The 141,298-nt window shown below is 33.2% G+C and overlaps 7 protein-coding genes, 2 long non-coding RNA genes, 1 other non-coding gene and 1 pseudogene across 18 annotated transcripts; 2 read left to right on the top strand and 9 right to left on the bottom strand.

The window, feature by feature from the left end:
• Nucleotides 1–7,315: 7,315 nt before the first annotated feature.
• Nucleotides 7,316–9,605, top strand: LOC146897161 (uncharacterized). The gene is made up of 2 exons (XM_085735575.1): nt 7,316–7,394; nt 8,559–9,605. Exon 2 carries the CDS (start codon nt 8,588–8,590, stop codon nt 9,311–9,313), a length of 726 nt encoding a protein of 241 aa, XP_085591701.1. The 5' UTR covers nt 7,316–7,394; nt 8,559–8,587; the 3' UTR covers nt 9,314–9,605.
• Nucleotides 9,606–21,181: 11,576 nt separating this feature from the next.
• Nucleotides 21,182–22,849, bottom strand: LOC146897160 (uncharacterized). Its single transcript, XM_085731684.1, has 2 exons — nt 22,723–22,849; nt 21,182–22,176 (listed from the first exon to the last, which is right to left on the bottom strand). The coding sequence occupies exon 2, from the start codon at nt 22,166–22,168 to the stop codon at nt 21,446–21,448; it is 723 nt and encodes a 240-aa protein (XP_085587810.1). The 5' UTR covers nt 22,169–22,176; nt 22,723–22,849; the 3' UTR covers nt 21,182–21,445.
• Nucleotides 22,850–24,052: 1,203 nt separating this feature from the next.
• On the bottom strand, nt 24,053–28,101 carry LOC146897159 (uncharacterized). Of its 5 annotated transcripts, none has more exons than XM_085731683.1 (6): nt 27,383–28,101; nt 26,128–27,297; nt 25,615–25,886; nt 25,381–25,523; nt 25,163–25,276; nt 24,053–24,650 (listed from the first exon to the last, which is right to left on the bottom strand). In XM_085731683.1, the coding sequence occupies exons 4-6, from the start codon at nt 25,486–25,488 to the stop codon at nt 24,294–24,296; spliced, it is 579 nt and encodes a 192-aa protein (XP_085587809.1). In that variant the 5' UTR covers nt 25,489–25,523; nt 25,615–25,886; nt 26,128–27,297; nt 27,383–28,101; the 3' UTR covers nt 24,053–24,293. The 5 variants fall into 5 exon arrangements, with proteins under 5 accessions (XP_085587809.1, XP_085587806.1, XP_085587804.1 ...); XM_085731680.1 differs by having other exon boundaries at nt 25,381–25,886; nt 26,128–26,595; nt 27,153–27,239; nt 27,383–27,740; XM_085731678.1 differs by having other exon boundaries at nt 25,381–25,886; nt 26,128–26,595; nt 27,153–27,297; nt 27,383–27,685.
• Nucleotides 28,102–35,423: 7,322 nt separating this feature from the next.
• Nucleotides 35,424–35,530, bottom strand: LOC146897158 (small nucleolar RNA R71). The gene has a single exon (XR_015024391.1). It is a non-coding gene; the product is annotated as a small nucleolar RNA R71 (small nucleolar RNA).
• Nucleotides 35,531–56,076: 20,546 nt separating this feature from the next.
• LOC146897157 (uncharacterized) lies at nt 56,077–57,513 on the bottom strand. The gene is made up of 2 exons (XM_085734574.1): nt 57,449–57,513; nt 56,077–57,022 (listed from the first exon to the last, which is right to left on the bottom strand). The coding sequence occupies exon 2, from the start codon at nt 57,012–57,014 to the stop codon at nt 56,220–56,222; it is 795 nt and encodes a 264-aa protein (XP_085590700.1). The 5' UTR covers nt 57,015–57,022; nt 57,449–57,513; the 3' UTR covers nt 56,077–56,219.
• A 7,101-nt stretch (nt 57,514–64,614) lies between these two features.
• Nucleotides 64,615–65,748, bottom strand: LOC146897156 (uncharacterized). The gene has a single exon (XM_085734573.1). It carries the CDS (start codon nt 65,695–65,697, stop codon nt 64,927–64,929), a length of 771 nt encoding a protein of 256 aa, XP_085590699.1. The 5' UTR covers nt 65,698–65,748; the 3' UTR covers nt 64,615–64,926.
• A 22,309-nt stretch (nt 65,749–88,057) lies between these two features.
• LOC146897155 (uncharacterized) lies at nt 88,058–89,551 on the bottom strand. Its single transcript, XM_085735565.1, has 2 exons — nt 89,491–89,551; nt 88,058–89,042 (listed from the first exon to the last, which is right to left on the bottom strand). Exon 2 carries the CDS (start codon nt 89,032–89,034, stop codon nt 88,258–88,260), a length of 777 nt encoding a protein of 258 aa, XP_085591691.1. The 5' UTR covers nt 89,035–89,042; nt 89,491–89,551; the 3' UTR covers nt 88,058–88,257.
• A 20,911-nt stretch (nt 89,552–110,462) lies between these two features.
• On the bottom strand, nt 110,463–111,605 carry LOC146897154 (uncharacterized). The gene is made up of 2 exons (XR_015021943.1): nt 111,472–111,605; nt 110,463–111,347 (listed from the first exon to the last, which is right to left on the bottom strand). It is a non-coding gene; the product is annotated as an uncharacterized LOC146897154 (long non-coding RNA).
• A 2,233-nt stretch (nt 111,606–113,838) lies between these two features.
• Nucleotides 113,839–115,103, top strand: LOC146897153 (uncharacterized). Its single transcript, XR_015023098.1, has 3 exons — nt 113,839–114,229; nt 114,366–114,613; nt 114,760–115,103. It is a non-coding gene; the product is annotated as an uncharacterized LOC146897153 (long non-coding RNA).
• Nucleotides 115,104–127,726: 12,623 nt separating this feature from the next.
• LOC146897152 (uncharacterized) lies at nt 127,727–130,513 on the bottom strand. Of its 5 annotated transcripts, none has more exons than XM_085733697.1 (4): nt 130,295–130,513; nt 129,498–129,884; nt 128,335–128,441; nt 127,727–127,810 (listed from the first exon to the last, which is right to left on the bottom strand). In XM_085733697.1, the coding sequence occupies exons 2-4, from the start codon at nt 129,874–129,876 to the stop codon at nt 127,799–127,801; spliced, it is 498 nt and encodes a 165-aa protein (XP_085589823.1). In that variant the 5' UTR covers nt 129,877–129,884; nt 130,295–130,513; the 3' UTR covers nt 127,727–127,798. The 5 variants fall into 5 exon arrangements, with proteins under 5 accessions (XP_085589823.1, XP_085589824.1, XP_085589822.1 ...); XM_085733698.1 differs by having other exon boundaries at nt 129,528–129,884; XM_085733696.1 differs by lacking the exons at nt 127,727–127,810; nt 128,335–128,441 and adding an exon at nt 129,961–130,027 and having other exon boundaries at nt 128,819–129,884.
• Nucleotides 130,514–136,333: 5,820 nt separating this feature from the next.
• Nucleotides 136,334–137,333, bottom strand: LOC146897151 (uncharacterized; annotated as a pseudogene).
• Nucleotides 137,334–141,298: the final 3,965 nt, after the last annotated feature.

Raw genomic sequence — 141,298 nt, 5'->3', positions numbered from 1 at the left:
GACGACGAAAAAGGTTGTCCTTAGTAGGCAACCTATCACGTAAGAGACGCCAAGCAAATAACACCACCTTCAACGGAACTTCCCGATGCCACAAAGACGACACAGGCACAGACACCGCAGCATCAACAGGATCATTAACAGTCAAAAAATTATATGCACTTCTAACAGTATATACGGAAGATGTTTCCAACCGCCAAAGTCTCCTATCTACCCTGTCAACCTGCAAAGATACATTTTGAAGTAAAAGCATAAGTTCCCCCACTAACTCCTCCTCCCACACAAACAACCCACGCCTCCAAGACCACGCCGCCCCATCTCTCCCCCAACCTAACGCATGCATAGCAAACACCGACTCATTCTTCAACATCGACAACTCAAACAATCTATGAAATCTATCTCTAAAAGACACTCCACCCACCCAAGCATCCGTCCAAAAAAGAGTATTTCTACCATCTCCCACGTAACGACTAACATTACCACCAAACCATTCCTCCGAACGCAACGCTGAAATATCCCTCCACCTAACAGATGCCTCACGACCACCCTCTCTAACAAAACCCCCCTCCGTCCCGTAACGAGCCGATAACACCCTATACCATAAACTATCTCTATCTACCAACAACCTCCAGCACCACTTCCCTAATAATGCAGTATTAAAATCCCTAATTCTCCTTACCCCCAAACCACCAACCTCCTGACTCCGACAAATAGACTGCCAATCAATCCAAGATATTTTCCTGTGGTCTACACTCCCCCCCCCCCCCCCCCCAAAAAAAATTAATAAAAAGAGATTCGATAGAGGATACGATACCTGACGGAGCCTTGAAAAAAGAAAGAACATATACAGGCAACGATGACATAACAGACTTCAGCAGAACCAAACGACCACCCAAAGACAAGTATCTCGAACTCCAACCTGACAGTCTAGAATTAATGCGCTTTAAATGGGGATCCCGAAAAACCAACCGACGCGCATCTCCACCAATAGGCAACCCAAGATACAAAAACGGAATAGAACCCACCTTACAATTCAGAACCAAAGCTGCTTGAGATAACCAAGAGGCGGGGACATTCACCCCAACTAGCATGCTCTTTAAGAAATTAACTTTTAGTCTAGACAAGTCTTGAAATAGAAGAAGAACTGCTCGTATAACTCGAACATTAGCCCACGATTTCTCACCCAAGATTAGAGTGTCATCTGCAAACTGCAAATGAGAAACTGTAACCGGTTCGTTCCTCCCCACTGTGTAGCCGGAAAATAAATTGTTATCTGTCATTGATTTCATCAACACATGAAAACCCTCTCCAGCCAGAAGAAAAAGAAAAGGCGACAAAGGGTCACCCTGTCTCAACCCTCTACCAAAAAAGAACTCATTGGTGGGAGACCCGTTCACCAATACCGAGGCAGTAGCAGTCCCAATACATTCTTTTATCCACTTCCTCCAAAGAGTCGGAAACCCCATTAACAGCATCACCTCATCTAGATAGTTCCAATCAATTGAATCATATGCTTTTTCAAAATCGACTTTAAAAAGAAGCAACTCCTTCTTACATTTTCTAGCTTCGTCAACTGCCTCATTTGCCACCAAAATCCCATCAAGAATCTGACGACCTTTAACAAAAGCCGATTTAGTTTCTGAAATTACGGAACCAATCACCAAACGGAGCCTATTGGCAAGGGTTTTCGCCAAGATTTTGTACAAACTACCAACCAATGAAATTGGACGAAAATCATTCAACCGCTGTGGATTATCAACCTTAGGAATAAGCGCAATGAACGTGCTATTTATCCCCTTAGTCAATTTTCCGTTCCTATGAAACTCCACCAAGAAACGCATCACATCATCCTTCAGCATATCCCAAAATTCCTTTATGAAACCAAAAGTAATTCCATCCGGACCCCGGCTTTTGTAATTACCACAGTCCCACACTGCGACTTTTACCTCTTCCAGCGTAAAAGGCTTGATCAACCCACCCATTTGACGACAAGAAAGTGACCGAAATTGTAGAGCACCCATACTAGGTCGTGGCCTTCTATGTGCTTGAAAATGTTCAGAAAAATGGGATAACACAGCCGCTCGTATGTTGTCAACCCCTTCGATCAATTGACCATTCACCATGAGACATTGAATTGCATTCCTTCGTTTTTTACTAGTCATGACACTATGAAAAAATTTAGAATTTGTGTCCCCTTCACGTAACCACTGCATCCGCGATTGTTGCCAACAAATACTAGAATGAATCCGAGATAACGAGAACATATCCTCCGTATACCCATGGAGCTCTTCGATTTCATCCTCCTCTAACACCACTGACTCGGCTTTCAACTCTATTGTGTCTATACAATCCTTCAACTTTGATATCCTTGATGGTAAATTTTTTGCGTGACGCTGATGCCAATCCTTTAAAGCCAATTTCATAAGCTTTAATTTTTCTTTCAAAACATAACCACCCCACCTATCCACCTGAAAACTTCTCCAACTTGCACGAATAAAATCATTATAGCCTGGAAACTTCTCCCAACATTTTAACAACCGCAACGGTCTCGGACCCCAATTCTCCTCATCTATACATAACTGAATAGGACAATGATCAGATAAACCTCGCAAAGAAGCCAATTGAAAACAATTGGGCCACGTTATACACCATCTTTCAGATAACAAAAAACGGTCAAGACGACTCATAGATTTACCATCCCCCCGAAACTACGTGAAATTACGACCCCGGAGAGGCAAGTCTACCAAACAATTACCACCAACAAATTCATTAAAATAAACGCTCCCTGCATGAGGATTGGAGCTTACCACACTTTTACGTTCCTCCGAGCACCTTACGGTGTTAAAATCACCACAAACACAAACATTAACATCAGCTAGAGGCACCAACCGCTGGGAGATATTAAGCCAAAGAGACTGTTGACCAGCAATATCACACGGACCATAAACATTAAATAAAGTGAACTCCTCCCCTGTCTTCACAAAACGACCTTGAATCCCTAGAACATGTTCAAACTGTAAAGAGACCCACACCTCAACCTCCGAGCAATCCCAAAGCGTAATCAAACCTCCCGATGCACCCCTAGAAGGTTGAAAAGAAAAATCAACATTACCATCACTCCAAAGAGATTTACACATCAACCTATCGACAACAGATAACTTCGATTCTTGGATACAAAGAATAAAAGGATTATTTTTCTTCATCAACTGACACACCTCCCTTCTTTTTTCATAACCACCTAACCCCCTCACATTCCAAGATATAATCTTCGTCACAACCACTCACACCACCACACCACAACCCCCACCACCTCACACCAACCTCTCGTCCTAAACCGCTTCCCCACCTCCCTCGGATTTTTTTCTACCCACCCCCGACAACACATCAAACATATTATTTTTATCACCTTTAAAATTCAATCCCACATTCTCTCCAATTCCCCTAACATCCTCCGACCGCACCTTATCACTACCCTGAAGAACAACCAATGAGTCCAGTCATTATTGATCGAGGCCTGTGAACCAGATTGAGAAGAACTTTCAATGCCAAGTGCCTTATCCTTCAATTCCTTCGAAATCCCTTTACGCCGCCTATAAGTTTTTCTTAATGCTCGGAGAACATCCTTACGATCTTTATCCGATAGCCTCGCAATACGCTTTAAATTTTGAGCACAATTTCTAATATTATCACTGCCCTTCTTCTTTAAATATCTAGGCGCACCAATATTATTTTGGAGTGTACCTGCTGTTTCTAAAGGTCTACCAGCATCATTAACGTTTCCATGACTGTTATTTAGCCAATCCAAACTCCAAGGACCAGCAGATGATGAATGGGCTCGACCTGGGGGAATGAACTTGTTCGTTTGCGCTCTCTAATATCACCATTTGAGACCAAACCAGTCTTACTAACACTTCTGTCCTCTTCTGTCCGAGCATTAACCTTGAGCAAACCATGTTTTATCGGACTTGTAACAGCTTCAAGAGTCTGTTTGGTGACTTCAGGAGCATCGTGCACTTCACAAGGAGCTGCTACTGTATTGAAAACAATTTCTTCTGCTGTTTCCTTGCTGCTGATACCATTTTGAACCGTAGCTAAAACATCACCATGTGACTGCTTGCGTACAGCAGAAGCATCTTGTTCATCGCATGTAATTCCTGCCTTTTCAACACCAATATTTTTTGCTGTTACCATGTTGCTGGAACCTTCTAACACACGAACAGGAACAACAGTCTCCTCTTTCTGCCATTCTGCCGAGAGTGAATTCATGAGTGCATCAACATCCCCACTACCGGCCACATCCTCATGAGCACCATCCGGTTGAATTTCATCATCAGTTTGAGACACCTCTTCATCACCTAGACAAGCATCTTCGCCTAACGAAAAGCCCCATTCCTCAATAATTTTACAATCAAAAAGTTCCCCATCCACCAACACCTTAGCTTCGGTATTTAATATATCGAAAGACGAAGTCGATATCAAGACACGAGCATAATCAAACCGAACCTTGTCCAACGTAAAATCATCCACCCGTAATAGTCGACCACAATCATACACACATAACTTAAAAAAATCAAGATTCCACGCATGTAGCGGAACCCCATAGATCCTCACCCAAGCCCCTCTCTCACGTGCAACCATTTCCTTTTTCCACCGAACCGGATTAGAAAAGAAACTGTTACAAAATTCAGCCGCTTCCGTAAGAACACTATTAATATCCCCACCATCTTCCAATCGCAACAAAACCTTATCTGCCCCCAAGGGGATAATCTCCAATTTATCAAAATCGGCGTCATAAATCCGACGTTGCAACACAGGTATAGCCTCGCCGTTGAGAACAGTAGCCACCAAACAACTTCGAGCCCATAAAACATCTTGTTCTGATGAGTTATATTTAGGAACTAAACATTTCCCCACAGGCACAATCTTAGTCACCGTCTTAACATTGTCATCTCTTCGATCCATCTTCACACCACCTACTTCCCGTCCACGCACCACGTTAGCATATCCGACATTCTTATTTTTTTTTCTCCCTCGACACCAACCTTTACCACACCCTTTCCTTTTACACCCTCAATATATTTTATATCTCCATTGTCAATTTTTTCTCCCTCCTCCCGCTCCCTACCCTCACCCCTTTTGTTACCAAACCTATCAAAATTAGCCACCTTAGCCACCACCCTCCAATCACCAAACCACACATTATTCACCGCCTTTAACAGTTTATCGACATCTTTCACATTACCGTATCGAACAAAACCAAAAGCACCCCCATTAACATTCCGTTTCCGTGCCAAATACACATCCTCCATAACCCCACACACCTCAAAGCCTTGTCTCAAAGAAATATAAGAAATATCATGCGGAATGTTTGTAAAATAGAAATAAACAAAATTCGAGTTCACCGTGTTAGAATGAGTACAATGAGAATCCTCCTTCTTCCTTGATAAAGAACGATGAGCCAACTGATTGTGATGTTGACGTCCCTCAGCTGGACGTACAGATGCAGCATTGCGGCGATGAATTGTAGGTGAACGTGACTGCAGAACATGAGCAACATCATAGCCTAAACCATCGCGCTTCCTAACCCTTTCTGGCCGAACATAGTGAATGGTTACCCTACCATCATGCGTGAGTTCCTGACTGCCATAACCAACGTCTTCATCTGAATCAAAACCACCAACAGAATCATACCGAACCCTAACCCTAGACTGTCCCTGACGACGAACCCTTGAACCTCCGCGCCGCTGATCCTCCCGAAGCCTGTCCCGTTGTCTGTCAACCTGTACCTGCGCTTTCCCCCTTTGAGGTCTCACGTCGGACCACTCTCCCCTATCCCCCCATTTAGTGGCACCCTGCTTGGCCCCCTTCCCCCTATAGTACCTTACTTCCAGCGAAGGTGACTGCCGACGCGGTTGATCTCGGTGTAAACGATGGTAACCGCCACGATCTCTCTCTAGACCACGACCTCTCTCTCTCTAGACATCTTTTTTTGCTATAATTTTTATTAACACCAAAAGTGTCTTAAAAAATTACATCTAAATTTTTTCATTTTTGCTTGCAAACAATTTGCTTAATGAAAAGGTAATTTTTATAAATATTTTAATTTTAATACTCTGAAGATTTTTCTTATATTTATCTGATTCCTTTTCTTTTCGTACATTTGTTTCTATCATTCTTGATGTTCATGCATTCCTCTATATCAATCGCTTCATCTTTTACTTTTAAAATACAACAATGATATTTGAAAACCCATTATTTTCTAACACTAATTCAACAGATCATTTTTTCTTTATCTTTCTCTTGTAATCACATTAATAATATATCAAAATGTTAAATAAATTTCATTCCAACTATGATATTTGAACAACTTATATTTCTGTAATCTATTTAAGATCTCATTTCATTGTTTTCGTGAGCTTAACTCAATTGGAGACATTGCATAATTTATATAAGTTCCAATGCAAATTTCACATGATAGAAAACCCCATTTAATAATATTTTTAAATTATTTGAACCCTTCAAAAAAAAAATTTGAATAATACCATACAATATATGCATAACAGAGTCGTATAAAGTTTGGTTTAGTTCAATAATTGCCATAAAGGAAAAATGTTTAGTTCAATAATTGACCCCATAAAACCCCACAATAGGAATGCTAGCACACTCACTTTTCAACACTCTCTAATACTCACTCTTTTCTTGAAAGAAATCAATGTATGTTCCACCACTTTGTGTGATTCAATTTCAAAGTATAAATCCACAATAATTCAAAGTTTAAACAAATAAGAGAGTAAATATTAGAGAGAGTGTGATCAAATAAAAGTGTTTCTAGCATTACTCAACCCCACAAATATGCACGCTATATTGACCAATATCTTTTTCACTCGTAAAAAGGTTTTGTTTGTAGAATTTTCATTTATTTTATAAAATTTTGAAAATGATGGAACATTTGAGAAAGTTGATAAAAGGGATATTAACCTGTCAGACCGATTTCGTCAAAAAAACAAATCTATCAAAATAATTATAGTGATTTAAATTTTTCCTTGACATTATAATTTAAATTTATTTTCATATTTTTTCTTATAAGCAAATTGATTATACATATAATCTAAACAAATTATATTTATTCTGAAATCATTTTTTAGTTAACTTAACCAAACATGAAATTATTACAATCAATTGATAAATAAACTTTATCTTTCACAATTAATAAAAAAGTACCTGAATCTTTGAGAAAATTCCTTCCATGCCCTTATCTCACAACTTATGATTAATTTTGCTAGTATATATATAGCCTTATTTGTCTTCAGAAGTACACACTACACATTGGCTTCAACAGCCGATTCCAAATAGCATCTTCAGTTGAGCTTTCATCATATAAGTAAAAAACAGCCAAGGTATGTAATTAATATTTTCATCGTCCTAATGGTGTATTTTTGTATTGTTTGTACATATAATTCTTGTACATATATGAAGATTCTCTACTGTCTATGTCTTCTTCTATTAAAATTAAAAAAAAATAATCTTGAACAGAGACGAATCTTAAAGTCATGCAGCAAAGGCCGGCCTAGGGCTCAAGATGGTAAAACAAAGACTTTAGACCTTAAGAAAAATAAAAACTTATAAGTACAACAAGTAAAATGTCTCACAAGTGTAAAAAAACCAATTGATATAATTAAACCAGTAAAACAAATTGATATAATTCAATTTCTTGTATTTAAAAAAAGAAAAGAAATAAAGGTAAAATTTTATAATAATTATAACATAATGTTATCATTAATTTTTTGCAAAAGTATTATCAACATAGAAACGCCTCTATTTTATTCGTGTTAGATAATAAAGTTATCGACCTTAGAGTAGTGGACTTTTATGTTTTTAAATTAGTATAGTCTATTAAGTATTATTATAGTTCTGTTGCAATATTATTGAAACCCTAACCGTCTCTTTGTTATTCTATTGAAATCTAATATTGTTAACAATTACGTGCACACTTTAGAATATCCTTGTTTGAAAATGTACCTGTATATTTCAATGTGGACTTACTTGCATCGAATCTTTATTTTGATGTTATGGTAGATGTTTTAAAACAAATGTTTTTCAACTCTTCTTCAATAAAAGAGAAAAAATCTAGTAAACCCATATATGGTTTTTGTTCCGGTCAGCCATGCGCCACCATCATGTCCTTATTCGTCTCCTTGTCATAGATCCGGCGCAACATCTTGTTCCCGACAAGCAATGAACCATTCTCTACCACTTTTGAAATGAGAATTTACCACTCAAGACCTTGCTTTAGACTTCTTATATTTGCCTTTAATAAGTTTTGACACAATTGTTGCATGCACTTAGGATCAATCAAAACTTTTGAGCCCTAAACTTGCATGCAGTTAACCAATCACAATTGTTGGATGAAAATTGGACTGTTGGATCAAATACATGTACTATTTTTTTACCTTTTTTGATTGAAAAAGATTAACCTAGGTGGTTAGCAGTATTTAATCTCACAAGTTTTTATAATTTTATAATTTTTTAATTTATACATGCCTTTTATTTTTTTGTTGAAGGAGTGATATATAGACAATTAATAACTCAAATGGATAATTCTGGTCCAACACAATCCATAGCACTTGAAGAAGAAGTTGGTCAGGAAATCATGACACCGACAACAAGCTCAAAGAAAGGTTGGATAAAGTACATTGTAGCAAAATCAGGGCACCTTTGGATGAATGAACAAGACAAGAAAGAATGGTTAAACTACATGAGAGGGAACCTAAGTTTAATAGCAACAGTAATCTCAACAATGACATTTCAAATGGCATTTAATCCACCTGGTGGTGTTAGACCAGTAAAAGAAACAGGAAACGATATACCATGTCTTCCAGACGAAGACAACAGTGATGACCCGAAACTATGTCCAGGAGAAGCTGTTTTGGCTATTATATACCCTAATGATTATCATAGGTTCCTTATTTCAAACACAATTTGTTTTGTTGCATCACTAAGTATTTGTCTCTTGCTTGTGAGTGGAATTCGTTTGCATCATAGGTTACCTATGTGGATGTTAGCAATAGGGATGTGTATAACTCTCACAAGTCTTGCTCTTTCTTATATAACAGCTTTGCAAATGAGCACACCAGATCCTGTTTTTGAAAAAGCTAACAAGTTTCTTGAGAAGTTGGTTTTTACTTGGATTGGATTGTTATCAATTCTTGGTTTGTGCCTCACAATAAGGTTAGTTATTTGGGGAGTGGAATTTTTCCTCAACAGAAGTAAGATGGCTATGACTGAACAAAAGAGTACAAAGGAGATTTCGGTTTAGTTGCTAGTTTTTTAAGAACTTCATTAATTAGTCTTTGGTTTGGGAGTGCTTGTAAGTTATTAAATTAGTCTTTGTTTGGGAGTGCTTGTAAATATTATGTATGAACTTGTCTTTTATTATGTGGGAGTGTTTGGTATCTAGGTTATTTGGGTCGGGAGGTGTGAGCTTAGTGGTTGGAGTTGATCAATATTGTAATTTATAATTTTAAGGGTTGGAATTCAAATTTCTTTGAAGATGGTTGTAAAATAAATATTAGTTTCACTTTAATTAATAAAAATTCTATAAACAAAAACGAAGACTGTTGTAAAGTGATAGGAATTTGAAATTGTGATTTGTAACTTTAATGTATGTAGTTCAAATTCTTTTGAAGACCGTTGTAAAGTGACTATTAGTTTCATTTTAAATTAAATAATAAAATACTCACCTTTTTCAATTTTTTTTTTTAAAAAAGATTAACCGGTCGGTAAGATTATTGTTGTGGCTTCGTTGGAGATATCTTAGTAAGAAAAATGAGATAAGTTTAGAATAATTTTACACAAATGACTAATAATATTTGTCTTGATCGATTTGAAGTTGAACTTGCAATAAGTTGTGTTCATATTGTTATTTTTTTTTGAAGAAATGTGTTCATATTGTTATTATTATTACCTTTACCTAGAAATCAACTAAAATGCAAATAAGAAGTCCTAAAAAATAATCAATTATACCAAGAAATAACTTTGTTCTTACTCCATCTGTTTCAAAATGAACGTCACTTTATCAACAAAAAAAAATGTTTCAGAATAAAAGTGATTTGCATTCTTTAATGTAAGATTAACTGGCCGGTAAGATTATTGTTGTGGCTTCGTTAAGGATACATTAATAGTGAATAAATTTAGGTTGGTAAAAGTATATTGTCTTCTGACACCATCATTAATTGCATTTCTTAATTGATGTAGAAAAAACCTTAAATAAAACTTTGGCAAGAACAAGTTGATCTTCTAATATAAGTGTCCATTCACTACTAAAAAATTGTGGTTTAGAAGCCAATTTAGACACTAAAATAAATTGGCATAGTAAATACCGATATAACAAACGATTATTGTATACGATTAACCAAAACCAAGTTAGTCTCTAAATCAGTCACAAAATTTATTTAACGACTAATTTAAAAACCGATTTTTCAGCTACCAAAATATTATTGACTATACTCTCTCTTAATTTCTCAATTTATAAAATAAAAAAATATTTATATTATGTAGCCACTGATTTATTGGTCACAAAAAAGATTATAAGTTTTAATTTTATAATTACTATTGCTATACCTACTTAAGTTTTAACTTTGAGCGGGTGTGTCAAAAAAATTTCCCTCTTTTATGTTATCATAAAAAATGAAACCTAAAAATTTCCCTTCTAAATGAATATTATTTACATCTTCTCATCATAATCGGTGTCTAGATTCTGTCTCTAATTTCGGTCTCCAAAACCATCTCTATATTCAGACTCTAATTCTGTCTCTGAATTCGGTGACAACATTCAGTCTCTAGACGTGGTCACACAAGCGTTCTCTAGACTCTAGAATCAGTCGCTATATCAGTCACAAAGGAGTAGCGACCAGCGAGTTAGCAACTCTTTTTGTTCCTCGCTATTTAGGTCACTAAATCTGCCAATGACCAATTTTGATGGTGTAGCGATTGAATATTTCGTCTCTAAAAGGCTGATTTCTTGAAGTGATTGGTGAAACACTTTCATACCTCAACTTAGTGAAGACGATTCTATCTTCTTCACCAAAGAGTTTTCTGAGTTTCAAATATGGAGACAATTATATTACACTAGCTACACTAGTTCAAGTCATGGTGTGTAAAATACCATAAGTCATGCACGATAATACATGCAAATTGTACAAGAACGACAACCAAGAATTTGATGAATTCTCTGCAACGGTCACATTGGATAAGATCAATTCAACGATCATAAATTTCAAAGAAGATCGCCTCAACGATCAAACCAAAGTTGGTCTATAAATACAACATTGGAATTCAAGATAAACAATTTTTCAAATCTAATCGTGCTATCTTAAATTCTAATAATCCTTTATTCCAAGTCCAAAAAGCTCAAAGCAAATCTCAAAAATACAAAGATCCAAGTGAACTTCAAATTCTAAATACTTTATAGAAAGCTTTCTGCTTGTATTCAAGCCTAAATTGTCATATCCTCTTATCTAATCGTGCTATCTTAAATTCTAATAATCCTTTATTCCAAGTCCAAAAAGCTCAAAGCAAATCTCAAAAATACAAAGATCCAAGTGAACTTCAAATTCTAAATACTTTATAGAAAGCTTTCTGCTTGTATTCAAGCCTAAATTGTCATATCCTCTTATCTAAGAGTTATCTAGGATTCAATGATGAACCTCTATAGTACTGCTTCAGACATGTAAGTTATGAATTTTTTGAAAAATCGTTATTTTCAGCAAAGGATGAAAACTAAAATATTAGGAATTATTAAATTTGAATTTTTTTGGAGTTTAGGGTGTTAATACCATGAAATCCAATAAGTACTAGGTAAATTAGTACACAAAATTGTAAGCTTGTTGTAAGCTTGTATTTTCAATATTTTAATGACATCTTTGATATTATAAAATATCATTAAAAAAATAGTCTCTGTATTATCTTTTGTCATTAGAAGTTATGACTTGACATGTTAACTAGACATGTAATATTGCATAATACAATGATCCCACATCAATGTCACCACACAAGATTATTTTTCCTCTAAACTTGGAAACTAATTTGCTTGTAATTAGTCCTCACACCATTGCAATTACTGAGAAAATTCTCTCTTAGACTACCTAAAACTCATTAATATATCATATCATAATCTTTATCAATAAAAGTTCATAACCAGTAAAAAAAACCACAAAAGTTAATAAAAAACTATTTTGAATGACATAATTTTCAGAGATATATCTGTGGATTTCAAAATAAATCAAAGACATTTTGATCAATGTTTATACATTAGAGGACTGATTTTCCTATATGCGGTATTTTAATCTGCCAACTAATATTTTTTTTGGTGTGTGTGTGTAAATCATTAATTTGCTCCTTGAAATGGTAGGTTTTAAACATTTTATTATCTGAAGATAGGCAAAAATGTCTTGAATTTTATCCTGTGCCGTCAACGGGTGTAACATGTGACAATACGACATGTGGTGAACTGAGTGCTACATAATTTCATAATAGAGACTAGTTTGCCACATTTTATAAAAATTAGAAACCCATTTACTTTTTAATGGTAACATTTTTGTGAAGAATGGAAAAGAAAAGAAGTTAAACATCTTTTATAAAGTTTGTTAGTCATAGAGGAAACATCCACTATATATCTAGAGTTAGTGGAAGGGCTTTATGGAAAGGCATTATTCAAATAGGTTCAATCATATGAACTGGAAATTTGTTTCGTTTTTGATACGATAACTCGATCTCAATGATAATTGATATGTGGTCTAAATGGAAGGGCTTGTGCTTATTAAAGCAACTTTTGATCTTTCATTTGTTGATTTTTGTTGAATAATTCTTAGATACTTTGAAATTTGATTAAATACCAACTATATCTGAAAACAAAATTTATTATAAATTTGTTTACGTATGTAAATACAAGATTGTTACAACTGATATAAACTGCTTAGTGAAATGTGTAGAGAGGAATTTCAAGAGCACTCTGAAAATGATTTAGATGAAAATACCATGTCGAAGATGAATCATCCTCCTCTTCTGCTCTTTAAGTGTCTCATTTTATAGGTATCATTTTCTTGACCTAATGAGTCTCTCTTTGGATGTCTAGGTCCATTAAGGTAACACACTGAGATCCACATAGTTCGTCCGTACATGTCTTGTAGCGCATGGAGCTGGTCACTCTTCTTTTGCATTGCTCGTCTGTACCGGGCGCATGGAGTTAGGGCTTGCAGCTCACGTCACTTGTTCGTGTTGGACGCGTGACACGTTATGAGATACCTCAAAGAGGAGGACTACAATGTTACTTGGCTAATAACTTGAGAAAAAGTTACTCATGTTTAAGGTGAAACTCATGTGACCTGAACGATCAAGCTGAGCTAGAAATGTTAAAGGTGGAGCTCGCATGACCTGAACAATCAACCTGAGTTTACTTGGCTAATAACTTGAGAAAAAGTTACTCATGTTTAAGGTGAAACTCATGTGACCTGAACGATCAAACTGAGCTAGAAATGTTAAAGGTGGAGCTCGCATGACCTGAACAATCAACCTGAGTTAAAAAGTCTGGGTAGAGTTCACGTGACATGAATGATCAAACTGATCTGGATAGTTAATGTGTAGTAAAGTGAACGTGGTATATGGTCCTCCATCCATACTGGTCCACATGGTATGGTCCTCCATACCAGTCCAAAATTTTAATTTATTTTAAGGGTTAATAGTGCTTTTCACCCTTGTAATATAGATCATTTCCGGTTTTCGCCCCTATAAAAATTTCGGTTTGATTTGCATCCTTGTAAAAAATTTTTTTCCGGAAAACAGCCCTCCTCCATCCAACTCATCAAATGCGCATATGTGGCGCTGACTTGGCTTTTCTTTTTAATCTTTATTTATTTTTAATTGTCCACATCATATTTTATTTTTTAAAATATCTGAAAATCAATTTTCAAAAAAAATTAAAAAATCAGAAAAATATTCAGATTTTTCCAAAAAAATTTAAATGTCGAAAAAAAATTCAAATATTAAAAAATCAGAAAAAATTATTCGGTTTTTTTTAAGATTCTGGAGTTTAATTTTCAAAATAAAAAAAAAAGGTAAAATTAGAAAAAACAAAGTCGAAATTTTAAAAAAAAAAGTCAGATTTTTTTCCGAAAAAATATTTTTAAAAATTTTTCTACAAAAAAAAAATCTTGAAAATATTTTATTTTTAAAGATCTGGATACAAATTTTTTAAAAAATTTAGAAAAATTCACATTTTTTTTTTCGAAAATTTTGTTCCAGAATTTTGTATAATTGTTTTTGAAATAAAAATATTAAAAAAAAAAATCATTTTTTTACGAAATTTTCGAAATTAAAATGTCATTTTTTATTTTTTAAACAAAAAAAATTAAAATTTGGAAAATATTTTTTGTAACAAAAAAAATTCCGTAAATAAAAAATTTCCTGAATTTTTTATTTTCAAAAATTTATTTTCAAATTTTGTTATTTCTAAATTAATAATATAAATGAATTTATATTATAATTTTTTTAAAAAAATAGGCTCAAATGCCACGTGTACCCTTAAAAAATAATTATACAGTCAGCACGCCACATAAGCATATATGCACAGTCAGCATGCCACACAGTGTATCACGTCAGCAAATATGCACGGTCATATGGGGGAGGGATGTTTTCCGGAAAATAAAAATTTTATGAGGACGGAATCCAAACCGAAATTTTTATAGGGGCGAAAACCGGAAATGACCTATATTACAGGGGTGAAAAACACTATTAACCCTTATTTTAATATAAATTAATATAAAAATATGATATGCCATACTGATTGTTCATATCCCACCAAACTAATATCATTGTTCACTATTAACCAAAGCTTAGTCTCTCAAGCACAAGGAGTGCCAGAGAAGAACTAAAATAAAAGAAGTATGAGTTACATCATGTTATCAAAGGTAAAAAAAGCGATAAAGCCATAATGCAGGCACGCTTAAATAATATGTTTAATTTTTTATGATCTCATTTTATTTATTTATCTCTTTGCAAAAAATATTTAAGAGTATTATTGACAAAACAATAATAAACGTTACATTAAACTTTAGAAATGATATATAAATATAAGTATTTTATTTTTTTTACAAAAACGACAAGTAATAAGTAGCAGAGGGAAAAAATAACTATGTCTCTCTCTTCCATTTTTCAAACCCTAGCTGTCACAATTGCAACTTTTCTTCTTCTAAATCTACTAAAGGGTGATTTTGCGGTCAGTTTTACCTCGAAATCACCCCTCCGAATTGTTTTCTTTCTTTTTAGTTAAACAAATGATTTTCACATATTTTCTTTCTTTCGTTTGCTTTTGTGATTTCGTCGTCTAGCACGTCTTTGTTTATTTTGATTTTATGTCATTGTGCGGTGAGTTTTTTATTTCCGTCTTAGTGCAGTGTTTATTTGCTTCAGGTTGAAAGGTTAGTTTTGATCAAGTGCAGATTCAATAAATGAATTTTGCGTCGTGAATGTTGCATATCAAACATGAGTATTTCAGTGGTTTGAATATAGTCATATTTGTAGGCACATGCACTCTGCCGTTTTTTGCCATTAACTGCTTTGAATTTGTATTGTATCAATGTACTCTATCAATTTAAATGAAAGAATAACATTTATTTTTCTAAAAAAAAGTAACATAGGATCCGAAGTATTTTATAATACATATTCATTGTATAATTATGAATAAATACTTCCTTAATTATTATTGAAACTAGCGTCAAGATGGACACAAACGTTTATGTCTTTCCGCTTTTGTATCACGCTTAACTCTATGTTTATTTTATCGTATTTCGTTATATATTTTTTAAAATTATATCATAATCAATTAAAGATTTAACCTATGTTTCTATTTTAGTGAAATTGTTGTTGTTGTTGTCATAATACTATTTTAGTGAAATTGTTTTTGAGATCGATCGCTCTCTAAAAATCCCTTCTCTCTGCCTTCTCTCTAATCGTACCCACCGCCTTCTTATCCCATCATCATCCAAACCGTCTTTTAAGATGTAGACGCTGCAACTGGTGGTGCGACGAGCGGCGTCGGCCCTCCGCACCACCATCTTTCTCAATCCGGTGTAGTTCTTCTCGCCGGTGATGTTTCTGGTTTTCGTTCAAAACGTGTTTGGGTCTTGCGACCTCAAATACGTCAGTGCCTCTTCCTTGATACTTCTTGTCCGTTCAGTTTTTGGTGGCGGTCGAAGTTGTTGGTCACAAAAATCCGAGTTTAGGTCTGTTAGATCTAACCGGATCTGTTATTGTTTGGTTGGATCTTTTGAGACGGTGTTGCGTTTTCGCTGCCGTGGGTGTTGGTGGTTATCTGTGGCAATGGGCTCCAAAAGGTGGTTCCGCGTTTGTTTTGCTAGGATCCGTTTAGGTTTGATTGGTTGGAACTCCGCTGGATCTGCGAGATCTTGCTTCCGGTATGTCGTGGACTGTCGACCTTCAATTTCTTTTTACGACGTCTGGTTGTTGGTTCTGTTTTAACACAACTTTTGGAAGCTTTCCTTTGACCTTGGATTGTTTGGCCAGAAATGGCGCTTTTGAGACTTACTGTGGTGGTCGATGCAGTGGGTTTGGGTGGATGGTCTTATTTCCGTGTTGACGGTCAGGTTCATACACCATTATCAAAGATCTTCTTCAGTGCTGTAATGCTCTTCCAAGGTCATGGGCCTGCTTCGTAACAAGTCTTCTAGGCTAGAAATGGTCATGCACTTGTTGTCCGTTGTTGCTGCGAATGGTGGGTACGGGTGTTACCGTGTTGGCGGTGCTCGTGGTGCTCAAACCCGTTGATCGACCTTCCCGCGATCTGGCCTTCAATTGGTTTTGAGTTGCTTTATTTAGATTTGGCTAGAAATAGCCTTGAATTTCTTTCGCAGTATAGTGGATTGTAGGCGTGGAGTTCTGTATCCGTGTTGGCGGCAGGACCTCTCACCTTCACGAAGTTTGGCTCTATAACTTATGGGAGGGTTCAAAATCCTCATCAGTCTACCTGATGTTGGACTGTTTAGCTCGAAAGAGACATTATGCTTGTTGCTGTTGCAAGGAGTTGTTGGTTCTTGGATCCATTCCGTGTTGACGTTTGTCCATACACCGCATGTTAGACATTCACACTGGTGTTGTTTTTATTTTTGTATCACTCGATTGGGTTGGCCTACACTTTGTGTGGAATGACTGGGTTAGGTTTATGTCCCCCCAGTTCATTTTTGTATTTATTTTTTCCTTTTTTTAATAATATTTATGAGTACCTGACATTGACTGGAATCTGCAAAACATTCCATTTTTTTGGATTGTTTTCTATTCCTTTTTTATGTCATTGGACTCTTGCCTTATCAAAAAAAATAATACTATACAAAAGATAAAATGGTTAAATAAGTTTTTGGTCTATATAATTAATTTTTGAGTTTCAAGCTTTAGTCCCTCTAAATTTTTCAACAATCTTTCGTCCCTAAAACTTTCAATCATCACTTATGGTCTATGTTTTTAAGTCAACTCATGTGTATCCAGTTTTTTCATTTTTCTACAATTTCTCTATCAATTTTATATCACTTTCGTTCTAGAAATACTTTTATTATTTAAAATTGTAAGAAACCGTTTCTTTTAAAAATACAATCGTAAGCAATCAAACTACTCATAACTACGTGTGAAGGTCCATGTGGCCATCTTCTCTTGGTTGAGAATTTGGATATAAGGATGACAATGTGTATTAACAATACATTTCATAATAAAAATAGGCCAGATCGATCTATAAGAACTTATGGTATAATCACCAGGTTTAAGGTATATCATATTGTAACCATAAAAAAGTCTTTCTACCTCACCAAACCAACTTACTTAAATGAATATAAATAATTAGGGAAATGTTAACCGGTGTCCCCGGGGTACTAGTTAAGGAATCAAATGTAGCAAACTTTAACATACTTTAACATCCCAAGCTTATTGTAGGAATTGTTAGATTAGAACTCTTCTCTTTCTTGTTCCATTCCCAAGCTTCATTTTCACAGACTTTAACATCTCTACTGATCACAGTTGAATGATTCAAAGGATGATAACGCCTATATGCACCTATTTCATGATATCCAACCAATATCATAAGTTCACTCTTGTCCCACCCGCTTTCTTCTGTTTGCATAAGAGATATGCTTGTAGCATAAGGAACCAAAAGCTCTTAAGTTCTTAGCAGACTGCTTGCTTCCTAACCAAATCTCTTTAGGAATTTGATCATCTTAGTGGGACATCTGTTTAAGATGTATGGTGCAGTTCTTACAGCTTCTCCTTAGAATGTATTAAGCATCTTCTTCATCGTTAACATACTTCTGGTCATGTCAAGCAAGCTTTTATTTCTTCTTTCAACCAAACCATTATGTTGTGGAGTATATGGAGCAGTTACTTCATGCACAATGCCATTGTCTTCACAAAACTTCTCAAACACCTTTGAAGTATACTCACCACCTCGATCAGTTCTCAAATCTAAATAGATTTTCCACTTTGCTTTTATACTAAGACTTTGAATTTCTGAAACATGTCAAAGGCTTCACTCTTTGCTTTAATCAGATACAACCAGATTTTCCTGCTAAACTCATCAACAAAACTAATGAAATACTTGTTACCCCCCTAATGAAGGAATCTCCAAAGGACCACATACATATGAATACACAACATTTAGTACCTCTTTTGCTCTACGTGCAGTACTTGATGAACTGAAAACATTTCTAGGTTGCTTTCCTATTAAGCAAGTATCACAACCTTTACTTGGTATCTCCAATTTAGGTACACCAAGAATCATTTCTTTATCAACTAATTGATTAAGACCCCTAAAATTGAGATGACCAAACCTATAATGCCATAACCAGCTATCTTCATCTTTCACTATAGCAGATAAACAATTCAGTTTCCACAACTTTCATATTAGTCTGAAATGTCCTATTCTTTGCTAGAGGAGTTTTGAGCACTAACCTTTAATTTTTATCAAACAATTTCAAAGAGTTATCCTTCATGGTGACTTAATATCCTTTCTGAACAAGTTGACCTACACTTAGTAAGTTGCACTTCATACCAAAGGACATAAAACACATCTTCAATAATTGCCATCTTTCCATTCTTTCCTTCAATAACAATCTTCCCCATTCCTTATGCAGTTAAGGTTCTATTATCAACAAGCTTCACCTTTGTGTTCTTTCCAGGATCAACTTCCCTTAACCAAACCTTATTTTCAGTCATATGATTAGAACAACCAGTATCTAGGAACCGCAACTTTCTGAATTGCAACTCTCATTACTTGTTGTTGTAACCATGAATAACAATGAATCAATCCTGAGAAATGTTAGCCTGTTCTTCATCATTCTTTGCTTGCTTTCCTTTACCAGGCCAGCATTCAGAAGCAAAGTGCCCAAACTTCTCACATTTAAAGCATTAAATCTTCTTCTTATCAAAACCTTTTTTTTCTTGTTTTGATGAGAACTTCCTTCTTTTGAAGATTCACCTTTATCATAACCTTTGTTCTTGCCTTTAGACCAGTTTCCTCCCTTATTGTTATTCTTCCTTTTCTTGAATTTCTTCCTATCATAATCATCATTCTTGATAGTTTGAACTTACAAGGCTTGTTGAATTGATATTTCACTGCTTCTTTCAGAAACCATCAATTCATGGGCTTCTAATGAACTCTGCAATTCTTCAATCTTCAAAGTTTTCACATCCTTTGATTCTTGAATTGCAACCACTATAAAATCAAATCTTGATGATAGTGTTCTCATGATTTCCTCAACAATTTGTTGATCAGTCATTGCTCCCCACAAGCATTCATTTGATTCACAATATTGATGAGTTTGGAGACGTATTCAACAATTTTTTGCTCCTCCTCCATCTGCACCAATTCAAACTTCCTCCTCAAAGACTGAAGCTTAATCAACTTCACCTTATCAAAACCTTGATGATACTTTGCAAGAATATCCCATGCTTCCTTTGCACTTGTGGATTTTGAGATTCTTTCAAAATTTCCTTCATCTAAACTCTGTTGAATCAAAAACAAAGCCTTGCTATCTTTGTTCTTCAGATCTTTGTGCGCATTCCTTTGAACTTCAGTTGCATTTGCATCTAGATCAGTGACTCCATTCTGCACTATCTCCAACAAATCTTGTTCCCCAACCAGGTTCTTCATCATTGCACTCCATCTTTCCCAATTGCATTCTTCAAGAATTGGTAGATGAGTGTTGAAATTACTGCTACCATTCATGGTTACTTCTTCAGTGTTTCTACCTTGAAAATTGCGTGATTGAAGATCTTTATCACCCTCAGAACGAAACCAAAGGCTCCTGATGGCAATTTGTTAGCGCAACTTCTATGCTTGTTTAACAAGCTAGGGTTTTTATTTTATTGGATTTGAGAGAATGAGAAGAATAGAGAAGGAGGAGAATGGAGTTTATGAAATTGTGAATTCATTGATTGGTGAATCACACTTACAAAGGCTTATATACATGGTAAATGTTATATGGCTTAAGGAACAAGTAATCACTTAGCCCTAACTACCTTATGCTACAAATAAACAAAAACATAACAAATTTGTAACCAAAACTAATTTTGATTACTATGTGATCTTAATCAAACAAATTAACTTGATTAAATCACTAAACGCTTATTCTAACTTGAATTAACAAAACTAACAGTTATAACCAAATATTTCTTTTTCAGGTTTATTGAAATGATGTATCTAAACTATAATATAGTCTAAATACATCCTTTATTTAACGAACCTTTAAAAATAATAGTTGTTTAAGGTTTAGGTAGACCTTTAAGTCGGCTATCAGATCATACTAAACTATCAAAAAGACTAGACACAAGCTTAAAATCAAGTTAATGACAAGTAACATATCGAACTTTAGCGTTGAAATTTTTAAGGTCAGACTCGAGTTTTGTAAAGATTAACTCAGTCTAACTTATTTCTACCACTATCCACATATACGAATAATAATATCCATTATCAGCCACCTTAAATAAAATGATATTCGTGTCTATCCAATATTCATGTAGATATTCTCTATGCGCATTAGGTTTAATAAATACATGAATATTACAAACAGGTTGTTTTTAACTGTATTCGGGACAAATTCTTGAGTGCTATATTCATGATATATAGCACCACTTTTTTTTAATATTAAAATGATGTTTATTATAGTTAGATTGTGAAGGTTCGTGAATCCGTGAAATTCCACTTCATGGTAAGTGGCCCCACTCATATAGATAATTACTTATACCCATATGAGTACCACACTAATTAACTTATTAGGACTTCCACATAATAATAAAGACAAGTTCATACATAATATTATACAGTCTAGACGTCCTACATAAAGACTCATATTAATGAAGTTTTAAAAAACTAGCAAATCGGAGTCTCCTTTGTACTTTACGGAGTTTTTGGCTTCGTACTTCTTTTGAGGAGTACATTCGTTCCCCAAGTAAGCAACCTTAGTGTATGGCACAAACCAACAAACGCAGACAATCCTATCCACGTAAGAAAAACCTTGTTAACAACTTTGGTAGCTTCAACATAAACCATATTTGGGGTGGTCATTAACACAGCTGTTAAATAAGAATAAGCAAGGCTTGTTAGAGTGACCCACATCCCTATTGACAAAAGCCACATAAGAAACCTGTGATGCAAAGGAATTCCACTCACAAGCAGGAGACAAATACTTAGTGATGCAACAAAACAAATTGTGTTGGAAATAAGGAACTTAAAATATCCAGAAGAGTCCCCAACGGCTAAGACAGCTTCACCCGGACATAGACGTTCACCGTAGACAAATGTACAAATTTTGTCAGAATTGTCGACATCTGGTGGATTTGCGTTGGCACTGGGTGGATTTGCATTGGCACCGGGTGGATTTGTGCCATCTTTAATCGACATAACACCACCGGGTGGATTTAAAACCATTTGAAATGTCATTGTTGCGATGACCGTTGCTATTAAGCCCAAGTTCCCTCTCATATCATCCAACCATTTCTCCTTGTCTTTGTAGGACAACCAACTCCTTATCCCTTCTAATACCTTTCTCCAACCTTTCTTTGGTTCCTCGATAGTTGGGGTTTCAGTTGAACCACCATGATTTTCCACTTCAGTGTTCATTGTCTCTCCTTCAAAACAACCATGAAATATTAAAGATCATTGTCATAACTTGTTTAATGTACCACTATTTAACTCATACTTACAAAATCCGTTTCTAATTAAGGTGTGACCGATGAGTGCCATTCTCAACAAAACAATGTGAGACTAGCATGAATATTTTTCCTGATACCATACAACAACAATTTTGACCTATAGACAAAGTTGTTGCTTTAGGGCATCAAAGACAACAGTTTTAGTTCTTGTTGAAACAAAAGTCGAAAAAAAAAATCAAAGACAACAGTTTTTAGTACTTATTGGAACATATGTTGAGAAAATTATTATTTATTTTCTGTTTTATTCTATTATAGTTATTAATATGCGCTCAATATACTACTAGAAAATTTAATTTACCAAGAGAATTTACTGAAGAAAAAAAAAATGAAATCTAACATCACTCTCTAAATTTAATTTCATATTTTTTCCTTTCTAGTTAAATTATTTTCATCAGTACTTTATTTTCTTTCTTTCTTAATAAGCAGAAAGATAAAATAAAATTGAGAAGAAGAGATATTTACCAGGGAGTGAGTTATGAGGATGGATATAACGAGAGGTTACTTATGCTGGGTTTAATTAAAGTATCACGTTGCTAGTGAGATTTTTGAGTCCCATTATATAGGAGAGCAGCATTGGATTCATTCCTTACTGCTATGGTTTTTGGTTTTAAGTGGGATCAAGACCCGCATGTCCCCATGCATGAATTCTTTGCATGAAAATGGGAAAAGGAGAAGGTAACAGATTGTTGCTTTGTTGCATACTCTTAAGCTTTGTTAGGGAGTTTGAAGGGGAGGGTTTTAGAAAGAAAAAAAAAAGAAGGAGCAAGTAAAAGAAATATAAGACGATGAGAGGAGATATTTTTGGGGGTTAATTTTTTATTCATAATAATACAAGGGATACAAAAATTGTATTAGGAGAGAATTTTGGAAGGTTTATATGAATTTTTTAAATTCAATCTATATTGTTATAATATTGTCAAAACTCTTTCAAAAAAGATATTCTTAAAATTTTAAATATACTAATAATAAGTATTAGCTTATCATTCTTTAAAAAATTGTTTTAGATTTCTCATTTTTTCTACATATTTTTCACCTTTCAAAATCCTCCATTCCCCTGTCCTCCCCCTCCAAACTCCTAAACAAAACCTTAAAAAATTGTTTTATGTTTTTCGTTTGTTCCTTTTTTTGAACTATTTATTTATTTGAAAAGGCAAAATGAATGTATTAGAAAAGCCACACCCAAGGACAAGATATGTGCAAAGATTGAAAATTACCCTAAAAAGGGCTTAGCTTCATTAAAGCCTTAAGGAGTTAGTGGGCAGTTGCATTATTCAATTGCATGGGACACTACTAGAAAAATCAATTTTAGAGAGGGTAGAAATCCGTCACTAAACTACCATAATTCCCTCACTAACGAATTTAGTGAGGGATTTAGTGACGACCGGTAATCCCTTAAGAATATTGGCCTTGCTAAATTTTTGTGAGGGATTTTGGTTTCCGTCCCTAATTGACACGGATAAAATCCCTCACTAATCATATAAATCCGTCACTATATATGCACCAGAAAACTTTGGCAAATCCGTCAGTAATCAGTGAGGGATTCTTGTTCCCTCTCTAATAGTGAGGGACTATTCCATAGTTGTTTACCAATATTTCCGTCTCTAATTAATGACGGATTGCTATTCCCTCTCAAATTGTGAAGGCATATTTCATCACTAATTGTGATGAAACTAAATTCCCTCACTAATTCAAACAGAAATTTAATGACAAATCTCAAACCAGATTTCATTAATTAATTATATTAGTATTGTAAATATATTTACTATATTAAACTTGTTGAAAATTATAAATATACAATAAAAAACAATTGATAAATTGTCTTCATACCCATCACCATAAAAGTCATGAGGAAACTTAATAAGTTTACAACCATTGTTCAACTCTCAAAATACATGAGTCATAAGGAAACTCTCAAAATAAGTTTCATAAGAAACGCATAAACATTTTTAATGGTACTAGAAGTAGCACATTAACTAAGTTTGCAACCAAGCTATCAAAATAACCATATGTTATACATACTATATATCTATATATCAAGTAGATGGAGGTAGAGGTGGGTGTAGATGACCTTGAGAAATCATTTCCATCAATTTAGTCATTTGCTCCCGCGATGCACGAATCAACTTCTCATGAGCCTTCAATTTCTCTTTAAGTGATGTGTTTTCAGCCCTCATTTGTTCAAATTCAGAATGTAAGATGCCATCAGATATGGAAGATCTAAATGGCTTATATTTCCCAGCTTCCGGGCCCAAACCATATATACGACCCTTCTTATTTACTCCTCCAACAACATCTAAGAAGATAATGTTGTCACTTTCATGTCTAGAAACATCATCCCCTAGTGCCTCCTCATGTGAATCCCTCTCAATAATCCTTTTTTCAAACTCATCCTGCAAAATAATAATATTTTACTAACAAGTAATAATTTCATACTTCATTCAGTCAACAAAAACAAACTAACATTCTGATATATCTTCTTGTCAAGACAATTCATTATTTTTCCCACAAGCAACATTATTATACTGTGTTCACTGCTTGCCTATATTACAAAAACTGAAGCATCAAGTGGAGTTAGGATTGGTATGGAATAAAAAAAAAAAGAATTGAAATGTCAGTGCTCAGTCTAAGTCATAGGTACATTTATATTATTTCTTAATATCTTTTAAGCTAATTGATTAAACATACACTTGCAGACTGCTACATATGTGCTTAACATTTAGCATCAGTGTAGAACCTCCATAAAAATAACATCAGTGTATAACTAGTTCCCAACAACTAGCATAAATGAACAATTATTTCAGTGCAGATCTATTAAAACAATTAGAAATAGCATCAGTTCTTAACAATAGACTAAATACTAAATATTCATCAAGTTCAATAAGGTCATGAAGTATTAACTTACAGCAATATCCTTTGATTTTGAGGATATTTTATCTAGAGATAGTTTATCACACACAACTTCAAGATAAGAAAGAAAGTTATCTAGCTCCTGAAATTCAAGAACTGTGGTATAGTCCTATCGAAACAAGTAAAGAATGAATTTGGAATGGTACAATAAAGACAACAAAATAAGAGGATATTCGCATGTAATGAGGAAATTAAACAAAAACAGCAACATACCCATTTCTTCTTGAACATGCCAATCTTGAGACACTTTGATTTGGGAACGCCATCTACAACCTTGTAGCCATATACTTTGGGCATATTAGGAAGGTCATCAACAAACATCTTCAGCTTGGATGCATTTATATGTTTCACTGTAGCTGATGATGATGATGTTGATAAGGTAACAAAACATAGTAAATAAGCTAAAAGAGTGAGTAGCTTCAAGAGCAATGTTTTCTCCATCGCTACCTTGTTGGAAGGTGGATTTGAGATAGACTAATATAAAGAGAGGAAAAGGAGAATGTTGTAGTGAGAACTCTCCTTACAGCAACATCCTTTTATGTGTGTTTGTTGTTGTATGAGATGTGGAAGGATTTGTTGCTTGCCCAACAATAGAGTGTGATGGAGTAGTGGCAGCCATACCTCTCCCAGATGAGTGTGGTACCCCCAACTCTCCTACCTCTACTGATACCTATACCAGTACCTCTTCCTCCACCCGTCATAGTAACATTTCATGCCATCTATATATACATATAAAAAAACATATATTTGATTAACACATCAAAATCTGGACATATCTAAAACATATAACACAGATGTCAGAAGAAAGTTCAATGGTTATTTGTAAGAAAAGCTTCTTATCATGTCGGTATGAGTACTTCTTATCCTACCAAATGCAAAAACAGAAAACTACCAAGGGAACAAACATAAAAGGCTGGGACAGCAGGCCAAACTACAATTACAAAGCAGCTGCGCAGGTACCTCAGCACAGAAGAACAGCAGAAGGTGCTGTTAAGGTCAGATAGAATCCACCAAAAGCAACAGAACAGCCAAAAACCAGCAGCTTGTTTGCACCAAAAAAAACTCCCATGCCCCATCAAAAAGTGGGCATATATCAAAAGTTGCATACACCAAAAAAAAACAGATTAGTTCATTCTCTAAAAGAGCACAGTGACCTACTTAAAGTGGCTATATCAAAAGTTGTTGATTTTTTAGGGAAATAACAGGTGTACATACAAAACATAACTCATTTCATCAAGAGGTGGAAGTTGGAAAATGTACACTAATCAATACTGATGCTGCTCTCGATATTCTTCTTTGTCAAAATATATATTATTTGGTTTTTCACTTGTGTTTGTCTAAAAATGAATAGCAAGTAATCTTTGTCAATGATATTTACAAAGAAGTTACATGGAAGGGTTATAGAAAATTCAAAGGAAGTTTCTGACTCTGCAAAGCCAAAAAAAAGCAAGAGGGTCAGTGCTAATAATAACTAATCCATAAAGATTACTAGCTAATTAGTCAACACAATAGAAAACGAGTTGTGTTATTCAAATATACAAAAACTGAAGCAGTTTTCATACATAATGTACAATACATACATTTTTATGCGCTGTATGTTCTGTTTTGAGTGTAAATAAATTCAAATAAATATCAAAATGCTATCAAAGTTAAAGCAACAAGTCGTATCTTTATAACTAAGTTTAAAGTCATAAAAGCTTAACCAAGTACAAATTTGACGATTTCTTAAAATTAAATGACCTATATCAGGGACAACACCCTGCTCTAAATTGTATCAACACCATATCACATATCAACAAAATTCGAACCCAAAATCCAAGTGTCACTTCAAGTAAGGCCATGATGAAAATCACAGTTAATATATATAAATTAAAACAACATCAGTATCACAAACATCAATTTCACTGAAGAAAAAAACTCTGAAAAAAATAAAAATAAAATAAAAATAAATAACAAATAAATTCTGAGATTGAGAGAGTGGTTACCGTGATTCTGAGATTCACTGAAGATTTGAGAAAGGATTTCGGGAGAAGGAAGAAGATTCACTTTTGGGAGTGAGATTCAGTGAAGATCTGTATTGTGAGAGCATGAGCACAGTGAGGAGAAATTCAACATCAAATTCAGAAGAATCTACAAATTAAACACATAAATTAGTAAAGATGAGAATGGGAAGAAATTTAAAATTGAAACCTTGACAAAAGAATCTGAAACTAACCGATTTTGGGACTGAGAAGAGCTTTTGCGATTTCGTGAAGATGAATGCGATTCCGTGAAGATGACAGCGATTCCGTGAAGGTGTGTGCGATTCTGAGAAGAAGAGAGCTTGCGATTAGTTTTTGAGAAGAGCTTGCTGTTTGGGATCGATAGATTTGGTTCAGATTTGGAACTTTGGAGCGATTCATTTTTGGATTGAGAAGAGCTTTGGTTTAGATTTGACGTGAATTGGGAAATTTTTTTATCTGAAGAGTGGTTGAGTGTTTGGGAAATTTTTTTGGTTAATTTAGGGTTTGTGAATATTGAGTTCTTGGGTTTGAGTATGAAATTTTGTTGGATAATTATTTTAGGGTGTTTGTGAGCCAAAAAAAAAAAAAAGAGGGGGGATATTTTAGTAGAGAGGAGGGAAAAACCAAAACGTGAAAAGAATTGAGGGGGAAATAATTCAGTTTTGATAGTAGTGAGGGTTTTAGTGAGGGATGCCTTGGATAGAGTTATGTAAGTGATATTAGTGAGGGTTTTAGTGAGGGATCCATTAGAGAGGGATAAAGTCCATGCCAAATTCCGTCACAAACATACAGTTAAAGAATTTAGTGAGGGATTTAGTCACGGAATTTTTGTGACGGAATTTTTGTGACGGGTATTTAAACATTTCCGTTACTAATGCTTGGCAACTCATGTTTTGTGGAAAATACAAAAATCCGTCCCTAAATCCGTCCCTATTAGTGAGGGATTGTCTTCCCTCCCTAAAATCCGTCTCTAAATCGCGTTTTTCTAGTAGTGGGACCTGCTAAAAGAGGTTCAATCATGAACTGGATTTTTTTTTTGAAGGACATGAACTTGAAATAATTTGTTTCGTTTTTGATACGATAATAACTCAATATCTCAATCATAATTGATATGTGGTCTATAAGAAGAGCTTTTGCTGAGTAAAGCAACTTTTGATTTTTCTTAACTTTTGATTGCTTTAACTTCGCCTTATCAATTAAGTTATTACAACTGTAGTGATATGTGGTCTATAAGAAGAGCTTTTGCTGATTAAAGCAACTTTTAATTTTTCTTAACTTTTGATTGCTTTAACTTCGCCTTATCAATTAAGTTATTACAACGGTAGGAAAGACGAGCACTAACGTGTCCGTCTAGCTATCCATATTTTAGCTTAATTTAATTTATATGTTTTTCAATTAAGTTTGAAAATAAATTTAGATTATTAAGGAGAAATTTGTAGAATAAAGTATTGAAAAGATATTTAGTTTTCCGAATTCCTATAATGTTGGCATTGATTTTAATTTAAATTTAAAATTGAAAAAGAATTATACTGTTAAGGGTAATTATCCAAAACAAATGTCCTATCAATAGTTAGTTAATTTTCAAGTTCTCTCTCTGTTTTTTTTTTACAAATTTTCAAGTTCTATTTATACAATGATAAAACACATTAGCTTTTTTTTTTTTGTGTGGTGGCTGGGGTTCGAACCAGACCTTGCATATTTTATGCATTGTTCATACCAACTGAGCTAAGCTCACGAGGACAAAAAAAACACATGTAGCTATTCAAATTTTTTTTTTGAAGGAATGTAGCTATTCAAATTATACACAAAATTAAAGTTCCAGTCAAATAAACGATACACTATTTTTTTTTTTGAAGGAAACTATTTTAGTCTGTCAATAAAATTATTGTTGCAAATCATTTGTCAATAGAAACTCAGGATTTTTTAAATCATAAATAAATAAACAGTATAAGATACAATCTAAAATTTAATCGATGTGTATTGTCAATCTATAAAAATTGTATACATTGCATCTCACCACATATACTACTATAACCAAATGACAAATTGTTTGGTAGAGTCCAAGTTCAAATTTGAAGTAAAATAATTTTTTATCTGAATATATTTATTGGAACCTCTTCTTCTAAAAACCAGAGAGTTAACATAAAAAAAAAAAAGATGACACAGAATATTCAATTTAACAGGTGGGAAATCTCTTCCCGCAGTTTTGATTATAGTACGTTATTAAGTTTCTTGGGTTAAATATTTTTATTTGTACCTTGAACACGTCTCATTATACATGTAAATTTTTTTCATGCCCAATGATGAAGAGAGCCACGTTTTTATTTCTTCTTTTCAACAATTTTGATATGTGGAGATCCCTTATATCGCTACTCTTTATCAACGAGAATCTTCAACCTTGTGAAATAGGCTTAAAAACAAGGCTTAATAGCAGTTTTGGCCCCTTAAGTATTAAGAATTTGCGATTTTGGTCCCCTAACAATATAAAATACAATTCAGTCCCCTAAGTATTGTCCCTTTTGCAGTTTTGGGCCCTCAGACCAATTTTGACAAAGTCCATGCTAACGCGGACGCCACGTGTGTAATTTTTTTATTTTTTATATTATTTCAATATTTTATTTATTTATTTTTAATTATTAAAAAATAAAAAAATAATTAATTTTTTTTAATAATTAAAAATAAATATGCATTGAGGTCTTGGGGAGATGTTAGTATGAAGGTCTTACGTGAAAGGCGGGATCGATACCAATTGGATCCTCTCCTTCCAAGTAAATGATATTTCTTTTTTGAATTTTTCTCCCTAACAACCTTACTGTGAACATAATGCAAACATGGAATAAAAGAAAATTATGATAATATGCATTGAGAAGAACAACATTGCCGGGAACGACTCTAGAAATTATAGAGTCCGGTAACAGAACAAGAGGACGAAATTACTCAATTTCTTAGGAACAGAGTCGAGAGTGGATAGAGGTTTGGAAAACAACTTATGAGAGGTTGAAAATGTGATTGAAAGAACACTCTTGAGATTTTGGAAGAAGAAATAGTTGCATTGAAAAAATTAGTAAATGTGCCATGAATGCTACAAAAGAGAGGCTTTGGAATAGAGAAATGGCTGCACATTGGAATTGGAATAAGAATAGAGAATTGACATCGGGAATCAAAAGCCTCAATTATATAGGGTTTTGCAAATTATAGACCACGTACATCATTTAGAATATGTTTGGAACATGATGTCAATTAACCCAAAATCACGTTGAGAATCACGGCAAATGTAGAAGCTTGGTATACTAGCTTCGAAATTTTGACGGCAAAAGTGCATTGGGACGGAGAGTGTAATGTTTAAAATGGGTTAATGGGTCCCGAGTGGAGTTAAATTTTTTTTTTTTTAACCTTGTGTGCTACTGCGGACAAGATTAGGGTAATGCAAGTATAGCTGCAAAACTTAACAGACGTTTATAATAGATAGATAGATAGATAGATAGATAGATGAGAATTACTTTACCAGTTGTATAGGGCATGCTATAAATCGGCTCAAGATTGATCCAAGTCTCTATCCATCAAGGTGGTGTCCATTGCTCCATCAGAATACCTCTAATCCTACTACCGCAAATTGTATTTGGACAACAAACACAATATTGACATTGTTGACTACATGTTCAACAATCATATAGTTTTGGCAACACGAGTTGTAGATCTCCATGAAAAATTTGTAGTTGACTGTAGACCTTCTGTAATGCCCCCGAATTTTCATCAAAGACATTAATTAAAATTATTGATTTCTTTAGAAAATATGTGACTATTTTTTTTAACAAATTGTTTGAACGAAACTAATAGAAAGATAAACTATTAAAAATAAATCAATAGAAAATTACTCCTTAAGATTTATTATTTCCAAAAGGAAGAAATAATAGAGTTCAAAAATATTTTAAAAGTTACAATTACAAATTAAAGAAAACTAGACTTCATTTTCATTGAAAAACCCAATTTGCCCCCGTAAGCGTTTCATCACACATCAAACTTCATATTTCATCTTTGGTACCTACAACATTATATTAATGTAAGAGTCAATTTCCTTATCCAAATTGGTTCATACTCATAGCACAAGAAACAATGCCTTAAAATAGATAGCATAAAAACTTCTCGATCAAAAAGAAATAAAAATACACTCAAGCCATATTATAAGAAAAGAATTCAAATGAAATTATGCATGCTATGCTCTTATGTACTACATGATCCGGATATAAACAAGCTACACAGGCTAAAAATGAGCCACAAAGGCTAAACAAGCCACACAGGGCTATGCAAATGTCATGATAATGAAACAAGCCACACAGGCTATGCATATGCCATGCCATGATAATGAATTTCAAAATATATATTCTAGCCACTTAGGCAAATGCAAAATAAAACCCAGCCCCTAAGGCAACCACACAATTAAATCTTAAAAGCATATAAAACATAATAAAAATCGATACCACACTCTCATATATAAATTTCATAAATAAATCCAAACTTTAATATATATATATATATATATATATATATATTTAATTATTATTATTATTATTATTATTATTATTATTATTATTATTTCTTTCAAACGACAAGAATTTCTACCCCTATTTCATAACACATTCCTAGCACTTAGTAAGAACGTATGAGAAAAAAAAAAGCCCTTACCTATGGTGCTTTCCTCCCTAAAGTGAGACTGTACGAACTCTAGCATCTACACTAGACAGGATGAAATAAGAGATAGAAAAATGGTACAACTTTCTAGTTTCTATATTCAGTTTTACTGACACAACAATAGTGGAATTGGTAGTATATATATATATTTTTTTTTCCTATGTGTAGACGGGATGATGAGCAATTGAGATAAATAGTCAATATGTGCATAAAGAAAGTCAATATGTGTTTGAGATGAGGGATATGATAGCCTCTCTAAGTGTAATGCCATGGAAAGATGTGTGTCTAAATCCTGGAAGAATCCTAGATGATGTAACGCCCCAATATTTTGTACATGGTATTTTATAAAGTTCTTAATTTATCATATAATTTTTTCTTTGGTTACTTAATTTATTATTATTCTAATAATTTGATAATGTATCTTGACAATAATTATTTGATGACATAATTTTATATTTGTTATTGAGTGAATTATTTTAAGCTTGTGATAATAGTTATCTAATCGGTTTCAACTAAAATTGGTATAGAATGATAGATAGTATGATGGTATTATCTTTTAGTATTTGGAAATTCTGATCTTCTCTATAGCCTTCCCCGCGTATATTCCTAGCTGCTAGGCTTCACATCTGCTAAATTATTAAGTTATTATCCTATTTTAATTTCCTTTAAAGTACTAGTAATTACAATATCATTCAAATATCATTATGCCACATATTTTGGTCAAATGCAATGCACATATTGACTTTCTTTTCTCCATTGTGTGCATTAATCAAGAATAAAGGTTTATTCTTGAAATATAACATCCTAAGAATTATATTAGAGTTATTTCCGCACATTTGAATAATAAGACGCACATCATATGTACTTTTCATATTTGAACTTTTGGTCACTATCACCAAAAGCAAGTAGTGAAGTACCAGCTTTGCATATTTGGTCTTGCACAACCTTGTTGGCTAGCTATTTGTGTCTGATTGACATACACCACCTGGTGGATTTATTGTAATTTGAAAAGTTAAGGATATGCAATAATTGTTGCTTGATACCTTGTGAATACATGTGCTCCATTCTGAAACACCACACCCTCCATTTTTATTTTTTGCCTTGCTAGTAATTTTCTCTTATAAAGTTTTGATGAATGATGATGTATTGAATTTCATCAAATAGGAATTGCAAATGTGATACTTTTTCAAGGAACCTTCAACTAAGAAGAACTTTGGGTTTGAGTCAACGTGTGATTTAATTAAATGTTAGAATTTTTCACACAGGTCAGAATAATTTATTTAGTTTTATATGAATAAAAAAAAAAGCAAGAGAGAAGGTTATTGTCTTATTGATGTTTTGTAACGGTTTTGATATTGATGTAAATGAACAATACAAAAGTACACCAAAATCTAATAATAGTTCAATGGAACCAAAATCTAAACAAGTCCTGATAGTGATAGAAGAAGAGCATAAATGCAAAAGAGTTTGTATTTGAACTATTATGACTAGTGTATGAATTTGTTGGAGTACCCCTTAATATTATCTTTTGTAGTTTTAGGTTGGAGTATCCCTCTGCATTTTAATTTAGTTCTTTTTGCCTATTAAAAAAAATAAAATTACAACGATAACATTTAAACAAACATATAATAATTTTTTTAAACAATACCCAAACAAAAATTAGTAAGGAAACTTAGCATCTGCCTCGTTAAAAACCTTGCTAGAAGAATCCGACAAGGTGATGACATTCTGTCATTACGTAATATTAGGGACTTATTGTGACATTTTGATAGAGTTCTCATGCAATTTATACTGTTCTGGAGTGCAAAAAGCTTAAAATTTGAAGTCTGTTCGAAGGAAATCGCGCCACGCCAATTTCAAGCCGTGCTGCGATTTTTGAAGCAAAAATACACACTTCCTGTAAAGGGGAAATCGCGGCACGCCAATTAACAAGGCGCGGCGCGATTTTGATGGGTCAGGCCCATGACTTCTATAAATACTGCACTTAATCTGAAGAACAGGGGTTACGATTTTGGAGAACGAAAGTGCGATTTTAACACCCAGAAGGCTGCAGCGGAGAGGATTTCATCATCTCTAACCCAGTTTATGTATGTTTTAATTCTTTCACTGATTATGCTATTTGTAAACTCAATTATGAGTAGCTAAATCTCTTAGAGATTAGGTCGGAGATGAACCTATGTAACCCTAATTGATCATATGTTGCTGTGAAACTCTATTACTTATTAATGATATTCTAGTTTTCATTCAATTCAATTGTTCTTACTGCTTTTTATATCCTGATCAAATATAAACATGATTTTGTGAGATCGAATGACTACTGACCATAGCTTTCGACTTAGACCTAATTGAATTGTTCTAATAAACATGGTTAGTCTAGGAATGGATAATCGTTTGTTAGTGATATTAGGTTAACGTGCTTAAACCTTTAATGATTATTAGACCACCTAAGGAATTAGGGGCTGTAGTTTAAAAAGAGGGTCCTAACTCAAGGGATTGATTAGGGCTAATTTGTTAACTATCGTGAAACTAGAGAATCATTAGTAATAATAGGTGCAGTAACCAATTAGGGGAAACATAGAGGATTCGAAGACCTGATCTCATCTCTCTCCTATTTTCTTAATCAAATCTTTACTATTTTATTTGATTTCTTAAAATCAAACCAAATCTACTGCCTAGTGGCAAAACAAAATAAACTTTTATACATCCTACTTTTATAACGAAATTGAATTATTGAAGTTAAAAACAGTCCTCGTGGGATCGATATTTTTACTACTTCGATAGTATTTGGTGCACTTGCTAGAGATCTATCAAGTTTTTGGCGCCGTTGCCGGGGACTGTTGAATTATTTCAACAAGGCAATTACGTTATAATTTAGGGTTTTTGCAATTTACTTTTCTGTTTTTAATTTTTATTTTTTATTTTTCTGTTTTCATATTCACTTGATTACTTTGCGTTGGGCAGTGCTACTAAGGTATTTTGCTGTTTATGCAAGGTAAACAGAGCTCGGACGACTTAGAGTACGATCCGGAGATTGAAAGAACTGCTAGAGCACTTCGGAAAGCTGTCCGATCGCAAAGGTTAGCTCAATCCGTTCCACCGGGTGTTCGAGAACAAGTACCGGAGCAACTCTCAAGTGAATCTGAAACAATCTCTTCTCCTAAATCTGCAACGATGGAAGGAGAAGGAGTTGTACCACCAAGACCTAAGCTTGGAGACTACGGGTTAGCCACTCATCGCAGTCAACTGACCCACACTTTTCAACCAGCTAACCCCGTAGCGTTCGACATCAAGACAACTGTCCTCAATGGTTTGAGGGACAAGCAATTCGATGGGACTGAAGCTATGAGTCCTCATGAACACTTGAGCCGTTTTGCTGAAACCTGTGAGTTTTGTGTGCAACCAGCCACCGTGACTGAAGCACAAAAGAAGCTAAGGCTATTTCCTTTCACCTTGACGGGAAGAGCAAAAGATTGGTTGCTAACAATTCCAAACGGGACTGTCCAAACATGGGAAGAGTTAGAGCTGAAGTTCTTGGAGAAATACTTCCCTATGTCTAAGTATTGGGACAAGAAGATGGAGATCTCTAACTTCAAGCAAGGAGAAGGTGAATCATTGTATGATGCTTGGGAGCGATTCAATTTGCTTCTCAAGAGATGCCCTAATCATGAGTTCACCGAGAAGCAATACCTCCAAATCTTCACTGAGGGGGTAACACCAAACACTCGAATGTTCTTAGATGCTTCCGCGGGAGGTAGTCTCAAGAGCAAAACTGATCATGAAGTCCAAGCTTTGATAGAAAACATGGCTGGAAATGAGTATCGTGCTGAAGCTAAGAAGAAGGAAAGAGGAGTGTTTGGGGTAAGTGAACAAACTGCTATCCTTGCCAACCAAGCAGCAATGAACAAACAGATCGAAGCTCTAACTAAGGAGTTTCAAGGCTTCACTTTGGCTCAAAAGCAACAACAAGTAGCTGCAATCAAGTGTGACTTATGTGGTGAAGAACATCCCAACGGTGAATGTGTTCCGGAAGGATCAAGTGAAGAAGCTAACTTCATGGGAGGATATCAAAGGCAGAATCAATACTACAATTCAGGCATTAATAAGCATCCAAATCTAAGCTACTCAAATAACAATGCTTTGAACTCTCAGATGCTCACTCCTCCTCAACAACAACAAAGGAAGCCATCAGCTCTTGAGGAAACTATGATGAACTTCATGAAGATGACTCAAGGCAACTTTGAAGAGATGAAGAAGAGTCAAGAAGCTGAAAGAAAGAACAATGAAGCTTCTAGGAAGATGCTTGAAACTCAACTGGGGCAATTAGCTAAGCAGTTGGCTGAACAAAACAAAGGCGGATTCTCAGGTAACACTAAAGATAACCCTAAGAATGAGTCTTGTAATGCTATTGAATTGAGGAGCAAAAAGGTTTTGACACCTTTAGTTCCAAAAGCTCCAAAGAAGGTTGATGAAGTGGTTGAGGTGGAGGAGAATGATGTAGTTGAAAAAAATGAGAATGGTGTAGTTGAAAAAGAAAATGATCATGGAGTAGTTGAAAACGAAAGGAAGGAAAAAATAGAGGGAGAAAAAAATGAGAAGTTAATTGATGAAGATTCAATCTTGAGGAAGTCGAAGAGTCAAATTTTGAAAGATGGAGACAAACCACAGGTTATTCCATCATATGTGAAGCTTCCATACCCTCACCTTTCGAAGAAGAAAGAAAAGGATGAAGGCCAATTCAAGAAGTTCATGCAACTTTTCTCACAACTTCAGGTGAATATTCCTTTCGGTGAAGCTCTTGATCAAATGCCGTTGTATGCTAAGTTCATGAAAGACTTGTTGACTAAACGAAGGAAGCCTAAGGATGATGAGAACATAGCACTTTCTGAAAATTGTAGTGCTATTCTTCAAAAGAAGCTGCCACCTAAGCTGAAGGATCCTGGTGCTTTTACTATCCCTTGTTCAATTGGACCGGTAGACATTGGAAGAGCTTTATGTGATTTGGGAGCAAGTATAAATCTGATGCCACTTTCAATGATGAAGAAGCTTAAGTGTGGGGAACCTAAACCAACAAGAATGACCATTACTTTAGCTGATCGGTCAATCTCTTATCCTTTCGGTATACTTGAAGATGTGCTAGTCAAGGTTAATGACTTGGTATTTCCAGCAGATTTTGTGATCTTAGATATGGCTGAAGATGAAGATATGCCACTCATTCTAGGAAGACCATTCCTTGCGACTGGCCGTGCTTTGATTGATATTGAGAAAGGAGAGCTAATGTTGAGATTCCATAAGGAGCAAGTAGTGTTTAATATATTTGAGGCCATGAAGCACAAAGATGAAAATCCCAAGTGTTACCGGATTGACATTGTTGAAGAAATAGTTAAAGATGACTCTTGTGAACATCAACCAACACACCCTCTTGAACGTGCAATTGTGAATTCTATAGCAAAAGGTGAAGATGATGAAGATCTTGAAGTAAGTGATTGTGTGAAGCAACTAGCAGCAAGCAACCAAGAGTTGGGTCCGGTAAAAATAGAAGAATTAATGGGTAAGCACTCCATAGATGTTCCTATTTTGAATGGGTAAGCACTCCATCCCTTGACGTACGGGATGATGGGTCGATCCATTAAACAAATTTATTTTTCATTCACATTAACCATATAAGTTCATAATGTGTTGTATTTATTACCCAAAAAAGTTAGTTATTCGAGTGATTTGTTGTTGTTATTATAAAAAAAATCTTCATTAGTATAACTAGCTTTTGATCTTCATCTTTGGTGGCTTAATCTTATTATGTGTTTGGATTTTGTCACTTACCTTATAATCTATGTTGGTATCTTAGTTGTTTTGTTACGGTCTTGTAACTGTTTATGCACTTGATTTCTATCTTTACACTCCTTGTGCTAGATATAACTCTTTGATAGGTTCATATATTTCATTTTGTTTTGTTAAAAAAATTATTGTGTTATAGTTCACATGATTTTTTAGTAAAATTAACAAAAAAAAAGTTTTGGTAAGCTAATTGTCTCGGTCCGCCCTATCCATGTGTCAACTCTTCAATGAGTTCAAAACCTCAACTTAATCCGCTTAAATTAGTGGGTTAAACGTGTCGGTCCAACGGAAGCAACTCGTTTTTCCGACCCTATTATGACCTTGAGAATGAAAGAGATAAGAGAGAGTGATATTATAGATTTGATATATTGGTGATTTAATAAAAAGAGAGAAATAAAGATGAAATGAGATCTTAAATGGAAAATGCTATTTCTCAAGAAAAATAGCTTCAAGAATTTTTCAAGACACAGTTGGCAAATTTTAATTGGATGATTTATTTGTCCACTTCCTATTTTTCAGCCACACCTCCTTGAATTGTGGCAAATAGTGCATTGTGATTGGCTATTCTTTATTCTTGAAGAATTCTTGATGTTATTTTTCTAGAGATATAGCATTGCTCATCTTAAATAGAATACGAAAAGAGGGTTGCTAAATCTAGCGAAAATATATCTCACGAAATATTCACGAAGCTACATTAACATGCTTTTTCCTTTTTGCTAAAATGTGGACCTGATTTGATACTTATCTAAACAATAATAAAAAGGAATAAGTGAAACGTGGACCTCATTCAATTCCGGATTTTGCGGCTATCACCCAGGTGGTGGTGTTAATTGTCCATTTACACTTCATCGTGAAGGATTTGGGAAAATTTATTTCGCTATAAGTAGCATTTCCCATACGAAAATATGAGTTGTTCATGGTTGGTATGAAATTTATTTAACAATGTGATATATTATTAATGTGATTACAAGAGAAACATAGAGAAAAAATGATCTGTTGAATTAGTGTTAAAATATAATGGTTTTTAAAATATCATTGTTGTATTTTAAAAGCAAAAGATGAAGCGATTGATGTAGATGAATGCATGAACATAAAATATCTTCAGAGTAGGGGTGTTCAAAACCGAACCAATCCAATAGAAAAACCGCAAACCAAACCAATCCAAACCGAAACCGCAAAAAACCGCATTTGATTTGGATGTATTCGGATCAATTTTCTACTCAACCAGATGGTTTGGTTCGGTTTACGGTTTTGATTTTACCAACCGAACCAAACCAAACCAAACAGCAATATAAGAAAAACACAGATTAAATATATATCATTTGGACCAATACTCATAAAAATTCAATAGAAATTTTAATAAAATGACATATTTTTTCTCTTGTTAAGTTTTTTCTTTGCTTTTTCTTTCAAAGATGTATTTATGTACTGCTTCAACTCCTGGAGAATGATAAATTTTTTAGTCTTTTGCATTTCTTGCAAAATAGAATTACTTTTTGTCCGCGTTTAAATTTGGTCTACGTAATTGGAAACATTGTTGGATGAAAATAAAATTGAAATGTTGGATGAAATTTAAAACATTGTTGAAAATATGTTGTATTGTTTTAGGTTTTCAATTTGATTCTAATGTTGGAAACAAAAAAAAAATATTGTCTTAAAAAACCGCCCCAACCGATCGAATCCAAACTGCATTGGTTTGGTTTGGTTTGGTTCAGATTTTATTTTAAAAGTCAACCGAACCATACCAAACCGCATACTTATTTATTTTGCGGGTTGGATGACTTTTAGCCTCAAAATCGAACCAAACCGCACCGCGAACACCCCTGCTTCAGAGTATTAAAATATTTATAAAATTACCTTTTCATTAAGCAAATTGTTTGCAAGCGAAAATGAAAAAACTTAGATGTAATTTTATAAGATACTTTTGTCAAAAACTTAGATGTATTTATCTTGTTTGTCGCTGAAAATACACTATTTGCGATTATCAACAAACTTTATACAAAAAGGTGAAAACACCAAAACCACATAAAACGTAGATATTTCTATTGCTTTTTCAAAATATGTCCTCTTTATCAGAAAAGTTTAATATAACTTTTTTTTGAAACAAAAAGTTTAATATAACTTAGTTAGTAGAATCCTCGTAATTTATAGGGGTTAATATTAAAATCTAAAATTTCTCATTCATTTTAGGGATGAAATTTTGACCATTATACTACTTGACAAATAAAAAGAGATTTTTTTTTTTTTTACAAAAACAAAGCGATATTCATTCATTTAAATTGATAGAATATATCAGATACATTAACATGATCAACATCGTTAAAAATGTAAAAGGTGAATCTGCGAACAATCTCACAACATCCAAGTCAATAGCATAAAGCGACAAAATGCCTACAAATAATATGATAAAATCTAAATCACAAGAATACGCATGCTTCCGGATTTGCAACGTTGACATCCAAATCGTTGATTGAATATGTGATTGAATGAAGCTGATATTTCATTATGAACCAAACGAACACAGCAACAAGATGCGAAATAAGACAATGTTGCACAAGACGAGAAGCAACACAACGCTGCACTCAGATGACGAAATCACGAAGAAAAAAAAAACAAAAGAAAAAAATTTGATATATGTGGAATTCACTTATTTGAATTGAAAGAAAGGAAAAAAAGGATGCAGAGGGTGATTCTAGGTTAAAAAAGACCTAAAACCACATCTCCAAAATGAGTGAAAGAGAAAGAACATTTAAAAACAAGTTGAAGTTTCTTTAAAAAAAACTAATGCCGGCTAATTCCCTTTGACAAACAAAAAAGTTTAAAACCCACTATTCATCAAAACAAAAGCATTCCATTAAAAAGAAAACAAAACAAAAATAAAGTTTAGGACCCACACATAAAATAAAGGTCAACATCCCATGATTTAACACTATCTCTCAAAAAAAAAAAAAAATCCCATGATTTAACACTAAATAAATCAAGTTTCCTTATTTTTTTTTTGTTTTTGAAGGATAAGTTTCTTTATATTTCATGAAATCTATATAATATAAATTTACGGCCGATTCCATAGCCCTTTATGGAAATGTTTTTTCTCCTCCTATTTTTATGACACGTGGCACTCTCATCTTATTCTCTTTACAAATACTCTCACCACATTCATCCTCACAAAATACTCTCACCACATTCATCCTCACAAATTTGTATTTCATGTTTATGTATAAAAGGAAGTTTTACAATTTCAAATTCTAATATTTGAAATTAAATTAGAAATCAAACATTTCGTATTCAAAAAATACAAACTTTAATAAAATATGCTTTTTTTGAATAATCAAATAATTTAAATTAAAATATTTGAATTCAGATATTAAAATAAAACAAGTAATATCTAATTAAAATACGATTAATGGAATAATTATTTAAATATCAAAGAGATCAAATAATTGATATATGTCAAATAATAAAAATATGATTTGATTTGTCAAAAAAAAAAATATGATTTGATAAAAGTGTAACTTTTTAAAATAATTTAATTAGATTTGGTAGTAACCATTAATTTTTTATATAATTTAAGTTTATATTCTTTTGATTCTATTTTCAAAATATATATTGTATAATTTAAGTTTATATTCTTCTGTTTCTATTTTCAAAATATATATTGTATAGTAACATAGTAAGGAAATAAAAATTATGTTTCGTAAAAAATATAGAAAAAAACGAACATATGCGTTCATAATTGAAAATAGATAATTGAAAATAGATTTATTTTTGGTGCTCTGCTTTAATTCAGAATTCTTTTTGATGATGTTGTAAACATAATTTCTTAAATCATAAATGATTTTTTTAGAAAAAAATCAGGAATATGCGTTCAGGAAAAAAAAAGGAAATATGCGTTCAGGAATATGAGTTCAGGAAATATGCGTTCAGAATTCTCAAATGACACCATGGTGTCAAAATTAGGGGTGTAACGGTTAGGTTTGGATTGGTTTTTAGTCAAAAAAATGTCCGAACCGATGAAATCTTCATCGTTTTGGATTGGTTCGGTTTTCAATGTTTTTCAAAAAAGAAACCGAACCAAATTAATCGGTTTAGTTCGGTTTGGATTGGTTCGGTTGATCGGTTTATTTAAAAATACAATTAAAAAAAAATCATATTCTCACAAAATATTTCATAGATTTTTCAAACAACTTTTTAAAATTAACCTTACTCTATATTTCATACATATGATCCAAGATTCATTCATCCATCATTCTTGAAAAACAACTTCATCAAACTCAAATATTTCATCCATACATGCATCATTCATCAACAAACACAAAAATTCCAAAAGAACATCCTAAAATTAAAACATAGTCAAAATAACAAATCCATGCAAACTGAAATTTAAACATCATGAAATTATGGTCGCCATGAAATTAAATAAAAACATCCAAACTAAATCAATCCAATTCCAACGTGAATCGTCAACTGATGAGATGAGAAGAAGATGAGAGAAAGTGAATGGATTAAAAAGTATTTTATGTTTAATTTTGGGCCTAACCATAAGTTTGTGTAAGGTAGGATAATATTGGTAAAATAAGGAGTGTGGTTATCATCGGATTGGTTCATCGGTTTCACGGATCTCAAAATGAAAAACCATGAACCAAACCAAATTAGATCGGTTTCAATTGGTTTGGATCGGTTTCAAACCAAACCAAACAAGGTCGGATATTTTTTCGGTTTGGTTCGGTTTGGACTTTCGGTTTCGTTGGTTTTGTCCGAACCACTTACACCCTTAGTCAAAATTAGTTTGACACAAAATCTCATCCATTCATTTTATTTAATCCAAAGGCTTAAAACTATCACCAAATTAATTAATATACACCAAATACTCTCTATCACCTAATTAAGAAACATATCTATCATCATTAATTTATAATTAAACATTCCATTTTTATTTCCCCAAATTTTTTTGTTCCTCTTTTTTATTTCCCCAAATTTATAAATTTTCTCTGATTTCTATAATCATACTCAAACTTCTTTTCTAAACTTTTTTATAAAATGAATGGTAGAACTCATATACATATGGTTGTTTGAGTCATCATCACCATCAATGATATTTCTTTGTCTTTATCTCATATACTCATATTTTTTTAATAATTGATTAAATTGTATTAAAAAAAAACCAACAAGCTCGACTAATGATTCTTGAATTGTTCATGCTAATTAGATTATTTTGTCACTCATAGGTCTAATTTTTTTGTAGAGGACTCAACGTGTCTCATGTTTAAGTGAATTAAGATTTATCATGATTTTATAAAAATTATAAAGTTTGAGTTTGTGCTTATGGCCAAAAGAAAAAAATTAGGGGAAAATAAAAAGGGTTTGAATCTACCAAAAACAAGAAGGGATTGTTTGATTATGAATTAATGATGTTAGATATGTTTCTTAATTAGGTGATAGAGAGTATTTGGTGTATGTTAATTGATTGGCCAAATACCTCCCTGGGTCCTTTAAGTTTCACGTTTGTAACAGATAGGTCCTTTAAGTTTTTTAGGTAACAGATAGGTCCTTTAAGTTTCTAAGGTTTCAGATAGGTCCTTTAAGTTTCGAGTTTGTTTCAGATAGGTCCTTCATATCAACTCCGTTAAGGACCTATCTGAAACTTTAGAAACTTAAAGGACCTATCTGTTACCTAAAAAACTTAAAGGACCTATCTGTTACAAACATGAAACTTAAAGGACCCAGGGAGGTATTTGGCCTAATTGATTTGGTGATAGTTTTAAGCCTTTGGATTAAATGAAATGAATGGATAAGATTTGGTGTCAAACTAATTTTGACACCATGGTGTCATTTGATCATGACTATATATATATATATATATATATATATATATATATATATATATATATATGTTTTCTTTTGCTCACAATGAATTTGACATTTAATGCTGTTAATTTTATTTTTATTTGAGTTTTATAAAATTATTCTAATTTCATGTGTTGCTATTCATGGAATATTAAATATATAATATATCTGAACTATTATTTTAATTGAATTTTTTTCTTTCCACACACATATACACACGAATCTATTTATATCTAAATTATTTTGTGTTTGAAATTAAAAGTAACAAAACCAAATGATACACTTCATTATATTTTGTATTTTCGTTCTTAAAAAATAGCATATGTCGTATTTTCGTTAAGAAAATAAAGAAGTTTATATATTGTAATATTATTATAAAAATGGGTCAAACTTAAATGTCACTATAATGTGAAAACAATAATGAAAACAAACTATTAATAAGAATTATTTTTTTTAATGAAACATTTAGTGAGAAAATATTCACTATTATCACTAATCAAAATTTTAATTGTTTATGCTTGGATCATTACATATATTATAATAATAATAAAAAAACACATAATCGGAAGAAAAAAAATGACCTCTATTTTTACGATATTTTTAAATGATTATGTTAAATATATATGTCAAAATCACCTCAAACTTAGCATAGGAGATTTCATAAAAAAATAAAAAAAAACTTAGAATATGACACTTTTTTATGATACGCTTTTAATGGCTATTAAAATAATTTATGGACATTAAAATTGATTCATGACCAAATAATTTTGTAAATGAATACCCTATATAGAACAATTGTTTTTTAAGAATGTTAAAAAAAATAATGGTTATTATACCAAATTACGGTGTGAAACAAGTCTATAAATTAGAAATTTGGATTGGCATAATTTCACATCACAATTCACAACTCTTATCCCCCATTTTTTTTTTCTATGCCACTCTTTCTTTTTCTTTCTATTTTGTTTAGTTTTTTATTCTTTGTTCTTCATTTTTTTTACTTTGATATCAATGCTACAAGATTTGTATTTCTTTTGTGTTGTGATATCAATGCTACAAGATTTATATTTCCTTTATGTTGTGATTTTGATGATTCAAATGTTCACACAAAGATTGTTTAGTTTTTTATTCTTTTTTCTTCATATTTTTTTCATTGATGTCAATGTTTCAAGAGTAATATTTCTTTCATGCTGCGATTTTGATGAATCAAACGTTCACAACATAAAAATAGTTTCTTCGTCTCTCCTATAAAAAAAATCTTCATCTCTCCTTTAATTTTTTTTTTCTGTTACTTATTTTATTCTTCCTTATGTTTTTATGACATTGTTTATGCTTTTTTGTTTTCTTTATTATTCTGTTTAAATTTATGGATGGTTCATAAATGAATACTATATATATTTTTTTTACTTTTGTGGTTCTGATGCATAAAGGTGATTTGAATCAAGAAATCACGAACAAGTACAAAAAATAAGAATATTGAGATATTATTTTATAGATGAAACCGATTATATGGTGGTTGAGTTCAAGACAACATATTCTTCACACGAGGGCCTAGAAGAAAAAATTAGATGACATTATGACAAACTTTGAGATTCCAAAAAAAAAATAGTCGTTCTTAGAAAAGAATCTAGATAAATTTTCTACTATGATGAGTCACTTTTTATGTCTCTTATACAAAGAAGAATTGTATAATTTTTTGTTATAATTTATATGTAATAGGAATGAAAAATGGAACAAATGAGTATATGAAATTAGTTAATAAATTAATTATTATTTTAATGCTTTTTACTACAATTAGTTTATAATGGAGTTTATCATTTTCTCCATTTTTTAAAGTCGGTTTAGTCAAAATAAAAAATTTTCTCCATTTTTTAAAGTCGGTTTAGTCAAAATAAAAAATAAACATCATGCACACACTATCAAATGGCAACACCCAAGTTTCAATTCCAAACCAGCAATCTCATGTCTTTTTTTCTTCGGTAAATTGTATATTCGTTTATTGCTTACTAATTTTAGTATTTAATTTGTTATGATTTTATTTCAATAATTTCTTTAAAAAATTATTTTTCATTATGTAGTTGACAAAGAAAGCTATGACCAATTGTTTACTGGACGATAATCAATAACAATATTTTTTTTTGTTGAGGGAAGTAATAATCTTAATTGAAATATTTAATTTATCCATCACAACACCATATATGTTGTAATGTAAATGGTAATTAATAAAAATAATAAAAAAATATTAATTGATTTATATAGTTACAGCTCATTTAGTCATTTTCACAAAAGCGTAGAGAGAAAACTCTTTTTTCGAGAAAAATTTAAGAATGCCATGAAATAAACCTTTTTTTTAGTGGCATGAAATAAACCTTTGACCAAATAATTAAAGAGTTTATATTTTATGTTTATAAATTATGAAAATTTGAGCCATTATTATTTTTTAATTAAGACAAATATCTCTAAGGATCAACAATATTTTGAATGTAATTAATTTGGTATAAACTTTCTAAATAAGTGATCGCATTATAATATTTGAAATAAACATTGTAATATTTTGAATGAAATTAATTTGGTACAAACTTTCTAAATAGGCTATCTTTTTTTTTCTTTGTTTCACGACATTTGATTCCAAAGACTTGGGAGAAATAAAATAGTTCAAGTGATTGTTATTAGTTGTTGTGTATGCTTATAGCAAGGGATCGTGACTTCCGCGTGAATACGATATAAAAAATTGTTAGGAAGTACCTCTAAATTTTAAATAAGCATAAAAAAAATCATATTTTGTTCTTTCAAAAATTAAACACATAATTTAAGTGTATTAATTATAAATGATTTGTTGAAACTTTGACATGCTACAATCAAGGCTATCTTAAAAAAGAAATTCACTGAGTTCTTTAAATCATTTGAGAATATAAAACAAATTTTCCGTTTTCCATACTCAATCACCTTTAAATGACTTTTAAACCATCATAAAAAAAATCCTCTTTTATTTTTTAAAAAATAAAACCCATGAATTAATTGCATTAAAGGTAAACAAATTGTAGAAATTTGAAATGCTTCAATCAAGTCAATCACAAAAAAAAAAAAATTCAAGGAATATTTTAAATCAAGCAATAATAAATAGGTATGTCTCATTCTCTTAGTTGTGTTTACTCTTGACCCTCATCCGAATCTTCAATACATGTTTCTACTATTCTTGGTAAACAATAGATCATTAAATCATCTTTCAAATAAAAAATAAATCAAACCAAGCAAGTTCTTGGTAATCAAGAGAATCAATCAAAATATGAACTTCATACTGATAAAAAAGTTGGGAAAAATAACTTATTTGATATTATGTGGTTGCTAATTTAAAATTTAACAGAAAAACAATGGTCACCCTTAAATTTTAAATGAAAGTTAAAGATAAGCTAATTAATTAGTTGTAAAAATTTCTATTATACTTATAAATGATTATTATAGTTTTTTATTTACAAGAATTTCCATTTTTAGTGTTTTTATTATGAATTTTTTTATTGTAGAAATCATTAAAAAAATTATTTCTATAATCCTAATGTGCATTAAATCAAAATTAAAAAATATATTTTATCAGAAGAAAAATGAATAAAATTGGATATTTAAAGGTTTTGAGTTTTTTTTTTTGGTACAGAAAGGTTTTGAGTTTTAATATGAAAAATGATACATAATAAAAGAGAGTACAACGAGAACTCTAACTCATATTATACAAAGCAAACAATTCTTTTTCCTAAAAAATAAAATAAAAATATACCTGTTTTTCTCCTGATTTTTCTCCTGATTCGTCGTCTAATTAAAAAAAATCATTCAAAAAAGATTAAATTTAAGCAAATATAATTTTATGATCGTTATGGGTATGAAAAAAATTAATTATTGATGAGGAGACCTATTTCAAAATAAGCAAACATGCTTTTGTATCCACGCCTACATGTGTTCACATGATGTGTCGGTTTTCATTGTAATCTATTACTTGATGCAATCAAGTTTCATTAGGGTGGATTAACAAATAATTGCACATAACTTTTTAACAAATATCTTATATATATATATATATATATATATATATAGTTAAAGGGTGCAATATTGCACATGTTAAAGTATCTAAAAGCAGCAACTATTTATTGAAAAACAACAATTATTTATTAAAAAATTACATATTAATAAAAAATACACAAGTTCCAAATCAACCATACTACTTTAAATTTATTAACATGTGAAAATTTGCACATGATAGAAAAACTCTTTAATTAAATGTTATAAAAATTTCAAGACTTGGACTAGATTTTACTGTTTAAAATTTGAACACTTGAATTTAATTGAAACACTTTGAATCTCTTTGGGATGGACCAAGTATATAATAGTGTGAACATTAGGTTAGTGCCCAGAAGAAACGTGTTGTATAGCTCAAGTACAATGTTAAATGAGCAAAGGTGGATACATCGATGCCTAAATGAAGTAAAAAACAAGGAAGGGTCACACACCTTTGTGAACAAGTGTGGGTAAAAAAGTTAGTTCATGAGAGTATGATATGTTTTTGAACATGGAATAAAGGCACCCTTACTTGAACATATATGGAAATCATTGACGTTATGACAAGGAGGAAGATTAATTTTATGTGCCAACAAGAAACTAAGTGGGTGGGTGAAAAGGTGAAAGAATTAGATAGTTCAGTATTTAAGCATTGTTAAACTGGAATAGTTAGATCAAGAAATGGTCTAGGCATTATTGAGGATAAGAATGAAAAAAAGATATTGTGAATGTAAAGAGGATAGGAGATTGGATTGTAGCCCACAAATTTGTAGTTTAACAAGACATCTTTAATTTATTTTTTTGAAAGGAAATAAGACATCTTTAATGTTATTAGTGTTTACTCACCTTAGGTAGGTTTGGAAGAATATCCTAAAGTAAAATTTTGGAAGGATTTGAAAGGCTTAATTCAAGATATACCACAATAAGAATATTTTTCCTAGGAGGGAATCTAAATGAGCATGTAAGGAGTGTTTGATAATTTTGAAGGCGTGAATGAGGGTATAGCCTTGGGGAGAAAAATGCATTCGGTAAATCCATCCTAGATTTTGTGTTGTCTTTTAATCTTATTTTAGGAAAAGAAAAGGGAATATCATTACATACAAGAGTGAGATATCATGTTCTCAGATAGATTTATTTCTTATTGGGAATTCTGACATAAATATTTGTTTGGACTTAAAGTTTTACCTGGAGAGAGTTTGATTATCCAACATATAATATTGGTTATGGATGTAAGGGTTAAGAGAAGAGCGAAGATGAGATGTCATGATTGGGATACAAGGATCAAGTGGTGGCATTTAAAGGATGAAAACCATAGTGTTTTCCTACAAAAGATTTTAAAGGAAGGTTGTGCAAAACTACATAGAAGCGAAAATAATATGTGGAACAAGATGACATATGAGATTAGCAAAGCAACAAAAGAGACACTAGGAGAATTAATAGATTTTGAACCTAGCTAGGAGTAAAGAATCTTGGTGGAACCAAAATGTTCAAATTAAAGTGAGAAACAAAAAAGAATGTTTTAAAGTGTGGCATAGGTGCAAAAGTACATATTTAGGAAAATTATAAGAGAGCTAAGAAAGGGACCGATAAGGCATTGAACGCAGCAAGATCACAAGCTTTTGATGAGTTATACCAATTCTTACACGCCAATGAGGGAGAAAAGTTTATATATTCTTGCTAAGGGACAAAAAAGTAGGAAAAATATATGGATCAAGTGAAGTTTATTAAAATGGAAGATGGTAAATTTATTGTTCAGGAAAGAGATATAAAGGGTAAATGGAAGTAGTATTTTCAAAACTTATTTAATGAAGGTTATGAGATATATATTATCATACTCGAACATGATAGACATTAGAAAGGAGGATAGAAACTATAACTATTATCATCAGATTCAAGAACACAAGGTAAAAGAAGTGTTGAAATGGGAAAACATCCAATACCACATTTGATATCAAACAGATCTCTCCATAAGGTAATCGGTCAATTTTAAACTAGGGTAATGATTAGAGTGATTAAAAGTTCAAAAATATCTCAAAAGTAGGGATAATATTTAGAGACTTGCATGTTACATATCAATATATTTTTACATTTGATACGGGTTCGAAGTGAGTATCTATATCTCTAATATCCGCACCATATCCGTATTTTGAAATTGGGGAAAATCCAAAGCCAGTCAAAGGAGAAAACCCGTCAAATCGAGATGAGTTCAGTCGGGTATCCGCGTGTACAGGTTTTATTGCCATGCCTAAGTTTCACAAGCCAATCATATAGGAACATCAGCTACCATGGATCTTATCAAAAAACCATTTTAAAAAGGTGAATTTGACAACAGTAAATATAAGTTTTTTTTGTTTGAAATGTCAATGTAAAATATTCTTGGTGCAAATATCATTATTTTGGAAAGATTGAAACAATTGTCCTTTATTTTAATGATCGACAAATGTTAGTAATTAGTTGTTAGATTAATCTTTACTCTTTCGTTTCAAGTTTGACCACAATATCTCAAACTTCTTATTCCTTGACTCAAACCATTTGAACTATTCAACCCCTTGAAACAATTTATTAGTTAGGATAAAGATACTAATTTAAAATAAAATATAGTTGTAAACTACATATACTTTATATTTGTAAAAACAAATATCTTAATAAAACTATTTAATATTAAGAGGTAATATTAAATATGCAACTTTAAAAGGAAAAGCTGCACTTAAAATGCATTAAGAGGTAATATTAAACTTCAAAGTAAAAACATGTCTCCACTAAGATACGCTTTGTTAGTGTTGTCTCCACTGCACTTCTCTTTGCGTACTCCTTTGTTGTTGTTTTTGAAGCAACACAAGTCAAAATTGCTTGGAATTTTGTGATGACGAGTTTAGCATCAGGGTGCAAATGACATGGACGAGGCAATTATTTTTATAAAAGTTTCTTAGACAAATAATTTATTTCAATTGGTTATGAGATCAGTTATCTCTCTTTTTCTCAAAATGAAAAGCTTATGCAAAGGAAGTGGAGAGAAACTACTCATGTTATTGTTGAAGATGTGAAGAAAAACAGTACTTCACTAATAAAAAATAGGGATAAGGGTGATTCATTTGAAGACTATTACACATTAAAAAATTTAGCACATTCCAACCTTGATGACAATGTTGTTTTTGAGGGGTGTGTCTTTAAGGATATAGTAAAGGCTGATTAGAGTAGTTTAAGTAATTAAGAAGTACTTTTTTAGGATATAGTAAAGAATAAACTAAGAGTTACTAACTCTACGATACCATTCAGCATTTTCCATATTTTTTAGGCTGATATGTTTAAATATAAAGGATTCTCATATAAAGCTAATATTTTTTCTTTCTCTTCAACGTGCACACACCTGTGTTTGATTGAAATTGAAATGCTGCTTCAGGAAAACAGACAGTCGCTTACTGATTTCAAATTTATGCCCAGGCCAAACGCAGCAGACATGCCAACTTTCACAAACAAGCTTATCGTTGATGAGCTAAATTACAACTAAGATGAACTGGAAAAGACACACGCTGATATGTTATTGATGCTGACTGATGAACAAAGATGTGTGCATGACAAAATCATGGAGTCCGTTGATTCTGACGACGGTGGTTTTTTTTTTCTTATATGGTTACGGTGGTACTAGAAAAACCTTTATATGGAAAACATTGTCGGCTGCTATTAGATCGAAGGGTTTAATTGTATTGAATGCTGCATCCAGCGGTATAGTGACTCTTCTATTACCAGGTGGAAGAACCGCGCACTCAACGCTGACAGTCCCTATTGAGATTAATGAGGCATCATCGCTTTCAATGGAAAATGATAGTCCTAGGGCAGACCCGGTGCGTGCTGCAAAGTTGATAATTTGGGATGAGGCTCTAATGATGCACCGATGGTGTTTTGAGGCAGTTGACCGATCAATGCATGATATCATGTCCAAGAATGATCCCCTAAACGAGTTTAGACATTTTGGTGGAATGACAGTAGTTTTAGGTGGTGATTTCAGGCAGATATTGTCTGTTGTCCGAAAAGGAACGAGGCAGGATATTGTTGATGCCTCAATCAATTCATCAAAGATATGGGCTTATTATAATGTGTTGAGGCTTACTGTTAATATGAGATTGGGTGCATCTTCGGTACCTGCAGAGTAGGAAGAAATTGTTAATTTTGGCAATTGGAGACGGCAACGACGCTTTGGATGAGAATGGTGAAATGAAGGTAGAAATTCCTGAAGATTTGCTCATATCGGACACAACAAATCCGTTGATGTCACTTATAGATTTTGTGTATCCCGATTTGAATGATAACCTTGGTGACCCGCTATTTTTCCAAGAAAGGGGAATACTCGCACCAACGTTTGATTCAGTTGAGCATGTTAACAAATATATGATGTCACTGATTCCAGATGAAGAGAAAAAGTATTTAAGCTCTGATTCTGTTTGTCGGTCGGGTGAAAATTCTGATGTCCAAAGCGAGTGGTTTCTTAATGGTACTAAGAGCTCTAGAATTCCAAATCACCGGTTGAAACTAAGGATGGGATGTCTAGTTATGCTGATGAGATACATCGATCAGGCCAATGGACTGTGTAATGGTACGAGGCTGACAGTTACACATCTAGGGAAGAGCACGATAGTTGCTACCGTAATTACAGGAAAAAGGGCAGGTATCAGGGTATTCATTCCCAGGATGAATCTTATTCCATTGACGCTTTGTTTTGCAATGACAATAAATAAAAGTCAGGGTCAATCTTTATCTTGAGTGGGAGTTTATCTTCCTAAGTCTGTGTTCGCGCATGGACAACTCTATGTCGCTGTCTCTCGAGTTACTTCTAGAAAAGGTTTGAAACTGCTCATCTTGGATGAAGATAATAATGTTTGCAAGGAGACCACAAATGTTGTGTATCGTGAAGTTTTTCAAAAAGTATGATCATTGGTTATGTTTTAGAATTGTTGTTGCTATAATTTAGAAAACAAAAGTTGCGTATTGTTTGGAAGTCGTTTTTTTTAATTCCTTTGTAAGGCATACTGGTCATTACAGGACATGCAATTTCTATATAAGCAGATCCTCCTGCCATTGACTTTTAATTGATGCACTTTTCAGGTATAACAATATGCGGAACGTTTTTTTTTACATCGTTGTTACCCTAAAATACAATATTTACATTAGACCATTGATTTTGTAAAAAATAAAAACAAATAACAATCGGCGTTTCTGTAGCCCAAACTATACTTATACACACCCGTAAAAAATTTAACGTTTGCATTCACAGACTAGGTGTATACATCTGACACTGACTATTATATAAAAAAATACAAATTGTTTAGTTTTTATGATTAATAAAATACATTATGTCAACAAATAATAATATACAGTAAGTTGACGTATTTTTGCAAAAATATTACATATGCTAAGTTTAACAATTAGTACCTCTTATACTACAAATAATTAGTATAAGTATAAATCTAAATACTTTAATCGCAAATAATTAGTATAAGTATAAATCCAAATACTCTAATCGTTATGTGCAATGTTTAGATATTTCAAAATATATACAAAATTAAGATGATATTTTTTTCCATATCAAATTTAAATTATAATCACACTTATAACTTTAATATAACATAATATAAAATCTATACATTTGATCAAAAAAGTTTTTTATTTCCCGTGCTTGGCACGGGTCACTATACTAGTAAGGACAAGTATTTGCTACGTAATGCATTAAGTTTCGTTTCGTTAACCACGTTTTTTTTATAAAGTTTCCTTAAATACCACATCGTCCACTTTATGTAAAATTTTCCACCTTATGGAGCAATTAGTTTTTTTTTTCTTTACGCAAAAAACTTAAGTCATTTTATTAAAAAATAATAGTAGTAATATAATTGGGTTAATTATGTTTCTAGTCCCTATAAAATAGCGACCTTGTAAGTTTAGTCCCTACTTAATTTTAATAGCATTTTTAGTCCCTATAAAAAAAAATTTACTTATAATTTTAGTCCCTGCTAAAACAAAGTTTGATTAATTATCCTTAAACTCTTAAATTTTTGAACGATTTTTTTGAGACAAGATTAGAACACTATGAAAGGTTCGTTTACTAAAATTTAGAATTTTCTGACATGAAATGAATTAAATATGAATTTTTTAAAACGACAAAAGTTAAAGATAAAAAGTAATAAAATCTGGATGTAGAAATCAAATTTTGCAATAATTTTTTGCGGACAAACTTTTAGTAATGTTCTAAACATGTCTGTAAAAAATTGTTCAAAAATTTAAGAGTTTAAGCATAAATTAAACAAATTTGAATTGAGTAGGGACTAATACTCAGTGCAGAAAAACAAAATTAGGGACTAAAAATGCTATTAAAATTAAGTAGGGACTAAACTTACAAGGTCGCTATTTTATAGGGACTAGAAACATAATTAACCCAATATAATTTAGAATTATATCAAAAATATTGCATGAAGCAGGGATAAAGCTGCTCTTACAAAAACATGAGCATTTTTGTATGTTTGACGCATAATAAACACAACTTTATGGTTGTTAAAATTTTGGAGTAAATTTTTGCAATTTTTAACTTTTAAACCATACTCCGAATGATTCACCTTGTTAGAATGTACATCATCAACTAACATCTTACAGTCTGATTCAAAATAACCCTCTGGTGACCTAGAGTTGTGATCCATTTGAGGCCCTAAGCATCCCCCAAGCTTCACTCTCCGCCGGAGTCATAGAAGCCTTTAAAACATCTGTCATATGTAGCAATTAGTCACAAAGAAAAAATTTATCTCGCTCATACAAAAATTAACCATCACATAATCCGTCACCAGAGTGGAGTAATTTTTTTTTTTTTTTGTGGCGGGGTTCGAACCCCGGACCTTGCATATATTATATTATGCATTGTCCATACCAACTGAGCTAAGCTCACGAGGACACCAGAGTGGAGTAATTTAATAATGCTCTGATTTAGTAGAAAAATAAAAATTTAAAAACATGTATTTAATTTGCAAGTCGTTTCTTCACTTAATAGTTGACATTTTAAAACCAAGAAATTGAGCTCAAATGATTAATTTACTCTTTCTCAAAAGAATTGTTGGAAGAATTCGAGTTCAATTTTTAGATAGAACAATCCTTGATCAGACTTTACTTACCTCCCAGAATGGAGTTAATTTTTTTATTTGGACGGGATTGGGGTAATGCAAATATAGCTGCAAAACTTAACATATGTTTATAATAATAGATAGATAGATAAGAATTACTTTTCCAGTTCCCTTAAAAAAAAAAAAAAAGAATTACTTTTCCAGTTGTATAGGGAATGTTATATAAAACAACTCAAGATTGATCCAGGTGTCTATCCATCAAGGTGGTGTCCATTGCTCCATTAGAATACCTCCAATCCTACTACAACAAATTGTATTTGGACAACAAACACAATATTGACTACATGTTCAACAATCATATATTTGGCAACACGAGTTGTAGGTCTCCATGAAAAACTTGTAACTCGGGTTTTATAAGTTTTGATGAGTGATGATGTATTGGATTTGGCAACACGAGTTGTAGGTCTCCATGAAAAACTTGTAACTCGGGCTTTATAAGTTTTGATGAATGATGATGTATTGGAATTTCATCAAATAGGAATTGCAAATGTGATACATTTTCAGGGAACCTTCAACTAAGAAAAACTTTGGGTTTGAGTCAAAGTGTGATTTTTTTTTTTTTTGGTGGTGACCGAGGTTCGAACCCCGGACCTTGCATATTTTATGTATTGTCCATACCAACTGAGCTAAGCTCACGAAGACGTCAAAGTGTGATTTAATTAGATGTTAGAATCCACACAGGTCAGAATAATTTATTTATTTAGTTTTATATGAATAAAAAAAGTAAGACAAAAGGTTATTGTCTTATTGATGCCTTGTAACGGTTTTGATATTGATGTAAATGAACAATTCAAAAGTAGACCAAAATCTAATAGTTCAATGGAACCAAAATCTAAACAATTGCTGATAGTGATAGAAGAAGAGCATAAATGCAAAGGAGTTTGTATTTGAACTATTATGACTAGTGTATGAATTTGTTGGAGTACCCCCTTAACATCATCTTTTGTCGTTTTAGGTTGGAGAACCCCCTCTGCATTTTAATTTAGTTAGTTCTTTTTCCTATTAAAAAAAAAATTACAACGATAACATTCAAACAAACTTATACTACTTTTTTTTTTTTAAAACAAAAAAATAGTGTGCAACACTCAAGAGCTATTATTATTAATATAAAATGAAAGATACAAAGATATTTGGGGGGACTAGACCAATACCCAAACTAAAATAATTAAGGAAACTTAGCATCTGCCTCATTAAAAACCTTGCTAAAAGAATCCAGCAAGGAAAAAAGAGTACAGAGCAAACAAAAACATAAACACATTTATATTACACATAAAAGACTACTTCCACACAAATACATGCCAAATGAAGTGGTTAATTAGGGCTAGGACATGTAAGAGATACATGGTTGGATCTCTATGCCACAAATATATTTCCTTCCCCTGGCAAACTATAATCACTAACATTTGCTTATTGAAAAAACATATCTTACATATACTCAACACATAGCACACTAATTATAGTCGTAAATAAAGATTGTACGATCAAATCAAGCGGGTGCAATCATTGGAGTGGTTGCCTTTTTACCTTCACGGTTTTTGAGGAAATCATTAATTCCCCAAATAATAATACGCAGTGTGAGTAACAAAGCTAAGAAGCAAAACAATCTAATCCAAATTTTAAGCAACTTTGAAAGTAAACCCTCAGCATCACCCCAAACAGGATCTGGGGTAACCATTGATACTGCATTTTTGTAAGCAACAGCAAGAGTTGTGAGAGTGAAACACATCCCCATAGATAAAAGCCACATAGAAAACCTATGACTAAAACGGATACCACTCACAAGCATGAGACAAACACTAAGCGATGCAATGAAACATATTGTGTTCCACAAAAGGAATTGAAAATAGTCTTCAGGGTATATAACGGCTAATACAGCTTCACCCGGACATAGACTGCCGTTTCTGCCTTGGACATCACAAGATAGGAGATCATCAGCAATGGTGGCACTGGGTGGATTTGCGTAAGGATCATAAGTACCATGTGTATCTGCGTCATCTTTAACTGACCTAACGCCCCCGGGTGGATTTAAAGCCATTTGAAATGTTATTGTTGCTATGAATGTTGCTGTTATACCCATGGTCACTCTCATATTATCCAACCATTTATCCTTGTTTTTATATGTCAACCAATCCACTGCTTGTTCTAAAACCTTTGATCTCCAACCTTTCTTTGCTTCCTCTTTGGTTGGGGTTTCCACTTGATTGTTCATTGTCTGGGTTTCCTCGTTGCAATTGGTTGGAGTTTCTGTTGAACCACCATAAATATCAACTTGATTGTTCATTGTCTTTCCTTCAAAACAACCATGAAATATGAAAAAATTGGTATAACTTGTTTAATGTGCCATACAACTCATACGATTTGTCAAAAAAAAAAAAAAAACTCATACGATTTATTTATTTTTTTAACCAAAAAAAAAAGACTAGAATGTTTTTCCTGATACCTTACAACAACAATTTTTAGTTTTTGTTGAAACAAAACTTGAGAAAATTATTATTTATTTTCTGATTCATTATATTACATTTATTGATATCTGCTCGATATACTACTAGAATATTAAATTTACAAAGATAAATTAGTGATGAAAAAAAAAACTATCATAAATATTGACTTCATATATTTTTTTCCTCTCTAATTATTTTCATCACTACTTTATTTATTTTTTCCTTACTTAATAAGCAGAAAGATAACATAAAATTGAGTATAAGTGATATTTACCGAGGGAGTGAGTTACGGTGGTGATGGATATCACGAGAGGCTACTTCTGCTGGGTTTAGTGAAAGTATCACGTTGAATTCTTTGAGTTTTTTGAGCCCCTTTATATAGGCGAGCGGTACTGGTTTTTGGTTTTAAGTGGTGATCAATGCACATGCCGCATGTCCCCATGCATGAATTCTTTGCATGAAGATGGAAAAAGGAGAAGGCAAGGAATTGTTGTTTTGTTGCATACCGTTAAAGGAATATATATATATATATATATATATATATATATATATATATATATATATATATATAGAGGGTGTATCAAATGAGAGGAGTAGATACAATGAGAGGGTGAGAGGAATTAATTTGGACTGTTGGATCTAAATCAACGGCTCGGATCAAAATGCTCTTTCAAAAGGGTCAAGTAGTGCAACTTATACCTTTCATCTTCTATCTTTCGTCGTTCTCTCTCCTTCAGGAGTAATTTCTACCGTTTCTTTCTTTGTCTCTTCTTCCTTTCATGGTTTTAATTTCACCTTTTTGTAAAAAAAAAAATCAATATCACCATCATAAATTGTTCCAGACCCCAATCGTCACAGAAAACGGGTTGCTATAAAATTAAATCTTGAAAAAGGGTTTGGGGTGATTCTAATTTGTTCAGAATCAGATTCAATAGACAATTTGATGATGCCCCAAAATTATTTCAGTGTCACAAATTTGGAAAACGTGATTGTGCTTGCTCCTAATTCTTCCATGCTGGAGACCCCTTGCTTGTTCAACACCAAATTGGATTAAAATTAACATAACTTGAATGTCGTGAGTTATTTTTTGACAAGCATAAATACCAGATCAAATATAAGTTAAATACACCTTATTTTAAAGCTCATTCCAATCTTCTGGCTTTGGTAGGTTATCTTTTTTAGCTTAATTTTATTTGCACCAAAAAACTGTCATTTTGTTAAACAAAGTAAAAAGCATATACATGAATGGGTTTGTTTGAAATTAAGAAGACCAATCTTCAGCAATGATACAAAAAAGGTAGAAGGAGAAGATGCAAAGGAGATGAGAGGTATGAAAGAAAGACCAATCTTCAGACCCTTTTTTTGGTAAGAAAGAACAAAAAATCGCTAAAGAAAAGGAAGAAGGAGAAGATGCAAAGGAGACGAGAGGTGAAAGAATTGGGTATTGGGTGCCATTACAAAAATTGAGTATTACCGTAAAGATTAATCTAAGGGTCACAATTTAACCCTCTCATCTCTCACAATAAAAGTCCTCTCACTTGATATGCCCCTCTATATATATATATTTTAATCTTTCTTCCTTTATTCCTTTTTGAACTATTTTGTAGTAAGTGTGAATGGAAATGAGAAAATATTAATGATGGACCAAATTAACGGGCCTAATGAATAGACCTCCAATTTGAGTTTTTTTTCCCTACTTTACCCCTTGATGAAATGGGGTAATTTACCCCTATCAACGAAAAATCATTTTTTTTCATCTTTATTCTTAAAATCAGTTACTATTTTACCCCGAGTAGGGTTTAACACTTGTAAACATGGTCCAAGAATGCTCTTGGTATGTCACTATGATTTTACCCCGTCCTAATCTTATGTTTCACTCAAGCCCGTGTTAGGACTTATCTCACCACTCACGTTAAAAGAAAAGGGAAGAACAAACATACACGTAATTTCCATCTTTTATTAAATTATTTTTTTTTTTTTGCAAGTTTAGCACAAAATTTAAATAATGCCAAGTTAGGCTTAACCCTCTTACTTTTAACCCCCAGCGGAGTCGCCATTTCTGTCGCATCATTTTTCGGACGGTCAAAGGCCATTTGATTGGCGTTCAACCCACTATTTTTATTTCACGACTGAACATTTAATTCTTTTCAAAAGAAAGTGGAAAAAGGTTCAAATACCACATTTTTAGGGATTAAGGGTTCGGGGGTTGGTTATATTTAGGGAAGGTGTTAAGCACCCTAAATATTCATAGTACTCTATGAGAACCTCTTGATTTTATTTAACTTTTGTGCTATAAACTTGCATGCTTTAAAAAAAAATGAAATTTGCAATGATGAAAGAAAATAGAGACCTAATTTATCTACATTTTTATTGATTTGGAAGGACGCATGTCCTTTGCCTACGTACCCGTGAAGGATCAAAACCTCGTAGTTCGGGGTAGAAATTGACGTTTGATTGGTTTTGTGTTTTTTATGAGTTTTGAAAAAAGGTTTGAAATAAAAAGCCAAGTGGCAAATTGGAATTTGTTTGTAGTTTTTATATTGAAAGAAAGTAGACTCAAAGTAGAATTAAAAATTGATTTGATGATTTGATTAAGAAAGAAAATAAAATGAACGATCACTTGATTTAAGATCAAGGTTTGTTTATGAAAATATTTTGCGATTTTGATATATTTGCATGTTTTTGTTGTTTTGAATAATGATATGAAAATTATATAAGCAGAATGAGAAAAATAATGTTAAGCTGAAATATGAGGTTATTTTAACACGGACCAGAATACTCTGGAGAACGATTATATAAGCATAAATATAATATTAACAGTTGATTTAGGACCAGAGCACTCTGGATTAATTTAATTGACAAGGACCAGATTGTTCTGGAGAATAATATAATATTAACAGTTAATTTAGGACCAGAGTACTCTGGATTGAGGTGTGTATTTAATGACAAAATTTCAATATGCATATGATAATGATAGAATGTAATGCAAAAAATAAAATAAAAATGCATGAAAGACATAAAAATAAAAAGAGATAAAATGTTGGGGGAGGGGTGTAGCAGTATAATGGGGGTGCAGGAATTGAAAATGAGAATTTGGGCTTAAAGGGGGCAGAGGGCGCGCCGCTGGGTCTGTGGGTTAGACCGGTTTGGTTCAAGAGAACCGAAGCGGTTCAGTGAGTATCTAATTATTGAGAGGGCGGTTTTTTTTCATTTGTTAACTTCCCTTCTCTCTCTAACTTCTTTTAGAGAGAGAAGCTCTCATCTCTCTCTTTCTTTCTTCATCTTCTTCGATGGAGAGATGGGTGGCCGGAGTGAAGTCCGGCGCGGCGGCGCCACCGCGCCGGAGCTAAAAAGCTCCCCTTTTTTTAAATCTTTTTGATTCCTCACTCTTTTTCACTCCTCTTTTCGTTTCTGGACTCGGAAATTTCAAACAAAAACCCCAACCCTCTAGATCTAAACAAAGACAGAAAGAACTACCTTTTTATGAATTTATTGAAACGGATTTGATTGGGTGTGTGGGTCGTGAATCAGTTTGTGAGGTTTATGGTTTGTGATACTTGAGGGTTTTGATGAAAGTTGTGTACGGATGTTGTACGGTGTGTGCTGTGTCAGTGACGTTTGGTTTATTGATGGCACTGGCTTTGGTTAGGATTTCGAAAATTGCTCCTAGTTTATGTTTGTATGGATCGGTTAGTGGGACTTTGAATTGATGGTGTGGGTTTGATGGCTTGATGGCCGTTGTTGTGTTCTTGTGTGTTTGATGAATTTTGCTCTATTTGTGTGTTGGTATGGATCGAAAATTTCCTCTCTTTCTGTTGGCTGTGATTGCAGGTTTATTTATAGAGAAGGTTTGAGACATTGTGTCTATGAAGGCAGCAACACAAACTGCCTTGCTTGGTTTAGATGGGACATGAAAGGCTGCTTTAGCTGCCTTGGATATTTTTTGGACTTGGATTTTTTATGGATAAATAATAATAATACTAATAAAAATAAATGGATGGACTGAAAAATAAAAGATAAAAATTTAAAATGAATTTAAAATTAACTAAAAGGAAATTTAAAAAAAGATAAAAACTAAAAGTAATAATAAATAAAAATTGGGAGAAGAGGGCCCGATTCAGAACCAAATATGAGGTATTTTAAAATACCTCTCTGCCGAATTTTTCACTGAAAAGTCAGAAACTGATCAGGGTCAAAAGACACGTGTCGGTGTATGAATGTAGGATTTTTGGTCAAAATTTGGGGTATGACAAAATGCACATAATTTTTTTTTTAGGGATAATTAAGTAAATAGTCCCTATAAATATTTTGGATTTCGGTTGTTCTTAATTTCCACATTCATCACACTCAAAATTGCACAGATAAATTTCAATCCATGAAATGATACTGTAATTTACCATTTCTTAATAACTGCACATAATTTTTTTAGGGATAATTAAGTAAATAGTCCCTATAAATATTCAGAATTTTGTTTTTAATCCGTACAAAATAAAATCACACTTTTTAGTCCCTATAAAATTTTCCGTCAGCATTTTTAGTCCCTATAAAATTTTTCCATCATCATTTTTAGTCCCTATAAATAAATTCTGTGAACATTTTTTGTCCTTAAAATGCTTAAGGAAAATGTCACATGAACTAAAAAGTGTGATTTTATTTTATAGGGACTAAAAAATTTTTTTTGAATATTTATAGGGATCATTTACTTAATTAACCCTTTTTTTTAATATCAATCAACGCTTAGTTTTGAATCTCTGTAGTTACATTCAATCTACACTAAAAATTAAATTCTTCTTTCTGTTATTATGGGCACTCTCTGAAGCACTTTACACACCAATTAAATATGTTGCTTCCACTTCTTCTCTTTAGTATTATTCCTTTTTTTTTTTTTTTTAATGCATGTTGTGTTGCAGCAAAATTTGTTTTTGAAGAGAGTGAAGTAATACTAGAATAAAAGTTGACTTCATTGTCTTGAAGTGGTAATTTTTTATTCTTCCATCTTCCTTGTAAATGTCTAGAATAATAATCATAATTGTTCATATGTCGTTGAAATTAAAGTGTATTGTTAATTTTCTTTTTCTTCTTGCGGGTGGAAGATATATTGCAAGCTAGGGTTGGTGGATGAAACAACTAAACTGTATATAGAACTACTGTATTTTTTTTCTCTATAATATAGTACCTTGCCGCGGTCCAACTAATTTGGCTAAGTAGAGCTTTTAATAAATTAGAACGAAACATCTTAATCCGGCTCCTGTGGCATAAATGTGGTCATTCAAATAATTTTTTGAAAAAAGAAAACATGTGACCATTGGAATAGGGATCTGCTTTATGAACAATGCTTTTAACGTAAATTAGATCATAGCAAAAATTAGGATATATATCATTAAATTTGATATTGTTTCTGCATTTTCAAACAAGCCACAAAATATTGACAATGGTGCCAATAATAAGATCATGCAATTGGGGGCTTCAACTTTTGTTGCAAGTTTCAAGACATGTGCCAAAGTTGGAGGGGCATGCCAAGCAAAGAGGAAACCCAATTTCAATACTTCATAATGAGAAGCAGATTTATAGTTACTTCCACAAAGACTACAACATGAAACAATAGTGAAGCCTCTATCATGAGTGTCAATAACATTATGCATGAGTCTCCAAATAATTAAAAATCTAGCAGGAGAGAGAAAAATCTTTTCAAATGATTTTGGCTAAACTTTTTGTTCTGGGGAGATTGCATATCACAATTGTAATTTGTAAACATATTTAAAATTCATTTCACCAAAAGTAGAATCGATCTCTTCAAATTAAATTATCTGATTATGGTGTAGAAGGCATAGGTATGGCATGAATATTAAATGTAATTTCTTAGAATTGTTGTTCGAACAACATCTACAAATTTGGCTGGCAGTCACCAAGTGAGAGATATGATATGGAAGAGGCTCCAAAGTAAGTCATGTAATTGTAGTTTGTAACCAAGCTAATTGTCATCCCAAAAAGAAGTAAATGAGTCATTACTGATTTTCAAAACATTGTGATCATTCACCAAATGAAAAATATTATTTAAATCCGACGAAATAGATTATGAAAGTCCACGACAAGAAAAATTAAATTGAAATTAATCATCACATTTGTCCTTACATCGTTGCAGATCTGTCAACTTATCGAGCAGTAGAGCTGCAAAACCCGAACACTAACACAATGTTTATGGCAAATGGTCATCGGTTAATGAGGTAAGAGTATCTCAACACTGCATTGTCTCATTTTCTATTGACAAGAATTATAAAGAAAATGTATGGTGTGATGTTATTCCAATGGATACTTGCCACATTCATCTTGGGAGGCCATGGCAATATAACCGTCGTGCATTATTCTATGGTTATGCCAACATTTACACTTTCGTGAAGGATGTGATTAAAATCAATTTGACACCTCTACCACACAATGAATTCAATGATAGAAAAGAGAAGTTCGATCTACTTGGACTTTCGCTCACAAAGGAACCATTCAAAGATAAAACAAAGTTATGTCTGCTTCGTCCAGTTCCTAAGCCACCTTTGGAAAATGTTGGAACTTATTTTGTCCTTGGAATACTTTGGACTCTGCAACAGAAGTATTCTGAAATCTTGACTCGAGGACAAAGAAGAAAATCTTGACTCGAGGACGAATCTCTTCCAACCCGGGGAGAATGATAAAGAATAATATGAAAGTCTCTAGAATGATGAAGAATAATATGGACTAGAACACAAAAGAATAACATGGAAGTCTCTAGTACTAAAGAAAAATAAGGAAGCTACTAGACACTCTAAAATTAAGCACTAGGGAAATCTTATCCTTTCTAGATCCTTCTAGTCTTATGAACTAGGGTATCCATGTTTCTAGACTTTTCTTTGTAATCAATGTTTCTAGATATTTCTAGTTTGTAATGTAGAGTCTTCCTAGAGTAGTATAAATAAGGCTCATCACTAAGTGTTTAAGCATATTCAATATACTCAAACATTGAAGCATTGAAATAATATAAACATTTCTTTGAGAATATTAGAGAGTTTCTCTATTTATTTCTCTACCATTCCTTTTGTCCCTGAGCCAGTTACTTTAATAATTTTCATTAAAACATAATTGTTAACTTGCACCAATTTGCTAACTTAGACCCACCTTTATTATATAACAAATAGTTTGAAGGATATTTAGTAATTTATCCCTTACTTTAAATTGGTTTACATTAATGGATATTGGTTTTTTTTGTCCAAATAAAAAGGTGCACTTTTGCTAACTTAGACCTTCATGTTTTATGTTGGTCTAAGTTAGCAAACTCATATATAGGACATATATTGTGAGTGATGAGAAATTCACTAAGTTAGCAAACTCATATATAGGACATATATTGTGAGTGATGAGAAATTCTTGTACTGTCATATATAATAATCAAGCAAATAAATTTTGCACAAATAGCCGCAAAAATACATAATTTATTACATGTTTATTTGCTAATACGAGTACAATTTCATATTGTGACAATCCATAATAGATAACTTTTACTCATGCGATGCATGTGTACCACACTAGTTCACTTATAAGCACTCCCACACAATAAAAGATAAGTTCGTACATAATATATAGATAACTTGTATCCATGCATATGCATGGGTACCACACTAATTAACTTGTAAGCACTCCCACATAACAAAGACAAGTTCATAAACACTATTATACAGTCGACACTTCCCAAATAAAAACTAATATTCATGAAGTTCTAAAAAGCTAGCAAATTGGAGTCTCCTTTGTAATTTTTTGAGAGTTTGCCTTCTCTCTTCTTTTGCGGAAATATGTCACTGCCCAAATAACCAGCCTTAGTATATGGCAGAAACCAATAATCAATAACAATGCTGCCCAAGAGTAACCAACCCCTTTAAGAATTATATTCTGGGCAGCCTTTGTAAAAACAACATCTACTGGTGTGGTAAGTATCACAGCTGTTAAATAAGAAAGGGCAAGGCTTGTCAAAGTGATACACATCCCTATTGATAAAAGCCACATAAGAAACCTGTGATTCAAACTAATTCCACTCACCAGCAAGAGACAAATACTTATGGATGAAATAAAACAAATTGTGTTGGCAATAAGGAACTGTAAATATCCATAATCATCTACAACTCCTAAGATAGCTTGACCCGCACATAGATCTTTGCCAGAGACAGGAATACAAATTCCGTCACTATAATCTCGAATGTGTGCATCTGGTGAGTTTGCGTTAGCACTGGGTGAATTTGCAGTGTCACTTAGTGGATTTGTTGTGTCATCTTTCAACGGCCAAACACCACCGGGTGGATTTAAAACCATTTGAAATGTCATTGTTGCGATGACCGTTGCTATTAAGCCCAAGTTCCCTCTCATATCATCCAACCATTTCTCCTTGTCTTTGTAGGACAACCAACTCCCTATCCCTTCTAATACCTTTCTCCAACCTTTCTTTGGTTCCTCAATGGTTGGGGTTTCGGTTGAACTACCATGATTTTCCACTTCAGTGTTCATTGTCTCTCCTTCAAAACAACCATGAAATATGAAAGAATTGTCATAACGTGTTTAATATATATATATATATATATATATATATATATATATATATATATAACTCATACTTACAAAATCCATTTCTAATTAAGGTGTGACGTATGGGTGTCAATCTCTATAAAACAATGTGAGACTAGAATCTTTTTCCTAATACCATACAACAATTTTGACATATGGAAACAACATCTATTACTTTGAAAGCTAAAAATTTCTGGAGCATCAAAGGCAACAGATTTTAGTGTTTATTGAAACAAATATTGAGAAAATTATTATTTATTATCTGATTTATTCTATTATAGTTATTAATATGTGTTCAATATACCACTAGAAAAATTAATTTACCAAAAGAAATTAGTGATGGAAAAAAAATATATCACTAAAAATTTACTCCAAATTTTCATATATTTTTCATCTCTAATTATTTTCATCACTGTTTTTTTTTTCTTAATAAGCTGAAAGATAAAATAAATTTGAGTAGAAGGGATATTTACCTTACAGCTATGGCTTTTGGTTTTGGGATTAATATCACGAGAGGTTACCAGGGCCGTTCCTAGAGTTTTACAGGCCTTAGGCATAATATGAAAAAAAGGGCCCCTTACGTAATACATCATAATTTTTTTTAGCACATTGTTGTGATTTTATCAGGTCTTCTTTTTGTTTTTTTGCCCGCATTTTACTACCAAAAAAGAACAAAAAAACAAAAAAAGATGAGTGGGCCACATGATCCTATATTCGCCTCACATGATTTATCATAATGATATAATTTAATTTTTTTGGGACCTTTGAAAGACAACATTAAGATTAATTACTCTAGTAGGCTTATTTTCAACTAAAATATAATTTGTTTTGTTATGAAATTCCCAATTTCTTGGATAATAAATATGATAAATATACTTAATATTTAGTGAGGCACGTTATTAGAAACAAAGGGCCCAAAAAAATATCACAAATTTATTTGGCACATTATTAAGAAAAACTAAAAAATTTATTGGGAGGGTGTATATAGAAATCTTTGTATATAAGGGAGTATATATAGCAAATTGAGACAAAAGGGCCATAAACATTTACATGCTTCAGTACAACATTTCAACATGTTTGGGCCTTTCAGTAAATTTTGCTATACACACCCCCCAAAACAAAATATTTCTATATACACCCCCTTTCGTAAAAAAATTTAGGGCCCCCTACCGGCAAGGGCCCTAGGCCGTCGCACCCCCGGCCTATGCCTAGGGCCGGCCCTGGAGGTTACTTTTGTTGGGTTAATGAAAGTATCACGTTGCTACTAGTGAGTGTTTTGAGCTCCTTTATATAAGGAAAGGAGAGCAGCATTGGATTCATTACCTTACTGCTATGGTTTGCGGTTTCAAGTGGTGATCAATACACCATGTCCCCATGCATGAATTATTTGCATGAAAATGGAAAAAGGAGAAGGCAAAAAATTGCTGTTCTGTTGCATACTCTTAAAGAATATTTTTAATATTTTTAATTTGTTCCTTTTTAAACTATTTTGTAGTAAGAGTGAATGTAAATGAATTTTTTTATTTTTTTTGAAATCAGCATATATATTGATAAAATGCCCGGCACAAAAAAAAAATATTAATGATGGACCAAATTAATGGGAATAGTGAATAGATCTACAATGAATATTTTTTTTTTTAGATTGTTTATGATAAAAGCAGATTTTATGATTTTTTTTTTTGGAGAATAATAACAAGTAATTTAATCTTTGATTCGATCATTTATCCACTTTATTGTTGCTGAGTTTGCATTGGAATCAATGGCACCCGAACTTTAATATATACAAATGCTCAACAAATACACATGTTTCATGCTTCCTTTAACCTTTTCAACTGGTAATAATCACAAAGTTAGCATAGACCATTTTCAGCCCCATTTGGGAACATTGTGCATTGGATGGATTTTAAACGAATATCTTCATTTTTCTATTCCCTCGATCCGTTTTAAAAGAGAGGTGTTGAGAGTTTTTTTTTTTTTTTTTTTGGCGCGGGGGTGTTAGATGTTTGCATTTTTTATGGTGCTTTGGGTCAATATCCAAATATTGAAATTGACACCTATAGATTGATATGGAGAGGATTTTCTACATATAGGGATGAATATCGGGGTGTCATTTAACGAAGATAGGCCGACACTACTTGACAAACTCTTAGCGCAAGAGGGTTGTGATTTAGTAAAATGTTGGTGTGGGAGTGGATGATCTGGTGGTTTGTTGATTGTGTATGCTTGCTTGGATTGGGGTTTTGGTGCTCAATGTGTAGTTTTCGTTGGATAGATGATGGGTGATTGCGGGTTAGGATGGAGGTCATGGCTTTATTTGGAGTAGTTTGGTTCGTTAGTTTGGGATATTAGGGGTTCCTTTAGAGTCGGTGTTTTTTCCTAGTCTTTTATGGTATTCTAGGGTGTCGTGGGGTTGTGACTTTCTTGCTTCCCTTTTGTTAGGCTTTCTTGGTGCTCTTTTTTTGTGGGTTTGGTACCACATGTACTTTGTCTCATTTGATGGGTTTAGTAGTTCTTGTTCTTATATCTGATTTAATAAGTTCTTATTTTGCTGTTAAAAAAAAAAAAGGTTCCTTTTATGTTGACGAAAGTGTTTAGAGAAAAAGTTGAAGGTGGTTTTTAAACGAATTTCTTCATTTTTGTACTCCCTTTGTTTTAAAATAAATGTTGATTAAATTTTTTATCAAATTATTTTATTAACTATTGATGTATATTTTCTATTATCAAGAATATTAATGCAAAAAGAAATATAATAATCAAAATATCATCAAGAATATTAATGAAAACTATTAATCAAAATTACATTATAAACTTTTGTTGTTGTCTTATTACATTATAAATTTAGTGAGTAGTTTTTTACGTTTATATGTTACTAGGTTGAAGATAATGCACGTGAACAAACCTCATAAGAATTGTAACGACCTCATAAGTGTTTCAAAAAACATAAATGAGAACTCAAATAAATGTTCATTATGCAATATCCTAAAAAACAAAGTTATCCAACAAAAAGCATCTCTCTAAGATAATTTCGCCAAAATATGTTGATGCTGAAGGTAGTTGTGACGTGAACTAGAGGCGCGGGATTTTTCAACTGGGTTGGACAGTTGAAGTGGTATTGTTAAATAGTGGCTATATATAGCAATGCTATAGCGCAATTGTATAGTGGAAATTGAACAAACACTATTGTGCTACACTACTGTGGAATGAAGTGGTGCTATAGTAGTGTTGCATAACAGAATGTAAACAAACCCTATTTTCTAGCAATTGACAACATTGGGTCGAAATTGCTATTTTTTTTTTTTCAATCGTGGGATGGAATGATAAATGTTTTTTTAACTTTTATTATTGTTGTTTGATTAAACTTTTTTAAGTGTTGGAGAGTGTGTAGTAGGGGAGTGCAATTGGAATTTGGAAGGATTGTATATGTAAATCATGAGTATGACTATCATTTGCAAATATTTGGTATTTTTATCTTGGGTTGTTTTTATTTTGAAATTGCATATGGAATTATTGATGGGATCCTTGTTGGAATGAATGGTAAAATTATTGATGGGTCTCTGCTCATCATGATGACTCAAAAAATGATTGATGGGCTAAACCTGATTATAAATGGTTATAGGTCTTGATTGTTTCTTCTTTTATGGTAGCTATTATATTATTAATAATTATCTTTGATTTCTCCCACTATCTGCTATTTTATCCATTTGGGGGATATTGTACCTATGAATCTATGATGAAGGAGCAGAAGAAGTCGTCGTGCTCGTGAACTGTACTATGTTTGAACTTATTAGATTAGATATGGAAAAAGAGAAACCAACATTGGGAATATTTAGCAATTGTATCAACTTGCTTGTACTTGTTTACCATTCACGCACCAATTTAACTTAATTAGCATTAAATACAAGCATGTTAGCTGAATTCAAATTTTTGGAATATCTTAATAACATGTACATTCACGCAATCATGGTGTTGTTACTTTTTATTCACAGATTAAGATTGGACAGTTTAGTTTTCAATTTTATATTTTGAATTTAATTTACCCCAGTCAAAATGCAGTTCATCCAATTATAATCGGTTGTTCGAGATAATCTGTTGTATTAGAAAAGCATAAATGTAGCATAGAGTAAAAACAATTTTACAAGTGCAGTTTTACTTGATAAAAATTTGCAGGGGATATTTGATACACTAAGACGCAGTTAAAACTCATAATACCTATTTTCTCTACATGTACTCAAAGGAAACTTAAGATGTCTCTTTTTACATTTGGATTTCTGTTGTGCTCAATGCCATGACATGTCAAATTGCACACATAAATTTCAATCCATGAATGATACTGTAATTTACCACTTCATAACTGCACATAATTATTTGGTTTAAATTTATGGTCCCTGCACTTTCACTCAATTTTGGCATTGGTCCCTGCTCTTTTTTTTGTTTGGCATCAGCCCCTGCACTTTCTAAAACTTTTGGCTTTAGTCCTTTGGTTAACTCTCAGTTAAAAAAAAATCCAAAACTAACGGTGTGCCATGTGGACCAATCATTCCACGCCACATGGCACACTAAAAGACAAAAAATATTCAAAAAAAAATTATTATTATTTTATTCATTATTTTTTTAATCTAAAAATATCATTAGTTCCTACACTTTCAATCCTTTTTTATATTGGTCCCCGCGCTTTGGTATTGGTCCTTGAGATATTTTTTTACCAAAAAACTATCAATGATATTATTATTTTGTTTATTATTTTTATTGAGAATAATTATAAAAAAAATAAAGTTTTTAAAGAATAATTTTTCAAAGAATTATTAAAAATTCATTTTTGTTCATTAAAAAAACAAATCACGTGGACCTATCATTTTTCAAAAATGATTTTTTTTCATATAAATCTACACTTAGTTTTGAATCTCTGTAGTTACATTCAATCTACACTCAAAATTCTTCTTCCTGTTATTATGGTCACTCTCTTATGCACTTTACTTACCTATTAAATATTTTGCTTCCACTTCTTCTGTTTGGTATTATTCCTTTTTTTTTTTTTAAATACATGTTATGTCGCAGCAAAATTTGTTTTTGAAGAGAGTGAAGCAAGCCTAGAATAAAAGTTGACTTCATTGTCTTGAAGAGGTCATTTTATTCTTCCATCTTCTTTTAAATGTCGTTGAAATTAAAGTGTACTGTTAAATTTCTTTTCTTGCATGTGGAAGATATATTGCAAGCTAGGATTGGTGGATGAAACAACTGTATATAGAACTACTGTATTTTTTTCTCTCCATAATATATAGCACTTTGCTGCGGTCCAACCTTGGCTAAATAGAGGTTTTAATATATTAGAACGAAACATCTTAAGCCGGCTCATGTCTTCACTACAACATAATTGACATCTAGTAACACTTCAAAATTGTTACTAAATCAAGAAAAATGTTACTGATTAAATTTAGTAACATTTGTACATTTATTAGGTAAAGCCTGTGTTGCTAAAGAGCTTTAGTTACATTTTATAGTATTATATGTAACATTCAAAAAGTGTCGCAAAATGTTACATTAACACTTTTTGTATTACCGGTAACACTAAAAAATTGTTACATTATAATTTTTTTGGAAGTTATAAAAAAGTGTTGCAAAACTATCCAGCCTAAACTGTAACAGCCCGATTTTCGCTAGTTTTATTTTATTATTTATTTATGTGTGTTATATGTGATCTTATGTGATTATTTTCCTCTGTGTGTATTTTTGGTTGGGAATCGTAGAATTCGGTGTTAGAAGGGTATTTTAGTCATTTTGGACTTAGGGGCATTTTGGTCATTTTGAGGGCAGTGGCAATTTTATAATTTTGCAGAAAGTTATTTTTTTAAGTGTTTAGTGGAAGTTATTATTTTACCAAGTTACTAGAGAGGGTGTAATAATTATTTTAATTACCGTTAAGTGACCGTTAGTGTTATAATTTACCATTAAGTGAGTAGTGACATTTTGGGTGTTAGAATAGAAATGAGTTAGGCCCATTAAGGTTTGTGAGATAAGCCCATTAAGTGAGCCTTTATAAACTATTGTTAGTGAGAAGAGATAGGGTTACAAACATTTTCATTTCATTTTTCATTTGAGAAGAGAAGAGATAGAGGCTAGAGAGAAGAACAAGTGCAAGGGTTAGAGGCAAGAGAGATTCATCATCTAGGAGCTAGATTGAAGCTTGTGTTAGAGAATCTTGGTGCTAGAGGTAAGAGGGTTAGGTTTCAACCATAATTCATCTCTTTTTCTTTTTACCCATTTTATGAAATTGATGAATTGAACCTAATTGATTGTAAATTCGTGTTCATGTTTTGATGCAATGTTTGAGTATGTAAATTAAATGTTAATTGAGTTGTTGATGATGAAATTGCATGCTTAAGTTGTGGTTATATGTGTGCTTTGCATTTTTATTCAAAAATGATGATTTGAAGTGTGGTTGTGATGAATTGTTGATGAATTCATGATGTTTAGTTGCTGTTGTTGTTGAGAGATGCTGTTGTTGATGATTAAAACATTGGGTAATCATAATTGGAGAGTTTGATATGACTTTGTGTTGTTTTGTTTGAAGTTTGATGAAAATGGGTCAAATGATGATCTTGGTTAAGAGAATGTTTTGGGGCAAATTTTATATGGAATTGAGTGTCTTTTCATGTTTAGAAATGTTTAAACAAACTTTGGGATCAAATTTGAGCTTTGGGAAGTCAAAATTGGAGTTTTGGGGTGAAAATGAGGTTTTTCCCGAGACTGGACTGTCATAACTCGCAGTTGCAAGTAAATCACTCGCAGTTGCGAGTTGCACATGACAGAACTCCCTGTTTCGCGTTCTTGTGTCTTTTTCGCACGTTTCTGTTTTGAATTGGTTTTCGGTGTAAACATGAAAGTTGTAGATAATTTTGTTAGCTTTCCAGAGGCTTTGGTTTGACTTGAAAATGATTTTTGGTTTTTGAGTTATGATGAAAATACTCCAAGGTGGTCTTGGTGAAATTTTACAAAAATTCCGCATAACTACTCTTGAGTCGACCCAAACCTTATGGATTGGTTCCAAACTTCAAACTTATGTTTTATGAGTTCAATTAAGGTGACGACCTTGGAGGAGTTTGGTACCACATGCATCTAGAAGAGTCTAGAACATTGCATGCATTTGATTAGTTGATGAGTTGTGACATAATTAAATATGTCACTTGATGAATTTGTGTATTGGTGAAATTTGATGAATGTTGTGATTGTGTGGATTGGTGTATATGTACATTGTGTGATTTTGTTGACGGTTATGTATAATTGAACTTTGTTCTAATTGCATGTCTGCCTATTTGTGTTTATACACTTGGTGAATCAGTTGATGATAATTATTTTAGCAATAATGATGAAGTGAGAATTGTATATGTATATGCATATGATGTGGTGATTTCCTTGATGATGATGATTACTTGTTTATGACTTTGAAATGATGAATTGTACTTTTGAATTAAGTATGCTAAGTGGAGAATAAGGTGAGTAATCCTTCCATTGATTAATAATTGATGAACTTATGTCGATGATTCGTTTAGAAATTGGATATACTTGCTATGTCATGTTAATAATGTGATAGCTTGAAATGTAAGTGATGGGAGATAATAATCATGTGATGCTAGTATTCTAGGAGGGATGGTTATGTATATGTGATATGTATGAAACCGTGAATGCTATGTTTTCATATGTGGATTATGATGATGTAATGCTAACCCTCAGTGGTTTACCACCTACCTTTCTGTATGGACGGGTAGATGGAGTGCAGGATGCGTAGACTTGTGTTGATGTTGCCGAGGAGCGGAGTTCCTCTTTTTATGTGCAAGTGTCTAGATTAGGGCTCTGATCTAGGGTAGTTCTTGCACGTTGGATTTCTATTTGATTATGTAGTTTTGGTGTTGAGACATTATTATGTTGAGATTTGAGATGTTATTGTATCTGAGATTGGAGGATGTTATTTTTGTATCTTTATTCTGAGATTTGTAGTCGTTATGGATTATATATGTGTTCCGCTGCTATGTGATGTAACATGATCTTTATGCATGTATGTTTTAATTTGGAAGACGTAGCATCTATTTCTAGAATATATTTGTATATTCGCGCGTTTTACCGCTTATTAGAAATAGGGTGTTACAAGTTGGTATCAAAGTCGTGGTCAGTCTTGTCTAGACTAGTAAACTAGTGTTTGTTGATTTACCTTGTTAGTATGCGAATGGTAATGAGTTACCTTCGGTACTTGTTCTTGTGTTGTCGTGCTGTTGTTCTTATCTGTTGGTTGGTTTTGTGTAGAAGTGAGATGGCTGGTGGTAGAGATGATGCGGCAATTGCGCAGGCTTTGGCTTCGATGGCTCAGGTGTTGGCTCAGGCTAATGAGCAGGCGGCGGTTGGTCATCGTGATCCTGGTGAGGCAGAGGAGCGAAGGTTGGATCGTTTCTTACGAAACAGTCCACCGACGTTCAAAGGTAGATATGATCCGGATGGAGCTCAGGCATGGGTGCAGGCCATGGAGAGGATCTTTCGTGCTATGGTGACTAGTGAGGATCAAAAGGTCAGACTGGCTACTCATATGCTTGCTGAAGAGGCTAAGTATTGGTGGACCAATGCTAAGGGAAGGCTTGAGGCTGGTGGAGATGTGACTTGGGCTAGGTTCAAGACTGAGTTTTTGAGGAAGTACTTTCCTGAGGATATGAGGACTAAGAAGGAAGTGGAATTCTTGAACTTGAAGCAAGAGAACCGTTCAGTGGCTGAGTATGCAGCAAAGTTTGAGGAGCTTTCGAGGTTTTGTCCGTACATCAATGCGGAGGATGCTATGGTCTCTAAGTGTGTGAAGTTCGAGAGCAGTTTGAGGCCCGATATCTATCAGTACATGTGTATTCAGGAGATTCGAGACTTTGATACTTTGGTGCATAAGTGTCGCATGTTTGATGAAGCTGGAAAGGTCAAGGTGAATCATTATAAGGCAATGAATGAGAAGAAAGGAAAGAGTCATGGATTTGGGAAGCCGTACAACAAGGACAAAGGAAAGAAGAGGGAATCTGGTGGAGGCTCTAAGCCGAATGTTGCTGATGTGAGATGCTACAAGTGTGGAATCTTGGGTCATTACTCTAGTGATTGCAGGAAGGGTGATAGTTGCTACAAGTGTGGACAGAAGGGTCACAAGGCGTTTGAGTTCAAGAAGGATGTTACTTGTTTCAACTGTGGCGAAGAGGGTCATCTTAGTACTAAGTGTACCAAGCCGGAGAAGGCGGCAGGGAAGGTGTTTGCATTGAATGCGGAAGAGGTGGAGCATCCGGATAATCTCATCCGAGGTATGTGTTTTATCAATAGTACTCATTTGATTGCAATTATTGATAATGGTGCTACTCATTCTTTTATTGTGGCTAGTTGTGTTGAGCGTTTGGGTTTGGTTGTGACTCCGTTGTCGCGAGGGATGGTTATCGACACCCCGACTAGTGGTTCGGTGACTACTTCCTTAGTATGTGCTAAGTGTCCTGTTAGTTTTGGTAACGTGGATTTTGAGTTGGATCTTGTGTGTCTTCCATTGAAGCATATGGATGTGATTTTCGGTATGGATTGGATGTTGACTTTTGGTGTTAACATTAATTGTTTGACCAAGAGTGTGACGTTTTCTAAGTCGGTAGCTGAGGAAGGTGGGAAGTTCTTGACCGCAGAACAAGTGAAGAAGTCCTTGGATGGTGAAGCTAGTGTGTTCATGATGTTTGCTTCCTTGAAGGAAAGTAGTGAGAAAGGTGTTGGTGATTTGCCGGTTGTGCAAGAGTTTCCAGAAGTTTTTCCAAACGACATTACCGAGATACCGCCGGAGAGGGAAGTTGAGTTTGCAATTGATTTGGTACTTGGGACGAGTCCTATTTCGATTGCGTCTTATTGGATGTCTGCATTAGAGTTGGGTGAATTGAAGAAGCAGTTGGAAGAATTGCTTGAGAAGCAGTTTATCAGGCCGAGTGTTTCTCCGTGGGGTGCTCCAGTGTTGCTAGTTAAGAAGGATGGAAGTATGAGGTTGTGTGTGGATTATCGGCAGTTGAACAAGGTGACAATCAAGAATCGATATCCGCTTCCGAGGATTGATGATTTGATGGATCAGTTGGTTGATGCAGAAGTGTTTAGCAAGATTGACTTGAGATCAGGATATCATCAGATTAGAGTAAAGGCGGAAGATATATCCAAAACTGCGTTCAGAACGAGGTGTGGACACTATGAGTATTCTGTGATGCCATTTGGAGTGTCTAATGCGCCAGGTGTTTTCATGGAGTATATGAATAGAATATTTCATCCTTTTCTGGATCGTTTTGTGGTAGTGTTTATCGATGATATTTTGGTGTATTCGAAGTCTGAAGAAGAGCATGTCGAGCATTTAAGGATTGTGTTGGGAGTTTTGAAGGAGAAGAAGTTGTTTGCTAAGTTGTCCAAGTGTGAGTTTTGGTTGCGGGAAGTGAATTTCCTTGGTCATGTGATTTCTAAAGAAGGTATTGCCGTAGATCCGTCGAAGGTTGATGCAGTGTTGCAATGGGAATCACCTAAGTCTGTTTTTGAAGTGAGGAGCTTTCTTGGATTGGCAGGTTATTATCGGAGGTTCATTGAGGGATTCTCTAAGTTAGCGTTGCCATTGACGCAGTTGACTCAGAAAGGACAAGCATATGTTTGGGATGCTAAGTGTGAGAAAAGTTTCCAAGAGTTGAAGAAGAGGTTGACTTCGGCTCCAGTGTTGATTTTGCCGAATCCGAAGGAATCGTTTGTTGTGTATTGTGATGCTTCTAAAATGGGTCTTGGTGGTGTACTTATGCAGAATCGTCAGGTTGTGGCTTATACTTTGAGGCAGTTGAAAGTGCATGAGAAGAATTATCCGACTCATGATTTGGAATTAGCGGCCGTTGTGTATGTGTTGAAGATTTGGAGGCATTATCTGTATGGTTCTAAGTTTGAAGTGTTCAGTGATCATAAGAGTTTGAAGTATCTGTTTGACCAGAAGGAGTTGAATATGAGCCAGAGGAGATGGTTGGAGTATCTTAAGGATTTTGATTTCCAGTTGAGTTATCATCCTGGAAGGGCCAATGTTGTTGCTGATGCTTTGAGTAGGAAGTCGTTGCATATGTCTGCTTTGATGGTAAAAGAGTTAGAGTTGATTGAGCAGTTTCGAGATTTGAGTTTGGTTAGTGAGTTGACACCGAATGGTGTGAGGTTAGGAATGTTGAAACTGACGAGTAATATTCTGGAGGAGATCAAGAATGGTCATAAGGGAGATTTGGAACTTGTAGATCGAGTGGTGTTGGTTAACCAAGGTAAGGGTGGAGATTTCAGGTTAGATGAGAACGGTGTTTTGATGTTTCGTGATCGTGTTTGTGTACCAAGTGTTCTTGAGCTTAAGAGGCAGATTTTGGAAGAAGGTCACAAGAGTAGTTTGAGTATTCATCCAGGAGCGACTAAGATGTATCAGGACTTGAGGAGGTTGTTTTGGTGGCCTGGAATGAAGAAGGAGATCGCAGAGTTTGTGTATGCTTGTTTGGTTTGTTAGAAGTCTAAGATTGAACATCAGAAGACATCAGGTTTGATGCAACCGTTGTTTGTGCCAGAGTGGAAGTGGGATAGTATATCAATGGACTTTGTTGGAGCGTTGCCGAAGACTGCTAAGGGTTTTGATTCGATTTGGGTGATTGTTGATCGATTGACGAAGTCGGCACATTTTGTTCCTATTAAGACCGGTATGTCTGTGGCGAAGTTGGCTGAAATCTACATTGAGCAGATTGTTAGATTGCATGGTGTTCCTTCTAGTATTGTGTCGGATCGGGATCTGAGGTTTACTTCTAAGTTTTGGGAGAGTTTGCAAGCTGCTTTGAGGACTAAGTTGAGGTTGAGTTCTGCTTATCATCCCCAGACTGATGGTCAGATGGAGAGGACTATTCAGAGTTTGGAAGATTTGTTGAGAGCTTGTGTGTTGGAGCAAGGTGTCAGTTGGATTGAATGTTTACCGTTGATTGAGTTTACCTACAACAACAGTTTTCATTCTAGTATCGGAATGGCGCCGTTTGAAGCTTTGTATGGTCGAAGGTGTAGGACGCCGTTATGTTGGTATGAGTCAGGAGAAAGTGCTTTGTTAGGACCGGATGTTGTGCAAGAAACTACGGAAAAGGTTAAGATGATTCAAGAGAAGATGAGAGCATCTCAGAGTAGGCAGAAGAGTTATCATGATAAGAGGAGGAAGGACATTGAGTTTCAGGTTGGTGATCATGTATTTTTGAGAGTGAATCCTGTAACCGGTGTTGGTCGTGCTTTGAAGTGTCGGAAGTTGACTCCTCGTTTTGTTGGACCGTTTGAGATTATTGAGAAGGTTGGGGTTGCAGCGTATCGGATTGCGTTACCGCCATCTTTGTCGAATCTTCATGATGTGTTTCATGTATCTCAGTTGAGGAAGTATGTGTATGATGCGTCTCATGTGATTCAAATGGATGATTTGGAAGTAAGGGATAATTTGACAGTTAAGACTTGGCCAGTTAGGATTGAGGATCGTGAAGTGAAGCGTTTGCGTGGCAAGGAGGTCGTTTTGGTTAAAGTGATTTGGGTTGGACCGACCGGTGAGAGTGCCACTTGGGAATCGGAGAGTAGGATGAGGGTTACGTATCCAGAGTTGTTTCCTTCAGGTAATTTTCGAGGGCGAAAATTCTTTTTAGTGGGTGAGAGTTGTAACAGCCCGATTTTCGCTAGTTTTATTTTATTATTTATTTATTTGTGTTATATGTTCTCTTATGTGATTATTTGCCTCTGTGTGTATTTTTGGTTGGGAATCGTAGAATTCGGTGTTAGAAGGGTATTTTAGTCATTTTGGACTTAGGGGCATTTTGGTCATTTTGAGGGCAGTGGCAATTTTGTAATTTTGCAGAAAGTTATTTTTTTAAGTGTTTAGTGGAAGTTATTATTTTACCAAGTTACTAGAGAGGGTGTAGTAATTATTTTAATTACCGTTAAGTGACCGTTAGTGTTATAATTTACCATTAATTGAGTAGTGACATTTTGGGTGTTAGAATAGAAATGAGTTAGGCCCATTAAGGTTTGTGAGATAAGCCCATTAAGTGAGCCTTTATAAACTATTGTTAGTGAGAAGAGATAGGGTTACAAACATTTTCATTTCATTTTTCATTTGAGAAGAGAAGAGATAGAGGCTAGAGAGAAGAACAAGTGCAAGGGTTAGAGGCAAGAGGGATTCATCATCTAGGAGCTAGATTGAAGCTTGTGTTAGAGAATCTTGGTGCTAGAGGTAAGAGGGTTAGGTTTCAACCATAATTCATCTCTTTTTCTTTTTACCCATTTTATGAAATTGATGAATTGAACCTAATTGATTGTAAATTCGTGTTCATGTTTTGATGCAATGTTTGAGTATGTAAATTAAATGTTAATTGAGTTGTTGATGATGAAATTGCATGCTTAAGTTGTGGTTATATGTGTGCTTTGCATTTTTATTCAAAAATGATGATTTGAAGTGTGGTTGTGATGAATTGTTGATGAATTCATGATGTTTAGTTGCTGTTGTTGTTGAGAGATGCTGTTGTTGATGATTAAAACATTGGGTAATCATAATTGGAGAGTTTGATATGACTTTGTGTTGTTTTGTTTGAAGTTTGATGAAAATGGGTCAAATGATGATCTTGGTTAAGAGAATGTTTTGGGGCAAATTTTATATGGAATTGAGTGTCTTTTCATGTTTAGAAATGTTTAAACAAACTTTGGGATCAAATTTGAGCTTTGGGAAGTCAAAATTGGAGTTTTGGGGTGAAAATGAGGTTTTTCCCGAGACTGGACTGTCATAACTCGCAGTTGCAAGTAAATCACTCGCAGTTGCGAGTTGCACATGACAGAACTCCCTGTTTCGCGTTCTTGTGTCTTTTTCGCACGTTTCTGTTTTGAATTGGTTTTCGGTGTAAACATGAAAGTTGTAGATAATTTTGTTAGCTTTCCAGAGGCTTTGGTTTGACTTGAAAATGATTTTTGGTTTTTGAGTTATGATGAAAATACTCCAAGGTGGTCTTGGTGAAATTTTACAAAAATTCCGCATAACTACTCTTGAGTCGACCCAAACCTTATGGATTGGTTCCAAACTTCAAACTTATGTTTTATGAGTTCAATTACGGTGACGACCTTGGAGGAGTTTGGTACCACATGCATCTAGAAGAGTCTAGAACATTGCATGCATTTGATTAGTTGATGAGTTGTGACATAATTAAATATGTCACTTGATGAATTTGTGTATTGGTGAAATTTGATGAATGTTGTGATTGTGTGGATTGGTGTATATGTACATTGTGTGATTTTGTTGACGGTTATGTATAATTGAACTATGTTCTAATTGCATGTCTGCCTATTTGTGTTTATACACTTGGTGAATCAGTTGATGATAATTATTTTAGCAATAATGATGAAGTGAGAATTGTATATGTATATGCATATGATGTGGTGATTTCCTTGATGATGATGATTACTTGTTTATGACTTTGAAATGATGAATTGTACTTTTGAATTAAGTATGCTAAGTGGAGAATAAGGTGAGTAATCCTTCCATTGATTATTAATTGATGAACTTATGTCGATGATTCGTTTAGAAATTGGATATACTTGCTATGTCATGTTAATAATGTGATAGCTTGAAATGTAAGTGATGGGAGATAATAATCATGTGATGCTAGTATTCTAGGAGGGATGGTTATGTATATGTGATATGTATGAAACCGTGAATGCTATGTTTTCATATGTGGATTATGATGATGTAATGCTAACCCTCAGTGGTTTACCACCTACCTTTCTGTATGGACGGGTAGATGGAGTGCAGGATGCGTAGACTTGTGTTGATGTTGCCGAGGAGCGGAGTTCCTCTTTTTACGTGCAAGTGTCTAGATTAGAGCTCTGATCTAGGGTAGTTCTTGCATGTTGGATTTCTATTTGATTATGTAGTTTTGGTGTTGAGACATTATTATGTTGAGATTTGAGATGTTATTGTATCTGAGATTGGAGGATGTTATTTTTGTATCTTTATTCTGAGATTTGTAGTCGTTATGGATTATATATGTGTTCCGCTGCTATGTGATGTAACATGATCTTTATGCATGTATGGTTTAATTTGGAAGACGTAGCATCTATTTCTAGAATATATTTGTATATTCGCGCGTTTTACCGCTTATTAGAAATAGGGTGTTACATAAACAATTTTGAATCTACCAAAAAATGTTACTAATTGAAGTAGATTAGAAAAAAGTGGATTATCTAAAGGAGTTTTTGTACTCAATCCAAGCAAATTAAAATACTACATTTTGATCAACAGTTAGATCAACAATTTTGGATAACATTACAATGAAATAAGATATCCTAACTAAACCTAGTAATAATCACTTTTTCCTCAAAAAATTTATAATTAAAAAAAAAAAAACAACAACAACAACAACAACATTAGCCATGATGAGGGGATCTAAGCAAGCTAATGCAACAAAAATCTTCTTGGCTTGAAACACCATCTTTCATAGCTTCTCTGGAAACAACAAAAGTCTTCTATCTGCAAAGTATTTAGAAGGAATGTGAGAACTAAAACAAAATAAAAGTAAATTTGAGGTATAAATGATTGAACCAAATCCAACAATCACTAAAAAATTGAGATATAAAGATGGAGCAGAATTTACCTTTATTAAAGATGAAGCAAGCAACAAAATCCTATTGATTTAAGTGTTGCTACTTTCTGAACAGAGGAAGGATCTCACATTGTTATGAATCGATGGGTCAAACAATGTACCTATGAATTAATGGTTCCTCTTTTGTATTTCTTTTTTACTATTCACTCTTGTTTTTTCAACGATTTCAAGTTCTCAATCAATGTTTTTGGAATTGAACAAAGAAATGATTTTTTGTTGGAAAATGTTAATAGAATATTTTTTTCAAGTTCCAATAGGTGAATTATTGTTTTGTAGATTGTTAAATTAAACACTGAAATTCGAAATTCAAATAGATGAAGGTTTAGGTTTTTTTTTTTTTTTTTGTGTTGGTGTCCGTGGTTCGAACCCCGAACCTTGCATATATATGCATTGTCCTTATCATGAGTTAAGCTGACGGGGACAAGGTTTAGGTTGGCTTTGTTGCTATTATTGAAGTTAGAGGAATTTTTTGTTTTTCAATCGTGGGATGTAATAATAAATGTTTTTGAGTTTTTATTATTGTTGATTGATCTTTTTAATTGAACATTTTAAGTGTTGGAGGGTGTGTAGTAGGGGAGTGCAGTTGGAAGGATTGTGTTTATAAATCACTATCATTTGCAAATATTTGGTTTTTCATCTTGTGTTGTTTTTATTTTGAAATTGCATATGGAATTATTGATGGGATCCTTGTTGGAATGAATGGTAAAATTATTGATGGGTCTCTGCTCATCATGATGACTCAAAAAAATATTGATGGGCTAAACCTAATTATAAATGGTTAGGTGTTGATGGTTTCTTCTTTTATGGTAGCTATTATTAATAATTATCTTTGATTTCTCCCACTATCTGCTATTTTATCCACTTGGGGGATGATTTTGTACCTATGAATCTATGATGAAGGAGCAGCTGGCGCAGAATAAGTCATCATGCTCGTGAACTGTACTATATATGTTTGAACCTATTTTAGATATGGAAAAAGAGAAACCAACAATGGGAATATTGAGCAATTGTATCAACTTGCTTGTGCTTGTTTACTATTTAACTTAGCATTAATCATACTAGCATGTTAGCTGAATTAAAATTTGTGGAATATCTTAATAACATGTACATTCACGTAATCATGGAGTTGTTAATTTTAATCCACCGATTAGATTAGAAAATTTAGTTTTCAGTTTTATATTTTGAATTTATTTTACCCTAGTCAAAATGTAGCTCATCCGATGATAATCGGTTGTTCAAGATAATCTGTTGTATAAGAAAAGCCTAAATGTAGCATATATAGAATAAAAAAGATTTTAAGTGCAATTTACATGATAGAAAATTGCAGGATATTTGATACACTAAGACGCAGTTAAAACTCACAATATATACCTATTTTCTGTGCATGTACTCAATGGAAACCTAACATGTCTCTTTTTACATTGCACGGAGCAAAAGAGTCATGTAATTACATGTCAAATTGCAGAGATAAATTTCAATACATGAATGATACTGTAATATACCATTTCATAACTGTACATAATTTTTCTACACTCAACATTCTTCTTTCTGTTATTATGCTTACTCTGATGCACTTTACTCACCAATTAAATATGTTGTTTCCATTCTTCTCTTTGGTATTATTCCTTGTTTTTTTTTAATACATGTTATGTTGCAGCAAAATTTGTTTTTGAAGAGAGTGAAGCAAGACTAGAATACTAAAAGCAATTTCTAAGAACTGTTGTTTGAACAACATCTACAACTTTGGCAGTCACCAAGTGAGACATATGATATGGGAGAGGCTCCAAAGTTTAAGTCATGTAATTGTAATTTGTAACCAAGCTAATTGTCATCCCAAAAAGAAGTCAATGAGCCATTACTGATTTTCAAAACATTGTCATTCACCAAATGAAAAATATTATTTAAATCCGACGAAATAGATTATAAAAGTGCACTACAAGAAAATATAAATGGAAATTAATCATCACAATTGTCCTTACATCATTGCCGATGTGTCTCCTTGTGGAGCAGTAGAGCTGCAAAACCCGGACACAAACACAATGTTTATGGTAAATGGTCAACAGTTAAAACCATTTAACAGAGGAGGGATACCAACAGAGAGAGTGTCACCAGTTCTAAACGAACCATGATGCCATCAAGCGTCAAGTTATAGATGTAAAAGCAACGCTGCATGGGAGGTAACCCATGGGATTTTCCAATCATTTTTTTTATGTTTAATCCTTTTAGCTAAGACAATTTTTTTGCTCTTTATATGATGACTATGATGCATGAATATTAAATATGGATTTGTTTTAATTAAACAAATATTACTTGTTATTTTAGATTTGTCAATTTAGTAACACTAATCTCTGATTGATGAAAATTTCAAGAAAGTCTCAGGTCTACCTCTAATAGACAAAAATAAATGCATTGCTCAACGGTTCAAAGGAGGAATTTTCAGGAAGAAAGAAGAAAAACATCTTATTATGTGTTAGCAAGCATAACCTTCCATTGTCTACTTTTTGTTTCTGGTGGAATGGATTCCATCCATTGTTCATTTTTTGAGCTTTTCGTTCATTCTTTACTTGCTTATTGGTTGTACGTACACACACTGAGGTAGTGTTATTGGTAAATAGAGCCTTTTCAAGCGACCCTTTATGTTATAATATCCTATACTAAACCACTTTGAGTTTTCATACATATCTCCTTTCTTTCGGGGACAAACCACTATATAAGCCAATTAGACTTTCATAATTGTTTTAATACGGTTTCCCCTTTATGGATTTACACTACAACAATAAAAAAACTCTTGGTGATGGTTAAAAAGGGAATTTGCGATAGGTCAAATAGTCGCAAGTTGTCACCTACGACGGTTACACAACAGTCGAGGTGATGGGTGTCGCTGATCGTTTTGCGACGGTTCAAATAACCCGTCGCTACAACTGTTGCAAGGGATATTGCGGCTGTCTTGAACCGCTATTTGGAGAATTTATTTATGAAAAAAAAAATCAGTTTTTCAGTAATTTTAATAGAAGTTAGAGTAATATTCTTATGACATAACTAAACTAATTCTTAATCGATAGTATGAACTAATCCATAAACTAAAATATGAATTTTACATTCATATAAAATGATTCAAAAAAACATAAACAAGTGATTCAATAAGGTTTCTTGAGTTAGTTAACATGAAAAACTAATCAATTATGCAGATGGTCAGGCAAGAAAATTGTTTTGATCGACGCAAGTAGAATTGACTCCAAAGAACATCATACTCCGTTTGGTGATTCTTAGTCTTCCACCTAAAATAAATTAGATATTATATAAAAAAGCATTAATTGACAAAAATAAGCAAACAAAGTCACTAAAGTCATGGATTCTAACTTAACATGCAATTAAACTATTACTACTACTTTTTTATATATTTTTCAAAGAATGCATATTTCGGCCGATACACCAAATCACTCTCTACTGCACCTAAAGCGCAATATTGATTTCACTAGTTCAACCAAGAAAGCACTATGGAATAACCATTAACTATTTATTTCGGAGAAGCTCACAAGATCGCCTAATCCCATTCAATGTGAAACAATTAAAACTATTACGAGATATCTAAATTGACAATAGGATAAATTAACTTTGGATTCTGGATAATATATTTAGTTGAATTGATGTATGCAAAAAGTAGAGTATGGAGATTAACTGGAACCAACAAGTAGCAAAAAGTAGATAAAAGTAGCAAAAGAATTTGAACATTGACAACCAAAAGTGAGAATAATAATAAAGCCAAGGAACGCGAAAGATAAAAGTGGCGAAAATGTGATACCATGTTGCTCTGATATCGATACGTCGATGACGAAAATGAAGATACACCAATGCCAACGAAGATGTCGATAACGGCATAAGTTACAATTACCCAAATATATAATCAATCTATAGAAATGTGTCGCAAAATAAGGTCAACATTCTATAGAAATGTGTCGCAAAATAACAAATTTATTGTAGTGTTAGGTAGAAGCATCAAAATGCTTTCTTAGGTTTGATTTTAAGTTGGAGGATGCTTCTGAAATTAGCAATATTTTAAGTTGGGGGTGGGGTACAAGAGAACTAAGAGACACTCAAAAAAAATAAGTCTCATTAAACAAAAACAGAAAAAATGATGAAAAACTGGACCACAAAAACTTCAAAAATAGGTCCATTCATAAAAATTTAAAAGTTATGTTTCTACTCATTTTGAATTTACTAGGAAGGCATAATTGCTTGGTAATTGTTGGAATGTTAAATAGATCCAAAAATAGTGGATACCGTACTCCAAATATAAAACTATTTTTCCAAATTTATCCACCCTTTACCTAATCCAAGTTATAACATATAAAGTCCTCCAAAAGTCCTCGTGAGCTTAGCTCAGTTGGTATGGACAATGCATAAAATATGCAAAGTCCGGGGTTCGAACCCCGGCCACCACAAAAAAAAAAGTCCTCCAAAAGTGTGTATATTGTATGTACTTTAATTCACGTTTAGAATGTCCTCAAAATGTAAGGTCAACTGGCATGTGCATGTCGATTGAGTGTTCACCATATTTCATTTTAAGTAGATTAAGTAGGTAGAAAATGGTTATGTTTTAGCTAGCATCTATGTGGTAATTTCTTTGGACCTACTGACATGAAATCTAGAGAACTGGAACCCTTCGAGCAAAATAAAGCATGAAATACTAGTAGTGCCATTGTCGGATGAGATAAACACTTTTTGGTGTTCTTATCATTCAGGGTTACTTGTTATTTTATAGCCAAATTTTGTTTCATAGGTGTATTGCTTGAGGACAAGGAAAAATTCAAGTGTGGGTTGTGATGGGAATCTATCATATATGAGTTTTATCATTATTTAGGAGTTTAGAGACTTTTTAGCATAGTATCATTTGTTTTAGTTCATTTTTTTTTAAATAAATCGACTGATACATATAGAAGAGCAAAATGAGGAACAACGACCTTAGAATAAGACAATTTATGGAAACCAGACAACTTTATGGTCATGTTATACTTTGTACAAAATTATCAAAGTGATTTATTGGGAAATAGTCGCTATGGACATTTCAGTGAAGTGAGAACAAGGGAGGAAGAATTACAGTGGAGTCAACAGCTAGAAGAAGTGTGATGCCTGCTAGGAGCCATGCCTCGCACAATCAGATGGTCAACTACTATCAATGACGTGATGCCTACTAAAAGCCACATGTCGCACCAACATAACATGAAAACAGAGAAACGATATTGTCTAAGATGTGATGTTCAGGAGCTTGTACGCATCGCACAATAAATGTTTCGGAAAATTAGCGTTTACTCGCCTATAAATAAAGAGGTCTTACCTCGCTTGAAAAATACACTCTACCAACAAGAAAAGGTGAAATCGTGATTTGAAGTGAGGTATATATTTGTGGGACACTTCCGTGCCGTCAAACATTATTTTAATCGGATGGAAATTACTGCATGATAGGCTTCCAACAATGTGGAACTGTGGAGGAGAGGAGTCATTGAGGACGTTTATCAACAGTGTTGTGTCTACTGCTTTGATGGTATAGAACCATTAAGTCATTTGTTTTTAAATTGCACTAAGATCAAAATATTTGGGATTTAATTCTTATATGGTTGGATTGGAAAGTTGAAGGTTGGAGCACTGAGTTAGTCGATAATTTTTTGCTGTTTAATTCGCTTTGCAAAGGCAAGAAGGGTAGGAAAGTGTCTCATTTAATTTGGCTTGCAACGACTTGATGTATTTGGTTGGAACTTAATGACATTATTTTTAACAGAAGTACCTTATTAAACGGATGTCTTGTATTTTCAAATTGGTTGATGAATCCGCTTTATTCTTTTCGAGTTCATTTGACAGAATGTTTGGTGTAACGCTCTACTTCTATTAAAGCGATAAAACACGCGAATATAGCAAATATTCAAGAAATAGACGCTACGTCTAACAGAAAATCCAAAATCCAAACATACATGTATATATATAAAATATCTCAACAGTCGCAGCGGATACAAATCAAATAACTCCAACATATACATGTCATGGTCAAATACAACCTCAACTAAAAATTCTCCAAGTCCGACAAATGGACAATATCAACAAGATAAAATAAAAACCAACAATGCATAAAAAGACTCTACGACCTAATCAGAGCCTAAAACTACGACTCCAGACGATAACGGAGAAAGCTCCCGCTATCAAGCACTCACCACAAAGCTCCCGCTCCAGACGATAACGGAGAAAGCCGTATTCCATGTATTTCTTATGTATTTTTCATAATTACGACTTTAGAGGGCATTTTTTTTTCTCTTAATAACTAATTTGCATCTTTTTCATCTTTTGTCCAATCACTCAAACTTCAATTCTTCTAAATCTTATTTTCAATCTTCGTATAATTTCATCAAATGATATGCCTTTGTTTTATTACTCAAACCTTAATGCATATCGATCTTATTTTCATTCTTGTATTAATAAATTAAAACATTACATAAATATTTTTGATTTTGACATTGATTTGTATTAATTCAATCAAGCGTAGTCTTAGCCGTGCAACGCACGGGTAACGGGTATCCTAGTTCATTATAATCAAGCAAATAAAATTTGGACAAAATAACCAAGAATACATAATATATATATTTCATACATATTTATTAATTTGCTAATTAATATCATTACAATATAATTCATATTATAACACAGTAGATAACTTTTACTCATGCGATGCTTGGGTACCATACTAAATAACTTATAAGCACTCACAGATAATATTACACAGTCGACACACCCAAATAAAGACTAATATTAACCAAGTTTTAAAACACTAGCAAATGGGAGTCTCCTTGTTAATTTTTGGAGTCTCTGGCTTCTTATTCCTTCTTTTGTGTAAAATAACTTTCACTCCCCAAGTAACCAACCTTATTGTAAGGCACATACAAATAATCATTAACAATCCCATCCAAGTAATACTAACGATCGCAAGAACATTGTCGACAACACCATAAAAAAGATCATCTGGGGTGGTCATTGTCAAAGCTGTTATATAAGAACTAGTAAGGCTTGAGAGAGTGACACACATCCCTATTGTTAAAAGCCACATAGGAAACCTGTGATTGAAACGAATTCCACTAACAAGCAACAAACAAATACTTACTGATCCAATAAAAGAAATTGTGTTAGAAATAAGGAACAAAATATATGCTTTAGGGTGTATAGCGGCTAAGACAGCTTCACCCGGACATAGAAAGTTTCCGTTGATCTCAACAAATTGACCCGGACAATTTGTGTCAAAATTGTTGGGAGCTGGTGCGCTTGCGTAGGCACCGGGTGGATTTGCGTGGGCACCAGCAGATGGATTTTCATTATCTTTAGTTGAGATAACGCCACCTGGTGGATTAAAAACCATTTGAAATGTCATTGTTGCGATGACTGTTGATACTAGACTCAAATTCCCTCTCATCTCATTTAACCAATCATTCTTATTCTCTTTGTATGAAAACCAGCTCAGTGCTAGTTTTAATACCTTTCTCCAGCCTTTCTTTGGTTCCTTATTCCTTGAGGTTTCAGTTGGACCACCATGATTTTCCACTTCATTGTTCATTGTCTGTCCTTCAAAACAACCATGAAATATTAAAGATCATTGTCATAACTTGTTTAATGTACCATATATAATACATACTTACAAAATCGGTTTCTAATTAAGGCGTGACCGATGAGTGTCACTCTCTATAAAACAATGTGAGACGTGAATTTTTTTTCCTGATACATACCATACAACAAGTTTGACCTATGAAAACAACATTTATTACTTTTAAAGCTAAAAAATTTTGGAGCATCAAAGACAGCAGTTTATAGTGTTTGTTGAAACAAAAATTGAGAAAATTATTTTTTATTTACCAAGAGAACTTGGTGATGAAAAAATAAAAATCTATCACTAAATAATTAGTCTCTAAATTTTCATATTTTTTCCTCTCTAATTTATTTTCATCCCTGTTTCTTTTCTCATAATGAGCAGAAAGTTAAAAATAAATTTGAGTAGAAAGGATATTTGCCTTACTGCAATGGTTTTTGGCTTTGGGATAAATATCACGAGAGGTTACTTTTGTTGGGTCAAGGAAAGTATCACGTTGTTACTAGTGAGTGTTTTGAGCCCCTTTATATAAGGAAAGGAGAGCAGCCCTGGATTCATTACCTTACTGCTATGGTTTGTGGTTTCAAGTGGTGATCAATACACCATGTACCCAGGGCCGTCCCTATGAAATAGGAGGCTCGGCTCTATATTTAAAATAGGCCTCCAATAAAATAAAAACGCAATTTTTTTGTGTAGTTAAGATTTATTAAAAAATAGAATCAGAAGAGATTCTAAACATGAAACGAAATACAAAAAAATTAAGCGAAAGAGAGGTAGAATTTACTAACGGCGTCGTTGGATTTGTCACTTATCCGTTGTGGGAAAGGGAAAAACGAATGGTTTATGTGAAAAAGAAATGATTGTTGTGATTCTTTCAATGAAATAGGTTTTCAAATTGACTGCTTAAGTGATTATACAAATTGGGGGTGGTTTGATAAGATTTATGTCCAGATAGGAGAACTAAAGTTTAAAAAAAAAAACTCAAATGTGTAAAGAAGTAACACATATATTTTTTATTTAAGTGGGGGTGGGTATTAGAGTTAAATTTTTTTGAGGCCCATAGCTTTTGGAGGCCCAGCTTGATTGAGCACCTTGCACTCCCTCAAGGTCGGGTCCGCATGTACCCATGCATGAATTCTTTGCATGAAAATGGAAAAAAGAGAAGGCAAAAAATTGCTGTTCTGTTGCATACTCTTAAATAATATTTTTAATCTTTTTAATTTGTTCCTTTTTAAATTATTTTGTAGTATGAGTGAATGTAAATGAAAAAAATATTAATGCTGGACCAAATTAATGGGAATAGTGAATAGATCTACAATTTAATTATTATTATTATTTTAGATTGTTTATGATAAAAGCAAATTTTATGACTTTTTTTGGAGAATAATAACAAGTTTAATCTTTGATTCGATCATTTATCCACTTTATTGTTGCTGAATTTGCATTGGAATCAATGGCACCCGAACTTTAATATGCTCAACAAATACACATGTTTCATGTTGACGAAAGTGTTGAGAGAAAAAGTGAAGATGGTTTTTAAACGAATTTCTTCATTTTTCTACTCCCTTTGTTTTAAAATAAATGTTGATTAAAATTTTCATCAAATTATTTTATTAACTATTGATGTATTTTCTATTATCAAATGCATAAAGAAATATAATATTTTGGCAATAATGTACATTATATTAATTAAATGATACAATTGAAACTTTTAATCAAAATTACTCCATCCGTCTCACAATATTAGTCGTTTAAGGTTTGTGCACGATTATTAAGAAAATGATTAATTGTGTTGATTTCAATGATAAAATTAGTAGCATTTACTAAAACACACTTATTGATTGTAGTTAGTGGAGTAGTTAAGTTGGATGAAATTCAATAAATAAGGGTATAATAGTGGGAAAAAAACAATAAATGCTGCATCGATATTGTAAAGTGACAATTATTTTGAGAAAAAGAAAAGATGTTAAAGAGACAATAATTGTGAGAAGGGAGTACATTATAATTTTTTTTTTTTTGTGTTATTACATTATAAACTTAGCAAGTAGTTTTTTTTTTGGTCAAGTAGCCTATAACGGCTAGATAAATTCACCTTAATGGTTTGTTTGTTTCAAGGTTATCAAATTTATTCCTAGGAATAACATTCCTTGGAACATAAAGATGAGAATTTTATTTCAAGTTATTTAGAAAAAATATGTTTGCTTAACATTATAATATTCTTGGGAAGCATAAAAATAGGAATTATAATAGGTAATTACTCATGAATTTATTCCCATCTCCATGGAACTTTATTCCCACCCTTTTCTTTGGGAAAAATTTTATATATTCTAAGGAACGTTTTATATCCGGAAATAAAATTTAGTAAACTTGTAACAAACATAGGCATGCGTATTCCTATCATTTTATTCCCAAAAATCTACGAATATAACTTGAAACAAACGCACCCTAAAGGTGAATAAGTGGGATGTCCGGGGTTCGAACCCTGCATAAATTATGCATTGTCCCTGACCAAGTGAGCTAAGCTCACGGGGACTTAGTGAGTAGTTTTCTATGTTTATGTTGTTGGAACAAAATGTGTTTAACAATGAACCTTAAAGGGTTTTGATGATAACAAGGTATTAAAAATTGTAAATTGGACTAGCTAATATTTGTTCAAGTGTACAGGACCATAATTATAAAGTTACATCATCATTGGTTCTGAATGAGCAAATAAAGAGCTATGGAAACAACAAGAATTTGAAGCTTGGACGCTCCTGAAGGCAACTTGCTACTGAAGAGAAAAAGCGCTCCTGAAGTCAAGCTGCTCCTGAAGAAATAGCGCTCCTGAAGTAGGCTGCTCCTGAAGAATAGTGCTTCTGAAGACAAGAGGTCCAGAAGCCACATCATCAGAAGCTGCGTCATCAGAAGCTGCAGAAGTCATATCATCAGAAGCTGCATCATCAGAAGCTGCATCATCAGAAGCCATTTCACCAGAAGCTGAATATCAACTGGATTTGCAAAGAATCAAGAATTGAAGAATTATCAATGCAAAAGCTGTCTATTGGATTCGAAAACACAAACAAAGGATTAGTGGAGTTTGCAACGGTCATTTCAAAGGTGTTTGAAGGCGTGTGTTTGCAATTTGGACGAAAGCGTTGACATTGTACTTTGTACGAATTGTACAACCACGTTCTCCACTACTCTGTTTTGTGTCCGCGCTACAGGACAAGAAAACAGCTCCAGAATACGGTTTCGCCTGCATAGATGTTCCTTTGGATAAGGAATGGATTTCAAATTTGTTCTTCATAGGACAACAGCCAAATCAGGCAAAAGATTATTGGTGAAAGATCAAGCTTCAACAACGACTCTTTGGTGTGCTGGCAATTTCACAACGTCTCTCTCACACCTCTATATAAAGGAGTGAAGACCTAGAGAATTGGTAATGCAAGAACGCTGAACGAAAGACTCACAAGATTTTCACAAGTACCAAACCTCTGCTGAAATTGTTCTGCATTCACTTAGAATTTCTGTGTCTCAAAGTCATATCTTAGAAATTCTTAAGTCCATTGAGTCTGTATCTGATTTGTATTGTGAGCACCTCTGATTGTATATCAAGTGTTCAACCTTAAACAATTTTCTGTGTAATTTTGTTTAGTTAGGAAGTCTCTTGCAGTTGTGCTTGAGCAGGAAGTCTCTTGATTGTGTTCTTGAGCAAAGGAAGTCTCTTGCTTGTGTGCTTGAGCATTGGAAGTCTCTTGCTTGTGTGCTTGAGCATTTGTAATCAGATATTACTCATAGTGAAATCTCCTTGGAAGTGCAAGGGGGACTGGACTACTTCCGGATTGTGGAAGGAACCAGTATAATTGCTTTGTGTCGTTCTTCTTCTCTCTCTCTCTGTTTTATTCCGCTGCATTTAGATTCTGATTATCACTTCAGAAGCTGTCTCACTTAGCTTCTTATCAGTGTGTTCAGTTTTTAGGAGAAACGAAGAATTTTTGAAAAACACAATTCAACCCCCCTTCTTGTGTTTTTCTCACCTTCAATTGGTATCTAGAGCCTTGGTCTGTTGTGTAACACTTAACCGTGCAACAGTCAAAGATCTGAGAAAAACATGACTACTCCTCCTCCTAATGGTTCTGGTTCTAGTGATACTAGCTATAAAAATGTTTCACATGATTATAGTGATAGTAAGAAAACCAGTATTGGAAAAATTCCAAAGTTCAATGGAGATGCTGAAGAGTTCTCTTGGTGGAAGACCAACTTTTACAGTTACATCATGAGCCTAGATGAAGAATTATGGGATATTCTGGAAGATGGTGTTGGTGATCTAGTCCTTGATGAAGAAGGAGCTGCTGTGGATAGAAAGAAACATACTCCAGAACTGAGGAAACTTTACAAGAAGCATCATATTATCAGAGGAGCTCTTGTCACTGCTATACCCAAAGCAGAATACATGAAGATGAGTGACAAATCCACTGCTAAAGCTATGTTTGCTTCTCTCTGTTCAAATTATGAAGGGAGCAAGAAGGTCAAAGAAGCAAAGGCTCTCCTGCTTGTACATCAGTATGAGTTATTCAAGATGAAGGATGATGAAACTATTGAGGAGATGTACTCAAGGTTTCAAACTTTAGTTTCTGGGCTACAGATTCTAAAGAAGAGCTATGTTGCTTCTGATCATGTAAGCAAGATACTCAGAAGCTTACCTGCTAGATGGAGACCAAAGGTGACTGCCATTGAGGAAGCTAAAGATTTAAACACTTTAAGTGTCGAAGATCTTGTTAGTTCTCTCAAAGTTCATGAGTTAAGTCTTAATGAACATGAGTCTACTAAGAAGAGTAAATCAATAGCTCTTCCATCCAAAGGCAAGTCATCAAAAGCTCTCAAAGTGGTTGAATCTGAAGAGGAAGAACAGTCAAGTTCAGATTCTGAACCAGATGCTGCTGAAATGGCCATGCTCTCAAACAGACTTCAATATCTGGCCAAGAAGAACAGAAAGTTTCTCTCCAGAAGGGGTAACTCCAGAAGCTCAAAGAAAGAAGATCAGAAGGGATGCTTCAACTGTAAGAAGCCTGGACACTTCATTGCTGAATGCCCTGATCTTCAAAGAGAAAAGTCAAAGGACAAGTCAAAGAGGTCTACATTCAAACCAAGCAAACTCAAGAAGCAGATTAAGCAGAGTTTAATGGCAACCTGGGATGATTTGGGTAGTGAATCTGGATCTGATAAAGAGGAAGCTGATGAAGATGCAAAGGTAGCTGTTGGGTTGGTAGCAACAGCAACTTCAGAAGCTGGATCAGATTCAGACTCAGAAGATGAAAACGAGGTATATTCCAAAATTCCCAGAGATGAACTTGTTGAGTCACTTAAAGAACTTCTTACACATTTTGAAGTAAGAACCAATGAGTTGAAGGATTTAAAAGAAAAATATGCTGATTTGGTACAACAGCAAAAATCAACTCTATTGGATCTGAAAGCTTCTGAACAAGGACTTAGGGGCTTTGATTTCATGTGTAAAACATATGAAGATCAGCTCAGGTTCTTATGTCAGAAGCTACAAGAAAAGTGTAATGAAAAACCTTTAAGTAATCATGAAATTGCTCTTGAAGATTTCATTATATCTGGCATTGACAGAAGCAGAGTAGCTTCTATGATTTATAGCATTTACAAGAACAATGGTAGAGGAATTGGTTTTCCAGAAGTGAAACTTGATAAAACCAATCTAAAGTCTTGTTGTGAATGCATCAAGGAAGGTCTGAAAACATTCTTTGTACCAGAAGGGGCTGAATTGGAAACTGTTGTTCAATCAGAACCTGAAGCTTCTAGTTCTAAGGCTAAGATTACTTCAAAGCCAAAGAACTCTAAGTCAAAGGCTATGATCAAATCTGATTCCAAGACTTCAAAGGTTAGGATCCTGAAAAGATCAGAACCTATTCCTCAGAGTCTGGTGAAACCAAAATCTGGGGTTCTGAAGTCTAAGTTTCAGAAGAAGACAGTTACTGCTTCTGAAGTACCAAAACCTAAGGTGATGGTTAATCAGAAGCAACCCAACTCACAGCACAAGGTACAAGAAGTGAAGAGTAAAGCCTTAAGTACTAACCTTCCAGGACCCATAGAACAATGGGTACCTAAATCTAAAAATGTCAATGATGCAGGTATGTCTAAGAGCAGTGCCAAAGCAAAGATCATGGTACCTAGACAGCGGTTGCTCAAGACACATGACAGGAGACAAGTCCATGTTCCTCAGCCTAACAATGAAAGAGGGAGGAAATGTGAAATTTGGAGGCAACCAGTCAGGCAAGATCATAGGTACAGGAACTATTGGTAATTCCTCTACCTCAATTAATAATGTATGGTTGGTAGATGGTCTTGAACATAACCTTTTGAGCATTAGTCAATTTTGTGATAATGGTTATGATGTGCTTTTTGAAAAACCCAATTGTACAGTAATCAACAAGGAAGACAAATCCATTGTGTTCAAGGGAAAGAGAGTTGACAATGTCTATAAAATCAATTTTTCTGAACTGGCTGATCAGAAGGTGATTTGCTTACTATCAGTGAATGATAAGAAATGGATGTGGCACAGAAAGTTGGGACATGCTAACTGGAGGTTAATCTCTAAGCTTAGTAAGTTACAACTTGTGAAAGGGCTACCAGACATTGACTATCATTCAGATGCACTCTGTGGTGCATGTCAGAGAGGGAAAATTGTGAAATCATCTTTTAAAACCAAAGACATTGTTTCAACCTCAAGACCTTTAGAATTACTCCATATTGATTTATTTGGACCAGTGAGTACTGCATCCTTATATGGAAGTAGATATGGATTAGTCATTGTTGATGATTACAGCAGATGGACTTGGGTGAAATTCATAAAGAGTAAAGATGTTGCGTGTGATGTATTCAGTAGCTTCTGCACTCAAATTCAATCTGAAAAAGAATCAAAAATTTTGAAAATCAGAAGTGATCATGGTGGAGAATTTGAAAATGAGCCATTTGAAGCTTTTTGTGAAAAACATGGAATTTTCCATGAATTCTCTTCTCCTAGAACACCACAACAAAATGGGGTTGTAGAGAGAAAGAATAGAACTTTACAAGAAATGGCCAGAACCATGATTCATGAAAACAATTTACCAAAACATTTTTGGGCAGAAGCAGTGAATACAGCATGCTATGTTCAAAACAGGATCTATATTAGACCTATTTTGGAGAAAACAGCATATGAACTCTTTAAAGGAAGAAAACCCAATATCTCTTACTTTCATCAATTTGGATGTACATGTTACATTCTGAACAACAAGCTCTACCTAAAGAAATTTGATGCCAAGGCCCAAAGAGGAATCTTTTTGGGTTACTCTGAAAGGTCAAAGGCATACAGAGTGTATAATTCAGAAACACTCTGTGTTGAAGAATCTATGCACGTTAAATTTGATGACAAGGAGCTTGAAGATAAAACTTCAAAGCAAGGTGAAAGTTCTGCAGAGATACAGGTTCCTGAAGCTACTCCAGAACCTGATCAGATAGCTGAGTCTGAAGATAGTCCAGAAGCTGAACCCACATCAGAAGCGCAAGATGAAGCTGCTTCTGATGAAGCACAAGATGACTCACATCAAGAAGATCCTCCCAGAAACACATTCAAACACAAGTCTTCACATCCTGAAGAGCTAATCATTGGAAACAAAGATAGTCCAAGAAGAACAAGATCACATTTCAGACAAGAAGAGTCAATGATTGGACTAATCTCAATGATTGAACCTACAACAGTTGATGAAGCACTTTCAGATGATGGATGGATCCTAGCTATGCAAGAAGAGTTGAATCAATTTCAAAGAAATGATGTGTGGGATCTGGTACCCAAACCTCAGCACAAGAACATTATTGGAACAAAATGGGTATTCAGAAACAAGCTGAACGAGCAAGGTGAAGTAACAAGAAACAAAGTCAGGCTTGTTGCACAAGGGTATAGTCAACAAGAAGGCATTGATTACACTGAAACGTTTGCTCCAGTTGCAAGATTGGAAGCAATCAGGTTACTTCTTTCCTATGCAGTTAATCATGGCATAATATTATATCAAATGGATGTCAAGAGTGCATTTCTAAATGGTGTCATAGAAGAAGAAGTGTATGTCAAGCAACCTCCTGGATTTGAGGATATTAAATATCCTGACCATGTTTTTAAACTGAAGAAATCACTATATGGCTTGAAACAAGCTCCCAGAGCTTGGTATGATAGACTAAGTAATTTCTTAATCAAAAATGATTTTAAAAGAGGACAGGTTGATACTACACTCTTCAGAAGGACCCTTGGGAAAGATATTCTTGTTGTGCAAATATATGTTGATGATATAATATTTGGTTCTACTAATGCATCTCTTTGCAAGGAATTTTCTGAGTTAATGCAGGATGAATTTGAAATGAGCATGATGGGAGAGCTGAAGTTCTTCCTGGGCATTCAAATCAATCAATGCAAAGATGGAGTCTATGTTCATCAATCAAAGTACACAAAGGAGCTTCTGAAGAAGTTCAAACTTGAAGATTGTAAAGTGATGAACACTCCAATGCACCCTACGTGCACCTTAAGCAAAGAAGATGAAGGAGCTAAAGTAGATCAGAAGTTGTATAGAGGTATGATTGGTTCTTTGTTATACCTCACTGCATCTAGGCCAGATATTTTATTCAGTGTATGCTTGTGTGCAAGATTTCAATCAGATCCTAGAGAATCTCATATGACTGCTGTCAAGAGAATCTTCAGGTATTTGAAAGGAACGACCAATCTTGGACTCCTTTATAGGAAATCCTTAGATTATAAGCTAATTGGATTCTGTGATGCTGATTATGCTGGTGATAGGATTGAAAGAAAGTCAACCAGTGGCAATTGTCAATTTCTGGGTGATAATCTTATATCCTGGGCTAGCAAAAGACAAACAACTATTGCTATGTCTACAGCAGAAGCAGAATACATTTCAGCTGCAAGTTGTTGTACACAACTACTTTGGATGAAACATCAGTTGGAAGATTATCAGATAACTGCTAACAGTATTCCCATTTATTGTGATAATACTGCTGCTATTTGTTTGTCTAAAAATCCAATTTTGCATTCAAGAGCGAAGCACATTGAAATCAAACACCATTTTATCAGAGATTATGTTCAAAAAGGAATTTTAGATATACAATTCATTGATACTGAAAATCAATGGGCTGATATATTTACTAAGCCTTTAACTGTTGAAAGATTTGATTTTATAAAGAAAAATTTGAACATGCACTTTGTATCTGATTAAATGCTTGCTTGCTCCTGAATAGGATTTTAGGTTCTGAAGTTAGTTCAGAAGCGGTAGTCCATCAGAAGCTCTTTATTGAGGTTCTGAGGAAAACTCGCTTCTGATGATGACGTCAGCATCTGAAGTCCAGAAGCTGGATTTGTTGCTTCTGAATAGTTGAATTAGTGGAAACGTTGGAAGTTACCTTTTAAAAAGTAACTTCTGGCCCACTAACTTGGTAGTTACTCTGTGAACTTCTTACGTGGCCTGTATGTGTTGGTGTATAACTAAAAGGGCAATGATGATTTAATAGCTTTGAAAGTACTTTTCACGCGCCCCCAATTTTGTCATTAATGTTATGTTTGTTTGTCTCTTTTGAATTGCAATCGTTTTACTTCTAACACTTTGTCAATTCACACACTACTCACTCACAACAAACACATTTGCTCTCAAACCTCTTGCGAAGTAAGCGCATTCTCTCAAACTTAGAACCCTAAAATCTTCATCTTCTTCAAATCTTCGTCAATCATCAAATGGCATCATCAAGCTCAAAAGTTTCAGAATCTACTTCACGGATGGTCCCTGAATTTGACTACAAAGGAAGAAGCATGAAATTGGAAGAATGGGAACTACAGGTTCAAATAGAAAATCTGGTGGATTTTGAATCACTCGCTTTCCATGAGTGTTGGATCAGAAGCTACTATGAAGAGCAGGAACTTATTCATTACTTCAAGATGTTGAATGGACCAACATACGAAGCATTGGTAAGACACTTCTGGGTAAGGGCTAAGGTTTATGACAAAGCTGCGTCCATAACTGAAGAAAGTCAAATGGTGTTGATTTATCCCGAACTGGAAGGGAAGACCAGAGAAGAAATGGGACTTGAGCCATTTACAGGTATTGAAATCAGGTCAAGTATTTGTGGTATTCCAGTGAGAATTGCGGAATGGCAGATAGAAGCTGTACTCTGTAGAGAGGCCTCTGGAAAATACTCTGGAATTGATCTCTCAAATACAACTGAAGAACGCCTCTGGAAGGAAAAAGTAAACTTGGCACTGTACAACTCAACGCAAGCAGGAAAGTATGCTGATCTAAGCATGGATAAGAAGCTGCTTCTGAAGATTCAGAATGAGGACTTACTTCCATGTGGTGGTAGTGAGAAACCCAATTTGGCACAAAAAGTCTTTCTTCAACACTTCATTAAGAAGGAGAAAGTGAACGTGCCAAAATATATGTTCAAATACTTGATAGAGTGTCTGAAACAGAGTCAGCTGCAGAATAGAACCTGGGTACCTTATGGAAGACTCTTGTCAGAAATATTCTATCAAGGAGGAGTCTTGGACAAGCTAAGCAGTGCTGAAGCCTTCACAGATGAGCTGCTTGATACTAAAACTGGAAAGTTCATTAATGCACAAACCCTCAAGAATATGAAGTTGATCCCTGCTGTCACCAAGCTTCATACAGATTTGAGTGAATCACTTGTTAAGTCTGATCTTATGAAGGACTTTCCACCCATCTGCAAGAAGGATCCCATTGAAGTGCAGATGTACTATATCAAAGAACATTTTGAGGCAACCAATGAGAGAATCAGATTGGAAGATATTCCAGAGGAAATGTATGGTGGTGCTCTGCCACGAGCCAGAGGCAGAAAGTCAAAAAGGAAGATGACTGCAGAGCAATATCTAGAGGTTGAACAATCTGTTAAAAAGGCAAAAGTTGCTACTGACAAGCTCAAAATTGGTAGTTCATCAGTACCTTCTATTGAAGAAGCCATTGAAGACATGGATTCCAGGATGATCATGGATGTTGGCATTACTCTTGATCAACCTGCAATACCAAAGAAGAAAAGGAAGCAAGCAGTAAGGAGGACCAAGAACTTCCCTCATGTTCCTAAGAAGACTGAAGCTGCTACTATTGTGTCAGAAGCTATTGGAAAAGCTATGGAGATTGCTGCTGAGCTACAAGAGTCTGTAGTTTCAGAAGCCAAGCAACTGTTGCTGATGACCAGTGAGTCTGTTAAAGAGAATTCTGATCCTGAATCAGAGAAGGTAATTAATATATCATCAGATTCCGCATCCACACCATTATCAGATTCTGATGATTCTGATGATGATATACCCTTAACCCAACTCTTTCAAAAACCAGTAAAAAGCAAGCCAACATCAACCAAAACCAACAAAAAGCCCTCTCAGTCAACTACTTATGAGCCAGTTGGTCACATAATTAATGAGAAGTTGGCTGAAATGGCTGTGCAGAGAGAAAAAGTCATTGAGACTATCTTTCGCCTTAACCCTCAACCCCTTAACATCCAACCTCTCAACATGATTCCTCCAGAAAATGTTGAATCTACTTCAGAAAAGGCCTCTGAAACAACTCCAGAAGCAACTGCTTCTGAAAATGTTGTTTCAGAAAACCCCCATCAACAAACACCTGAACCACATAAACCCACAACACCACCACAATCACCAATAGCTACCATTGACCCCCAACTCAACACTCAAACATCATCTTCACCACAACAACCACCAACTGAAACTGAATTTCAACCTTTACCTGAACACTCCCCAGAACCAACTCCCATGGATGTTGACATCTCTCTAGTCAATGTTCAAGCCTCAACCTCTACCACTCACATTGCTTCTGACCAGCCTTCATCTTCAAACACACAAACACACCTTACCTTTCCAATTCCTAACCCCATTCAAGATTTAGAAATCAGTGATTCTGATCTTGAAACCCTTGATCATCCACCCACAAACATCCTGGAATCTGGATATATTAATTCTGAGCTTCTCACAATCTTGAGTCAGATGCATAATCTGGTGGATCAAAGAAGGACAATTGATCTCACAGGTGCATATGAAGACTCCTGGGCATCTCTTCAAAACCGGGCAGCTGCGGTTATTGAAGAAATCAAGGCCAAATGCATCAGAGTCAAGCAAGCTTCAGTCAGAAGGCTAATGGAGCAAGTGAATCAGAGTCTTAGAGTAAGAAGTTCTACACTGCTTCTGGCAAACCAGCCTTTCTTCTTTGAAACAGATTACTTGACCAGAGAAGCAAGGCTGTGTAAGCTTCTGAAGAAACAGATGGCACAGCAGCAGCAAGAAGCTAGAGAAAGGGAACAAGCTCTTCTTCAGAGGCAACAACAACTTGAAGAACTGTTGAAGAAGAAGATTGAAGAAATGGAAGAGATGAAGAAACAACAACAAACCAACCCTTAGTTGCACACCCTTGTGTTTTTCTTTGTTTGTTGTCTGTTTTAAAATTTCTTAGTCCTTGCTTCTGAAACCATCTTGTCTTATTTCTCTTGCTTCTGAATGCTTACTGATTCTGACTATTTAGCTGCTTCTGACAATTGATATACATGTTCATATATTTTGCTCTGACTTATTTAGTTCACTTTCTTTTATACTCTCTCCTGTTTGAGTTTTTCTCATATCTTTTTGTCTTTTATGCTTAAATTTTTTTTGATAATGACAAAAGGGGGAGTATATGTGACAAGTATTTAAAGGCTCTGAGCCCCATTAATGGCATTTGAAATTTTTGAAAACCTTCTATCATTTTTTTTACCTTATTGGTATAAGCTATGAACGAACGAAGGAGTATCAAAATTCAAGTAAAATTAATTGAACCATTCTTCTTATCTATAAGTTAATTCTTTCAATGATTCAATTTTGTTTTTAAGCTCTGATAATATTATTGCGCGAAAAATGAATTTAATTAACCTGGATAGAACTTAGGGGGAGCTTACAAACCTCACCTTAAAGACTATCAGACTCAGGGGGAGTCTGAGCTTACAAACCTCAGAACCCCAAAGTCAACTTGTTAATTAGATTAACAACAATTGATCAATTTTAAATACTTTTGTTTGTCATCATCAAAAAGGGGGAGATTGTTGGAACAAAATGTGTTTAACAATGAACCTTAAAGGGTTTTGATGATAACAAGGTATTAAAAATTGTAAATTGGACTAGCTAATATTTGTTCAAGTGTACAGGACCATAATTATAAAGTTACATCATCATTGGTTCTGAATGAGCAAATAAAGAGCTATGGAAACAACAAAAATTTGAAGCTTGGATGCTCCTGAAGGCAACTTGCTACTGAAGAGAAAAAGCGCTCCTGAAGTCAAGCTGCTCCTGAAGAAATAGCGCTCCTGAAGTAGGCTGCTCCTGAAGAATAGTGCTTCTGAAGACAAGAGGTCCAGAAGCCACATCATCAGAAGTTGCGTCATCAGAAGCTGCAGAAGTCATATCATCAGAAGCTGCATCATCAGAAGCTGCATCATCAGAAGCCATTTCACCAGAAGCTGAATATCAACTGGATTTGCAAAGAATCAAGAATTGAAGAATTATCAATGCAAAAGCTGTCTATTGGATTCGAAAACACAAACAAAGGATTAGTGGAGTTTGCAACGGTCATTTCAAAGGTGTTTGAAGGCGTGTGTTTGCAATTTGGACGAAAGCGTTGACATTGTACTTTGTACGAATTGTACAACCACGTTCTCCACTACTCTGTTTTGTGTCCGCGCTACAGGACAAGAAAACAGCTCCAGAATACGGTTTCGCCTGCATAGATGTTCCTTTGGATAAGGAATGGATTTCAAATTTGTTCTTCATAGGACAACAGCCAAATCAGGCAAAAGATTATTGGTGAAAGATCAAGCTTCAACAACGACTCTTTGGTGTGCTGGCAATTTCACAACGTCTCTCTCACACCTCTATATAAAGGAGTGAAGACCTAGAGAATTGGTAATGCAAGAACGCTGAACGAAAGACTCACAAGATTTTCACAAGTACCAAACCTCTGCTGAAATTGTTCTGCATTCACTTAGAATTTCTGTGTCTCAAAGTCATATCTTAGAAATTCTTAAGTCCATTGAGTCTGTATCTGATTTGTATTGTGAGCACCTCTGATTGTATATCAAGTGTTCAACCTTAAACAATTTTCTGTGTAATTTTGTTTAGTTAGGAAGTCTCTTGCAGTTGTGCTTGAGCAGGAAGTCTCTTGATTGTGTTCTTGAGCAAAGGAAGTCTCTTGCTTGTGTGCTTGAGCATTGGAAGTCTCTTGCTTGTGTGCTTGAGCATTTGTAATCAGATATTACTCATAGTGAAATCTCCTTGGAAGTGCAAGGGGGACTGGACTACTTCCGGATTGTGGAAGGAACCAGTATAATTGCTTTGTGTCGTTCTTCTTCTCTCTCTCTCTGTTTTATTCCGCTGCATTTAGATTCTGATTATCACTTCAGAAGCTGTCTCACTTAGCTTCTTATCAGTGTGTTCAGTTTTTAGGAGAAACGAAGAATTTTTGAAAAACACAATTCAACCCCCCTTCTTGTGTTTTTCTCACCTTCATATGTTACTAGGTTTAAGATGATCTACGTGAACAAACCTCATAAGCATTGTAACGACAACATAAGTTTTTTAAGAAACCTGAATGAGAACTAAAAAATATGTCAAATATATGCAATATTCTGAAAAACAAAGTTATCCAACAAAGAACAACTCTCAGACCTGGTTCTCCTTCCCAATCAAATAATGGGCGATGACTTGATGGGTCAAACAATGTACCTTTTTTAAGGAAAAAAAAATACAATGTACCTATGAATCGATGTTTCCTCTTTTGTATTTCGTTTTACTATTCACTCTTGTTTTTCAATGATTTCAGATTCTCAGTCAATGCTTTTGTAATTGAACAAAGAAATTAATTTTTGTCGGAAAATGTTAATAGGATTTTTTTCACGTTCCAATCAGTAAATTATTTTGTACATCGTTAAATAAAACATTGAAATTCAAAATTCAGTTAGATGAAGGTTTAGGTTGGCTTTGTTGCTGTTATTGAAGTTAGAGGAATTTTTTATTTTTTTTTCAATTGTTGGATGTAATAATAAATGTTTTTGAAATTTTATTATTGTTGTTTGATCTTTTTGATTAAACTTTTAAGTGTTGGAGAATGTATTTGCAAATATTTGGTTTCTTATCTTGTGTTGTTTTTATTTTGAAATTGCATATGGAATTATTGATGGGATCCAAAATTATTGATGGGTCTCTGCTCATCATGATGACTCAAAAAATTATTGATGGGCTAAACCTGATTATAAATGGTTATAGGTCTTGATTATTTCTTCTCTTATGGTAGCTATTATTAATAATTATCTTTGATTTAACCCACTATCTGCTATTTTATCCATTTGGGGGATAATTGTACCTATGAATCTATGATGAAGGAGCAGAAGAAGTCGTCGTGCTCGTGAACTGTACTATGTTTGAACTTATTAGATTAGATATGGAAAAAGAGAAACCAACATTGGGAATATGTTATTCTGGCACGTTAGACTTACGATGTTTCAAACGATGTTCCAACACAGGACACAAAAAACAGATGTTGTATATGATGTTTAGAACATTAAGCTAACAGACATAAACATAATAAAGCAAAATAACAGACAGGAAAGAAAAGGCACAGAGAAATTGTTAACCCAGTTCGGTGCAACGTCACCTACTCTGGGGGCTACCAAGCCAGGAGGAAATTCACTAGTGTAGTCCTTATTCTCTAGCTCTCAGCAAACTCCTCGTTTACACTAAAGACCTAGGACCTACCCGTATTGACTTCAACCTAGGAACTCCTAGATCTGAGATCCCATCTCACTCCTTACAGTCAATCACAGCCCCTGTGATTATCAGTTTACAGACTCAATCAAATCAGATGAAGTTACCTACAAATAGACTACCTATCTCCTTGCTTAAAAGCTTTGGAGTAGTGCACAAATTACAACTCAATGTAACACAGTCCTTAAAATATATCAAGATGATACAAGAAAGGCTCACAATATAATCAGACCTAAACTTGCATCGACAGATATAAGAGTAGATACACAAAAGACTCAAAACCCTAAAACTAAATTTTTTAAAATGATGGCTTGAATAGTTCTTCAGGTCTTGCAGCCTTCTTTATATACTGAAGCAAAGCGTGTCATCCCTTCAATCATGCTTCAGATCGGATCAGTGACTTATTGATTAAGCAACATGGCCGGATTAGGAAACTCCTATAAAGTAGGCACATTAAAAGTCACATTATTATCACCTTAAAAAACTTTCCTAAGTCATTACCATTCCCTTAGGAAATCACATCTGTTCTGATCTTCTCATAAAAACATGCAGCTTGACCAACAAGAATAAAGGATTCCTTAAATAGAAAATGCGTGCGTAAATCAAGGCATAGGAACAGAACGTACAGACCAGGTCTGGATGTTGGAACATTGTGTTCCACATCTGAAGTGAATATTTGTTTTAGGCAAAAGTGAAGCCAACATACAAATATCCAACAATCTCCCCCTTTGGCAAATTTTTGGCTAAAACAAATTCAGCCCACACCTGTTAAAACAGAGAGATAGCACACGCAACCTTTCCTTCAATCTTCACAATTAAAATCTTCCTTGAAGAAAGGTTCACATTCTCAGACTTCCAAGAGATACCAAAATATAGTTCTTCAGTCATCATACATAATCTTCAGGACTAGAAGAATTATATTATAGGTCTCAGATTCTGCTTCCATTATTTTCACACAACAATTAACATATGGAATTATGCAGACACGAGAAACTAAAAGATATCAGAGAGAAAATCAGAGTCTTGCAGCAGAGGACGTATAAGGAAAAATAAATTCCTGTACATCCTAAACAGACAGTCAACTGTCATAACACGCTACTTAGAGAAATAGGAATACAGTACTCAGTAGCTCAAACCATCAGGATGTTCCAACATCTCTAGGAACATTCAGGGACATAGAAGTTTACTCCCCCTTAAGGAGAACACATAACATTTTTAACACTCCCCCTGAATATATGCATGCTAGGCAGAAATCCTCAAACTGAAATATGTTCAAACTCCTAGTAAAACACGAGAACATTGCCACAAAATATGCCTCACAAAATATGCCAAACAGAAGGTAGAAGACTTTAAGAGTAGATCATTGCCATGTATACCTCACAGTTCAAAGACGTGCGCAAAAGAGAAAACAGATAACATGTCTCACAAAACAGATCGTTACACTTCTTCATGCAGGAAAATGTCATCTGGATGTTTCAACATTATCTGACACATCCCATCATCAGGCATGCATCAAAAAATTCTGCTATCACACCAACACATACACATACCTACTTCCAGGAACAACTTCACAGACATCATTCCAGAAAATAGAAAAGAGCAGAAGTACATCAGAAGAACACAAGTATACACTTACTCCCCCTTTTTATCCATAAATTCTGACAAACTACCATGCATAAGACGCAGAAATAGAAAGAACAGCAGCAATACTTAAGATCACGACACATAAGTACACATCCATAAAACCAAGATTAAAACAGGAGAAAACTCCACACACTTTGGTCATCACTTTCTGATCCATCATTCTCATCACCAACAAACACCATCTTACATTGGGATTTTCCATTATCAAAGGCTGACTCAGACTCAAACTCAAACTTTATGTGATCAGGTTGAGCTAAGGATGTTGTAACATCCGATGCAACATCAGGTTGGGTCAGGGTTTCCTCAAAAGGGCCAACAACAACAATTTTAGATGGGGTAACAAAAACATTTTCCTCATTAATATTATCAGCAACAACAGAAACCATACCAGATATTTTGACATTTGGTTTGACATTATGGTTTTTGAGGGGTTACATGCAACTTTGACATGGAATGGGGCTTATAGACGACAGGCACTGACTCAACAAGGTTTCTAGACTTAGTAAAAATAGGTGGAACATTAATCGACACAGAGGAAGTCATAGAAGAACTTACATTTGGAGTTTTGGGTCTCCATTCTTTCCTATCTTGAGTAATCATACCACTGACCTTTGTTTGAACATGAGGCTGAGGATATCCATACAATTTATAACAATACGACCTTATGTGTCCTTTTCTTTTGCAGTGGTGACAGATCCAAGGACGAGCTGTCTTTTTGCCATTCTGATGTCTTTAAGAATGTTTCAATATTGTCTTGTTAGTAGAAACAACATCTGTTCCTGAAGGATCTAGAGCCTTGACACCTTTGACATGTTCTTCCTTTCTTATCATCCCATGATCTTCTAAGGCGTAAGCAAACTTTCTGTTACGCTGTTTTTGATTGAGGAGTTTATAGTCAAATCTTACACCATTTGCCTTCCTTTTATCTTGATCTTCTGTCACATCATCTTCCAGAACCGTGGAACCATTTGTCATCATGGCAACTTGCTTCTTAACCTGTTCAAGTTGTGAGTTTAGAGAAGTTACCACATCATTGAGTTCTGAAATCCTTGTTAGATGACTACTCCTTTCAGCTAGCAGTTGACTATTTATCTTCTTTTGTTCTACTAGCATCTTGAATACCTCAACACTTCTAGCATATAAACCTTTATATGAAGCAACTAACTCATCATAAGCTAACTCTTCATCACATGATTCAGTGTCAGAAAAAACTCTACCAGTCATGGCAGTCACCTGCTTAATAGATTCACTGTTTCTGTTGATGTCGAACGAGATGTTTTGAACATTTGGCCTCGACTTTTTGTCAATCATCTCCAACACTTTGTTGAGTTCTCTACCAAAACGCACAAATGCATCTAAAATACTTTCATCAGTCTCCATATCACATTGAACATCTTCCTCATCAGTGTTGGAAGCAAAAGTTATGCTTTTCTTCTTATATCCATTAGCTAATTCAAAGGATTGAAGTGATCCCACTAGCTCATCAACCTTCATACTGGAGATGTCTTGTGCTTCTTCAATTGCAGTCACCTTCATGTCAAACCTCTTAGGTACAGATCTGAGGATTTTTCTCACAAGCTTTTCATCAGAGATTTTCTCTCCAAGTGAGTCAAAATCATTGACAATATCAAGAATATTCAGGTGATAGTCTTGTATGCATTCATCCTCCAACATTTTCAAATTCTCAAATTTAGTAGTAAGAAGTTGAAGTTTTGCACTTTTTACCTTAGTTGTGCCTTCATGTGCTGTTTTGAGAATCTCCCAAGCATTCTTAGCAACAGTGCATTGCTTGATCATTCTGAACATAATCTTGTCCACACCATTGAAAATGGCATTCAAGGCTCTAGAGTTTGCAAGCGATGATTCATCTTCAGCTGTAGTCCATTCTTCTTCTGATTTCAGAACAGCTGTCTTGTTGCCATCTTTATCAAAAGCCACGAGATGCTCCCAGCCTTTCAGAACAGGCTTCCAAGTTTTGCTATCAATGGATTTGAGAAAGACACTCATACGTGATTTCCAACAATCATAATTAATGCCATCCAACAATGGTGGTCTGTTAACAAAGCCTCCTTCTTTCTCCATATTGCCAGAATAGATCTCCTCTAGATCTCACCCAATAACAGGTAGGGTGCCTGCTTTGATGCCAATTGTTATTCTGGCACGTTAGACTTACGATGTTCCAAACGATGTTCCAACACAGGACACAAAAAACAGATGTTGTATATAATGTTTAGAACATTAAGCTAACAGACATAAACATAATAAAGCAAAATAACAGACAGGAAAGAAAAGGCACAGAGAAATTGTTAACCCAGTTCGGTGCAACGTCACCTACTCTGGGGGCTACCAAGCCAGGAGGAAATCCATTAGTGTAGTCCTCATTCTCTAGCTCTCAGCAAACTCCTCGTTTACACTAAAGACCTAGGACCTACCCGTATTGAATTCAACCTAGGAACTCCTAGATCTGAGATCCCATCTCACTCCTTACAGTCAATCACAGCCCCTGTGATTATCAGTTTACAGACTCAATCAAATCAGATGAAGTTACCTTCAAATAGACTACCTATCTCCTTGCTTAAAAGCTTTGGAGTAGTGCACAAATTACAACTCAATGTAACACAGTCCTTAACATATATCAAGATGATACAAGAAAGGCTCACAATATAATCAGACCTAAACTTACGGATATAAGAGTAGATACACAAAAGACTCAAAACCCTAAAACTAAATTTTTTAAAATGATGGCTTGAATAGTTCTTCAGGTCTTGCAGCCTTCTTTATATACTGAAGCAAAGCGTGTCATCCCTTCAATCATGCTTCAGATCGGATCAGTGACTTATTGATTAAGCAACATGGCCGGATTAGGAAACTCCTATAAAGTAGGCACATTAAAAGTCACATTATTATCACCTTAAAAAACTTTCCTAAGTCATTACCATTCCCTTAGGAAATCACATATGTTCTGATCTTCTCATAAAAACATGCAGCTTGACCAACAAGAATAAAGGATTCCTTAAATAGAAAATGCATGCGTAAATCAAGGCATAGGAACAGAACGTACAGACCAGGTCTGGATGTTGGAACATTGTGTTCCACATCTGAAGTGAATATTTGTTTTAGGCAAAAGTGAAGCCAACATACAAATATCCAACAGAATATTTAGCAATTGTATCAACTTGCATGTACTTGTTTACCATTCACGCACCAATTTAACTAAATTAGCATTAAGTACAAGCATGTTAGCTGAATTCAAATTTTTGGAATATCTTAATAACATGTACATTCACGAAATCATGGAGTTGTTAATTTTAATTCACAAATTAAGATTGGACCGTTTAGTTTTCAATTTTATATTTCGAATTTAATTTTCCCCAGTCAAAATGCAGTTCATCCAATTATAATCGGTTGTTCAAGATAATCTGTTGTATTAGAAAAGCATAAATGTAGCATAGAGTAAAAACAATTTTACAAGTGCAGTTTTACATGATAAAATGTTGCAGGGATATTTGATACACTAAGAGGCAGTTAAAACTCACAATACCTATTTTCTCTGCATGTACTCAAAGGAAACCTAAGATGTCTCTTTTTACATTTGGATTTCTGTTGTGCTCAATGCCATGACATGTCAAATTGCACACATAAATTTCAATCCATGAATGATACTGTAATTTACCACTTCATAACTGCACATAATTTTTTTCATATCAATCTACACTTAAGTTTTGAATCTCTGTAGTTACATTCAATCTACACTCAAAATTCTTCTTTCTGTTATTATGGTCACTCTCTGATGCACTTTCCTCACCTATTAAATATTTTGCTTCCACTTCTTCTCTTTGGTATTATTCCTTTTTTTTTAAAATACATGTTATCGCAGCAAAATTTGTTTTTGAAGAGAGTGAAGCAAGCCTAGAATAAAATTTGACTTCATTGTCTTGAAGATGTCATTTTATTCTTTCATCTTCTTTGTAAATGTCGTTGAAATTAAAGTATATTGTTAAATTTCGTTTCTTGCAGGTGGAAGATATATTGCAAGCTAGGATTGGTGGATGAAATAATAAAACTGTATATAGAACTACTGTATTTTTTTCTCTCTATAATATATATATAGTACTTTGCCGCGGTCCAACCTTGGCTAAATAAAGGTTTTAATATATTAGAACGAAACATCTTAAGCCGGCTCATGTGTTCACTACAACATAATTGACATCTAGTAACACTTCAAAATTGTTACTAAATCAAGAAAAATGTTACTGATTAAATTTAGTAACATTTGTACAATTGTTAGGTAAAGCCTGTGTCGCTAAAGAGCTTTAGTTACATTTTATAGTATTATATGTAGCATTCAAAAAGGGTCGCAAAATGTTACATTATTGTAACACTTTTTGTATACCGGTAACACTAAAAAATTTGTTACATTTATAATTTTTTGGAAGTTATAAAAAAGTGTCGCAAAACTGTCCAGCCTAAACAATTGTGAATCTACCAAAAAATGTTACTAATTGAAGTAGATTAGAAAAAAGTGGATTATCTATAGGAGTTTTTGTGCTCAATCCAAGCAAATCAAAATACTACATTTTGATCAACATTTAGATCGACAATTTTGGATAACATTACAATGAAATAAGATATCCTAACTAAACCTAGTAATAATCACTTTTTCCTCCAAAAAAAAGAAAAAGAAAAAAAACAACATTAGCCATGAGGGGATCTAAGCAAGCTAATGCAACAAAAATCATCTTGGCTTGCAACACCATCTTTCATAGCTTCTCTGGAAACAACAAAAGTCTTCTAGCTGCAAAGTATTTAGAAGGAATGTGAGAACAAAAACAAAATTAAAGTAAATTTGAGGTATAAATGATTGAACCAAATCCAACAATCACTAAAAAATTGAGATACAAAGATGGAGCAGAATTTACCTTTATTAAAGATGAAGCAAGCAATAAAATCCTATTGATTTAAGTGTTGCTACTTTCTGAACAGAGGAAGGATCTCACATTGTTATGAATCGATGGGTCAAACAATGTACCTATGAATTCTGCAACATAATTTTAGATAGGAGATCATGAAATGTACATAGAAACAAAGATAAAGTGCTATTTATTTTAGATAAAGTACACTCATCTGACTTGCAACATAATTTTTCCTCCCACTTTTTAAAATTGTCCTTTTTGATCATTTTGCAATTTTGATTTTGTGCTCGGTCTTTGTATTTTCCTCTCTAGTTAATTATTTTCATCACTACTTTATTTTATTTTTCTTTCATAGTAAGCAGAAAGATAAAATAAAAATGAGTTGAGGAGATATCACGAGACGTTACTTATGCTGGGTTGAATGGCACCCGAACTTTAATATATACAAATGCTCAACGAGCACACATGTTCCATGTTTCCTTCAACATTTTCAACTGGTAATTACAAAGTTATAAACATATTGGGTTATATAGAATAGACCATTTTCAGCCCCATTTGGGAGCATTGTGCATTAGATGGAAGTTTATTGATTAAGAGAAAATGTTGAAGATGGATTTTAAATGAATTTCATTGTTTTCCTACTCCCTCGATCTGTTTTAAAAGAGATGTGTTAAGAGAAAATTTTGGGGGGTTAGACTTAGAGCTTTGCATTTTTTATGGTATTTTCGGTCAATGTCCTAATTTTGAAATTGACACCTATAGAGTTGAAGATAGGTTAACACGGATTGACAAACTCTTAGCACACGAGGGTTGTGATTTAGTGAAAAAAAAAGTTGGCGTGAGAGTGGATGAGGGTTTGTTGGTTGTGTGCACTTGCTTGGCTTGGGATTTTGGGGATCAATTTGTAGTTTTTGTTGGATAGGGGCTGAGTGAGGTGTGGGTTTGGGTGGATGTTATGGCTTTATCTTGAGTGTTTTGGTTTGTTAGTTTGGGATTTGAGGGGTTCCTTTAGAATGAGTGTTTTTAAGTTGTCTTTGTGGTCTTTTAGGTTGCTGCGGGGTTTTCTGACTTTCTTGATTCTCTTTGGTTAAGCTTCTTGGTGTTTTTTCGTGGGTTTAGTACAACGTGTACTTTGTCTTAGTTGCTGGGTTTAATACATTTTTTTAAAATAAAAATACTTCTTTGACTTATATCTGATTTAATAAATTCTTATTTTGTTGTTTAAAAAAAAATTATGACGAAAGTGTTAAGAGAAAAGGTTAATCATGGTATTTAGACGAAATTATTCATTTTTGTACACCCTCCATTTTAAAAATGAGGGAAATGCTAACGAGTATTCTAATAACACTCTTTAACAACCTTAAATAGTAAGTATTTGTAAAAAAAATTAAAAACTGATGAATTTGATGCATTGGAAATTAAACTATTAAACTTTTTCAATAAACATTTTCTTGATTACGAATCCTTAAAAGAGTACCCTTAGGGCACTCGTTTGCAAGACCCTTAAAATAAATGCCGATTAAATTTTTTATCAAACTATTTTAATAAATATTGAAGTACTTTCTACTATCATGAATGCTAAAAGAAATATAATATTTTTTAATAGTGTAAGTTATATTTATTAAATGGTATAATTTAAAAAATTAATCAAAATTACATTATGACCTTTTTTTTTAATATTATTACATGGTTCTCCTCCCCAGTAAAATAATGGGGGGTGACTTATGGGTCAAACAATGTACCTTCAAAAACATAATGTACCTTTTTTTTTAAGGAAAAAAAGCAGTGTACCTATGAATCAATGTTTCCTCCATTTTATGTCATTTTTAATTGAACAATGTAGCACATGAATAAGTGTACCAATGAAATAAGGAAAAAAAGCAGTGTACCTATGAATCAATGTTTCCTCCATTTTATGTCATTTTTAATTGAACAATGTAGCACATGAATAAGTGTACCAATGAAATAAGGAAAAAAAGCAGTGTACCTATGAATCAATGTTTCCTCCATTTTATGTCATTTTTAATTGAACAATGTAGCACATGAATAAGTGTACCAATGAATCAGCGTACTATGAATCAATCAATATTTATCTAATTGAACATAGAATGAACTGTTTTCTTTTTTTTTTTTTTTACAAGAGAATGAAAATGTTAATATGATGTTTGTTGGATTTGGTTCAAAATTGACGTTTGAAGTTCTGGAAAATTGTGGCATGATTTGGAGAAATTATGACGCGATTTGAAGAATTTGTGGCATAAGGATTAAGCTGAAGGATTAAGCTGAGGATCATTATTTTTTATGTGTCTATCTCTCTCCAAATTGCTAACAAATGGAAAAAGTTATAAATGGAGAGGATCTTGACCCCATAAATTGAGCAACCATTGTTCTGCGATGCGCTATTTAATACAAAATTGTGAAATGAAGTAGCGCTATATAGTAGTGTTGCATAAGGAAATTTAACTAACCCTATTTTCTTTCAATTGGCTGCTAATATTTTTTTTTCTTTCAAATATTTGGTTTTATATCTTGTGTTGTTTTTATTTTGAAATTACATACGGAATTGGCTTGTTTAACAGCTTGATTTTTTTAATGGCTGATTGCTTGCTTACATGTGAGCTTTGGAGCAGATGCTGGGAGATAAGATTGAGAAAGGAGCTTAGGGTCGAGTTTACAAAGGTTTGGACCTAGCGAATGGAGATTTTATTGCAATTAAACAAATTTATTTGGAGTAATTACTCAGGAGGATTTCAACATCATCATGGTAATGGTATACAACGTGTTTCAAAATAATCTGTTTTTTTTTTTAATATTTTTTTTGACAAGTTCTTTTTATATTTATGGTAGCTATTAATTTTTTTTTTTTTGAGGGATGGTAGCAATTAATTATAAATGGTTAGGTTTTGATGGCATCCTCGGTCTCGGTGGAGTGAAGGGTAAAATTATTGATAGGTCTCTGCCTGCTTTGATGACTCAAAAAATAATTATTGGGGGGCCAAACCTGATTGATTACAAATTGGTAAGTGTTGATGGTTTCTTCTTTTATGGTAGCTATTAATTATATTTGATTTCTCCCACTATCTGCTATTTTCCACTTGGGGGATACTTGTACCTATGAGTCTTGATGAAGGCGAAGAAGAGATGACATGTACTCCATCCGATCACATTTATAAGCAAAAAAACACTTTTTAGGTTCATTGATTACTTAATGTATTTGGTATATATTATAGACCAAATACATTAGGTGTTGAATGAACCTAAAAAATGATTTTTTGCTTATAAATGTGACCGGAGGGAGTACATAGAAACAAAGAGAAAGTGATATGTATGAACTTATTTTAGATAAAGTACTCTCATGTAACTTGCTACATAATTTTTCCCCCACCTTTTAAATTGTCCTTTTGTTGATCATTTTGCAATTTTGTGCACGGTCTTTGTATTTTCCGAAAGTTAAATATATACAAGGCTTAAATATGATTTTCGTCCCTGTAATTTGAGTGTGTTTTGATTTTCGTTCCTGTAAAAAAAAGTTTGAATTACGTCCCTGTAAAAAAAAAATTATTTGAAAATGGTCCCTGACCCCACTTCATGGCTGACTTGGCATGTTATTCGCCACGTGGCAGTTGCTGACTGTGCAACTTTTGCCACGTGGCGGTCCACGTAATTAAAAAAATAAAAATAAAATTCTGAAAATTATTTATTTAAATTTAAAAAATCTGAAAATAAATTTAAAAATCATAAAAAATTTCCGAAAAAAATCTGAAAATAAAATTTTTTGAAAACTTAATTTTTTGACAAAAAACTGTAAGAATTAAAAAAAAATTTGAAAATTTAATTTTCGAAAATTATTTAAAAAAAATGTGAAAATTTAAAAAATTAAAAAATTATACAAAAAAACAAATTCAGAAATTTTTTTAATATTTAAAAATTTATTTTCAGAATTTTTAAATTGTTTTTCAAATTTTTCAAATTTATTTTCATATTTTTTAATTTTAAAAACAATTTTCAGAATTTTTAAAATATTTTTAAAATTTAATATTAGGTGGCACGCCAAGTCAACGCCACGTGGCAAAAGTTGCACAGTCAGCAACTGCCATGTGGCCAAAACCATGCCAACTCAGCTGAATAGTGGGGCCAGGGACCATTTTCAAACAATTTTTTTTTTACAAGGACGTAATTCAAACTTTTTTTTTACAGGGACGAAAATCAAAACACGCCCATATTACAGGGACGAAAATCATATTTAAGCATATATACAAATGCTCAACAAACACACATGTTTCATGCTTCCTTTTACATTTTCAACTGGTAATCACAAATTTATAAACATATTGGCAGGGCCATCTCCAACAATTCGGAGACCCCGTTGTAATCTTGACAATTTTAATTTAAAAAGTATTGGAAAAAAAAGTTCAACATCATTTAGAGTGACAAACATCTACGTTCTGACTTTTACCCACAGACATTTACCTATGTACAATGTATAATTGACAGTAAAATAGTTGAATTCTGGACTTTTACCTACAGAAAAATCACATTTAGTGATGGATTTTGTCCGTAGGTACAAGTTTATTTTCCTTTTTTTTCAAATTTTAAGGCCCCTTTAAGTCCGAGGCCCTGTGTCAAGGGCCTTGATGCACTTGCATAGGGCCGGCCATGCATATTGGGTTATATAGCATCGACCAATATTGGATTTGAAACGAATTTCTTCGTTTTCTTTTAATCCCTCAATCCGTTTTAAAAGAGAGGTGTTAAGAGAAAATTTCGGAGGGTTATATGTTGGCATTTTTTATGATGCTTTGAGCCATATCCTAATTCTGAAATTGACATTTATAGAATGAGGAAAATTGCTTATCTCATTTATGAAATTGCTCAAAAACTACATCAGCAGTAGTTAATTATAACTGCCCCTCGGCTTTTCCAGAGTTAACTGTTGTTGGGCACTTTTAAGATCGGTTCAATAACCTTTTAAGTCAGTTCAACCGATCTAAAAAGTGTACAACGAAAGTTAACTGGCGTTGGAAAAACTGAGCGGAAGTTAACTTTCGCAGAGGTAGTTTTCGAGCAATTTCATAAGTGAGAAGAGTAAATGGAGAGGATTTTCTACATTGGGATGAATATCGGAGTGTCATTTAACGAAGATAGGCCAACACTAATTGACAAACTCTTATTTATGAGGGTTGTGATTTAGTAAAAAAAAAAATTAGCATGGGAGTGGATTAGGTGGTTTGTTGATTGTGTGCGCTTGCTAATTCGCTTGGGGTTTTTGGGGCTCAATGTGTAGCTTTCGTTGAATATGTGCTAGGTGAGGTGGGTTAGGATGGAGGTCATGGCTTTATCTCGAGTTATTTGGTTCGTTAGTTTGGGATTTTAGGGGTTTTTTTTCATTGTCTTTTGTGGTCTTTTAGGTTGTCACGAGGGTTTTGCGACTTTCTTGCTTCCCTTTGGTTAGGCTATCTTGGTACTCCTTTTTCGTGGATTTAGTACCACATATACTCCATCTCAATTGTTTGGGTTTAGTACTTCTTGTTCTTGTAACCGATTTAATACATTCTTATTTTGTTGTTAGAAAAACGGTTTTTTCGTTGACGAAATTAAAGTGTTAAGAGAAACGGTTGAAGATGGTTTGAAACAAATTTTTCATTTTTCTACTCCCACCGTCTTAAAATAAGTGCTGATTAAATTTTTTTATCAAATTTTTTTATTAACTATTGATGTAGTTTCTACTATCAAGGATGCAAAAGGAAATATAATATTTTGGTAATAATGTACATTATATTAACTAAAAAAAAAATTAACTAGCGTTCAGACGGACACTTTGTTTCTGTGTATGTCCACTCGTTTTATAGCACCGCTAATGCATATAAATTATCAACAATAAGTTTTTATAAAATTTTGATTTTGATTAAAATTATTATGATTTTGATTAAAAATTATAGGTATAGATATGTTTTATTTTGATATCGTAACATATTATATTTATCTTTTTCAATGACACCAACAATAACAAATATAACGTCAAAAAAAAATTAATAAATAACAAATATAATATAAATTCCTTTCTTTTCAATAAGACCAACAGTATAGCATTCTTATAGGCAAATTTTTTTAAGGGTATACTTGACAGTGAAAAAATAGGGCAAATATATATATATATATATATATATATATATATATATATATATATATATATATATATATATATATATATATATAGGATTTGCTAGAACACACCCACTAGTTTTTATGTGGATGTGTTTTAGCAAGCTACACCTTAGGTACACCTTGTGCTAGGGAGGCCCTTTTGTTGTGGTAATATATTTCATTTTAACCTCTTAAAAAAAACCACTTTTTAGTTATCACTTGCTAAAACACTCCTTTTAAAAAATAAGTGGGTGTATTCTAGCAAATGTCTATAGCAGTTGTAAAACGTACACCTACTTATTTTTTAGAAGGTGTACTGTTATAACAACATACCCCTCAAGGTGTATTTATCAACTTTTTAGGTATAACTTGCTAAAACACTCCCACATAAAAACTAGTGGATGTGTTCTAGCAGATTCATATATATTTATATATAATGATACAATTGAAAAAATTAATTAGAATTTTATAAACTTTTTTTTTGTTGTCTTATTACATTATTACATTACTATGTCTTATTACATTATAAACTTAGTACGTGAACAAACCTCATAAGCATTGTAACGACTGCATAAGTTTTTTAAGGTACTTGAATGAGAACTCAAAAAAAAAAAAAAATCATTATGCATTATCCTAAAAAAACAAAGTTGTCCAATAAAAAGAAATTCTCTATGACCTGTTCTCCTCCCCAATCAAATAATGGGGATGACTTGATGGGTCAAACAACCTTTCTAAAGAAAAAAAAGAACAATGTACCTATGAATCGATGTTTCCTCTTTTCTATGTCGTTTTTAATATTCACTCCTGTTTTTTTCAATGATTTCAGATTCTCAATCATTGTTTTTGTAATTTAAGGAAGAAATTAATTTGTGTTGGAAAATGTTAACAGGATGTTTTTTCAAGTTCCAATCAGTAAATTATTGTTTTGTACATCGTTAAATTAATTTTTGAAGTTAGAGGAATTTTGGTGCGGTTTATGCTTATTAGTGTGATAAGATGAATGATGAAGCTATGTATGCATTATGAAATGACCGTAGCAACGGCAAAGATGCTAGTTTAGTAATTGAAAATAGTGATGGTAGATCTATGAAGTACGGACACTTCTCGGATTAAGAGTGTTCTAGTGTCGAACACGCGTCAGTGTCCGACACCGATACGATATATAATTACACTGAATTATATGATTTTCTCAAATTATTAGCGATGTCGGTTTCCGTGTGATAGGGGAGTGCAATTGGAATGATTGTATTTGTAAATCATGATTCATTCATGAGTATTAGTATATCATTTGCAAATATTTGGTTTTTTTTATCTTGTGTTGTTTTAGTTTTGAAATTGCATATGAAATTATTGATATGGGATCCTTACTGAAGTGAAGGTAAAATTATTGATGGATCTATGCTCACAATGATGACTCAAAAAATTATTGATGGGCTATACCTGATTATAAATGGTTAGGTGTTGATGGTTTTCTTCTTTTATGGTAGCTATTATTAATAATTATCTTTGATTTCTCCCACTATCTGCTATTTTATCCACTTGGGGGATGATTTGTACCTATGAATCTATGATGAAGGAGCAGAAGAAGTCGTCGTGCTCGTGAACTGTACTATGTTCGAACTTATTAGATATGGAAAATGAGTGTTTAATTTGGATGAGTGGTGAGGTGAACCACCGTGTTTTTTTTGAAGTTTCAAAAATACCAAAATTATTAGGTCAGAAATCGTGATCGAAGTTTAAACTCCGTCACCTCTCCTCATGTGTATGAGTTTTCAATTGCTGTTTTATTTTGTCTATCTATAAAAAATAATAATCAAATAAATAAGGGTAAGGACAAAATGCTTTTGAAAAGTCTATGCATAGTTATCCAAAGGACAAAATTAAAAAGATTCAATCATGGTAAATGCACTAATGTGTTATTTCTAAGGCTCCGTGTACCTTGCTAAAAGAGAATCGGCATTGGGAAAATTTAGCAATTGTATCTCCTTGCTTGTACTAGTTTACCATTCATGCACCAATTTAACTTGGCATTTAACACCAGCATGTTAGCTGAATTCACATTTGCGGAATATCTTGATAACATGACATTCGCACAATAACAGAGTTGTTAATTTTAATCCACATATTAAAATGTGGATTAAAATTAACAGAGTTTACTTTTCAATTTTATAATTTGAATTTGATTTACCCGCGTTAAAATGCAGTTCATCCAATGATAATCGGTTGTTCAAGATAATCTATTGTTTAAGAAAAGCCTAAATGTAGCATAGAATAAAAACAATTTTACAATTGCAATTTACATGATAAAAAGTTGCAGGATATTTGATACGCTAAGACGCAGTTAAAACTGACAATACCTATTTTCTCTGCATGTACTCAATGGAAACCTAACATGTCTCATTTTACATTTGGATTTCTGTTGTTCTTAATTTCCACATTCACCACACTCAAAATTGCACAGATAAATTTCAATCCATGAAATGATACTGTAATTTACCATTTCATAATAACTGCACATATTTTCTTTTGTTAATATTAATCAACACTTAGTTTTGAATCTCTGTAGTTACATTCAGGGCCGTCTTAACAAATTTGTTGGCCCTGTTTTGGTTTTTAAGGATGGAAAAAATTAAATTAAATTTTGGGCCCCATAAGACTAAAGGCCCCATAAGACTAAATAATGCACTAAAAAGAAAATTAAGTTGGCCCTGTTTTGGTTTTTAAGGATGGAAAAAATTAAATTAAATTTTGGGCCCCATAAGACTAAAGGCCCCATAAGACTAAATAATGCACTAAAAAGAAAATTAATAATAAAAATTACTCTAGTGGGTGTTGAACCCACATACACACAGCCAATTCTAAGTAGGCGCGCCACTGAAGCACATTGACTTCTTCAAGACTTTTGTGCATTAACGATATATAAATATTAATAAGTGCCTTACATAATAAAAAAAATATGTTTTGGGCCCCAAAAAAATCGAGGCCCAGTGCCATAGCCCAGCCTCGACGGGCTATGGGCCGGCCCTGGTTACATTCAATCTACACTCAAAGTTCTTCTTTCTGTTATTATGGGCACTCTCTGAAGCACTTTACACACTAATTAAATATGTTGCTTCCACTTCTCTTTGGTATTATTATTATTTTTTTTTTTTGTGTTAATGCATGTTATGTTGCAGCAAAATTTGTTTTTGAAGAGAGTGAAGTAATACTAGAATAAAAGTTAACTTCATTGTCTTGAAGAGGTAATTTTTTATTCTTCCATCTTCCTTGTAAATGTCTAGATTAATAATCATAAACGTTCATATGTCGTTGAAATTAAAGTGTATTGTTAATTATTTTTTCTTGCAGGTGGAAGATATATTGCAAGCTAGGATTGGTGGATGAAACAACTAAGCTGTATATAGAACTACTGTATTTTTTTTCTCTATATATAGAGCTTTTAATAAATTTTTCGTTTTACTATTCACTCTTGTTTTTTCAACGATTTCAGATTCTCAATCAATGCTTTTGTAACTAAACAAAGAAATTAATTTTTGTCGGAAAATGCTAATAGAATGTTTTTTCAAGTTCCAATCGGTAAATTAGTGTTTTGTACATCGTAAAATTAAACACTGAAATTCGAAATTCAGTTAGATGAAGGTTTAGGTTGGCTTTGTTGCTGTGATTGAAGTTAGCTAGAGGAATTTTTTTTTCAATCGTGGGATGGAATAATAAATGTTTTTGAGTTTTTATTATTGTAGTTTGATCTTTTTTATTAAACTTTAAGTGTTAGAGTGTAGTAGGAGAATGCAATTGGAAGGATTGTATTTGTAAATTATGAGTATGACTATCATTTGCAAATATTTGATTTTTTTTTATCTTGTGTTATTTTTATTTTGAAATTGCATATGCAATTATTGATGAGATCCTTGTTGGAATGAATGGTAAAATTATTGATGGGATATACCTGATTATAAATGGTTAGGTGTTGATGGTTTCTTCTTTTATGGTATCTATTATTAATAATTATCTCTGATTTCTCCCACTATCTACTATTTTATCCACTTGGGGGATGATTTGTACCTATGAATCTATGATGAAGGAGCAGCTGGCGCAGAAGAAGTCATCGTGCTCGTGAACTGTACTATGTTTGAACTTTTTTTAGATATGGAAAAAGAGAAACGACATTGGGAAAATTTAGCAATTGTATCAACTTGCTTGTGCTTGTTTACTATTTAACTTGGCATTAATCATACTAGCATAGCTGAATTAACATTTGTGGAATATCTTAATAACATGTACATTCATGTAATCATGGAGTTGTTAATTTTAATCCACCGATTAGATTAGAAAATTTAGGGCCTGTTTGAATTAGTTTTCAAAAACTCTTTTTTAGTTTTCAAATACTGAAAAACAAAAAACTTGTTTGAAGCATCAATTTTCAAAAAGCAATTTTGAAAACTAATTTTCATTATCGGTTTTTAAAAACTATAAAATGAAAAGAACTAAAACATGTTTTGCTTTTTAATTTTTAGTTTTCAAAACAGAAAACACGGAGAAAACTACACTTTTCATTAATGGCAATTGTTGTAATTATATTGAAGTTGTACAAATATTTCCTAATTATATTTTCCAATTATTAATTGCACGTAATTGATAAGGGAACGAAAATCTTAACGTATGATTCAAGGATAAGTTCACGTGATCGGCATTGAGAACAACATTCTCAACTTTTTGTATTTATATTTTTCCAACTTGATTTTTTTTTCGATTTTTAAACCATTAACTATTGATATTTCACTGAATTATTTTATTATTGGAAATCTTAATTTTATTTTTAAACTTGATTTATAATTATTAATTTGTCTAGTCAAATGTGGATAATCTAAACTAGCGTGGAGTCGCGAAGCAATGGAACAGTACGCAAAGTCATTTGAATTATATGACCATAATCAAACGGTCATATAGATAACATGTCAAGTAAGGCGTAACCCTCTAACCGTCTATATAACGAACACTTATATGAGTGGAATCAGACTTTAATAGCTTAATCATGTGTCATATTCGAGAAAAAACCGTCTAAATTTCTTAGGAACTCATTTGTAATTATTGCATTATTTTTTTTTTAGAAAAAAAAATCATTTTTAAATATATGTATCAAACAATTTTTTAAATTTTTAGATTTTAAAATACATTCTAACAGCTGTAAGAAAAATAAATTCAAAAATCAAATTTATCAAACAAGTCTTCTCAAATTCTCATTTCAAAAACAGTTTTTAAAAAAGAATTACCAAACACGTTTTTTTAAATGTTTCTTCTTTAAAACAGTTTCAGAAAATTGGTTTTAAAAATAGATTTTGAAAACTAAAAAACAAAACACAACCAAAAAGGCCCTTAGTTTTCAGTTTTATATTTTGAATTTATTTTACCCTAGTCAAAATGTAGTTCATCCGATGATAATCGGTTGTTCAAGATGATTTGTTGTATAAGAAAACCCTAAATGTAGCATAGAATAAAAACGATTTTACAAGTGCAATTTACATGATAAAAAGTTGCATGGATATTTGATACACTAAGACGCAGTTAAAACTCACAATACCTATTTTCTTTGCTTGTACTCAATGGAAACCTAAGATGTCTATTTTCAATCCATTTCATAACTGCACATTTTTCATAACTGCACATTTTTTTTTTTTTTATATTCAATCTACACTTAGTTTTGAATCTCTGTAATTATATTCAATCTACACTCAGAATTCTTCTTTCTTTTATTATACTTACTCTCTGATGCACTTTACTCAGCAATTAAATATGTTGCTTCCACTTCTTCTCTTTAGTATTATTCCTTTTTATTTTTTTAATGCATGTTATGTTGCAGCAAAATTTGTTTTTGAAGAGAGTGAAGTAATACTAGAATAAAAGTTGACTTCATTGTCTTGAAGAGGTAATTTTTTATTTCCATCTTCCTTGTAAATGTCTAGAATAATAATCATAATTGTTCATATGTCGTTGAAATTAAAGTGTATTGTTAATTTTTTTTTTCTTCTTGCAGGTGGAAGATATATTGCAAGCTAGGGTTGGTGGATGAAACAACTAAACTGTATATAGAACTACTGTATATTTTTTCTCTATAATATAGTACCTTGCCGCGGTCCAACTTTGGCTAAGTAGAGCTTTTAATAAATTAGAACGAAACATTTTAGTCCTTGTACCAAAAAAAAAAAACAAAGAAAAGAACGAAACATCTTAGTCCGGCTCCTGTGGCAAATGTGATCATTCAAAAAATATATTGCAAAAAAGAAAACATGTGACCATTGGAATAGGGATCTGCTTTATGAACAATGCTTTTAACGTAAATTAGATCCTAGAAAAAATTAGGATAAATATCATTAGATTTGATATTGTTTATGATTTCCAAACAAACCACAAAATATTGACAATAGTGGCAATAATAAGATCATGTAATTTGTAACCAAGCTAATTGTCATCCCAGAACATATCTTAGTTGGTAGGGTCATTGTGACATGAATTTTTAATCATTAAACTAATTGACCAGAAAGAGAAATATAAATCATAATTGTCCTTAATATTTGTTGATATTCTCAAAAACATTGTGCCATTTCAAAAACAAAAAAAAAATTCTCAAAAACATTGGTTGATTTGTGATAATTTTATTTTGTTATAATAAGTTATTGTTTTGGGTCATACTAAATATTGCCCCGGGCCTCTTCAAAAAAAATACTAAATAGTGCCCGGACACGAATTAAAAAAACAAAAAAGGCAAATTTTACATTGAAGACTACATTTTATACACTTTTTAATACTTGATTACATAAATTCCAAGAATTTTTTACTTTACATGTTTCTTTAACTAGTGTTCCAAATATGGTTTAGGATAGAACATTATGGTGTAATTTGATCCATGTAGCTGACCCCACTTAATGGGAAAAGACTTGGTTGTTGTTGTTGTTGTTTTTCTTTAACTAGTGTTGCGGGAGCAGGGCCGTCCCTAGGTAATTGGAGGCTCGGCTCTCATGTAAAAATAGGCCCCCTAATAAAATAAATACATATTTTTTTTTAAAGGAGCAATTATCTATTTAAATTGAAAATAAGATCCTTAAAGACTAAAAAAAGGTGTTTATTGTAACTAATACATAAAAGATCAATATTCTAATCAATAATATAAAAATACAATTCAAGCGAATATCTTTATCAATCTTCTATGTTATATTTTTCCTTAGTTTGTACAAAGCCAAAAATAAAATGTTTATAATGTTTTGTTTTAAGAATAATTATAATGTTTGTTCTTTCAAATAAAAAAAATATAATATTTGTTGTTAGAGTTTAACTATCTTATACAATAAGCATGGGCCAAAAATTACAAGAAGTGTTCTAACAAATAAGAAGAAAAAAAATTATATTATGTTTTCATTTGTAAATATATAATCAAATATGTTAAGGAGAATTTGGCTAAATTGAAGAGATGATAGATGAACTTCAAATCCATAAAAAATAATGTCTAAGTATTATAGAAGCAAAAAGGAAAATAAAAAATAATGTCTAAGTAATTATAGAAGCAAAAAGGAAAAGAAGGAGAAGAAAAGAAGAAAAAAGGAAAAAAATGAAAAGAAAAGTCGAAAATCATAAAACATGAAACGTGAGTGTTGAACCCATGACCCAATGAAGTGTGAAGCAGCAAAAAGGAAAAGAAGGAGAAGAAAAGAAGAAAAAAGGAAAAGAAGGAAAAGAAAAGACGAAAATCATAAAACATGAAACGTGAGTGTTGAACCCATGACCCAATGAAGAAAATCATAAAACATGAAACGTGAGTGTTGAACCCATATGACCCAATGAAATGTGAAGTGAGTGTTGAACCCATGACCCAATGAAATGTGAAGCATTACCAGCTTCCAGCTTGCACTTGTACCACTAGACCGCTTCAGCCAACATGAAACATGCCTAACACTGTATATATTTATGAGATTTACTTTTCCCACCCTACTGCCTTCTCGCGCGCCCTGCAAAATTTCCAAAAATACCCCTAGTCCAGATTATATAATCCGGACCATATTGTTAGTGATTTCCGGAAAATTAAATCCGGACCAGATGTTGTGCGCTTTTTTGTGTCTTTCTTTGATGTCAATGGTCTCTGTTGACCGTTATATGAACCCCACACAAGCTGAAATGCTATTGCAGGGTTCATATGAACGGTCAACAATGACCATGACACCACCGACACCCCTAAAAAACTAAAAACATTTGAAGAAAATTGAAGAAAAGAGGTGAAGTGAAGAATGGAGGTATTTGTTGAAGATGGAAGCCTATTTATACCCTTAAACAAGTCCTAGGTCATTAATACAGTCAATGAAAACGTGTTAGTGGTTGTAACCGTCCAAACCCATATTAATGGCTCTCTTTCAAAAGAATCCAATGTTGAATCTTCCCGGATTTTACATTCCGGAATGTCCTTAGCCCTACAGGAAGTGCCAACTTTTCCCTCGTTCACCATTATCGCATTAATCCGAAAAGTATATTCCGGAAACCAAAGGTGCATTCCGGATTGTATATTCCGGAATGCATCAATGTCATGGCAGGTGGCCTGCACCACACGTTTTTGCCAGTGGTCAAGTCAAAAAAACGTGTTTTACCACGTTTTTTTGACAGAATTTATTGCCTCCCAACCATTTTTGACCCACCCCTCCCTATAAATAGCCTTCCAAACCCCACCATTTCTCACACCATCCTCTCCCAACCTCTCATCCTTTTCTTCCTTCTACAACCATGGTTTTCCATCGTTGGCCTTTCATAGATAAGAGCCTCGTTGAAAACTTTCAGGGTTTGTATGAACGGTCAATGAGGATGGAACCGCGCTGCAACGAAGGGCGGTTCATCTGAGGGTCATGTGGGTCAGTGTGGTTCTTAGCTTCGTCTGTCTGGGCGTAAGTCTGAGCACCCCCCACCTCCCTCAGGGGCATTGGTTTCTTCTTCCCGCCCTCCTCTTCCCTCCTCCTTCGGTTTTCCTCCAATAGCCAAACTACTGGTATGCCCTATCACATACCAGTGGTTAGGCTCTTAGGAGATTAGAATTAGGCTCTTAGGAGATTAGAAATAGATTTAGGATCTTATGTAATAAGCTTAAAAAGCTTGAAAATTATTGTAATGTATTGTTCATATATTAATAAAATGAGTGTTTTTATGTTTGTGTCTTTTTATTTCTGTTTTTTATTTTATTCGCATTTTATTTTACGAATTGTAGAGCTTAAAATTGCAAAAGTTCCGCTAAAACACTATTCTGGATTTTAAAATCCGGAATCATCTGAAAAACTCTAACAATTCATTCCGGAATACGAAATCCGGACAGGGGTAAAATTGAAAAAAAATAGGGCGCGCGAGGAAAGGCATAGGGTGGGAAAAGTAATACTTTATATTTATTACTTGTTTACTGGGCTATAATTTTTTATATGAGGCCCGTACCTTGGGGAAGCCCAGCTCCATTTAGCTGTTTGTACCCCCCAAGGCTCGGGCCTGTCCGGGAGCAGTAGGTATCATTTTCCTATTGTTTTTTTTAATATTTGGAAACATTAAGGTGGTTGTGTTGTTATTACGTGTTGTGTCACGTGTGATTGTATGTGTGGGTCAAGAGAGAAATAATTTGTGATATGTGTGGGTTATATGGTCAAAATATCAATTCTTACTATACTATATTACTATAAAAAAAATTATTAAAAACTTAGTGCAAGCACAAGCCTACATAAGTTTGTACCTGCATCCGTCCCTGCATGATATGATGACTATGATGCATGAATATTAAATATGGATTTGTTTTAATTAAACAAATATTACTTGTTATTTTAGATTTGTCAATTTAGTAACACTAATCTCTGATTGATGAAAATTTCAAGAAAGTCTTGGTCTACCTCAAATGGACAAAAATAAATGCATTGCTCAACGGTGCAAGGAGGAATTTTCAGGAAGGGAGAAGAAAAACATCTTACTCCCTCCGGTCACTAATATAAGCAAAACTTAACTTTTTAGATACAATATTAAATAATTAATGTATCTAGCATATAATAAAGACTAGATACATTAATTATTCAATGTATCTAAAAAATGAAAATTTGCTTATAATAGTGACCGGAGGCAAGAAAATTGTTTTGATCAACTCAAGTTGAATTGACTCCAAAGAACATCATACTCCGTTTGGTGATTCTTAGTCTTCCACCTAAAATAAATTATATATTATATAAAAAACATTAATTGACAAAAATAAGCAAACAAAGTCACTAAAGTCAATGATTCTAACTTAACATGCAATTAAACTATTACTACTTCTTTTTTATATATTTTTCAAAGAACGCACATTTCGGCCAATACACCAAATCACTCTCTACTGCACCTAAAGCGCAATATTGATTTCACTAGTTCAACCAAGAAAGCACTATGGAATAACCATTAGCTATTTATTTCGAAGAAGCTCACAAGATCACCTAATCCTATTCAATGTGAAACAAATAAAACATTACACTTCCCTTTTTAACTCCTTACGAGATATCCAAATTGACAATAAGATAAATTAACTTTGGAATCTGGATAATATATTTAGGTGAATTGATGTATGCAAAAAGTAGAGTGTGGACATTAACTGGAACCAACAAGTAGCAAAAGAATTTGAACTTTGACAACCAAAAGTGAGAATAATAATAAAGCCAAGGAACGCAAAAGATAAAAGTGGCGAAAATGTGTTACCATGTTGCTCTGATGTCGATACGTCGATGAGGAAAATGAAGATACACCAATGCCAACGAAGATGTCGATGATTGCATAAGTTGCAATTACCCAAATATAAAATAAACCTATAGAAATGTGTCGCAAAATAAGGTCAACATTCTATAGAAATCTGTCGCAAAATAAGAAATTTATTGTAGTGAATTAGGTGGAAGCATTAAAATGCTTTCTTAGGTTTGATTTAAAGTGTGAGGATGCTTCTCAAATTAGCAACATTCTAAGTTAGGGGGGTGGGGTACAAGAGAACTAAGAGACACTCGTTGAAAATAAGTCTCATGAAACAAAAACAGAAAAAATGAAGAAAAACAGGACCACAAAAACTTCAAAAATACTAATATGTACAAGCCAATATAGGACATATATTGTAAGTGATGAGAAGTTCTTGTATTATCATGATAATCAAGAAAATAAATTTTGCACTAAGTAGCCACAAAAATTCATAATTATTAATATTTCATACATATTCATTTGCTAATATGATTACAATATAACAAATTATATTATGACAATCCATTATAGATAACTTTTACTCATGCGATGCATGTGTACTAACCGTAATTAAGTTACAAACACTCTCACATAATAAAAGACAAGTTCATACATAATATATAGATAACTTAATTATACCCATATGGATACCACTAATTAATTTATTAGCACTAGCTCCCACGTAATAAAAACAAGTTCATACGTAATATCATATGGTCGAGACGTCCCAAATAAAGACTCATAGTAATGAAGTTTTAAAAAAAACTAGCAAATCGGAGTCTCCTTTGTACTTTTTGGAGTTTTTGGCTTCTTACTTCTTTCAAGGAAAACAATCACTCCCCAAGTAACCAACCTTAGTGTATGGCATAAACCAATAAATGCTGACAATCCTATCCACGTATAAAAAACCATGTTGAAAACATCGGTAGCTTGCATATAAACACTATTTGGAGTGGTCATATTCGCAGCTAATAAATAAGAATAAGCAAGGCTTGTGAGAGTGACCCACATCCCTAATGATAAAAGCCACATAATAAACCTGTGATTCAAACTAATTCCACTCACCAGCAAGAGACAAACACTTATTGATGCAATAAAACAAATTGTGTTGGAAAACAGGAACAAAAGATATCTACCGGAGTCCCCAACAGCTAAGATAGCTTCACCCGGACATAGAGGTTCGTTGTAGACCGAAGTACAAATTTCGTCATAATTGTTGGCAACTGGCGGATTTGCATTGGTACTTGGTGGGTTTGCGTCGGTACTGGGTGGATTTGGGCCATCTTTAATCGACATAACGCCACCGGGTGGATTTAAAACCATTTGAAATGTCATTGTTGCGATGACTGTCGCTATTAAACCCAAGTTCCCTCTCATATCCTCCAACCATTTGTCCTTGTCTTTGTAGGACAACCAACTCCCTATCCCTTCTAATAACTTTCTCCAACCTTTCTTTGGTTCCTCAATGGTTGGGGTTTCGGTTGAACTACCATGATTTTCCACTTCATTGTTCATTGTCTCTCCTTCAAAACAACCATGAAATATTAAAGATCATTGTCATAAATAACTTGTTTAATGTACCATATATCTCATACTTACAAAGTGAGACTTGGTTGTTTTTAATGATATACAACAACAATTTGACCTATGGAAACAACACCTATTACTTTGAAAGCAAAAAAAATAAAATAAATTGGAGCATCAAAGACAGCAGTTATTAGTGTCGATGAAACAAAATTGAGAAAATTATTATTTATTTTCTGATTTCTTCTATTATAGTTATTATGTGCTCAATATACTGCTAGAAAATTTAATTTACCAAGAGAAAATAAATTTGAGTAGAAGGGATATTTACCAACACCTATTGCTTTGTTTCTTTTTCTTTCTTAATAAGCAGAAAGATAAAATAAATTTGAGTAGAAGGGATATTTACCGTGGAGGGGTTTGGGGACTGGATATCACGAGAGGAATTTTGGTGAGGTTTTTTGCTTGAACAATGTTATATAGTGCGAAACGAAATGCAACCAAGTTGAATTCACAAAAATCACGTAGTGGAGCATAATACATGAGAGAGAGAGAGAGAGAGAGAGAGAGAGAGAGAGAGAGAGAGAGAGCTTTTGCACCAACCAACATTTCCCTTTTTGCTTAGTGTGATAAGATGAATAATGAAGTTGTGTATAAATTATGAAATGACCGTAGTAATGGGAAGGTTGCTAGATTGAAATAGTGATGGTGGATGTAATAATGACGTAAAGATAATTTCACTAAAATAAGTTGGTGCATCAAGGCCCTTGGCACATGTCTCAAACTTAAAGGGTCTCAAAATTTGAAGAAAAGGAAAAAGAAAAAAAAAACTTGTACCTACGGATAAAATCCGTCATTAAATGTCCTTTCTTCGTAGGTAAAAGTCTATAATTCAACAATTTTATTGTCAATTATATATTGTCCATAAGTAAATGTCTATTTATCTGTAGGTAAGAGTCATATTTGAATTCTCATATATTAAATTACAACATGTTTGTCAATCTAAGTGGTGTTGGATTTTTTATTAATACTTTTTAAATGAAAATTGTCAAGATTACGAGTCATATATATATATATATATATATATATATATATATATATATATATATATATATATATATATATAGCAATGCTATAGCACAATTGTTTAGTGGAAATTGAATAAACACTATTGTTCTGCAATAATACACTATTTAATACAAAATATTGTGGACGAAGTGGTGCTATACTAGGGATGCATAAAAGAATTTGAACACTTATTTTCTCGCAATTGACAACACCAGGTCGAAGTTGTTATTTGTTTTTCAATCGTGGGATTGAATAATAAATGTTTCTGAGTTTTTATTATTGTTGATTGGTCTTTTTAATCAAACTTTTAAGTGTTGGAGAGTGCGTAGTATGGGAGTGCAATTGGAAGGATTGTATTTTTAAATCATGATAAATGAGTATTAGTATCATTTGCAAATATTTGGTTTTTCATCTTGTGTTGATTTTATTTTGAAATTGCATATGGAATTATTGATGGGATCCTTGTTGGAGTGAATGGTGGCATTATTATTGATGGGTCTCTCTGCTCATCATGTATCATGATGACTAAAAAAATTATTGTTGGGCTAAACATGATTATAAATGGTTAGGTGTTGATGTTTTCTTCTTTTATGGTAGCCAGGGATGGACCCACTTGTTGCACTATGTGGGCCTTGGACCTCACTCAGTTAAGATTTTCATTTTTTTCAAATACTATATGTGTGGTAGTGTTTATCTGGTAGTGGTTTTAAAATAGAGAAATGATATTTGAACATTCACTTTTGACAACTTTCTCTCTCATACTCACATTATCCTTTTACTTTCTCTCTATTTCTTTGATTTTTGTGTCATTACCTAAATTTCTTTGTATAACTCTATTTCTTTGATTTTTGTGTCATTACCTAAATTTCTTTGTATAATTTAGCTGTCCAAAAGGTTGTCACAAGAAATGGTTGTTGAAATAACATTGCTCTTTAAAATACTGCCAAATACACTAGAAATGTCTACAATATAAAAGATTTGTATTTTTTTTGGTCAACATAAAACAATTCTATCCAATTATTAATTTGATATAGGGTAATTAGGCTTAAGAAAGAATATTGAGGAGAGGCACTCATGAAATAGAAATTAATGAGACTTAATTTAGAATAGTATTATATATATATTAGCCTTTAATATGACAAAAGATAGAGATTTAGTGTTAAAAACTTTAATTTGACATTTGATATCAACTTTAATTAGTTTGATTATGTTTTATTTTATCTATATTATCTAGATTTGAAAAGAATTTTAACAAGAAAAGTTTAACTAACATTGATAGTTTTCAAATTCTTTATACTTAGTGTAGATTTGAATTAAAATTCAAGTTTGAAAAAAAATGAGTTGTTAAGGATAAATTTATCAAGAAAAAAATCCGACCAAAAAGTAGTTAAGTGTATTTTCATGAAGAAAAAAAAAGTTAAGTGTTAATTAACTATGGAGTTTCTTTTCTATAATGGTGTGTGTGGCCTACACTGCTTAATATTTCTGGATCCGTCGCTGATGGTAGCTATTATTAATAATTATCTTTGATTTCTCCCACTATCTGCTATTTTATCCATTTGGGGGATACTTGTACCTATGAATCTATGATGAAGGAGCAGTTGGCGTAGAAGAAGTCGTCGTGCTCATGAACTGTACTATGTTCGAACTTATTAGTTATGGAAACGAGTGTTTAATTTGGATGAGTGGTGAGGTGAGCCACCATGTTTTAAGTTTCAAAAATACCAAAATTATTAGGTCGGACATCGTGATCGAAGTTTGAGCTCAAGCCCCTTCACTTTTGTGTATGAGTTTCTAATAATTATTGTTATCGTCTATCTAAAAAAAACCATTAGTCAAATAAATAATGGATAAGGGCATAATGCTTTTGAAAAGACTATGCATAGTTATCCAAAGGACAAAGTTGAAAAGATTCAATCATGGTAAATGCACTAATGTGTTATTTTCTAAGGCTCCGTGTACCTTGCTAAAAGGGAAACGACATTGGGAAAATTTAGCAATTTGTATAAACTTCTTGTACTCCCTCCGTTATAAAATACATGTCTAATTTTTGCAATTTGCACTATTCATTTGACTTACTTTGACCATATTTTTTAACTAATGTATAAATACAAATATTAGCATGTAAGATGTTGTTTGATTTGTCCCGACAAATATTTTCAAAATATTTAACACAAAGTGAAATGCTTTCACGGGACAAAGTGGATTGGGTTCCACTTAATTTAACACAGTCGTGATACCGTCGTGAAATGCTTTCTCGCGACAAATAGCTTTTTCCTTACCAACACCTATTGCTTTGTTTCTTTTTCTTCCCTAATATGCAGAAAGATAAAATAAATTTGAGTAGAAGGGATATTTACCGTGGAGGGGTTTGGGGACTGGATATCACGAGAGATTACTTTTGCTGGGTTAATGAAAGTATCACGTTGCTACTAGTAATTGTTTTGAGCCCCTTTATATAAGGAAAGGAGAGCAGCATTGGATTCATTACCTTACTGCTATGGTTTTAAGTGGTGATCAATATCCCATGTCCCATGCATGAAATCTTTGCATGAAAATGCAAAAAGGACAAGGCAAGAAATTGTTGTTCTGTTGCATACTCTTAAAGGAATTTTTTTAATCCCTTCAATTTGTTCCTTTTTAAACTATTTTGAAGTAAGATTGAACGTAAAATTTAAAAATATTAATGATGGACCAAATTAATGGGTCTAGTGAATAGATCTTCAATTTGTATTATTTTTTATAGATTTGTTTATGATAAAAGCAAATTTTATGATTTTTTTTTTTAGAATAATAACAAGTTTAATCTTTGATTCAATCATTTATCCACTTTATTCTTGCTGAGTTTGCATTGGAATCAATGGCACCCGAACTTTTTTTTTAGTGGCACCCGAACTTTAATACATACAAATTATCAACAAATGCACATGCTTCATGATTCCTTTATCATTTTCAACTGGTAATCACAAAGTTATAAACATATTGGGTTATATAGCATAGACCATTTTCAGCCCCATTTGGGAACACTGTCATTGGATGGAAGTCTATTAATTAAGAGAAAATGTTGATCGAGGATGGATTTTAAACGAATAATCCAAATTCTGAAATTGACTCTGTAGATTGAGATGGAGAGGATATTCTACATAGGGATGAATATCGAGGTGTCATTTAATTGACAAACTCTTAGCGCAAGAGGGTTCTGATTTAGTAAAAAAAAAAGTTGGTGTGGGAGTGGATGAGGTGGTTTGTTGATTGTGTACGCTTGCTTGGCTTGGGGTTCTGGGGCTCAATGTGTAGTTTTCGTTGGACACCATGTTGGGCCAATTTTAATCCTATAATTGGGCCATTATAAAACAAACACTAAAAACAATATAATTTTTTTTTTACTAAAATCATTTTAAAACACACCAAAACAATAATTTTTTTTTTTACTAAAATCATTTTAAAACATAATTTTTTTTTACTAAAATCATTTTAAAACACACCAAAACAATAATTTTTTTTTTACTAAAATCATTTTAAAACACACCAACAGGAGATTCAAAATAAAATCATTTTAAAACACACACACCAAAACAATAATTTTTTTTTTACTAAAATCATTTTAAAACACACCAACAGGAGATTCAAAATAAAATCATTTTAAAACACACCAACAGAGATTTGCAACCAAAGGCATACACGCGCAGCACCATACCGCTAGGCTACTAGAAATTATTTGTAAATAACTAACTTCGATACTATATAAAGTACTTTTTCTGCGTTATATATTAAAAAAAAATATTATGGGCCCCAAAAATTGGGAGGCCCAGTGGTCTAGCCCAACCTCGACGGACTATGGGCCGGCCCTGTGTGAACCTATGTGAAGATGTGTCCAGAGCTATGTGTGTTCGTGTTTTAATTGTGTAATTGTGATGATGATGGTCATGAAGTGTGAATGATGTATATTCGACTTGGTGATAAAATGACGATGTGAATACTTGATGTGTTGTGTGATGATGATTTGAGAATTATTATGTGTATTATGTGTAATTATAGTATTTTTGGAAAATGAATATGTGTATTGATATATAATTTTTAATTCCTAAAATGATATGCTTGAGTTCATCTATTCTTTATGTTGAATGTATATCTTACCCTCTAGTAGCTTTATGATGTGCAGGTTGAGGACGCTTGGTCGGCGTGAGTTCCCGATGACGGCTTGATGCCTATTCATCCTTTCTATGCATTTATTTTGGAGTCTTTGTAGCCGTGCTCTGATTAGCATGTCAAGAGTCTTATTTATTTTATATGTTTTGTGTTTGTGAAACCTTTGAGTTCTTTATGAGATGTATCTGAGAATTTGGAGACTATGAGAGGTCTGATATGTTATTCCGCTGCGACTTTTTATGATTATGTTGATTTATGACTGTTTTGGATTAGTGATGGCGTATCACCTTGAACTTCGGTGAATATATGTTGATTTATTTATTAAATATTGTATGTGGGGTTTGAGGGTGTTACATAGGTCATGCGTATTACCCTATTTGTAACTCCTTGAACATGTATTCAGTTGGTAATTTTGAATACAATTTCTCTATTTGGTTTTATTCTATTATAACTTGTTCTTAATGCTTTTTATCCGTCTACGTATTACTCTATTTACATTTTTTAAATAAATAAAATTAAAACACAGCCTAAATCCAATGGTTATTGCATATGATCCCTATAGTTGCAGTGGATTCGTTGCTTTTCGTCGTTCAACCATCGTACCATTAAGCTTTTTCCTTGCTCAAATGTATCATGGGAAGACCTGTTCAAAGCTTGGTGTGGCTATAGCCATACCACTAACACCAGCCTCTTGCTCATAATTTTTTTTTTTTGCATGCCCGTCCCTTTTTTTGTGTGAAAAATTAATCAAAAAATGCCCAGTATATTGTTGATAGCAAGGTCGCACCTATATTTCCAACCAGCACTTATCATGTCCCTGTGTTATCTCTCGCCATCAATTCAAGGTCGTTTTATATTTTTAGGTTCATCCATTCAAATTTCCTTCTCTTTTTTTTTTATTTGAATTTGAATTTCATTTTAAAATTCTGGTTCATCCTCTCTTCTATAGGGTTTTCATCATATATATAAATAAGGATCTATTTGATCTATTTTGAAATGATTTTTTTTAGTTATATAAATTCATTTATCCTCTCTTTTTCTCATTTCTCCTTTTTTAATTGATATATACTTACATTGCAGTGGTCAATTTGTGATGTTATCTTTGCTATTTTAATTCAAAAAAACTTTAGCCTTAAGGTTCATTGATGAGTTTGAGGAAAAAAAATTGTGGTTTACAGCAAGTGAAAGAAAATTATTTCTAAGAGAAAAATAACTTAAAAGACTTGTCTAGTAAAATATAATATCAATAACATTTTGCTATTTTTTTCAGTTGGAATCAAACTTCGTACCCTTACAATTTATAATAGTTACACCTTTTGTACATCAACCACTTCCACTAGATTCAACTCTAGTTTTTGCCATTTATTTCAAACGAACCACCAAACACAAACAAAGGTACTAACACTTTTTTTTTTTTTTTTGCAATAAATACATAATTAACACTCTTAAAACATCTATTGCCACATATCTCAAACCACAAGACACAATTGATGGTAACTGCTACAAATAAGCTACTCATCATTTGTAGCATCTATTGGCACCCCTCACAAATAAGCGAACCAGGAGAAAAGTAAAAACAATTATAACTATAAAAGCAAAAACCATAATAGCAATACCAAACACATTCCCAGGAAGAGAACTCCAAATGGAATTTGGTGTGACCGTGTGACCATGTTTGAAGCAAACATGTAAGTAAGAGATAAGGTTGTGAGTGTGATACACATTCCGGTTGATAAAAGCCATATTGTAAATCCACGGTTGATAGGAATTCCACTAACAAGCAAGAGAATAACACTAAGTGATGCAATGAAACAAATACTATTGCATATCAAAAATCTTAAATAGACATCATGAGATCTATTTGCCAAGATAGCTTCTCCTACACATATTAATTTTTTGTTGCGAATCAAACAATCGGCTTCATCACTAAGACTAGCTTGCACAACTCCACCAGGTGGATTAAGTGAAAATGTCATAGTTGCAATTATGGAAGCTGTTAAACTTATGCTACCTTTCATATAATTTAACCATTCACCTTTATCTTCGTAGTCAAACCACTTTGCTGCACGCTATAAGAACTCCCTAAAACAAGGCTTGGGATGATTTTCTTGATTAATACTCATTTTGTTGATTTGATTATTGATGATCAATTGTAATTATCTAACCTTGTTTGATTACTAGTTACAATTAACATATATATAGACGATTTTGGTTTGTAGATAAGAGTTGGTACAAATTATTTCAAGATCCTTTTGGAATTATATGGCAATTATATGACTAATAATTTAACAATTATTAGTCCATTAGTTTTTACTGTATGCACGTGGTCTTCAACTTGTATTAGTAATATAAACTTATGTTTGCGTACTTCAATTGAAAACTTCTACTCCCTCCGGTCTCATTTATAAGAGAAATTTTGGTTAACAAAAGTTAATGTATGTGGTTAAAAAATTGGACCAAATACATTCATTTTTGTTGACCCAAATTTTTTGCACCCATTGAATAAAAGTATTCTTAAAGGATTGTCGGGTTGGAAAAGCAAAAATCTTTCCATAGGTGGTGGGATGGTGCTCCTAAAATCTGTCTTGCAGTCGCTTCTGGATTATTTTCTTTCCTTTTCAAGCCTCCCACATGTATTATTTATCTCAATGAATCTCTTTTTAAGTCCTTTTTTATGTGTGAGTGTGTGGGGTTGGGTTGAGGAAACTCGCAAAATTCATTGCAATGAAATTTGCACTATGAAGAAATTAGGTGGTTTAGGGGTTATAGGAGGTTGAAGGAATTTAATTTGGCGTATGTGTGGTGGAAGGATATTTGTCTGAAGGAGTGGGAGGTGGTGAAGAGAGTTGGTTTAAGGAGGGTGTGGTGTGCAATGTAAGTAATGGGGAGGGTACTTCTTTTTGAAGTGACCCTTGCTTGGATGGATATATTTTAAAAGGATACGTTTAGGTGCATGTTTGATCTTTGTGTTGACCGCAATAAATCAATAGCGGAGATATGCATGCAAGGTTGGGGAGTTGATGGGTAATGGTGGGGTTGGAGACAATGACTCTTTACATGGAAGGAGATTCATTTAGAAGAATGTGTTTTGTTGTTAAATGATATTCTTTTGCAAGATAAGGTGGATGACAAATGGATTTGGCCCCTAATCCGGCTGATGGACATTCGATCAAAGGAGCTCATCAGGTTTTTACTCAATAAGATCATTCAAACATTGAAACCTATTCTCATACAATCTGGAACAAATTAGAACCTCTGAAAGTTTCTTTATTTGCTTAGGGAACAAAAGGATCTCAACAAAAGATAATTTATTTCCTTGTGCAGTGGTTCCCCCTGAGTTGTTGCTTTATGCGCAAGGTCGTGGCAAATATTAGTCAATTAACCATCTTTTTTTTTTGTGATTTTTTTGGTAGAGTTTGGAATCTAGTTTTTATGTGGATTTAAATTTATTTTGCTCATTCTGCTGACAAAGGTGATCATGCCTTGCAATTTGATGGCGGCCATATGTTCAGAAAGGACGTTAACTCGATTTTTCTGTTTGACATCTATCTGGATTATTTGAAAAAACTTAACACTAAAAGAGTTGACTTTGAAGATTCTCGAAACAAATACTTTGATTAATTTTTATTTTTGGTGGATAAATCATTTTGCTTGTTTGGGGTTTACCCCTATGTAATTTGCTTTTTGTACTTTGCTTATAGTATCTTTTAGGGGAAAACCCGTTGATTTGTCAAGACCAACTATGTACATGTTTTGATATGCGTTTTCGACCTCAAACACGAGTTTAAATATTCAAACGCTATTTCACCATTTTTGAAGATGTTTGGGTAACTGCAAAAGCGCTTCAACCTATCGTGAATCTAGCTCCAAACTCCAAATTTGTTTCCTCAAAGCCACAAATTGGAGCTTATGCGGCTGTTAACATCAATTCTACCAAAACCCCAAATTTGTTTCCAGCTTTATCCTTTTTTTCTGCTGTGTTTTCTTCTACGGTTTCGGTTTGTTTCACTGTTGCTTGCTACAGTTCTGTTTCTGAAGGTCAAGGTTGTTTCAAAAAAGGCCCATTCAATTATCTCACAAATGCTGTTTTCTTTCTTTCTTTTGACACCCTTTGATTTTTATATTATATTAAAATTTATATAATTGATAAAAAAAATTAAAAATGAACTCTTATAAACTAATAACATTTTTAGTTGGAATTTAAACTTTATTCCGTAAAATTATACAGGAAAATTATTACTAATAAACCACTAACATTCAGTGTTAGATCAAACTATGATATGTGTATGTAGCATAAGTGCTTATTTAGATAAGCTGTTTCTAAGCAAGATGAAAAATAACAAAACAAAAAGTAAATCTGAGAGAGAAGAGAATAGAGAGAGTTTGCTATGCAATGTGAATCTCATTAAGAATTGAAAGTACACAATACAAAGTCTTTTATAGGCAAAAGTAGCACTTGCTTGTAGTACATGCTATCTAACTAACTAACAAATTTTGTAACAAAATCTAACTAACTTTGCTACACGGCAGTTATGTATTTAAATCTTAACATTCGGTATAGTATTGTTCTAGTTCCGCTCTTGTTTTAATGTGGAAATGATCATTTTACTTGGCTTGAATATTGCTTATAGTCATTAGTTATAACTGCAATTTTCGTTCCTCCAGTTTGAAGTATGTGTGGTTTTGATCTCTCTGATTTTCTCTATTCAAATCTACATTGTTTCAATTAAGTCTCTTTGTCGTTTCTCTTTTTTGTTTAAAGGCTTAAATATAACATTGGTCCCTGCAAATATGGCCCGATTGAGTTTTGGTCCTTGTAAAATAAAAATTCAGAAATCAGTCCCTGCAAAATTTTCTGTCTTTTAAAAATACCCCTGGGCCAATTTAAGCTCAGCCATGTCACCAAGATGCTGACGTGGCACATGCTGACTGTGCATAAGTGCCATGTGGCATCTGATGTGTCAATTTTTATATTAAAAAAATAAAAAATTAATTTAAAATCTGAAAAAATCTGAAAATTATAAAAAAATTCGAAAAATCCAAAAATAAATTAAAAAATCATAAAACATTTCCGAAAAAAATCTAAAAATTATAAAAAAAAAATTCGAAAAATCTGAAAATAAATTTAAAAATCATAAAAAATTTCTGAAAATAAATTTTAAAATATTAAAATAATTTTCTGAATTTATTTTTTTATATAAATTTCAAAATAAAATTAATTTCTTTGAATATTATATATTCTGAAATTTCTAAATTTTTTTTTTTTTTTAAAATTAGGATCCACCAGTGTTGTTTTTATTTTTTTGTATCACCCGATTGGGTTGGCATACACTTTGTGTGGATTGACTGGGTTAGGTTTATGTCCCCCCAGTTTTTTTTTGTATTTATTTTTTCCTTTTTTTAATAATATATATATGAGCACCTGACATAGACTAGAATTTGCAAGACACTACAACTTTGTTGGACTGTCTTCTATTCCTTTTTTATGTCGTTGGACTCTTGGCTTATCAAAAAAAAAAAATTAGAATTTTCATAAAAGAACAAGAAATTAGATTTTTTTTTAAAATTAAAAAAAAAGGAAATTTATCTTCAGATTTTTCTTTCAAAATTTAAAACTATTAATTTATTTTTAAAAAAATTTAAAATACATTTTTCAAAATCTGGAAAAAAATTCAGGATTACAAAAATCGAAAAATAAAATATATTTTCCAAATATTAGAAAAAAATAATTTTTCATTTGTTTTTTTAAATTAAAAATATTTTTCGTAAAAAATATGAAAATTGATTTTCGCAATTTACAAAAAAAATTAAAATTTCGAAAATTAACATTTAAATATCTGAAAATTATAAAAAATTTCTATTTTCAGATTTTTTTCAGAAATTTTTTATTTTCAGAAATTTTTTTGAATATTATATATTCTGAAATTTTTTTTATTTTCAGATTTTTTCGGAAATTTTTTATGATTTTTAAATTTATTTTCAGATTTTTCGGAAATTTTTTATAATTTTCAGATTTTTTCGGAAATTTTTTATGATTTTTAAATTTATTTTTAGATTTTTCGAAATTTTCGGAAATTTTTTATGATTTTTAAATTTATTTTTTATGATTTTTTCAGATTTTTGAAAAAAATTATTTTAAAAAGTATTTTTTGTTTTTTAAAATTTTGGAAAATTAATTTCCATATTTTTTACATAA

This window comes from Medicago sativa, chromosome 8 (assembly GCF_051527215.1).
Source record: "Medicago sativa cultivar Bolivia chromosome 8, Bolivia_mono, whole genome shotgun sequence".
Lineage (NCBI taxonomy): Eukaryota > Viridiplantae > Streptophyta > Magnoliopsida > Fabales > Fabaceae > Medicago > Medicago sativa.
Note: the sequence above shows the minus strand (reverse complement) of the source record. Positions and strands in the feature narration are given on the sequence as shown.

What these genes read in the sequence shown, in the direction of transcription:
- LOC146897161 (XM_085735575.1), top strand. Translation starts at nt 8,588, where the DNA reads ATGGATAATTCTGGTCCAACACAATCCATAGCACTTGAAGAAGAAGTT.
- LOC146897160 (XM_085731684.1), bottom strand. Translation starts at nt 22,168, where the DNA reads ATGAACACTGAAGTGGAAAATCATGGTGGTTCAACTGAAACCCCAACT.
- LOC146897159 (XM_085731680.1), bottom strand. Translation starts at nt 25,608, where the DNA reads ATGGAGAAAACATTGCTCTTGAAGCTACTCACTCTTTTAGCTTATTTA. An exon ending in GCATGTTCAAGAAGAAATGG is followed by an intron (nt 25,277 to 25,380) that starts GTATGTTGCTGT and finishes TTGTTTCGATAG; the next exon opens with GACTATACCACAGTTCTTGA. An exon ending in CAAAATCAAAGGATATTGCT is followed by an intron (nt 24,651 to 25,162) that starts GTAAGTTAATAC and finishes ATTATTTTGCAG; the next exon opens with GATGAGTTTGAAAAAAGGAT.
- LOC146897157 (XM_085734574.1), bottom strand. Translation starts at nt 57,014, where the DNA reads ATGAACAATCAAGTTGATATTTATGGTGGTTCAACAGAAACTCCAACC.
- LOC146897156 (XM_085734573.1), bottom strand. Translation starts at nt 65,697, where the DNA reads ATGAACACTGAAGTGGAAAATCATGGTAGTTCAACCGAAACCCCAACC.
- LOC146897155 (XM_085735565.1), bottom strand. Translation starts at nt 89,034, where the DNA reads ATGAACAATGAAGTGGAAAATCATGGTGGTCCAACTGAAACCTCAAGG.
- LOC146897152 (XM_085733695.1), bottom strand. Translation starts at nt 129,876, where the DNA reads ATGAACAATGAAGTGGAAAATCATGGTAGTTCAACCGAAACCCCAACC.